This window comes from Meriones unguiculatus, chromosome 6, assembly GCF_030254825.1.
Source record: "Meriones unguiculatus strain TT.TT164.6M chromosome 6, Bangor_MerUng_6.1, whole genome shotgun sequence".
Taxonomy (NCBI): Eukaryota; Metazoa; Chordata; class Mammalia; order Rodentia; family Muridae; genus Meriones; species Meriones unguiculatus.
In genome coordinates this window covers 26,742,187-26,886,365 of record NC_083354.1, presented here as the reverse complement: position 1 = coordinate 26,886,365, position 144,179 = coordinate 26,742,187, and the positions used below count along the sequence as shown (strand labels likewise).

The window sequence follows — 144,179 nt, the reverse complement described above, 5'->3', positions numbered from 1 at the left end:
CTGAAGAGGCAAGGGCCCAAAGGGAAAGAGAAATGGGCCTGGGCCTATCCATAACCCTAAGAGGCCTGGGCCCAAAGGAGAAGAGAAGTGGGCCAGGGCCTATCCCTAACCCTGAAGTGGCCTGGGCCCAAAAGAGAAGAGAGAAGGGCCTGCGCCAATCCCTAACTCTGAAGAGGCCTTTTCCAAAGGAGAAGAGAAGTGGGCCTGGGACTATCCCTAACCCTGAAGTGGCCCAGGACCAAAGAAGAAGGGGGTCTGGGACTATCCCTAACCCTGAGGAGGCCTGGGCCCAAAAGAGAAGAGACAAGGGTCTGGACTTATCCCTAACCCTGAAGAGACCTTGGCCAAAGGAGAAGAGATGTGGGCCTGGGAATATCCCTAACCCTGAAGAGGCCTGGGCCCAAAAGAGAAGAGAGAAGGACCTGGGCCTATCCCAACCCCTGAAGAGGCCTGGGCCCAAAGGAGAAGAGAGAAGAGCCTTGGCCTATCCCTAACCCTGAGGATGCCTGGGCCCAAAGGAGAAGAGAGAAGGGTCTGGGCCTATCCTTAATCCTGAAGTGGCCTGGGCCCAAAAGAGAAGAGAAGTATGCCTGGGCCTATCCCTAACCCTGAAGAGGCATGGGCCTGAAGGAGAAGAGACAAGGGCCTGGGCCTATCCCTAACCATGAAGAGGCCTGGGCCCAAAGGAGAAGAGAAGTGGGCCAGGGCCTATCCCTAACCCTGAAAAGGCCTGGGCCCAAAAGCGAAGAGAAAAGGGCCTGGGCCTATTCCTAACCCTGAAGAGGCCAGGGCTCAAAAGAGAAGAGACAAGGGCCAGGGACTATCCCTAACCCTGAAGTGGCCTGGGCCCAAAAGAGAAGAGAAGTATGCCTGGGCCTATCCCTAACCCTGAAGAGGCATGGGCCCCAAAGAGAAGAGACAAGGGCCTGGGCCTATCCCTAACCATGAAGAAGCCTAGGCCCAAAGGAGAAGAGAAGTGGGCCTGGGCCTATGCCTGACACTGAAAAGCCCTGGGCCCAAAAGAGAAGACAAAAGGGACTGGGCCTATCCCTAACCCTGAAAGGGCGGGGTCCAAAAGAGAAGAGAGGAGGGCAAGGGCCTATCCCTATCCCTTAAGAGCCCAGGGCCCAAAGGAGAAGAGAGAAGGGCCTGGGCCTATCCCTAACCCTGAAGAGGCCAGGGCTCAAAAGAGAAGAGACAAGAGGCCAGGGACTATCCTTAACCCTGAAGAGGCCTGGGCCCAAAAGAAAAGAGAAGTATGCCTGGGCCTATCCCTAACCCTGAAGAGGCATGGGCACAAAGGGAAAGAGAAATGGGCATGGGCCTATCCATAACCCTAAGAGGGCTGAGCCCAAAGGAGAAGAGAAGTGGGCCTGGGGCTATCCCTAACCCTGAAGTGGCCTGGGCCCACAAGAGAAGAGAGAAGGGCCTGGGCCAATCCCTAACCCTGAAGAGGCCTGGGACAAAGGAGAAGAGAAGTGGGCCTGGGACTATCCCTAACCCTGAAGTGGCCCAGGACCAAAAAAGAAGTGGGTCTGGGACTATCCCTAAACCTGAGGAGGGCTGGGCCCAAAAGAGAAGAGACAAGGGTCTGGACCTATCCCTAACCCTGAAGAGAACTGGGCCAAAGGAGAAGAGATGTGGGCCTGGGACTATCCCTAACCCTGAGGAGGCCTGGGCCCAAAAGAGAAGAGACTAGGGTCTGGACTTATACCTAACCCTGAAGAGACTTTGGCCAAAGGAGAAGAGATGTGGGCCTGGGAATATCCCTAATCCTGAAGAGGCCTGGGCCCAAAAGAGAAGAGAAGTATGCCTGGACCTATCCCTAACCCTGAAGAGGCAAGGGCCCAAAGGGAAAGAGAAATGGGCCTGGGCCTATCCATAACCCTAAGAGGCCTGGGCCCAAAGGAGAAGAGAAGTGGGCCTGGGCCTATCCCTAACCCTGAAGAGGCCTGGGCCAAAGGAGAAGAGAAGTGGGCCTGGGACTATCCCTAACCCTGAAGTGGCTCGGGACCAAAGAAGAAGGGGGTCTGAGACTATCCCTAACCCTGAGGAGGCCTGGGTCCAAAAGAGAAGAGACAAGTGTCTGGACCTATCCCTAACTCTGAAGAGAACTTGGCCAAAGGAGAAGAGATGTGGGCCTGGGACTATCCCTAACCCTGAAGTGGCCTGGGCCCAAAAGAGAAGAGAAGTATGCCTGGGCCTATCCCTAACCCTGAAGAGGCATGGGCCTGAAGGAGAAGAGACAAGGGCCTGGGCCTATCCCTAACCATGAAGAGGCCTGGGCCCAAAGGAGAAGAGAAGAGGGCCTGGGCCTATGCCTGACACTGAAAAGCCCTGGGCCCAAAAGAGAAGACAAAAGGGACTGGTCCAATTCCTAACCCTGTAAGGGCTGGGTACAAAAGAGAAGAGAGGAGGGCAAGGGCCTATCCCGATCCCTTAAGAGCCCAGGCCCTAAAGGAGAAGAGAGAAGGGCCTGGGCCTATCCCTAGCCCTGAAGAGGCCAGGACTCAAAAGAGAAGAGACAAGTGGCCAGGGACTATCCCTAACCCTGAAGAGGCCTGGGCCCAAAAGAGAAGAGAAGTATGCCTGGGCCTATCCCTAACCCTGAAGAGGCATGGGCACAAAGGGAAAGAGAAATGGGCCTGGGCCTATACATAACCCTAAGAGGCCTAGGCCCAAAGGAGAAGAGAAGTGGGCCTGGGCCTATCCCTAACCCTGAAGTGGCCTGGGCCCAAAGGAGAAAAGTGGGCCAGGGCCTATCCCTATCCCTGAAGAGGCCTGGGCAGTAAAGGGAAGAGACAAAGGCCTGGGCCTGTCCCTAACCATGAAGAGGCCTGGGCCCAAAGAGAAGAGAGAAGGGCCTGGACCTATTCCTAACCCTGAAGAGGTCTGGGCCCAAAGGAGAAGAGAAAAGGGACTGGGCTTATCCCTAACCCTGAAAGGGATGTGTCCAAAAGAGAAGAGAGGTAGGCAAGGGCCTATCCCTATCCCTTAAGAGGCCAGAGCCCAAAGGAGAAGAGAGAAGGGCCTGGGCCAATCCCTAATCCTCAAGAGGCCTGGGCCCAAAACAGAAGAGAAAAGGGCCTGGGCCTATCCCTAACCTTGAAGAGTCCTGGGCCCAAAGGAGAAGAGAAGGGCCTGAGCCTATCCCTAACTCTGAAGAGGCCTGGCCCCAAAAGAGAAGAGAAAAGCGCCTGGGCCTATCCCTAACCCTGAAGAGGCCAGGGCTCAAAAGAGAAGAGACAATGGCCAGGGACTATCCCTAACCCTGAAGAGGCCTGGGCCCAAAAGAGAAGAGACAAGGGTCTGGACCTATCCCTAACCCTGAAGAGAACTGGGCCAAAGGAGAAGAGATGTGGGCCTGGGACTATCCCTAACCCTGAGGAGGCCTGGGCCCAAAAGAGAAGAGACTAGGGTCTGGACTTATACCTAACCCTGAAGAGACTTTGGCCAAAGGAGAAGAGAGAAGGGCCCGGGCCTATCCCTAACCCTGAAGAGGCCAGGGCTCAAAAGAGAAGAGACAATGGCCAGGGACTATCCCTAACCCTGAAGAGGCCTGGGCCCAAAAGAGAAGAGAAGTATGCCTGGGCCTATCCCAAACCCTGAAGTGGCCTGGGCCCAAAAGAGAAGAGAGAAGGGCCTGGGCCAATCCCTAACCCTGAAGAGGCCTGGGACAAAGGAGAAGAGAAGTGGGCCTGGGACTCTACCTAAATCTGAAGTGGCCCGGGACCAAAGAAGAAGTGTGTCTGGGCCTATCCGTCACCCTGAGGAGGGCTGGGCCCAAGAGAAGAGACAAGGGTATGGACCTATCCCTAACCCTGAAGAGAACTGGGCCAAAGGAGAAGAGGTGTGGGCCTGGGACTATCCCTAACGCTGAATAGGCCTGGGCCCAAAAGAGAAGAGAAGTATGCCTGGGCCTATCCCTAACCATGTAGAGGCATGGGCCCAAAGGGAAAGAGAAATGGGCCTGGGCCTATCCATAACCCTAAGAGGCCTGGGCCCAAAGGAAAAGAGAAGTGGGCCTGGGCCTATCCCTAACCCTGAAGAGGCCTGGGCCAAAGGAGAAGAGAAGTGGGCCTGGGACTATCCCTAACCCTGAAGTGGCCCGGGACCAAAGAAGAAGGGGGTCTGGGACTATCCCTAACCCTGAGGAGGCCTGGGCCCAAAAGAGAAGAGACAGGTGTCTGGACCTATCCCTAACTCTGAAGAGACCTTGGCCAAAGGAGAAGAGATGTGGGCCTGGGACTATCCCTAACTCTGAAGAGGCCTGGGCCCAAAAGAGAAGAGAGAAGGACCTGGGCCTATAGCAACCCCTGCAGAGGCCTGGGCCCAAAGGAGAAGAGAGAAGAGCCTTGGCCTATCCATCACACTGAGGATGCCTCGGCCCAAAGGAGAAGAGAAGTATGCCTGGGCCTATCCCTAACCCTGAAGAGGCATGTGCCTGAAGGAGAAGAGACAAAGGCCTGGGCCTATCCCTAACCATGAAGAGGCCTGGGCCCAAAGGAGAAGAGAAGTGGGCCAGGGCCTATCCCTAACCCTAAAAAGGCCTGGGCCCAAAAGAGAAGAGAAAAGGGCCTGGGCCTATCCTTAACCCTGAAGAGGCCAGGGCTCAAAAGAGAAGAGACAAGGGCCAGGGACTATCTCTAACCCTGAAGAGGCCTGGGCCCAAAGGAGAAGAGAAGTGAGCCTGGGCCTATGCCTGACACCGAAAAACCCTGGGCCCAAAAGAGAAGACAAAAGGGTCTGGGGCTATCCCTAACCCTGAAAGGGCTGGGGCCAAAAGAGAAGGGAGGAGGGTAAGGGCCTATCCCTATCCCTTAAGACCCCAGGGCCCAAAGGAGAAGAGAGAAGGGCCTGGGCATATCCCTAACCCTGAAGAGGCCTAGGCCTAAAGGAGAAGAGAAAAGGGACTGGGCCTATCCCTAACCATGAAGAGGCCTGGGCCCAAAGGAGAAGAGAAGTGGGCCAGGGCCTATCCCTAACCCTGAAGAGGCCTGGGCAGAAAAGGGAAGAGACAAAGGCCTGGGCCTATCCCTGACCATGAAGAGGCCTGGGCCCAAAGGAGAAGAGAAAACGGACAGGGCTTATCCCTAACTCTGAAAGGGCTGGGTCCAAAAGAGAAGAGAGGTGGGCAAGGGCCTATCCCTATCCCTTAAGAGGCCAGGGCCCAAAGGAGAAGAATGAAGGCCTGGGCCTTTCCCTAATCCTCAATAAGCCTGGGCCCAAAGCAGAAGAGAAAAGTGCATGGGCCTATCCCTAACCTTGAAGAGTCCTGGGCCCAAAGAAGAAGAGAAGGACCTGGGCCTATCCCTAACTCTGAAGAGGCCTGGCCCCAAAAGAGAAGAGAAAAGGGCCTGGGCCTATCCCTAACTCTGAAGAGGCATGGGCCTAAAGGGAAAGAGAAATGGACCTGGGCCTATCCATAACCCTAAGAGGCCTGGGCCCAAAGGTAAAGAGAAGTGGGCCTCGGCCTATTCCAAACCATAAAGTGGCCTGTGCCCAAAAGAGAAGAGAGAAGGGCCTGGGCCAATCCCTAACCCTGAAAAGGCCTGGGACAAAGGAGAAGAGAAGTGGGCCTGGGATAATACCTAACCCTGAAGTGGCCCGGGACCAAAAGAGAAGTGGGTCTGGGCCAATCCCTAACCCTGAGTAGGGCTGGGCCCAAAAGAGAAGAGACAAGGGTCTGGACCTATCCCTAACCCTGAAGAGACCTGGGCCAAAGGAGAAGAGGTGTAGGCCTGGGACTATCCCTAACCCTAAAGAGGCCTGGGCCCAAAAGAGAAGAGAAGTATGCCTGGGCCTATCCGTAACCTGAGGTGGCATGGGCCCAAAGGGAAAGAGAAATGGGCCTGGGCCTATCCATAACCCTAAGAGGCCTGGGCCCAAAGGAAAAGAGAAGTGGGCCTCGGCCTATCCCTAACCATAAAGTGGCCTGTGCCCAAAAGAGAAGAGAGAAGGGCCTGGGCCAATCCCTAACCCTGAAAAGGCCTGGGACAAAGGAGAAGAGAAGTGGGCCTGGGACTATACCTAACCCTGAAGTGGCCCGGGACCAAAAACAAAGTGGGTCTGGGCCAATCCCTAACCCTGAGTAGGGCTGGGCCCAAAAGAGAAGAGACAAGGGTCTGGACCTATCCCTAACCCTGAAGAGACCTGGGCCAAAGGAAAAGAGATGTAGGCCTGGGACTATCCCTAACCCTGAAGAGGCCTGGGCCCAAAAGAGAAGAGAAGTATGCCTGGGCCTATCCGTAACCTGAAGGGGCATGGGACCAAAGGGAAAGAGAAATGGGCCTCGGCCTATCCATAACCCTAAGAGTCCTGGGCCCAAAGGAGAAGAGAAGTGGCCCTAACCCTGAAGTGGCCTGGGCCCAAAAGAGAAGAGAGAACGGCCTGCGCCAATTTTTAACCCTGAAGAGGCCTGTTCCAAAGGAGAAGAGAAGTGGGCATGGGACTATCCCTATCCCTGAAGTGGCCCGGGACCAAAGAAGAAGGGGGTCTGGGACTATTCCTAACCCTGAGGAGGCCTGGGCCCAAAAGAGAAGAGACAAGGGTCTGGACCTATCCCTAAACCTGAAGAGACCTTGGCCAAAGGAAAAGAGATGTGGGCCTGGGTCTATCCCTAACCCTGAAGACGCCTGGGCCCAAAAGAGAAGAGAGAAGGACCTGGGCCTATCCCAACCCCTGAAGAGGCCTGGGCTCAAAGGAGGAGAGAGAAGAGACTTGGCATATCCCGAACCCTGAGGATGCCTGGGCCCAAAGGAGAAGAGAGAAGGGTCTGGGCCTATCCCTAACACTGAAGTGGCCTGGGCCCAAAAGAGAAGTATGCCTGGGCCTATCCCTAACCCTGAAGAGGCATGGGCCTGAAGGAGAAGAGACCATGGCCTGGGCCTATCCGTAACCATGAAGAGGCCTGGGCCCAAAGGAGAAGAGAAGTGGGCCAGGGCCTATCACTAACCCTGAAAAGGCCTGGGCCCAAAAGAGAAGAGAAATATGCCTGGGCCTATCCCTAATCCTGAAAGGGCTGGGTCCAAAAGAGAAGAGAGGAGGGCAAGGGTCTATCCCTATCCCTTAAGTGCCCAGGGCCCAAAGGAGAAGAGAGAAGGGCCCGGGCCTATCCCTAATTCTCAAGAGGCCTGGGCCCAAAACAGAAGAGAAAAGGGCCTGGGCCTATCTCTAACCTTGAAGAGTCCTGGGCCCAAAGGAGAAGAGAAGGGCCTGGGACTATCCCTAACTCTGAAGAGGCCTGGCCCCAAAAGAGAAGAGAAAAGCGCCTGGGCCTATCCCTAACCCTGAAGAGGCCAGGGCTCAAAAGAGAAGAGACAAGTGGCAGGGACTATCCCTAACCCTGAAGAGGCCTGGGCCCAAAAGAGAAGAGAAGTATGCCTGGGCCTATCCTTAACCCTGAAGAGGCATGGGCCTAAAGGGAAAGAGAAGTGGACCTGGGCCTATCCATAACCCTAAGAGGCCTGGGCCCAAAGAGAAGAGAGAAGGGCCTGGACCTATTCCTAACCCTGAAGAAGTCTGGGCCCAAAGGAGAAGTGTGTCTGGGCCTATCCCTCACCCTGAGGAGGCATGGGCCTGAAGGAGAAGAGACGAGGGCCTGGGCCTATCCCTAACCATGAAGAGGCCTGGGCCCAAAGGAGAAGAGAAGTGGGCCAGGGCCTATCCCTAACCCTGAAAAGGCCCGGGCCCAAAAGAGAAGAGAGAACGGCGTGCGCCAATTTCTAACCCTGAAGAGGCCTGTTCCAAAGGAGAAGAGAAGTGGGCCTGGGACTATCCCTAACGCTGAAGAGGCCCGGGCCCAAAAGAGAAGAGAAGTATGCCTGGGCCTATCCCTAACCCTGAAGAGGCATGGGCCTGAAGGAGAAGAGACAAGGGCCTGGGCCTATCCCTAACCATGAAGAGGCCTCGGCCCAACGGAGAAGAGAAGTGGGCCAGGGCCTATCCCTAACCCTGAAAAGGCCTGGGCCCAAAAGAGAAGAGAAAAGGGCCTGGGCCTATCCCTAAACCTGAAGAGGCCAGGGCTCAAAAGAGAAGAGACAAGGGCCAGGGACTATCCCTAACCCTGAAGAGGCCTGGGTCTAAAATAGAGGAGACAATGGCCAGGGCTTATTTCTAACCCTGAAGAGGCCTGGGCCCAAAGGAGAAGAGAAGTGGGCCTGGGCCTATCCCTAACCATGAAGAGGCCTGGGCCCAAAGGAGAAGAGAAGTGGGCCAGGGCCTATCCCTAACCCTGAAAAGGCCTGGGCCCAAAGGAGAAGAGAAGTGGGCCTGGGCCTATCCCTAACCATGAAGAGGCCTGGGCCCAAAGGAGAAGAGAAGTGGGCCTGGGCCTATCCCTAACCCTGAAGAGGCATGGGCCTAAAGGGAAAGAGAAATGGAACTGGGCCTATCCATAACCCTAAGAGGCCTGGGCCAAAGGAATAGAGAAGTGGGCCTAGGCCTATCCCTAACCCTGAAGTGGCCTGGGCCCAAAAGAAAAGAGAGAAGGGCCTGAGCCAATCCCTAACCCTGAGGAGGCCTGGGACAAAGGAGAAGAGAAGTGGGCCAGAGACTATCCCTAACCCTGATGTGGCACGGGACCAAAGAAGAAGTGGGACTGGGCCAATCCCTAACACTGAGGACGCCTGGGCCCAAAACAGAAGAGACAAGGGCCTGGGCCTATGCCTAACCCTGAAAAGCGCTAGGCCCAAAGGAGAAGAGAGAAGGGCCTGGGCCTATCCCTAACCCTGAAGAAGCCTGGGCCCAAAAGAGAAGAGAGAAGGACCTGGGCATATCCCAACCCCTGAAGAGGCCTGGGCCCAAAGGAGAAGAGAGAAGAACCTCGGCCTATACCTAACCCTGAAAAGCCAGGGCTCAAAAGAGAAGAGACAAGGGCCAGGGACTATCCCTAACCCTGAAGTGGCCTGGTCCCAAAAGAGAAGAGAAGTATGCCTGGACCTATCCCTAACCCAGAAGAGGCATGGGCCTGAAGGAGAAGAGACAAGGGACTGGGCCTATCCCTAACCATGAAGAGGCCTGGGCCCAAAGGAGAAGAGAAGTGGGCCAGGGCCTATCCCTAACCCTGGAAAGGCCTGGGCCCAACAGAGAAGAGAAAAGGGCCTGGGCCTATCCCTAACCCTGAAGAGGCCAGGGCTCAAAAGAGAAGAGACAGGGGCCAGGGCCTATCCCTAACCCTGAAGAGGCCTGGGCCCAGAGAGAAGAGACAAGGGCCTGGGCCTATCCCTAACCCTGAAGAGGCCAGGGCTCAAAAGAGAAGAGACAAGGGCCAGGGACTATCCCTAACCCTGAAGAGGCCTGGGTCTAAAATAGAGTAGACAATGGCCAGGGCTTATCTCTAACCCTGAAGAGGCCTGGGCCCAAAGGAGAAGAAAAGTGGGCCTGGGCCTATCCCTAACCATGAAGAGGCCCGGGCCCAAAGGAGAAGAGAAGTGGGCCAGGGCCTATCCCTAACCCTGAAAAGGCCTGGGCCCAAAAGAGAAGAGAAAAGGGCCTGTGCCTATCCCTAACCCTGAAGAGGCCAGGGCTCAAAAGAGAAGAGACAAGGGCCAGGGACTATCCCTAACCCTGAAGAGGCCTGGGTCTAAAATAGAGACAATGGCCAGGGCTTATCTCTAACCCTGAAGAGGCCTGGGCCCAAAGGAGAAGAGAAGTGGGCCTGGGCCTATCCCTAACCCTGAAGAGGGATGGGCCTAAAGGGAAACAGAAATGGAACTGGGCCTATCCATAACCCTAAGAGGCCTGGGCCAAAGGAAATGAGGAGTGGGCCTAGGCCTATCCCTAAACCTGAAGTGGCCTGGGCCCAAAAGAAAAGAGAGAAGGGCCTGAGCCAATCCCTAACCCTGAAGAGGCCTGGGCCCAAAGAAGAAGAGAAGTGGGCCTGGGCCTATCACTAACCCTGAGGAGGCCTGTGCCCAAAGGAGAAGAGACAAGGGCCTGGGCGTATCCCTAACCCTGAAGAAGCCTGGGCCCAAAAGAGAAGCGAGAAGGACCTGGGCATATCCCAACCCCTGAAGAGGCCTGGGCCCAAAGGAGAAGAGAGAAGAGCCTCGGCCTATCCCTAACCCTGAAGAGGCCAGGGCTCAAAAGAGAAGAGACAAGGGCCAGGGACTATCCCTAACCCTGAAGAGGCATTGGCCTGAAGGAGAAGAGACAAGGGCCTGGGCCTATCCCTAACCATGAAGAGGCCTGGTCCCAAAAGAGAAGAGAAGGGGACCTGGGCCTATCCCTAACCCTGAAAAGGCCTGGGCCAAAAGAGAAGAAATGTGGGTCTGGGACTATCCCTAACCCTGAAGAGGCTTGTGCCCAAATCAAAAGAGACAATGGCCTGGGCCTATCCCTAACCCTGAAGAGTCCTGGGCCAAAAAGAGAAGAGACAAGGGCCTGGGCCCATGCCTAACCCTGAAAAGACGTGGGCTGAAAATCCCTGCGCCCAAAGGAGAAGAGAGAAGGGCCTGGGCCTATCCCTAACCCTGAATGGCCTGGGCCCAAACGAGAAGAGAGAAGGGCTTGAGCCAATCGCTAACCCTGAAGAGGCCTAGGCCCAAAGAAGAGAAGTGGGCCTGTGCCTATCCCTAACCCTGAAGAGGCCTGGGCCAAAAGGAGAAGAGAAAATGGCCTGGGCCTATCCCTAACCCTAAAAATCCCTGGGCTGAAAATCCCTGGGCCCAAAGGAGAAGAGACAAGGGCCTGGGCCTATCCCTAACCCTGAAGAGGACTGGTTCTAAAAGAGAAGAGAAAAGTGCCTGGGCTTATCCCTAACCCTGAAGAGGCCTGGGCCTAAAGGAGAAGAGAAAAGGGACTGGGCCTATCCCTAACCTTGAAGTTGCCTGGGCCCAAAGGAGAAGAGAAGTGGCCCAGGGCCTATCCATAACCCTGAAGAGGACTGGTTCTAAAAGAGAAGAGAAAAGTGCCTGGGCTTATCCCTAACCCTGAAGAGGCATGGGCCTAAAGGGAAACAGAAATGGACCTGGGCCTATCCAGAACCCGAAGAGGCCTTTGCCCAAGGGAAAAGAGAAGTGGGCCTGGGCTTATCCCTAACCCTGAAGTGGCCTGGGCCCAAAAGAGAAGAGAGAAGGGCCTGAGGCAATCCCTAACCGTGAAGAGGCCTGGAACAAAGGAGAAGAGAAGTGGGCCAGGGACTATCCCTAACCCTGATGTGGCACAGGACCAAAGAAGAAGTGGGACTGGGCCAATCCCTAACCCTGAAGAGTCCTGGGCCCAAAAGGGAAGAGATAAAGGCCAAGAACTATCCCTAACCATGAAGGGCCTGGGCACAAAGAGAAGAGAGAAGGGCCTGGACCTATCCCTTACCCTGAAGAGGCCTGGGCCCAAAGGAGAAGAGAAAAGAGACTGGGCTTATCCCTAACATTGAAAGGGCTGGGTCCAAAAGAGAAGAGAGGAGGGCAAGGGCCTATCCGTATCCCTTAAGATTCCAGGGCCCAAAGGAGAAGAGAGAAGGGCCGGGGCCTATCCCTAATCCTCAAGAGGCCTGGGCCCAAAGGAGAAGAGAAAAGGGCCTGGGCCTATCCCTAACCTTGAAGAGTCCTGGGCCCAAAGGGGAAGAGAAGTGGGCCTGGGCCTATCCCTAACTTTGAAGAGACCTAGCCCCAAAAGAGGAGAGAAAGGGGTCTGGGCTTATCCCTAACCCTGAAGAGGCCAGGGCTCAAAAGAGAATAGACAAGGGCCAGGGACTAACCCAACCCTGAAGAGGCCTGGGTCCAAAAGAGAAGAGAAGTGGTCCTGGGCCTATGCCTAACCCTGAAGAGGCATGGGCCTAAAGGGAAAAAGAAATGGACCTGGGCCTATCCATAACCCTAAGAGGCATGGGCCCAAAGGAAAAGAGAAGTGGGCCTAGGCCTATCCCAAACACTTAAGTGGCCTGTGCCCAAAAGAGAAGAGAGAAGGGCCTGGGCCAATCCCTAACCCTGAAGAGGCCTGGGCCAAAGGAGAAGAGAAGTGGGCCTGGGACTATCCCTAACCCTGAGGAAGGCTGGGACCAAAACAGAAGTGACAAGGGTCTGGACCTATCCCTAACCCTGAAGAGACCTGTGCCAAAGCAGAAGAGATGTGGGCCTGTTACTTTCCCTAACCCTGAAGAGCCTTGTGCCCAAAACAAAAGAGACAATGGCTTGTGCCTATCCCTAACCCTGAAGAGGCCTGGGCCAAAAAGAGAAGAGACAAGGGCCTGGGCCTATGCCCAACCCTGAAAAGCCCTGGGCTGAAAATCCCTGGGCCCAAAGGAGAAGAGAGAAGGGCCTGGGACTATCCCAACCCCTGAAGAGTCCTGGATCCAAAGGAGAAGAGAAGTAGGCCTGGGCCTATCCCTCACCCTGAAGAGGACTCGTTCTAAAAGAGAAGAGAAAAGTGCCTGGGCTTATCCCTAACCATGAAGAGGCCTGGGCCCAAAGAGAAGAGAGAAGGGCCTGGAATTATCACTAACCCTGAAGAGGCCTGGGCCTAAAGGAGAAGAGAAAAGGGACTGGGCCTATCCCTAACCCTGAAGATGCCGGGGCCCAAAGGAGAAGAGAAGTCGGCCAGGGCCTATCCCTAACCCTGAAGAGTCCTGGGCCCAAAAGGGAAGAGATAAATGCCTGGCCCTATCCCTAACCATGAAGAGGCCTGGGCCCAAAGAGAAGAGAGAAGGGCCTGGAATTATCACTAACCCTGAAGAGGCCTGGGCCTAAAGGAGAAGAGAAAAGGGACTGGGCCTATCCCTAACCCTGAAGATGCCTGGGCCCAAAGGAGAAGAGAAGTCGGCCAGGGCCTATCCCTAACCCAAAAGAGTCCTGGGCCCAAAAGGGAAGAGATAAATGCCTGGCCCTATCCCTAACCATGAAGAGGCCTGGGCCCAAAGAGAAGAGAGAAGGGCCGGGAATTATCACTAACCCTGAAGAGGCCTGGGCCCAAAGGAGAAGAGAAAAGGGACTAGGTTTATCCCTCACATTGAAAGGGCTGGGTCCAAAAGAGAAGAGAGGAGGTCAAGGGCCTATCCCTATTACTTAAGAGGCCAGGGCCCAAAGGAGAAGAGAGAAGGGCCTGGGCCTATCCCTAATCCTCAAGAGGCCTGGGCAAAAGGAGAAGAGAATAGGGCCTGGGCCTATCCCTAACCTTGAAGAGGCTTTGGCCTGAAGGAGAAGAGAAAATGGACTGGGCTTATCCCTAACCCTGAAGATGCCTGGGCCCAAAGGAGAAGAGAAGTCGGCCAGGGCCTATCCCTAACCCTGAAGAGTCCTGGGCCCAAAAGGGAAGAGATAAATGCCTGGCCCTATCCCTAACCATGAAGAGGCCTGGGACCAAAGAGAAGAGAAGTATGCCTGGGCCTATCCCTAACCCTGAAGAGGCTTTGGCCTGAAGGAGAAGAGAAAATGGACTGGGCTTATCCCTAACATTGAAAGGGCTGGGTCCAAAAAAGAGAGGAGAGCAAGGGCCTATCCCTATCCCTTAAGAGGCCAGGGCCCAAAGGAGAAGAGAGAAGGGCCTGGGCCTATCCCTAATCCTCAAGAGGCCTGGGCCCAAAGGAGAAGAGAATAGGGCCTGGACCTATCCCTAACCTTGAAGAGTCCTGCGCCCATAGGGGAAGAGAACTGGCCTGGGCCTCTACCTAAATCTGAAGAGGCCTGGCACCAAAAGAGAAGAGAAAAGGGCCTCGGCCTATCCCTAACCCTGAAGTGGCCGGGGCTGAAAAGAGAAGAGACAAGGGCCAGGGACTATCCCAAACTCTGAAGAGGCCTGGGCCCAAAAGAGAAGAGAAGTATGCCTGGGCCAATCCTTAACCCTGAAGAGGCATGGGCCTAAAGGGAAAGAGAAATGGACCTGGGCCTATCCATAACCCTAAGTGGCCTGGCCCCAAAGGAAAAGAGAAGTGGGCCTGGGCCTATCCCTAACACTGAAGTGGCCTGGGCCCAAAAGAGAAGAGAGAAGGGCCTGAGCCAATCCCTAACCCTGAAGAGGCATGGGCCCAAAGAAGAAGAGAAGTGGGCCTGGGCCTATCACTAACCCTGAAGAGGCCTGGGCTGAAAGGAGAAGAGAAAATGGCCTGGGCCTATCCCTAACCCTGAAAAGCCCTGGGCTGAAAATCCCTGGGCCCAAAGGAGAAGAGACAAGGGCCTGGGCCTATGCCTAACCCTGAAAAGCCCTAGGCCCAAAGGAGAATAGAAAAGGAACTGGGCATACCCCTAACCCTGAATAGTCCTGGGCCCAAAGGAGAAGAGAAGTGGGCCTGGGCCTATCCCTAACCCTGAAGAGGTCTGGACCCAAAGGAGAAGAGAAAATGGCCTCGGCTATCCCTAACCCTGAAAATCCCTGGGCTAAAAATCCCTGTGCCCAAAGGAGAAGAGACAAGGGCCTGGGCCTATCCCTAACTCTGAAGAAGCCTGGGCCCAAAAGAGAAGAGAGAAGGACCTGGGCATATCCCAACCCCTGAAGAGGCCTGGGCCCAAAGGAGAAGAGAAAAGAGCCTAGGCCAATCCCTAACACTGAAGAGGCCAGGGCTCAAAAGAGAAGAGACAAGGGCCAGGGACTATCCCTAACCCTGAAGAGGCCTGGGCCTAAAGGAGAAGAGAAAAGGGACTGGGCCTATCCCTAACCATGAAGATGCCTGGGCCCAAAGGAGAAGAGAAGTGGGCCAGGGCTTATCCCTAACCCTGAAGAGTCCTGGGCCCAAAAGGGAAGAGATAAAGGCCTGGCCCTATCCCTAACCCTGAAGAGGCCTGGGCCCAAAGGAGAAGAGAAAAGGGCCTGGGCCTATCCCTAACCTTGAAGAGTCCTGGGCCCAAAGGGGAAGAGAAGTGGGCCAGGGCCTATCCCTAACCCCAAAAAGGCCTGGGCCAAAGGAAAAGAGATGTGGGTCTGGGACTATCCTTAAACCTGAAGAGTCTTGTGCCCAAAACAAAAGAGACAATGGCCTGGGCCTATCCCTAACCCTGAATGGTCCTGGGCCCAAAAGAGAAGAGACAAGGGCCTGGGCCCATGCCTAACCCTGAAAAGCCGTGGGCTGAAAATCCCAGGGCCAAAAGGAGAAGAGAGAAGGGCCTGGGCCTATCCCTAAACCTGAAGATTCATGGGCCCAAAAGGGAAGAGATAAAGGCCTGGCCATAACCCTAACCATGAAGAGGCCTGGGCCCAAAGAGAAGAGAGAAGGGCCTAGACTTATCCCTAACCCTGAAGATTCCTGGGCCCAAAGGAGAAGAGAAAAGGGACTGGGCTTGTCCCTAACATTAAAAGGGCTGTGTCCAAAAGAGAAGAGAGGAGGGCAAGGGCCTATCCCTATCCCTTAAGAGGCCAGGGCCCAAAGGAGAAGAGAGAAGGGCCTGGGCCTATCCCTAATCCTCAAGAGGCCTGGGCCCAAAGGAGAAGAGAATAGGGCCTGGGCCTATCCCTAATCCTCAAGAGTCCTGGGCCCAAAGGGGAAGAGAAGTGGGCCTGGGCCTATCCCTAACTCTGAAGAGGCCTGGCCCCAAAAGAGAAGAGAAAAGGTCCTGGTCCTATCCCTAACCGTGAAGAGGCCAGGGCTGAAAAGAGAAGAGACAAGGGCCAGGGACTATCCCTAACCCTGAAGAGGCCTGGGCCCAAAAGAGAAGAGAAGTATGCCTGGGCCAATCCTTAACCCTGAAGAGGCATGGGCCTAAAGGGAAAGAGAAATGGACCTGGGCATATCCATAACCCAAAGAGCCCTGGGCCCAAAGTAAAAGAGAAGTGGGCCTGGGCTTATCCCTAACCCTGAAGTGGCCTGGGCCCAAAAGAGAAGAGAGAAGTGCCTGAGCCAATCCCTAACCCTGAAGAGGCCTGGAACAAAGGAGAAGAGAAGTGGGCCAGGGACTATCCCTTACCCTGATGTGGCACGGGACCAAAGAAGAAGTGGGACTGGGCCAATCCCTAACCCTGAGGAGGCCTGGGCCCAAAACAGAAGAGACAAGGGCCTGGGCCTTTGCCTAACCCTGAAAAGCCCTATGCCCAAAGGAGAAGAGAGAAGGGCCTGGGCCTATCCCTAACCCTGAAGAGGCCTGGGCCCAAAGGAGAAGAGAAGTGGGCCTGGGCCTATCCCTAACCCTGAAGAGGTCTGGACTCAAAGGAAAAGATTAAATGGCCTGGGCATATCCCTAACACTGAAAATCCCTGGGATGAAAATCCCTGGGCCCAAAGGAAAAGAGACAAGGGCATCGGCCTATCCCTAACCCTGAAGAGGCCAGGGCTCAAAAGAGAAGAGACAAGGGCCAGGGACTATCCCTAACCCTGAGGTGGCCTGGGCCCAAAGAGAAAAGAAGTATGTCTGGACCTATCCCTAACCTTGAAGAGGCTTTGGCCTGAGGGAGAAGAGACAAGGGCCTGGGCCTATCCCTAACCATGAAGAGCCCTGGGCCCAAAGGAGAAGAGAAGTGGGCCAGGGCCTATCCCTAACCCTAAAAAGGCCTGGGCCAAAGGAGAAGAGATGTGGGTCTGGGACTATCCTTAACACTGAAGAGGCTTGTGCCCAAAACAAAAGAGACAATGGCCTGGGCCTATCCCTAACCCTGAAGAGTCCTGGGCCAAAAAGAGAAGAGACAAGGGCCTGGGCCCATGCCTAACCCTGAAAAGCCGTGGGCTGAAAACCCCTGGGCCCAAAGGAGAAGAGAGAAGGCCCTGGGCCTATCCCTAAACCTGAAGATTCATGGGCCCAAAAGGGAAGAGATAAAGGCCTGGCCATATCCCTAACCATGAAGAGGCCTGGGCATAAATAGAAGAGAGAAGGGCCTAGACTTATCCCTAACCCTGAAGATGCCTGGGCCCAAAGGAGAAGAGAAAAGGGACTGGGCTTGTCCCTAACATTAAAAGGGCTGTGTCCAAAAGAGAAGAGAGGAGGGCAAGGGCCTATCCCTATCCCTTAAGAGGCCAGGGCCCAAAGGAGAAGAGAGAAGGGCCTGGGCCTATCCCTAATCCTCAAGAGGCCTGGGCCCAAAGGAGAAGAGAATAGGGACTGGGCCTATCCCTAACCTTGAATCGTCCTGCGCCAAAAGGGGAAGAGAACTGGCCTGGGCCTATCCCTAACTCTGAAGAGGCCTGGCCCCAAAAGAAGAGAAAAGGGCTTGGGCCTATCCCTAACCCTGAAGAGGCCAGGGCTGAAAAGAGAAGAGACAAGGGCCAGGGACTATCCCAAACTCTGAAGAGGCCTGGGCCCAAAAGAGAAGAGAAGTATGCCTGGGCCAATCCTTAACCCTGAAGAGGCATGGGCCTAAAGGGAAAGAGAAATGGACCTGGGCCTATCCATAACCCTAAGAGGCCTGGGCCAAAAGTAAAAGAGAAGTGGGCCTGGGCCTATCCCTAACTGAAGTGGCCTGGGCACAAAAGAGAAGAGAGAAGGGCCTGAACCAATCCGTAACCCTGAAGAGGCCTGGGCCCAAAGAAGAAGAGAAGTGGGCCTGGGACTATAACTAACCTGAAGAGGCCTGGGCCCAAAGGAGAAGAGAAAATGCCCTGGGCCTATCCCTAACCCTGAAAAGCCCTGGGCTGAAAATCCCTGGGCCCAAAGGAGAAGAGACAAGGGCCTGGGGCTATGCCTAACCCTGAAAAGCCCTAGGCCCAAAGGAGAAGAGAAGTGGGCCTGGGCCTATTCCTAACCCTGAAGAGGTCTGGGCCCAAAAGGGAAGAGAAGTAGGCCTGGGCCTATCCCTTACCCTGAAGAGGCCAGGGCTCAAAAGAGAAGAGACAAGGCCAGGGACTATCCCTAACCCTGAAGAGGCCTGGGCCTAAAGGAGAAGAGAAAAGGGACTGGGCCTATCCCTAACCCTGAAGATGCCTGGGCCCAAAGGAGAAGAGAAGTGGGTCAGGGCTTATCCATAACCCTGAAGAGTCCTGGGCCCAAAAGGGAAGATATAAAGGCCTGGGCCTATCCCTAACCCTGAAGAGGCCTGGGCCCAAAGGAGAAGAGGAAAGGGCCTGGGCCTATCCCTAACCTTGAAGAGTCCTGGGCCCAAAGGGGAAGAGAAGTGGGCCTGGGCCTATCCCTAACTCTGAAGAGGCCTGGCCCCAAAAGAGAAGAATAAAGGGCCTGGTCCTATCCCTAACCCTGAAGAGGCCAGGGCTGAAAAGAGAAGAGACAAGGGCCAGGGACTATCCCTAACCCTGAAGAGGCCTAGGCCCAAAAGAGAAGAGAAGCATGCCTGGGCCAATCCTTAACCCTGAAGAGACATGGGCCTAAAGGGAAAAAAAATGGACCTGGGCATATCCATAACCCAAAGAGCCCTGGGCCCAAAGGAAAAGAGAAGTGATCCTGGGCGTATCCCTAACCCTGAAGTGGCCTGGGCCCAAAAGAGAAGAGAGAAGTGCCTGAGCCAATCCCTAACCCTGAAGAGGCCTGGGACAAAGGAGAAGAGAAATGGGCCAGGGACTATCCCTTACCCTGATGTGGCACGGGACGAAAGAAGAAGTGGGACTGGGCCAATCCCTAACCCTGAGGAGGCCTGGGCCCATAACAGAAGAGACAAGGGCCTGGGCCTATGCCTAACGCTGAAAAGCCCTAGGCCCAAAGGAGAAGAGAAGTGGGCCTGCGCCTATCCCTAACCCTGAAGAGGTCTGGACTCAAAGGAAAAGAGAAAATGGCCTGGGCCTATCCCTAACACTGAAAATCCCTGGGCAGAAAATCCCTGGGCCCAAAGGAAAAGAGACAAGGGCCTGGGCCTATCCCTAACCCTGAAGAAGCCTGGGCCCAAAAGAGAAGAGAGAAGGACCTGCGCATATCCCAACCCCTGAAGAGGCCTGGGCCCAAAGGAGAAGAGAGAAGAGCCTCGGCCTATCCCTAACCCTGAAGAGGCCAGGGCTCATAAGAGAAGAGACAAGGGCCAGGGATTATCCCTAACCCTGAAGTGGCCTGGGCCCAAAGAGAAGAGAAGTATGCCTGGGCCTATCCCTAACCTTGAAGAGGCATTGGCCTGAAGGAGAAGAGACAAGGGCCTGGGCCTATCCCTAACCCTGAAGAGGCCTGGGCCCAAAGGAGAAGAGAAAATGGCCTGGGCCTATCTCTAACCCTCAAAATCCCTGGGCTGAAAATCCCTGGGCCCAAAGGAGAAGAGACAAGGGCCTGGGCCTATCCCTAACCCTGAAGAGGACTGGTTCTAAAAGAGAAGAGAAAAGTGCCTGGGCTTATCCCTAACCCTGAAGAGGCCTGGGCCTAAAGGAGAAGAGAAAAGGGACTGGGCCTATCCCTAACCTTGAAGATGCCTGGGCCCAAAGGAGAAGAGAAAATGGCCAGGGCCTATCCCTAACCCTGAAGAGTCCTGGGCCCAAAAGGGAAGACATAAAGGCCTGGGCCTATCCCTAACCATGAAGAGGCCTGGGCCCAAAGAAAAGAGAGAAGGGCCTGGACCTATCCCTAACCCTGAAGAGGCCTGGGCCCAAAGGAGAAGAGAAAAGGGACTGGGCTTATCCCTTACATTGAAAGGGCTGGGTCCAAAAGAGGAGAGAGGAGGGCAAGGCCCTATCCATATCCCTTAAGATTCCAGGGCCCAAAAGAGAAGAGAGAAGGGCCTGGGCCTATCCCTAATCCTCAAGAGGCCTGGGACCAAAGGAGAAGAGAGAAGGGCCTGAGCCAATCCCTAACCCTGAAGAGGCCTGGGACAAAGGAGAACAGAAATTGGCCTGGGACTATCCCTAACACTGAAAATTCCTGGGCTGAAAATCCCTGGGCCCAAAGGAGAAGAGACAAGGGCCTGGGCCGACCCCTAACCCTGAAGAAGCCTGGGCCCAAAAGAGAAGAGAGAAGGACCTGGGACTATCCCAACCCCTGAAGAGGCCTGGGCCCAAAGGAGAAGAGAGAAGAGCCTCGGCCTATCCCTAACCCTGAAGAGGGCAGGGCTCAAAATAGAAGAGACAATGGCCAGGGCCTATCTCTAACCCTGAAGAGGCCTGGGTCCAAAGGAGAAGAGGAGTGGGCCTGGGCCTATGCCTAACTCTGAAGAGGCATGGGCCCAAAGGAAAAGAGAAGTGGGCCTAGGCCTATCCCAAACACTTAAGTGGCCTGGGCCCAAAAGAGAAGAGAGAAGGGCCTGGTCCAATCCCTAACCCTGAAGAGGACTGGGCCAAAGGAGAAGAGAAGTGGGCCTGGGACTATCCCTAACCCTGAAGTTGCCCGGGACTAAAGAAGAAGTTGGTCTGGGCCTATCCCTAACCCTGAGGAGGCCTGGGCCCAAAACAAAAGAGACAATGGCCTGGGCCTATCCCTAACCCTGAAGAGGCCTGGGCCAAAGGACATAAGATGTGGGCCTGGGACTATCCCTAACCCTGAAGAGGCTTGTGCCCAAAACAAAAGAGACAATGGCCTGGGCCTATCCATAACCCTGAAGAGGCCTGTGCCAAAAAGAGAAGAGACAAGGGCCTGGGCCTATGCCCAACCCTGAAAAGCCCTGGGCTGAAAATCCCTGGGCCCAAAGGAGAAGAGAGAAGGTCCTGGGACTATCCCAACCGCTGAAGAGTCCTGGATCCAAAGGAGAAGAGAAGTGGGCCTGGGCCTATCCCTAACCCTGAAGAGGACTGGTTCTAAAAGAGAAGAGAAAAGTGCCTGGGCGTATCCCTAACCCTGAAGAGGCCTGGGCCTAAAGGAGAAGAGAAAAGGGACTGGGCCTATCCCTAACCCTGAAGATGCCTGGGCCCAAAGGAGAAGAGAAGTGGGCCAGGGCCTATCCCTAACCCTGAAGAGTCCTGGGCCCAAAAGGGAAGAGATAAAGGCCTGGGCCAATCCCTAACCATGAAGAGGCCTGGGCCCAAAGAGTAGAGAGAAGGGCCTGGACCTATCCCTAACCCTGAAGAGGCCTGGGCCCAAAGGAGAAGAGAAAAGGGACTGGGCTTATCCCTAACATTGAAAGGGCTAGGTACAAAAGAGAAGAGAGGAAGGCAAGGGCCTATCCGTATCCCTTAAGATTCCAGGGCTCAAAAGAGAAGAGAGAAGGGCCTGGGCCTATCCCTAATCCTCAAGAGGCCTGGGCCCAAAGGAGAAGAGAAAAGGGCCTGGGCCTATCCCTAACCTTGAAGAGTCCTGGGCCCAAAGGGGAAGAGAAGTGGGCCTGGGCCTATCACTATCTTTGAAGAGACCTAGCCCCAAAAGAGGAGAGAAAGGGCCCTGGGCTTATCCCTAACCCTGAAGAGGCCAAGGCTCAAAAGAGAATAGACAAGGGCCAGGGACTAACCCTAACCCTGAAGAGGCATGGGCCCAAAAGAGAAGAGAAGTATGCCTGGGCCTATCCCTAACACTGAAGTGGCCTGGGCCCAAAAGAGAAGAGAGAAGGGCCTGAGCCAATCCCTAACCTTGAAGAGGCCTGGGACAAAGGAGAAGAGAAGTGGGCCTGGGACTATCCCTAACACTGATGTGGCCCGGGACCAAAGAAGAAGTGGGACTGGGACTATCCCTAACCCTAAGGAGGCCTGGGCCCAAAACAGAAAAGACAAGGGCCTGGGCCTATGCCTAACCCTGAAAAGCCCTAGGCCCAAAAGAAAAGAGAGAAGGGCCTGGGCCTATCCCTAACCCTGAAGAGTCCCGGGCCCAAAGGAGAAGAGTAGTGGGCCTGGGCCTATCCATAACCCTGAAGAGGTCTGGACCCAAAGGAGAAGAGAAAATGGCCTGGGCCTATCCCTAACCCTGAAAATCCCTGGGCCCAAAGGAGAAGAGACAAGGGCCTGGGCCTATCCCTAACCCTGAAAAAGCCTGGGCCCAAAAGAGAAGAGAGAAGGACCTGGGCATATCCCAACCCCTGAAGAGGCCTGGCCCAAAGGAGAAGAGAGAAGAGCCTTGGCCTATCTCTAACCCTGAAGATGCCAGGGCTCAAAAGAGAAGAGACAAGGGCCAGGGACTATCCCTAACACTGAAGTGGCCTGGGCCCAAAGGAGAAAAGAAGTATGCCTGGGCCTATCCCTAACCCTGAAGAGGCATTGGCCTGAAGGAGAAGAGACAAGGGCCTGGGCCTACCCGTAACCATAAAGAGGCCAGGGCCCAAAGGAGAAGAGAAGTGGGCCAAGGCCTATCCCTAACCCTGAAAAGGCCTGGGGCCAAAAAAGAAGAGAAAATGGCCTGGGCCTATCCCTAACCCTGAAGAGGCCAGGGCTCAAAAGAGAAGAGACAAGGGCCAGGGACTATCTCTAACCCTGAAGAGGCATGGGCCTAAAATAGAAGAGACAATGGCCAGGGCCTATCTCTAACCCTGAAGAGGCCTGGGTCCAAAGGAGAAGAGAAGTGGGCCTGGGCCTATGCCTAACCCTGAAGAGGCATGGGCCCAAAGGAAAAGAGAAGTGGGCCTAGGCCTATCCCAAACACTTAAGTGGCCTGGGCCCAAAAGAGAAGAGAAAAGGGCTTGGTCCAATCCCTAACCATGAAGTGGCCTGGGACAAAGGAAAAGAGAAGTGGGCCTGGGACCATCCCTAACACTGATGTGGCCCGGGACCAAAGAAGAAGTTGGACTGGGACTATCCCTATCCCTGAGGAGGCCTGGGCCCAAAACAGAAGAGAGAGGGGCCTGGGCCTATGCCTAACCCTGAAAAGCCCTAGGCCCAAAAGAGAAGAGAGAAGGGCCTGGGCCTATCCCTAACCCTGAAGAGTCCTGGGCACAAAGGAGAAGAGAAGTGGGCCTGGGCCTATCCCTAACCCTGAAGAGGTCTGGACCCAAAGGAGAAGAGAAAATGGCCTGGGCCTATCCCTAACCCTGAAAATCACTGGGCTGAATATCCCTGGGCCAAAGGAGAAGAGACAAGGGCCTGGGCCTATCCCTAACCCTGAAGAAGCCTGGGCCCAAAAGAGAAGAGAGAAGGACCTGGGCATATCCCCACCCCTGAAGAGGCCCTGGCCCAAAGGAGAAGAGAGAAGAGCCTCGGCCTATCCCTAACCCTGAAGAGGCCAGGGCTCAAAAGAGAAGAGACAAGGGCCAGGGACTATCCATAATCCTGAAGTGGCCTGGGCCCAAAGGAGAAGAGAAGTATGCCTTGGCCTATCCCTAACTCTGAAGAGGCATTGGCCTGAAGGAGAAGAGACAAGGGCCTGGGCCTACCCATAACCATGAAGAGGCCAGGGCCCAAAGGAGAAGAGAAGTGGGCCAAGGCCTATCCCTAACCCTGAAAAGGCCTGGGCCCAAAAAAGAAGAGAAAATGGCCTGGGCCTATCCCTAACCCTGAAGAAGCCAGGGCACAAAAGAGAAGAGACAAGAGCCAGGGACTATCCCTAACCCTGAAGAGGCCTGGGCCTAAAATAGAAGAGACAATGGCCAGGGCCTATCTCTAACCCTGAAGAGGCCTGGGTCCAAAGGAGAAGAGAAGTGGGCCTGGGCCTATGCCTAATCCTGAAGAGGCATGGGCCTAAAGGGAAAGAGAAATGGACCTGGGCCTATCCATAACCCTAAGAGGCATGGGCCCAAAGGAAAAGAGAAGTTGGCCTAGGCCTATCCCAAACACTTAAGTGGCCTGGGCCCAAAAGAGAAGAGAGAAGAGCCTGGGCCAATCCCTAACCCTGAAGAGGCCTCGGCCAAAGGAGAAGAGAAGTGGGCCTGAAACTATCCCTAACCCTGAAGTGGCCCTGGACTAAAGAAGAAGTGGGTCTGGGCCTATCCCTAACCCTGAGGAGGGCTTGGACCAAAACAGAAGTGACAAGGGTCTGGACCTATCCCTAACCCTGAAGAGACCTGGGCCAAAGGAGAAGAGATGTGGGCCTGGGACTATCCCTAACCCTGAAGAGGCTTGTGCCCAAAACAAAAGAGACAATGGCCTGGGCCTATCCCTAACCCTGAAGAGGCCTGGGCCAAAAAGAGAAGAGACAAGGGCCTGGGCCTATGCCCAACCCTGAAAAGCCCTTGGCTGAAAACCCCTGGGCCCAAAAGAGGAGAGAGAAGGTCCTGGGACTATCCCAACCCCTGAAGAGTCCTGGACCCAAAGGAGAAGAGAAGTGGACCTGGGCCTATCCCTAACCCTGAAGAGGACTGGTTCTAAAAGAGAAGAGAAAAGTGCCTGGGCTTATCCCTAACCCTGAAGAGGCCTTGGCCTAAAGGAGAAGAGAAAAGGGACTGGGCCTATCCCTAACCCTGAAGATGCCTGGGCCCAAAGGAGAAAAGTGGGCCAGGGCCTATCCCTAACCCTGAAGAGTCCTAGGCCCAAAAGGAAAGAGATAAATGCCTGGCCCTATCCCTAACCATGAAGAGGCCTGGGCCCAACGAGAAGAGAGAAGGATCTGGCATTATCACTAACCCTGAAGAAGCCTGGGCCCAATGGAGAAGAAAAAAGGGACTGGGCTTATCCCTAACATTGAAAGGGCTGGGTCCAAAAGAAAAGAGAGGAGGGCAAGGGCTTATCCCTATCCCTTAAGAGGCCAGGGCCCAAAGGAGAAGAGAGAAGGGCCTGGGCCTATCCCTAATCCTCAAGAGGCCTGGGCCCAAAGGAGAAGAGAATAGGGCCTGGGCCTATCCCTAACCTTGAAGAGTCCTGGGCCCAAAGGGGAAGAGAAGTGGGCCTAGGCCTATCCCTAACTCTGAAGAGGCCTGGCCCCAAAAGAGAAGAGAAAAGGGTCTGGGCCTATCCCTAACCCTGAAGAGGGCAGGGCTGAAAAGAGAAGAGACAAGGGCCAGGGACAATCCCTAAACCTGAAGAGGCCTGGGCCCAAAAGAGAAGAGAAGTATGCCTGGGCCAATCCTTAACCCTGAAGAGGCATGGGCCTAAAGGGAAAGAGAATTGGACCTGGGCCTATCCATAACCCTAAGAGGCCTGGGCCCAAAGGAAAAGAGAAGTGGGCCTGGGCCTATCCCTAACCCTGAAGTTTTCTGGGCCCAAAAGAGAAGAGCGAAGGGCCTGAGCCAATCCCTAACCCTGAAGAGGCCTGGGCCCAAAGAAGAAGAGAAGTGTGCCTGGGCCTATCCCTATACTTGAAGAGGCCTGGGCCCAAAGGAGAAGAGAAAATGGCCTACGACTATCCCGAACCCTGAAAATCCCTGGGCTGAAAATCCCTGGGCCCAAAGGAGAATAGACAAGGGCCTGGGCCTATCCCTAACCCTGAAGAAGCCTGGGCCCAAAAGAGAAGAAAGAAGGACCTGGGCCTATCCCAAACCCTGAAGATTCCTGGACCCAAAGGAGAAGAGAAGTGGGCCTGGGCATATCCCTAACCCTGAAGTGGCCTGGGCCCAAAAGAAAAGAGAGAAGGGCCTGAGCCAATCCTAACCCTGAAGAGGCCTGGGATAGAGGAGAACAGAAGTGGGCCTGGGACTATCACTAACCCTGATGTGGCCCGGAACCAAAGAAGAAGTGGGACTGGGCCTATCCCTAACTCTGAGGAGGCCTGGGCCCAAAACAGAAGAGACAAGGGCCTGGGCCTATGCCTATCCCTGAAAAGCCCTAGGCCCAAAGGAGAAGAGAGAAGGGCCTGGGCCTATCCCTAACTCTGAAGAGTCCTGGGCACAAAGGAGAAGAGAAGTGGGCCTGGGCCTATACCTAACCCTCAAGAGGTCTGGACCCAAAGGAGAAGAGAAAATGGCCTGGGCCTATCACTAACCCTGAAAATCCCTGGGCTGAAAATCCCTGGGCCCAAAGGAGAAGAGACAAGGGCCTGGGCCTATCCCTAACTCTGAAGAGTCCTGGGCACAAAGGAGAAGAGAAGTGGGCCTGGGCCTATACCTAACCCTCAAGAGGTCTGGACCCAAAGGAGAAGAGAAAATGGCCTGGGCCTATCACTAACCCTGAAAATCCCTGGGCTGAAAATCCCTGGGCCCAAAGGAGAAGAGACAAGGGCCTGGGCATATCCCTAACCTTGAAGAAGCCAGGGCTCAAAAGAGAAGAGAGAAGGGCGAGGGACTATCCCTAACCATGAAGAGTTCTGGGCCCAAAAGAGAAGAGAAAAGGGCCTGGGCCTATCCCTAACCCTGAATAGGCCAGGGCTCAAAAGAGAAGAGACAAGGGCCAGGGACTATCCCTAACCCTGAAGAGGCCTGGGCCTAAAATAGAAGAGACAATGGCCAGGGCCTATCTCTTACCCTGAAGAGGCCTGGGCCCAAAGGAGAAGAGAAGTGGGCCTGGGCCTATGCCTAACCCTGAAGAGGCATGGACCTAAAGGGAAAGAGAAATGGACCTGGGCCTATCCATAACCCTAAGAGGCATGGGCCCAAAGGAAAAGAGAAGTAGGCCTAGGCCTATCCTAAACCTTTAAGTGGCCTGGGCCCAAAAGCGAAGAGAGAAGGGCCTGGGCCAATCCCTAACCCTGAAGAGGCCTAGGCCAAAGGAGAAAAGAAGTGGGCCTGGGAAAGTCCCTAACCCTGAAGTGGCCCGGGACCAAAGAAGAAGTGGGTCTGGGCCTATTTCTAACCCTGAGGAGGGCTGGGACCAAAACAGAAGAGACAAGGGTCTGGACCTATCCCTAACACTGAAGAGACCTGGGCCAAAGGAGAAAAGATGTGGGCCTGGGACTATCCCTAACCCTGAAGAGGCTTGTGCCCAAAACAAAAGAGACAATGGCCTGGGCCTATCCCTAACCCTGAAGAGGCCTGGGCCAAAAAGAGAAGAGAGAAGGGCCTGGGCCTATGCCTAACCCTGAAAAGCCCTGGGCTGAAAATCCCTGGGCCCAAAGGAGAAGAGAGAAGGGCCTGGGCCTATCCCAACCCCTGAAGAGTCCTGGACCCAAAGGAGAAGAGAAGTTGGCCTGGGCCTATCCCTAACGCTGAAGAGGACTGGTTCTAAAAGAGAAGAGAAAAGTGCCTGGGCTTATCCCTAACCCTGAAGAGGCCTGGGCCTAAAGGAGAAGAGAAAAGGGACTGGGCCTATCCCTAACCCTGAAGATGCCTGGGCCCAAAGGAGAAGAGAAGTGGGCCAGGGCCTATCCCTAACCCTGAAGATTCCTGGGCCCAAAAGGGAAGAGAGAAGGGCCTAGACTTATCCCTAACCCTGAAGAGGCCTGGGCCCAAAGGAGAAGAGAAAAGGGACTGGGCTTATCCCTAACATTGAAAGGGCTGGGTCCAAAAGAGAAGAGAGGAGGGCAAGGGCCTATCTGTATCCCTTAAGATTCCAGGGCCCAAAGGAGAAGAGAGAAGGGCCTGGGCCTATCCCTAATTCTCAAGAGGCCTGGGCCCAAAGGAGAAAAGTGGGCCAGGGCCTATCCCTAACCCTGAAGAGTCCTAGGCCCAAATGGAAAGAGATAAATGCCTGGCCCTATCCCTAACCATGAAGAGGCCTGGGCCCAACGAGAAGAGAGAAGGATCTGGCATTATCACTAACCCTGAAGAAGCCTGGGCCCAATGGAGAAGAAAAAAGGGACTGGGCTTATCCCTAACATTGAAAGGGCTGGGTCCAAAAGAAAAGAGAGGAGGGCAAGGGCTTATCCCTATCCCTTAAGAGGCCAGGGCCCAAAGGAGAAGAGAGAAGGGCCTGGGCCTATCCCTAATCCTCAAGAGGCCTGGGCCCAAAGGAGAAGAGAATAGGGCCTGGGCCTATCCCTAACCTTGAAGAGTCCTGGGCCCAAAGGGGAAGAGAAGTGGGCCTAGGCCTATCCCTAACTCTGAAGAGGCCTGGCCCCAAAAGAGAAGAGAAAAGGGTCTGGGCCTATCCCTAACCCTGAAGAGGGCAGGGCTGAAAAGAGAAGAGACAAGGGCCAGGGACAATCCCTAAACCTGAAGAGGCCTGGGCCCAAAAGAGAAGAGAAGTATGCCTGGGCCAATCCTTAACCCTGAAGAGGCATGGGCCTAAAGGGAAAGAGAATTGGACCTGGGCCTATCCATAACCCTAAGAGGCCTGGGCCCAAAGGAAAAGAGAAGTGGGCCTGGGCCTATCCCTAACCCTGAAGTTTTCTGGGCCCAAAAGAGAAGAGCGAAGGGCCTGAGCCAATCCCTAACCCTGAAGAGGCCTGGGCCCAAAGAAGAAGAGAAGTGTGCCTGGGCCTATCCCTATACTTGAAGAGGCCTGGGCCCAAAGGAGAAGAGAAAATGGCCTACGACTATCCCGAACCCTGAAAATCCCTGGGCTGAAAATCCCTGGGCCCAAAGGAGAATAGACAAGGGCCTGGGCCTATCCCTAACCCTGAAGAAGCCTGGGCCCAAAAGAGAAGAAAGAAGGACCTGGGCCTATCCCAAACCCTGAAGATTCCTGGACCCAAAGGAGAAGAGAAGTGGGCCTGGGCATATCCCTAACCCTGAAGTGGCCTGGGCCCAAAAGAAAAGAGAGAAGGGCCTGAGCCAATCCTAACCCTGAAGAGGCCTGGGATAGAGGAGAACAGAAGTGGGCCTGGGACTATCACTAACCCTGATGTGGCCCGGAACCAAAGAAGAAGTGGGACTGGGCCTATCCCTAACCCTGAGGAGGCCTGGGCCCAAAACAGAAGAGACAAGGGCCTGGGCCTATGCCTATCCCTGAAAAGCCCTAGGCCCAAAGGAGAAGAGAGAAGGGCCTGGGCCTATCCCTAACTCTGAAGAGTCCTGGGCACAAAGGAGAAGAGAAGTGGGCCTGGGCCTATACCTAACCCTCAAGAGGTCTGGACCCAAAGGAGAAGAGAAAATGGCCTGGGCCTATCACTAACCCTGAAAATCCCTGGGCTGAAAATCCCTGGGCCCAAAGGAGAAGAGACAAGGGCCTGGGCCTATCCCTAACTCTGAAGAGTCCTGGGCACAAAGGAGAAGAGAAGTGGGCCTGGGCCTATACCTAACCCTCAAGAGGTCTGGACCCAAAGGAGAAGAGAAAATGGCCTGGGCCTATGCCTAACCCTGAAAAGCCCTGGGCTGAAAATCCCTGGGCCCAAAGGAGAAGAGAGAAGGGCCTGGGCCTATCCCAACCCCTGAAGAGTCCTGGACCCAAAGGAGAAGAGAAGTTGGCCTGGGCCTATCCCTAACGCTGAAGAGGACTGGTTCTAAAAGAGAAGAGAAAAGTGCCTGGGCTTATCCCTAACCCTGAAGAGGCCTGGGCCTAAAGGAGAAGAGAAAAGGGACTGGGCCTATCCCTAACCCTGAAGATGCCTGGGCCCAAAGGAGAAGAGAAGTGGGCCAGGGCCTATCCCTAACCCTGAAGATTCCTGGGCCCAAAAGGGAAGAGAGAAGGGCCTAGACTTATCCCTAACCCTGAAGAGGCCTGGGCCCAAAGGAGAAGAGAAAAGGGACTGGGCTTATCCCTAACATTGAAAGGGCTGGGTCCAAAAGAGAAGAGAGGAGGGCAAGGGCCTATCTGTATCCCTTAAGATTCCAGGGCCCAAAGGAGAAGAGAGAAGGGCCTGGGCCTATCCCTAATCCTCAAGAGGCCTGGGCCCAAAGGAGAAGAGAATAGGGCCTGGGCCTATCCCTAACCTTGAAGAGTCCTACGCCCAAAGGGGAAGAGAACTGGCCTGGGCCTATCTCTAACTCTGAAGAGGCCTTGCCCCAAAAGAGAAGAGAAAATGGCCAGGGCCTATCCCTAACCCTGAAGAGTCCTGGGCCCAAAAGGGTTGAGATAAAGGCCTGGGCCTATCCCTAACCATGAAGAGGCCTGGGCCCAAAGAGAAGAGAGAAGGGCCTGGACCTATCCCTAACCCTGAAGAGGCCTGGGCCCAAAGGAGAAGAGAAAAGGGACTGGGCTTATCCCTAACATTGAAAGGGCTAGGTCCAAAAGAGAAGAGAGGAGGGCAAGGGCCTATCCTTATCCCTTAAGATTCCAGGGCCCAAAAGAGAAGAGAGAAGGGCCTGGGCCTACCCCTAATCCTCAAGAGGCCTGGGCCCAAAGGAGAAGAGAAAAGGGCCTGGTCCTATCCCTAACCTTGAAGAGTCCTGGGCCCAAAGGGGAAGAGAAGTGGGCCTGGGCCTATCACTATCTTTGAAGACACCTAGCCCCAAAAGAGGAGAGAAAGGGGCCTGGGCTTATCCCTAACCCTGAAGAGGCCAGGGCTCAAAAGAGAATAGACAAGGGCCAGGGACTAACCCTAACCCTGAAGAGGCATGGGCCCAAAAGAGAAGAGAAGTATGCCTGGGCCTATCCTTAACCCTGAAGAGGCATGGGCCTAAAGGGAAAGAAAAATGGACCTGGGCCTATCCAGAACCCTAAGAGGCCTGGGCCCAAGGGAAAAGAGAAGTGGGCCTGGGCCTATCCTTAACAATGAAGTGGCCTGGGCCCAAAAGAGAAGAGAAAAGGGCCAGAGCCAATCCCTAACCCTGAAGAGGCCTGGGACAAAGGAGAAGAGAAGTGGGCCTGGGACTATCCTTAACACTGATGTGGCCCGGGACCAAAGAAGAAGTGGGACTGGGACTATCCCTAACCCTGAGGAGGCCTGGGCCCAAAACAGAAGAGACAGGGGCCTGGGCCTATGCCTAACCCTGAAAAGCGCTAGGCCCAAAAGAGAAGAGAGAAGGGCCTGGGCCTATCCCTAACCCTGAAGAGTCCTGGGCCCAAAGGAGAAGAGAAGTGGGCCTAGGCCTATCCCTAACCCTGAAGAGGCCTGGACCCAAAGGAGAAGAGAAAATGGCCTGGGCCTATCCCTAACCCTGAAAATCCCTGGGCTGAATATCCCTGGGCCCAAAGGAGAAGAGACAAGGGCCTGGGCCTATCCCTAACCCTGAAGAAACCTGGGCCCAAAAGAGAAGAGAGAAGGACCTGGGCATATCCCAACCCCTGAAGAGGCCCTGGCCCAAAGGAGAAGAGAGAAGAGCCTCGGCCTATCCCTAACCCTGAAGAGGCCAGGGCTCAAAAGAGAAGAGACAAGGGCCAGGGACTATCCCTAACCCTGAAGAGGCCTGGGCCTAAAATAGAAGAGACAATGGCCAGGGCCTATCTCTAACCCTGAAGAGGCCTGGGTCCAAAGGAGAAGAGAAGTGGGCCTGGGCCTATGCCTAATCCTGAAGAGGCATGGGCCTAAAGGGAAAGAGAAATGGACCTGGGCCTATCCATAGCCCTAAGAGGCATGGGCCCAAAGTAAAAGAGAAGTTGGCCTAGGCCTATCCCAAACACGTAAGTGGCCTGGGCCCAAAAGAGAAGAGAGAAGGGCCTGGGCCAATCCCTAACCCTGAAGAGGCCTCGGCCAAAGGAGAAGAGAAGTGGGCCTGGGACTATCCCTAACCCTGAAGTGGCCCGGGACTAAAGAAGAAGTGGGTCTGGGCCTATCCCTAACCCTGAGGAGGGCTGGGACCAAAACAGAAGTGACAAGGGTCTGGACCTATCCCTAACCCTGAAGAGACCTGGGCCAAAGGAGAAGAGATGTGGGCCTGGGACTATCCCTAACCCTCAAGAGGCTTGTGCCCAAAACAAAAGAGACAATGGCCTGGGCCTATCCCTAACCCTGAAGAGGACTGGGCCAAAAAGTAAAGAGACAAGGGCTTGGGCCTATGCCCAACCCTGAAAAGCCCTGGGCTGAAAACCCCTGGGCTCAAAGGAGAAGAGAGAAGGGCCTGGGCCTATCCCTAATCCTCAAGAGGCCTGGGCCCAAAGGAGAAGAGAATAGGGCCTGGGCCTTTCCCTAACCTTGAAGAGTCCTGCGCCCAAAGGGGAAGAGAACGGGCCTGGGCCTATCCCTAACTCTGAAGAGGCCTGGCCCCAAAAGAGAAGTGAAAATGGCCTGGGCCTATCCCTAACCCTGAAAATCCCTGGGCTGAAAATCCCTGGGCCCAAAGGAGAAGAGACAAGGGCCTGGGCCTATGCCTAACCCTGAAAAGCCCTAGGCCCAAAGGAGAATAGAAAAGGGCCTGGGCCTATCCCTAACCCTGAAGAGTCCTGGGCCCAAAGGAGAAGAAAAGTGGGCCTGGGCCTATCCCTAACCCTGAAGAGGCATTGGCCTGAAGGAGAAGAGACAACTTCCTGGGCCTATCCCTAACAATGAAGAGTCCAGGGCCAAAGGAGAAGAGAAAATGGCCCGGGCCTATCCCTAACCCTGAAAATCCCTGGGCTGAAAATCCCTGGGCCCAAAGGAGAAGAGACAAGGACCTGGGCCTATCCCTATCCGTGAAGAAGCCTGGGCCCAAAAGAGAAGAGAGAAGGACCTGGGCCTATCCCAAACCCTGAAGAGTCCTGGACCTAAAGGAGAAGAAAAGTGGGCCTGGGCCTATCCCTAAACCTGAAGAGGCCTGGGCCTAAAAGAGAAGAGAAAAGTGCCTGGGCTTATCCCTAACCCTGAAGAGACCTGGGCCTAAAGGAGAAGAGAAGTGCGACTGGGCCTATCCCTAACCCTGAAGAGGCCAGGGCTCAAAAGAGAAGAGACAGGGGCCAGGGACTATCCCTAACCCTGAAGAGGCCTGGGCCTAAAATAGAAGAGACAATGGCCAGGGCCTATCTCTAACCCTGAAGAGGCCTGGGCCCAAAGGAGAAGAGACGTGGGCCTGGGCCTATGCCTAACCCTGAAGAGGCATGGGCCTAAAGGGAAAGAGAAATGGACCTGGGCCTATCCATAACCCTAAGAGGCATGGGCCCAAAGGAAAAGAGAAGTGGGCCTAGGCCTATCCCAAACCCTTAAGTGGCCTGGGCCCAAAAGAGAAGAGAGAAGGGCCTGGGCCAATCTCTAAACCTGAAGAGGCCTGGGCCAAAGGAGAAGAGAAGTGGGCCTGGGACTATCCCTAATCATGAAGTGGCCCGGGAACAAAGAAGCAGTGGGTCTGGGCCTATCCCTAACCCTGAGGAGGGCTGGGACCAAAACAGAAGAGATAAGGGTCTGGACCTATCCCTAACCCTGAAGAGACCTGGGCCAAAGGAGAAGAGATGTGGGCCTGGGACTATCCCTAACCCTGAAGAGGCTTGTGCCCAAAACAAAAGAGACAATGGCCTGGGCCTATCCCTAACCCTGAAGAGGCCTGGGCCTAAAGAGAAGAGACAAGGGCCTGGGCCTTTCCCTCACACTGAAGAGGCCTGGGCCCAAAGGAGAAGGGAAGTGGGCCTGGGCCTATCCCTAAACCTGAAAAGCCCTGGGCCCAAAGGAGAATAGAGAAGGGCCTGGGCCTATCGCTAACCTTGAAGAGGCCAAAGGAGTAGAGTAAAGGACCTGGGAAAATCCCTTATCCTGAAGAGGCCTGTTCCCAAAAGAGAAGAGAAGTGGGCCTAGGCCTATCCCTAACCCTGAAAAGCTCTGGGCCCAAAGGAGGAGAGAGAAGGGCCCGGGCCTATCCCTAACCCTGAAGAGGCCTGGGCCCAAAGGAGAAGAAGAGAGGGCCTGGGACTGTCCCTAACAGTGAAAAGGCCTGGGCCCCAAGGAAAAAGAAGTGGGTCTGGGCCTATTCCTAACCCTGAAGAGGCCTGTGCCCAAAGGAGAAAAGAAGTTGGTCTAGGCCTATCCCTAACCCTGTAGAGGCCTGGGCCCAAAAGAGAAGAGACAAGGTTCTGGGCCTATCCCTAACACTGAAGAGCCCTGGGCCTAAAGATTAGAGAAAAGGGTTTGGGCCTAACCCTAACCCTGAAAGGTCTGGGCCGAAAGGAGAAGAGAATTGGGCCTGGGCCTATCCCTAACCTTGAAGGGGCCTGGGCCTAAAAGAGAAGAGACAATGGCCTGGGCCTATCTCTAAACCTGAAGAGGCCTGGGCCAAAAGAGAAGAGACAAGGGCCAGGGCCTATCCCTAACCCTGAAGAGGCCTGGGCACAAAAGAGAAAAGACAAGGGCCTGGGCCTATCTCTCACACTGAAGAGGCCTCGGCCCAAAGGAGAAAAGAAGTAGGCCTTGGCCTCTCCCTCACCCTGAAGAGGCCCAGGCCCAAAGGAGAAAAGAAGTGGGTCTGGGCCTATCCCTAACCCTGAAGAGGCCTGGGCCCAAAAGAGAATAGACAAGGGTCTGGGACTATCCCTAACCCTGAAGAGGCCTGGGCAAAAAGGAGATGGGAAGTGGGCCTGGGACTATCCCTAACCCTGAAGAGGCCTGGGCCCAAAAGAGAAGAGAGGAGGGCCTGGGCCTATTGCTAACCCTGAAGAGGCCTGGGCCCAAAGGAGAAGAGTGAAGAGCCTGTGCAAATCCCTAATCCTGAAGAGGCCTGTTCCCAAAAGAGAAGAGAAGTGGGCCTCGGCCTATCTCTAACCCTGAAAAGCCCTGGGCCCAAAGGCGAAGAGAGAAGGGCCTGGGTCTATCCCTAACCCTGAAGAGGCCTGGGCCCAAAGGGAAAGAGAGAAGAGCCTGAGCCTATCCCTAACCCTGAAGGGGCCTGGGCCCAAAGGAGAAAAGAAGTAGGCCTGGACCTATCCTTTACCCTGAAGAGGCCTGGGCTAAAAAGAGAAGAGACAAGGGCCTGGGCCTATCCCTAACCCTGAAGAGGCCTAGGCCCAAAAGAGAAGAGAGGAGGGCCTGGTCCTATCCCTAACCCTGAAGAGGCCTGGGACCAAAGGAGAAGAGACAATGGTCTGGGCCTATCCCTAAACCTGAAGAGGCTGGGCCAAAAAGAGAAGATACAAGGCCAGGGCCTATCCCTCACCCTTTAAGGATTGGGCCGAAAGGAGAAAGAAGTGGGCCTGGGCCTATCCCTAACCCTGAAGAGACCTGGGCCCAAAGGAGAAAAGAAGTAGGCCTGGGCCTATCCTTTACCCTGAAGAGGCCTGGGCTAAAAAGAGAAGAGACAAGGGCCTGGGCCTATCCCTAACCCTGAAGAGGCCTCGGCCCAAAAGAGAAGAGAGGAGGGCCTGGTCCTATCCCTAACTCTGGAGAGGCCTGGGACCAAAGGAGAAGAGAACTGGGCCTGGGCCTATCCCTAACCCAGAAGAGGCCTGGGCCTAAAAGAGAAGAGACCAGGGCCTGGGTCTATCCCTAACCATGAAGAGGCCTGGGCCCAAAGGAGAAGAGAGAAGGGCCTGAGCCTATCCCTAACCCTGAAGAAGCCTGGGCCCAAAAGAGAAAAGCCAATGGCCTGGACCTAACCCTAATACTGAAGAGTCCTGTGCTCAAAAGAGCAGAGACAAGGGCCTGGGCCTATTCCTAAACCTGAAGAGGCCTGGGCCCAGAATAGATGAGACAATGGACTGGGCCTATATCTAACCCTGAAGAGGCCTGGTCCCAAAATAGAAGAGACAATGGACTGGGCCTATATCTAACCCTGAAGAGGCCTGGGCCCAAAGGAGAAGAGACATGGGCCTGGGCCTATCCCTAACCCAGAAGAGGCCTGGGCCCAAAGAGAAGAGACAAGGGCCTGGGCCTATCCGTAACCCTGAAGAGGCCTGTGCCCAAAGGAGAAGAGAAGTAGGCCTGGGCCTATCCCTAACCCTGAAGAGGCCTGGGGCCAAAGGAGAAGAGAAGTGGGCCTGGGCCTATCCCTAACCCAGAAGAGGCCTGGGCCCAAAAGAGAAGAGAAGTGGGCCTGGGCCTATCCCTAACCCCGAAGAGGCCTGGGCCCAAAAGAGAAGAGACAAGGGCCTGGGCCTATCCGTAACCCTGAAGAGGCCTGGGCCCAAAGGAGAAGAGACAAGGGCCTGGGCTCATCCCTAACCCTGAAGAAGCCTGGGCCCAAAAGAGAAGAGACAAGGGCCTGGGCCTATCCCTAACCCTGAAGAGGCCTGGACCCAAAAGAGAAGAGAAGTGGGCCTGGGCATATCCCTAACCCAGAAGAGGCCTGGGCCCAAAGGGGAAAAGAAATGGTCCTGTGCCTATCCCTAACCTGGAACTGTCTTAGAACAAATTAAGAATTGTTATGGCCCTCTGCCTCTCAGCATTTCTGAAGAACCATGGGCTCATTCTTGTTCTTCTTCCAATGAACTGACATCTGGAAACATTTTATCCTCCAAGAAGCAAGACATTGATAATGACCTGATTATGAACACATGTGTAGTACCATGCATGACCTCCAAGGAAACCTGGCAGCTCCTTGAACACCAAGTAGCCTCATTCTATATTGTCAACAAGGGTGTGCGGGCTGACCCTTTTTATCCTACCCAGGATGCATTTCACCACTAAGGAGCCAGGCCTTAAAGAGACTACCCTCATCTGAATGACCAGTTGAAATGGACAAAACCATGACCCTGACCTGGTGTAAAGCCAGGCATTATCTTTATGTTAATTGATTTTCTTAAACCAACCACAGCCTAATTAGTGACCAATTTCATGCAATGTTAACAGAAATCTGGACTCACCATTGATGAGTGCCATCGGACCATGGCCATGAACGCCAATCATTAGTAACTTAGATGATCCTTTTGGTACAGTGTGGATTGTGGGCTGTACCTGCCATTCTAACAACACAGACAACATTCTCACCTCAAGTGTGTCAAGACAACAGCATGGCTTTTAAATATTCTGGACCACATATAAACATCAGAGAACATGGGACACTGTGGGAGCAAGGGTGTGTGGGCCGCACCCAGGGAACCCTCTGTGTCCTGGTCTTATCTGGAACACTACAAATGAAGGACAACAAATTGACCTCAACTCTGACTTAGGTAACACACCCCTCTGGAGAGGATGGACACACTTTAACACCATGAGGTGGATGTCTGAAGAATGACACAAGACAAAGGCCATAAAGTGACATCAAATGAGTCCTGCCAACTCCTTGTTTACTGAGTCCACAGGGTCCAGCTTAACTTCAATGGTTCTCTTCATCCAACCCAGGAGTTGTGCTCCAGTTTAGAACCACACGCAGAATACATGGCCTTCATCATGTCTGGACCACAGCAGAGAAACCATGTGGGCAACTTTGGCATGCTGGGTGTGTGGACCCCACTCAGATATGTTATAGGCTCCAGCTGTTTTCAAGAGATCCAAGACAAGAGATCTTCTCTGTGTTAGTGAACAACAAGATCTCAAAGGAAATTGTAGACAGAACAACCAAATCTGGTGTCTGATGTGTGACATCACCCTCACAGACTTCCAGACTATGGGTCAAACCCTCATGTCCTGACACCTTGGGTACTCATTGTTGACTTTGGTCCTTAACCTGACCTGACCAGAAACATCAAGTCATCTGTGGATTAACAAAGTGATGACCCAGACACATCTTCAGTGCAGATGTGTAATGAACAACCCTGAAATCTTCCTCTGAAGCCATGTTTGTGGACATGCTCACTGACAGAATTGCCAAAGATTCCTTAAGCCCTTGTAGGGCCTACCTAGAAGTGTCCAAATTTATATATCGATTTCTATGCCACTCTTAAAATTTCTGAAGACTTGTAATCTTGTATCATTCTTCTTGGAAATGTCCTAGCACTGTGTATATAATATAAAAATAAATTTCATATGCTAACATGATTATCCTGAAATGTTTAATTTGGCTCTTTTCCTATGTTTATAAATGATCCTTTCAATCTTTGAATTACTTAAGAACAGGCTGAGATGGTTTCTCACAAATATAGGAGGCTCTAGGAGTAAGACAAATATCTGTATGCTCAAACCTCATTCTCAAGATCAATGTATCTGTTTGGGGGTTTTATCTTTGCCCTTAAGAAACAACAACCAATATTGCAATTTGGTGAAATAGGCAGGAACCCTCATCTACTCTTACATTCACCGAGATAAGGTTTCCTTGTTGGATGGGCTGCTATCTACCCAGTGCCGATATCAGATGAGCACCAACTGATAAAGAATGCTGATGAAGGGCTTGGGAAGTAGAGTAGGACAGAAGGTTCAGTGCAGGTCACGGGCACTGCCCGTGCTGGTATCCAATATGTATGAAGAACTAAAAAAACTAAACATCAATACACCAAGTAACCAAATTAAAAATGAGGTACAATATAAACATAGAATTAAACAGAGGAATCTCTAATGGCTGAGAAGCAGTAAATGAAATGTTCAATATCCTTAGTCATTGGGAAAACACAAATTATAACAACTGAGATTGCATGTTAAACCCTTCAGAATGGCTAAGATCAAGAAATCAAGCCACAGCTCATGCTGGTGGGGATGTGGAACACTGGGAACACTCCCACTTTGCTGGTGGTTGTGCAAACTTGTAGAACCCCTTTGAAAATGAATGTGGTAGTTTTTCAGAATTGGTAACAATTAGATCTCACAACCCAGTTCTATCACTCCTAGACATATACCCAAAGGATGCTCCAACAAACCATAAGGAGACGTGTTCAACTATGTCCAAAGCAGCTTTACTTGTAATAGCCCCAAACTGGAAACATCCTAGAAGTTCCTCAACCGAAGAATGGATAAAGAAAAGGTGGTGCATTTCCGCCATGAATACTATTTACCTATTAAAAACAAAAACCTCATGGAACTCACAGATAATGAATAGAATTAGAAAAGATGATGCTGAGTGATGTAACCCAGACCCAGAAAGACAACAGGGTATAAGCTCATAAGTAGATATTAGCCATCAAATATAGGATAATCATGCTACAATTGACAGATCAACAAAGCTAACTAAGAGGACCCAGGGGGGAAGCTTGAATCTCACTCAGAAGAGGAAATAGAATAGACATCAGGGGTAGATAAAGGGCAGAGACTGGGTAGGAAAGGGTTGGAAGAGAGCAGGAGAAATTAGATTTGGGGAGGACAGAGGAAAAGAGTACTGGGTAAGAGAACTGGAACCTGGTGGGCGGCATCTCTGGGACAAGCTATAAATCTGGGACAATGGAAGCACTCCGGAATCTGTGAGGGTGACCCTACCTAAGACTCCTAGCAATATGGATATGGAACCTGAAATGGCCATCTTCTGTAACCACACAAGACTTCCAGTAGGGGGAAACCTATCCATGATTTGTCCTGCCTGTTAGATATGCAGGGGTAAATATGAAGTAGACATTGAGGGAATGGACAAGGTTGAGACCCATGCTATGAGAAAGAGCCCACCCCTTTCACTATTAATGATATTTGACTTTTTACAGGCAGGCACCTAGCATATCTGTTTTTTAAGAGGCTTCATTCAGCAACTGTTGGAAACAGATCCAATGACCCACAGCCAAATATTAAGCTGAGCTTGGCGGATCCTTAGGAAGAGGAGGAGGAAGGATTGAAGAGCTCAAGGACACTACAAGAAAACCTACAGAATCAACTAACCTGGGCTCAAAGGGGCTCACAGGGACTGAACCACCAAACAGAGAGCATGCATGGGACAGACCTATCCCCTCTGCACATATGCAGAATTTATGCAGCTGTGTCTTCATGTTGGACTCCTAACAGCTCAAGGAGGGTCTGTCTCTGACTGTTGCCTGCCTTGGATCCCATTCCCCTAACAGGGTTGCTTTGTTTATCCACAATAGTAGAAGATGTGCTAGTCCTACTGCAACTTGATACGCCAAGGCTGGTTGATATCCATGCGAAGTCTCCCCTTTTTCTTGGAAAAAGGGACAATGGAGGATGGGTGAGAAGTTTGATGAGAAGGAGGTACTTGGAAGAAAGGAGGGAAGGAAAACTTTGATTATGATGTAAAAATAATAAAAATAATAAATGGTTCTGTTGCTCTCCTCTTGGAGCTCCTGTCCTTTTCCAACTTCTTTCATAAGATTCCCTGCACTCTGCCCAAAGTTTGGCTATAGGTCTCAGCATCTGCTTTGATACCCTGCAGGGTAGAGACCTTCAGAGGCTCTCTGCAGTAGGCTCCTGTCCTGTTCCCTGTTTTCTCCTCTTCTGATGTCCATCCTCTTTGCCTTTCTGAATGAGGATTGAGCATCTTACCCAGATGCTCCTACTTGATTAGATACCTCCTTCTTGATTAGTTTCTGTAGTTTTACAGATTTTAGTTTGTTTATCATTTTATTATATGTCTAATATCCACTTAAGAGTGAGTATAGACCCTGTGTGTCTTCCTGTTTCTGGGATACCTCACGAAGGATGATCTTTTCCAGTTCCCACCATTTGCCTGCAGATTTCATGATTTCCTTGTTTTTAATTGCTCCATAAGGAGAGCAACAAAGCCAAAAATTCCAGGCACAGTTTTTTTTTTTTTTCTGAGACTGATACCCCAACCAAGGACCATTCATGGAAGTAATCTTGATCCCCTGCACTTATGTACCCCATGGCAGTTTGGTGTCCAAGTGGGTTTCATAGATATGAGGACAGTGAATGTCTCTGACATGAACTGATTGGCCTGCTCTTAGATCACCTCCTCCTCAGGAAGGTGCAGCCTTACCAGGCCACTGAGGAAGACAATGCAGCCACTCCTGATGATATCTGATAGACTGGGATCAGAAGAAAGGGGAGGAAGACCTCTCCTATTTGTGGACTGGGGAAGGCGTATGGGTATGATAGAGGGAGGGAGGGAGCAACAGGTGGGATACAAAGTGAGGAAAATGTAATTAATAAAAAAATAAAAATAAAAAATGAGCTTACATATTTAAAAATTAATAAATGAAGGCAAAAGAAAGAAAATACTGAATTTATGGTCTAAAAGGGAATATATTGAATAATGTTTAAATGTAAGTGTATCCCATCAAACATTTATCATTTTTTTGAGTAAAAGTTCCCAATGCACTTTAAACAAGTTCTGCATAGTTTATAATGAATAAAACCTACAGTCATTTGGGAAGAAAGATCCTCAATTGAGAAATTGCCTCAATGCCTATAGACATGCCTGAAGCAGTACTTTCTTAGTTGATGATTGATGTGGGAGGGCACAGCACACTGTGGGTGGTGCCACCCCTGGGAAATGGCCCTGGGTTGTAGAAAAAGGAAAGTTGAGCAAGCCAGTGTGCCACTTTCCTCCATGGTTCCTGCCTCTGCCATGTTCAGGTATAGGCTGTTCAATTAGCCCATCAGGAATAATGACTTAGGCAGGTTGACACAGAAGGCCAGTAACTAGCATCAGACCAATCTCCAACACCTGGGGGTCCCCCCAACCCTGCCCTACATGGTACCCAGAAGCTGAACAGGGGAGGCTAGGAGCTCTGTGCTGTATCTTGTGCTCAAGAGTTTCCAGGGAACTGAGTGGAAGGGGCTCTACCGTGAGACATACTGAGTCGTCCTGGCTCTGTCCTGGGCTGTTTGCAGACACTCTCTTTCTCAGCAACCTTCCTAATAACTGCCATCCTGTCAAGTGAAAGCCATTTCAGGCTCTGCTTCCTGGAAACCTTGTTGTGTGGGACAATGTCTCTGGAGAATAGGACCCAAGCTCTTGTCCACAGAAGATGGCCAGGACAGTGTGATACTGGTCACCCATGGATCTTCAGTGAGGAACTGTCACCGGGTTCATAGGTCGTATGTGTGACAGTTGGAGAAGGGATCCAAATGATTGCTGGGTAAGCCCCAGTGGAGGCACAGAACTTTCTCTCACCTGGAAACAAGGGCTGAAAGTTGAGTTTGGAGGTCAGGCCAGGGACCCATATGATTCTATGTCTTTCGCCTAGGTCTTTACCATTCTGAACCTTTCTTCTTCTTTAGGCTTGGGATCCTTCCTAAAGGGATAGGCCCAGGCCCACATCTCTTCTTAGTATCCAGGCTTATTCTGTGTTAGGGAAAGACCCAGGCCAACATCTCTATTTCTTAGGCCCAGGCCTCTTGAGGTGTGGTGATAGGCCCAGTCCCACAACTCTTCTTTGGGCCCAGGCCTTTTCAGTGTTAGGATAGGTCCAGGTCCACACCTGTTCTACTTTGGGCCTAGGCCACTTTATGGTTAGGGATAGTCCCAGGACCACATCTTTTTTTCTTTAGGCCCAGGCTTCTTGGTTTAGGGAGAAGCCAAGCCCTGAATCTCTTCTTTGTGGCTATGCCCCTTCAGTGTTAGGGATAGTCCCAGGCCAGTACCTCTTGTTTGGCCCCAGGCCTCTTCATGGTTAGTGATAGGCCTAGGACTACATCACTTTTTTTTTCTCCCATATTTCTTCAAGGATAGGATAGGCCCAGGCATATATCTCTGTTTTGGGCACAGACTTCTTTGGGTTTAGGGACAGGCCTAGCAACCCATCTCTTCTTTGTGCCCAGGCCTCTTCATTCTTAGAGATAAACCTAGGCCCACATCTCTTCTTCCTTAGGCACAAGTCTCTCCAGGGAAAGGGACAGGCCCAGGCCCAGGCACACATCTCTTCAACTTGAGGCCCGGGCCCCTTCAGGTAGTGAGAGCCCCAGGCTCTCATCCCTTCGTAGCGCTCAGGCCTATTTGGTGTTACGGATAGGCCTGGCCCACACCACTTCTTCTTCTTTGGGCCCAGGCCTGTTCAGGGTATGAAATAGGCCCAGGTCCACACACATTCTTCTTTGGTTCCAAGCGTCTTTAGAGTTAGGGTTAGGCCAAAGCTAACATCTCCTCTTCCTAGGGCCCAGTTCTCTTCAGGATTATGGATTGGACCAAGCACACAGTTCTACTTTGGGCCCAGGCTTCTTCAATGTTAAGGATTAGCCCAGTCCCATACCTCTTAATCATGGGCCCAGGCCAATATGTGGTTAGTGGTAGGCCCAGGCCCACACCTCTTCTTCTTTGGGCCCAGGCCTCTTCAGGTTTAGGGATAGGCCAGGGCCAACATCTCTTATTCCAGAGGCCCAGGCTTCTTCACAGTTAGAGTTAGGGCCAGGCCCCTGTCACTTCTTCTTTATTCCCGGGTCCATTCAGGTTTAGAGACAGGCCAAGTTCACTATTGCTTTTTTGTGCCCAGGACTCTTCAGGGTTTTTGATGGGCACAGGCTCACACTTCTTCTTTGTGCCTAGGCCTATACAGTGTTATGGATAGGCCCAGGCACACATATCTTCGTCCTTGGGCCCATGACTCTTCAGGGTTATGGATTGGCCCAGATCCACAACTCTTAATCTTTAGGCCCAGTCCACTTTACAGCTAGGGGTAGGCCCAATACCACATCTCTTCTTCCTTGGGCCCTGCTCTCTTCAAGGATAGGATAAGCCCAGGAATTTATCTCTCTTTTGGGCACAGATTTCTTCAGGTTTAGGGACATGTCCAGGCCTCCATCCCTTCTCTGGGCCCAGGTCTCAACATAGGTAGGAATTGGCTCAGTTCCACAACTCTTCTTCTTTGGGCCCAGGCCTCTTCAGGTTTAGGGATTGGTCTATGCCCACATCTCTTCTTCATTAGGTCCAGGTCTCTTCAGGGATAGGGATAGGCTCAGGGCCTCACCACTTCTTCAGTTGGGCTATAGTTTTTCCATACCTTTTATATGTCATGTGTAGGGCACCAACTTTGCCAATTGCTAATAGCCTTCCTTGTGGGGCATAAAAAGGGGCATGATCTAGGACTCTGAGTATAACTGAGGCCAAAAAAGAGACAGTGTGACGTTTAGTATTGGCATGTGGCTTGTAGCCATTTGGAGAGACCAGAGATAGTGTCGCAGTTTGGAGCAGACAGACTGAGAGAAATGCTTCGGGGCACAGCAGCATGGAAGAGCCTGTAGCTATGTCTACAGTTGACAAAGATTTCTACAGAGCCCTAAAAGAACTCCTTGATTCTGTCAGGGAAAAGTAAAAGGATCTGGACTCCTGCACCTCACTAACCTCTTCTCTCTTTTACATAGAGTTGGGGGGTTAGTGGAAGGGAGGTAGAGGCCTAAGCACCCCAAATAAAATAGAGTTTTGAAAAGACTGCTACAGGTGGCATTTTGTCACAGGTGGTGCCCAACATCATTTAAGATAAAAAGGGCTAACAAGTGACACCCAGACATGGCTTAAGAATAATGGGGAACTTGGTTTTGGAGCTGTACACAGGAGATGGCAAGTTATGAAAGAGTGAATGTAATGTTTCAAGATGTCACTAAAAGTTTTATAGCAGTGGCTGATGCCAGGTTCTCTCCTGAAATGTTCCCAGGTGAAATTTTCTGTTGTTGCTTTTTTTTCTTCCTATATTCTGTTTTTTTAGAAGATTAAAAAATTACGGATGAGATAGGAAGAACAAAGGTGTCACTCAGTTCTCTTGTTCTGGAAAGGATTACAGACTTGGTGGTTCAATAGGAAAGTTTATGGGTAGAGACTGAAGCTCTTGGAAAGCAAAAAGTTGGCTACTCAAAAAAGGGAGTTTACCCTCTATTGCTGCTCTGCCATGCTCCATGAGGCAGGTGTTCAGAGTACTCCAGGGGGGAAGGGAAGAATTGGAAGCCCAGCAAGCCAAAAGAGCTCTGGTCCCAAGGGCTCCACTACAGGAAGTATCTGTGGCTACAAAGGCAGCATCAGCTTTCCCAGTCTTTGTGAAACATATGCCTGATAATGATGGTGGTGAGGCTGACAATGACATGACATGGAGTCCAGTAGAAATGTTAGATGAAAAGAAACTTTAAAAGTCTATCATATGGTATGGATTTTAAATTTTAAATTTGGTTAAATAAATGTTAAATAACTAGACTATGAAAAATAGACTTATTCACCAAAAGAGGAAAGGGTTGGTTTTAGCTCTATTAAAAGCTGGTCAGTAGATAAAATCATAATTGTGGTGAGGGAATGAAGCCACAAAAATAGAACAACAAAATGTAAGAAAGGGGACAAATGTTGGTAAAGATCAACTGTTTGTTGAAGGACATTATGCTGACTTATGAAAACAAATCAAATCTGAAGATGTAGTGATTGAACAATGTCATTTTGCAGCAGTAAGAGCATGGGATGTGGTAGAGGAGCCTGGCAAAAGAACCTCCTCATTTACTAAGGTAATTGAAGTCCCTGAAGAAGCCTTCACCAACTTCTTACAGAGATTGGGTTCAGCTTGAAATTGAGCCAAACCAGACCCTGAGACCAGACAGGTGTTGACACAGATCATGGCTTATGAGAATGCAAATACTAAATGTAACAGAGAACTTAGACTATTAAAAAAATGAGGGGCCCAAAGAGACAGATGTTAAGAAAGAGCACTGACATTGCCTCTCAGGAGCATCATGCCAGTATCATAGGACAAGCCATAGCTAAAAGTCTCAAAAATCAAAATGACTGGCGCTTTAATTGTGGTGAATTTTGTGACTTTGCAAAGAAATCATGAGGCTAGAAGCTTCACTCATAAGGGGAAGAAGCTGCTTCTGGCTACAACGTTCAATTGCCAGATTCACTGGAATTTGTAGGTATTGTAAGAAGGGAAAGCATTGGAGTAATGAGTGTATATCTAAATGGGATTGAGAAGGTCACCTCTTGCCATCATTAAACAGTCAGAGGGGCCTGTCAGCTCAAGGCCCCACAGCAAAATATAGGAGCTCTCCTGCTATGGTCAGCCAGGAGATGACAGGCAGGAGGAAGATCACAATGGAAAATTGCTGATCTCACCCATGCTGAATCCAGCAGGGCTTTGGATCTGGGCACAAATACCCTTCTTACCCTTTCAGCAAGATTTGCATGTTACAAAATAACCATTGGTGTTTATGGTCCTTTTCATTCAGGGACAGAAAGGATGATCTTGGGAAGAAGTGGATTAACTTCTGAAGGATTTATTGTGCATCCAGTTCTTGTAGATGGGGAGTGTAAGGAAGAATATACAATCATGACATATGTAAAACAGGAGATGCCAATTAATGCAGGGGGTAGAATTGCTCAGCTGTTCCTATATCTTTATGTCAAGGGCAAAGTCGATCCCATAGAAAGAACAGGTGCCTTTGGGAATACTAAAAAACATGTGCTCTGGCATCAGTGGTTAATGGTACAAATGAATGATGTTGAGTTGTAAGGTTTGATAGATACAAGAGCTGACATCAAAAGTCTTGGAAACAAGAATGGCCACTTCAGAAGATTTCTACACCATTTATAGGAATTGGTAAATTGTCTCAAGTAAGACAAAGTGTTGTACAGTAGATTAAATGTGTGGGACCAGAATGGCAACCAGGGAATTGAGACCTAATGTGGCTGACATACCCATACATTTGTGGGGGAGATATCTTTTAAGACAATGGGGTACTAAAATTAATATGCCTGTAATCCCAGAGACAGCCAATGCTCAAATAAGGGGTGAAATGGTAGAGGCTTCTGTGGAAGGTATTGATATGTGTAATCAAGAACAATCACAAGCTGTGCCCACTGTCCAAGTAAAGAACATCACAGGGATTGAGTTTCCAATTTTATGAGGGGCCACTGCTGAAATACAGCAGCCTTGCCCCCAAAGTAGTTATCAAACAGACCAGTGTGGCTAGAGCAGTGGCCCATAATGAAAAAAAAAGTTACAGGTTTTGCCCCCATCTTTGTTTAGGGTTACCAGCTATGTTCAGTTCCCTGATTAGTGCTAACTGCAACTTTTGTCCTTCAAGCTTTTTGATGTTCAGTTTTAATGCAATATGGTAGGATCAACAAGATTTGCTAGCCCTTTTATGAACTGTGTCTAATTTTGCTTTGATTTTAGTTCAGAAAAAAGAGATTTAAAGTTATGTTAAGTACTGCAATTGAGTATAAGATTGAGCTTTACCTATTCTCATTGGTTATGTTTTTTTTTTTTGTTTGTTTGTTTTGTTTTGTTTTTCAATGCAGTTTATTCAGGAACCTTGAACAATCATCTGACCCTGGGGAAAGCCAGCTCTCAGCTTAAATAGCCTCTGGGTAGCCAACCCCAGCATTCCACGTGGGCAATGCAGATAGGTCCACATACATGGAAGCAAGCCAGATCCTCAGCCTTAGCCAAATGTGGAGTTGATTGTGACAGAGAACACTCACCATCAGGAAGGTGGAAGGCAGAAACCAGCTCCATCTTTAAGGCGCAGCGTTCCGCAGCTCTCTACAGTTCCCCCTTTTTGTTTTAGTCGCATCAGGCAAGAGTAGAGGTATGATCTCTGATATTAGAAATAAATCGGGACTTTGTACCGACGTTCATTTAGGTGTCATCCACCCAAAGAGCATCAGACCCATCTGATACCTTTTTCTCAGAGGCGGGACCTGGGGCATCAACCCGCATGCAATCAGACATGCTCTTCTCTGGGTCGAAAGCGGCTGACCCTGAGTGCAGTGCTTAGCCTCGCATCCTGAGTGTAACATTTTAGCTTTTTATGGTATCGAACCATGCTTGGGGAGACTGTCCTGCTTCAATGGCTGTAAAGGCCTGAATGGTCATGGCTGCATTACTCTGTTGTGAGACTCTAATCTTGCATTTTTACCACAGGCAAACCAAGGAGACCAACACCAGAAGGCCTGCTAACGCTCCCATGCCCGCCCATTCCTTCAGATGTTTCATGGCTGCAGCAATCCATGATGATAATCCTGTGGCTAGTCCTGCGTCCACTCTGGTAGAATTTACCGTGACAATGGCCACTCACAGCTGCTCCATCGTAGTATCGAATTCTCCAGTCCAATTACCTAAAATATAGCTAGACAATTGTTTAGACAGATTTGCAGCACAGGAAAAATTCTCATGTTGTATGCTAGTGACACAAAGTCCAGCATACTTCCATTGACAGCCAAGTTGAGCGATTTGCCATAGGGTATCAATTTGCTCCTGCAAGAGGTCAATCCTCTGATTGAACACCATCAAGCCTCCTTTTAGTTGAGCATTAATTCCTTTTTGTACATCTAAAGCAAGAGCTACATTGGCTAAAAGATTATTCAGGGTCTGAGCAGTCTGCACAGTATGACTCATGGCTAATGTCGCGGTGGTAGCTCCAACAGCCGCCAATGAGATGGCAGTAACAATGGTGGCTGTAGTTCCAAGATCCCTTTTCTGTCTGAAGAGAGTCATAGCGTGAGGGGCATCAACGGGCACAGGCACCCAGCGAGTGCATGTGAGTAACTAGAGCATACCTAAATTCATTAGCATTCCAGCATTGGGCAAAAAAGCAAGTATCATTACTACAATTACTTGGTTCTATCTGGCTAATAATGAATAAAAAATGGGGGATATAAACAAATAGGTGTGGGTTTATTGGAAATATTATGAGAAGCCTTAACCCCCTCGTTGGAACATCCTGCATCAGTTCTAGAACTAGCAGTGGTAGAGTCCGAGGTCTGAGTAGGTTCAGGAGACCATTGCCCCCAGGGGCGAGACGTGCTCCATGTAAATTGACTAACTCCATGTTTTCCTCCACTTTTGAAAGACCTTTAAGGTTCTGAAATTATTTTTTTCCCTTTTTTTAAAAAATTTTTCATCAATTACACTTTATTCATTCTGCATCCCCCCATAAGCCCCTCCCTCCTCCCCTCCCAATCCCACCTTCCCTCCTCCCTCTGCTTGCATGCCACTCCCCAAGTCCACTGATAGGGGAGGTTCTCCTCTCCTTTCTGATCTTAATCTATCAGTTCACATCAAAAGTGGCTGCATTGTCCTCTACTATGGCCTGGTAAGGCTGCTCCCCTCCAGGGGGAGGTGAACAAAGAGCAGGCCAATCAGATTATGTCAGAGGCAGTCCCTCTTCACATTACTATGTAACCCAATTGGACTCTGAACTTCCCTGGGCTACATCTGTGCCGGGGTTCTGGGTTATCTCTATCTCTATGAATCGTCCTTGGTTGGAGTATGAGTCTCTGGGAAGTTCCCTGTGTTCAAATTTTCTTGTTCTGTTGCTCTCCTTGTGGAGTTCCTGTCCTCTCCGGCTCTTACTATTTCCCAGTTCTTACATAAAATTCCATTCACTCTGCCCAACAGTTGCCCATCAGGCTCAGCATCTGCTTTGATAGTCTGTAGGGCAGAGGCTTTAAGAGGCCCTCTGTGGTAGGTTCCTAGGTTGTTTCCTGTTTTCTTCTTCTGATGTCCATCCTCTTTGCCTTTCCGGATGGGGATTGGACGTTTTAGTTAGGGTCCTCTCTCTTGCTTAGTTTCTTTAGATGCACAGGTTTTAGCGGGTTTGTCCTATATTGTATGTCTATATGAGTGAGTATATACCATGTGTGTCTTTTTGCTTCTGAGACAACTCACTCAGGATGATCCTTTCCAGATCCCACCATTTACCTGCAAATTTCATGATTTCCTTATTTTTCATTGCTGAGTAATATTCCATTGTGTAGATGTACCACAATTTCTGCATCCATTCTTCAATTGAGGGGCATCTGGCTTGTTTCCAGCTTCTGGCTATTACAAATAAAGCTGCTACAAACATGGTTGAGCAAATGTCCTTTTTGTGTACTTGAGCCTCTTTTGGATATATCCCCAGGAGTGGTATGGCTGGATCTTGAGGAAGCGCTATTGCTAGTTGTCTGAGAAAGCGCCAGATTGATTTCCAGAGTGGTTGTACAGGTTTACATTTCTACCAGCAGTGGAGAAGGGTTCCCCTTTCTCCACAACCTCTCCAGCATGTGTTGTCACTTGAGTTTTTGATCTTGGCCATTCTCATGGGTGTAAGGTGAAATCTCAGGGTTGTTTTGATTTGCATTTCGCTAATGGCTAGTGAGGTTGAGCATTTCTTTAAGAGCTTCTCTGCCATTCGGTATTCCTCTACAGAGAATTCTCTGTTTAGCTCTGTTCCCCATTTTTTAATTGTATTACTTGGTTTGCTGCTTTTCAGCTTCTTTAGTTCTTTATATATACTGGATATGAGTCCTCTGTCAGATAAAGGGTTGGTGAAGATTCTTTCCCAATCTGTAGGCGGTCGCTTTGTTTTGATGACGGTTTCCTTTGCTTTACAGAAGCTTTTCAGTTTCATGAGGTCCCATTTATTGATTGTTGCTCTTAGAGCCTGTGCTGTTGGTGTTCTGTTCAGGAACTTTTTTCCTGTACCAATGAGTTCTAGGGTATTACCCACTTTTTTTTTCGAGCCGATTTAATGTGTCTGGTTTTATGTTGAGGTCTGATCCACTTAGACTTCAGTTTTGTGCAGGGTGATAAGTATGGATCTATTTTTATTTTTCTACATGTAGACATCCAGTTGGACCAGCACCATTTGTTGAAGATGCTATCTTTTTTCCATTGTATGGTTTTGGCGTCTTTGTCAAATATCAGGTGTCCATAAGTGTGTGGGTTTATTTCTGGGTCCTGTGTTCGGTTCCATTGATCCACCATTCTATTTTTATGCCAGTACCATTCAGTTTTTAAAACTGTTGCTCTATAGTACAACTGAAGATCAGGGATGGAGATACCTCCAGAAGATCTTTTATTGTAGAGGATTGTTTTAGCAATTCTGGGTTTCTTGTTATTCCATATGAAGTTGAGAATTTTTCTTTCCAGGTCTGTAAAGAATTGTGTTGGTAATTTGATGGGCATTGCATTGAATCTGTAGATTGCTTTTGGTAAGATGGCCATTTTTCTATGTTAATCTTGCCAAGACATGAGCATGGGAGATCTTTCCATCTTCTCATATCTTCTTCTAATTCTTTCTTCAGAGACTTGAAATTTTTTTTTATACAAGTCTTTGACTTCCTTGGTTAGGGTTACTCCGAGGTACCTTATGTCATTTGTGGCTATTGTGAAGGGTGTTGTTTCCCTAATTTCTTTCTCAGCCCTTTTGTCTTTTGTATACGGGAGGGCTACTGATTTTTTTGAGTTAATTTTGTATCCGGCCACTTTGCTGAAGGTGTTTATCAGCTGTAGGAGTTCCCTGGTAGAGTTTTTGGGGTCACTCAGGTATACTATCATATCATCTGCAAATAGTGATAATTTGACCTCTTCCTTTCCAATTTGTATCCCCTTGATCTCCTTCAACTGTCTCATTGCTCTAGAGTTTTAATACTTTTTTAATGATTTATTTCTTTTTGTTTCATGTGTTTTGGTGTTTTGTCTGCATGTTTGTTGGTATGGAGGGCCTGAGTACGGAATGCCTGGGGCACAGGCTGTTCATGGTGGACCAGCAACAGAGGATGGCTTTGCTGTGTCTCCCACAGCACTGGCTCTGGGTTCTCTCAGGGACCTAGAAGAACTGCTTCTTCCCACTGGGGACGGGATTCACCAAGTGGCCAGACTGATTGTTCAGCAGTGTCTGCAGCTTCAGCGTCTCCGAGTTCTTGCCTTTCAATACACCTTGGATGACAACAGTGTGCTGGAAATTGGTGAGTTTCTCTCAGAGAAAGCGTTTCCCTTGTACTGCTCTTTCTCACCATCGCTTCATTTGCCTCCAGACTTTTCCCATGGGGAAATCATCTGCAATAGGCACTGCTTTACCTATACATACCCCAAAGCTTTGTTTGTGCCTTATATTCATAGTAACACATGTGACCAGAATGCGGTGCACCATTCTTATTTGACCACATGTGTGCTGTTTCTAGACACTGGCTACTATGGGTGCTTCTAAGAACATGCTCATGCAATGTATGCATTTAGGTATTCTGGGGCTGGAATTTCTGAGATCTCACATAGATTGATTAAAACTGCTTGCTTGGTTAGACGTGGCACATGCTTGTAAGTCTACAATGGGGAGGTTCCAGTGTTCCTTGTCTAGATATCAAGCTCAATGGCAGGTTGGGTTATAGGAGACTTTGACCACAAACAAGGAAACAAAGGAACACATCTCTTTACAGTGAAGAAACATGAGATGAGAGACAGAGGACTAAATCTCTGCAGCTTTCCCCTTCACCACAGGTTTCTTCACAGTCTGTCTGTAGTAGATATTGTCAGTCCCTTACAGCGCAGGTACTCTAATGATTGTCATGTATAGGAAAATCTGTAGCTTTAGTTGAGGAGCTGAGGGATGGATATCTTTCAGATTAACCAGCATTGAAAAGAAAAAGACAGAACAGAACAAAAAGAAATAGTCATACCTTTCTGTGATGCTCCTCAGAACCCAGGCAGACCCCACCAAACCTCATGGAGGCTTGGCTTGTAGGTACTGCACTCAGGATCAGGAATTCTCAGAAGAAAAACACACTGTCTTAAGGTGAACCCACCTTCTTTAGGGCGGACTCCTAGCCAGGTCCTTGAAAGGAGGAGCTCAGTGCCTGTCTCCATCTTTGCACCAAAATTAATCCCAGAGGATGTGTTTAAATCTTGAGCTGTGGGACTGGAGATGTACTCAGTAGTACTCATTTATATTGTGTGAGGTCCTGAGTTCATGCCTAAGCACCACAAAAGTGAATCAATCAATCAATCAATCAATCAATCAGTCAATCTCTGCCACCTTGTTCACACTCATAGCTCTAGTTTGTTTTTAAATCTTCAAGCTAGGTGCACAGCACAGGTCGAGATGTAAGACCTTTCTGGAAGACCAGGGCTCTTTACCTGTGGTGGCACTTCATGCTCACTTGCTGTATATCAATATCAGCGTCCAGCACTATCTTCATGACTTTTCATTCATCTTGCTTTTGATCTTCCTATGACCCACCATTCAAGGCACATTCTTGATCAGTTAGGTTGGTGTAAGTGGCACTGGACAAGCTCAGTCTCAGTGCTAGGGAAGCAGGGGAGACTGACTGTTGCTGAGAAAACATGGTATAGGCTAAATACATTATTATTAACTCCATCATTATTACCATGATATTATCTAACCTGCTATTACAATCAAATGAAAACACAGACACCTGTCACGTTTTATAATTGCCTTGTACCACCTTGAGCTGGGCAGATAATTCCACCTTCACTATCTCAGCCTGCATCCCTTCCATCTCTTATAATAATTCCTAATTGGGCCACCTCTCATCCATAATTTCATAAATACTTTCTTATCCTTCATCTGGAGTGCTCCCTTCCAAGCCATTCCTGGAGTCCTACCTTCCAGCCCATATGGTTCTCTCTTCACTTAACCCATGGCAACCTTCTCTTTCCTCCTCTCTTCCTGACTGTTCATTTCCTTCCCATGATTCTTCTGTCCCCAAAGACTGGGAACCTTAGCCATACCTACCTCCTTCTGTCCTGCCTAGATATAGGCCTTTGAATCAACCAATCAGGGATAATGGGTAGCATTCCTTTTCATCACATGATTACAGGAGAGACTTCAACATTATTAACAATGTCCGTGGCAGGGCGTTAATTAAATCTCGAAGCACTTGAAATCAGCATTTGAATACATAGCACCAGGCCAAACCCCAACATCAGATCTCTGAGTTCCAGGGCAGCCTGCTCTACTCAGCAAGTTCCAGGCTATCCAAGGCAGCATAGTGGGGCCTTTTCTCAAAGTAAAACAAAAAAATTTAGAAAGAAAATTTAAAAACATACCTACCTCACTAAGGCATTCATTGATGAGAGAGAGAGGGAGAGAGAGAAAAATGTGTTGCAGCTGTCCAAGAATGACCTCACCAGCCACTCAGAGATCAATCTCAGTCAGATACTGAGGGTTTATTGAATGCGCACCCCAAGACTGATCACAATCACAGACAGCCCAGACTGAACTTCGAACCTGATACATTTTTAGGGTATGCATTTTATAGAAAGATCACATTTAGAAGGCAAGGGGAGAGCAGTATTACATTTTAAGTTTATTTTGGCTAACGAGACAAAGTGTTATCAGCTAACTTTTAAGTTGATTGGTCCTAAGTGAGGTAGGTAAGCTGTGGCTAGGGGTTTTCCAGAATGCTAAGATAACTGAGTATGAGTAATAGGTTAATCTGACCTTGTAGACAGATTTTTCATTGTCAGCAAATTAGTCACTTGGGAGGCAGATCCTGAGAACTTGGACTTAATTTCATTTCATAGTCAAAATGGAGACAGAAGACAAGATGGCTATAGTTATGTTAAAGGTGGCCTACATGTATGTTTGTGTGAGGGAGTTTGATCCACTGAAACTGGGAGTTACAGACAGTTGTGAGCTGCCATGTGGGTGCTGGGAATTGAACTGGGTCCCATGGAAGAGCAACCAGTGCTCTTAACCACTGAGCCATCTCTCCAGCCATCAGCATATGTTAGTATACATAACAACGGCTTCCGTTATGTCATTTTGACATACCTAAATAACGTATTTTGATCATAATTACCCTGACTACCTTCTATAGTCTCTCTTTTCTGTTGATCTTCTTCTCAATTAGCCCCCTTCTGTTTACATGGCGTGTGTGTGTGTGTGTGTGTGTGTGTGTGTGTGTGTGTGGCCTCTCCTCCTTAGATCTTCATCCCAGCGCGCACTCCTTTGTTATGTAGATGACATTTTACTCTGCAGTCCTTCCTTGTCTTTGTCTCAGAGAAACACTGCTGCGCTCTTAAATTATCTTGGTTCCCTAGGTTACCGTGTCTCTCCTTCTAAAGATCAGTTGTGCTCTCTCTCTCTCTCTCTCTTTCTTACTTAGGCATCCAACTCAGTTCAGAGTGGAAGACTCTCAAGTCTGACTGGGTGCGGCTTCTGAAAGATCTACAGCTACCAACTACAGCGGACCAGATTCTTTCATTTTGAAGCCTGGTGGGGTTCTTCAGACACTGCATGGCCAATTTTGCTATTATAGCTATGCCACTGTACCAGGCAGCCAGAAAGACCTCCCAGGGCCCCTCACCTACCCATCCCTTGTCTTCCCTCACTTCTTTTTACTGTGGCATGTGCTCTTATTGGACCTTGCCCTGGCATTGCCAGACTCCAACCAACCCTACCACCTCTTAACTGATGAGAGAGTGCGAGTGAACACAGGTGTTTTAGTTCAACTGGATGGGCCCTCCATCCAGCAGTACCTTCTTGTCAAAACAGCTAGCTCTTGTTATGCCCAGTTGACAAGATCCCCAAAGACCACCAGGAATCAACTCCGCTGCAAATACATGAGCGTTTATTTAAAACAAGCTCTGGGCCCTGGTCTCAGCAACCTCCCTGGTGAATAGGAGCAGTGGGGCGGGGGGCTGTCTAGGGGAACAACGTTTTTAAAGGGAAAAACTACAAGCAGAGAGTTACATGCCATGGTGTTACATCATTGGGTAAGGAAAATTGACCTTTCAAATGATTGGATTACTTTAGGAGCCAAGATCAGAAATGGTTCTGGCCTGGCTATCTGGGCTGGTTTCCTAGCAACTGTATCTCTAGTGGTCAGGAAAAGAGTGTGGTCAAGTTAGTTCCTCCCAGCAGGTGGCTGGACATGTCTCTACCTGGCTGACCTTTGTTCAGGCTTGTGCTTTAAACTTTAAACCAATACCCAAAATTCTTTGGTCTCTCAATCCCGTGGTATGTGTGAAAGACCAAAAGATAAGCAGCGATTGTTAACACTATGTAGAGTAGGCGCTGTATAGCAAGAGCTACCTCGCTGCATTCCTTCCCGCCTTCCCGGTTCCGCCTTTCCGGTTCCGGGTGGGTACGTGACTTGGCTCACAATCTGCCTTCCCGCCTTCCCTGTTCTGGGTACGTGACTTAACTACGGCTTTGTTCAAACCACCCAATCAGACCCCTGTAACTATGCTCGCTTCTGTAACCACGCCTCCTGCTCCTGAGCCGTATAAAAACCCGTCACCCCAACCGAGAGGCGCGCAAGTCCTCCAATAGGCTTGGTCGCCCCGGGTACCCGTGTATCAAAATAAACCTCTTGCGGCTTGCATCCGAAGGCTGGTCTCGCTTTTCCTTGGAAAGCGGGGTCTCCCCGTCTAGATAGGCTCCTGGGAGTCTTTCATGTGGATGGCAGCTGTGTCTGAGAGCCCTGATATCGGCAATGGAACTTACCTAGGAAACTCTCTATCACCCTGTTTCAGCCTATCACGGTATACTCCTCCCATTGCCTCTCAGACCCTTTGAGTCATTCCTCTCTCTTCCTTCTTAGGCCCTCACAGATTCAAGCCTTCTGCCTGCTGTTTCTAGAAAAGCCCCACATTACCCTAATCTCCAGTCCTGCCCTAAACCCTGAAACCTTCTGACCCATTCCCCACCACCAGGCATGGGGACTCAACTACTCTGGGGTTTCAGTACCATCCTTTTCCAGCAAGAAATATGAACTCAGTGCCTACATACCCAAAGAGGTCAGTATGTTTGGTTGGCATCTCCAGTTGCCCTCCCCTCCCCCACATAATCTGCTAAACCCCAATTTCTCTCTCCAACCCTGCCCCTTTCCAGAAAAGCCTCCACATTCCTGGCATTCCTGAGGACTGCCCCAATTACCTCACCTGGAGCCACCAGTCCCCCAAGTCCAGCAGGTGCAGAAACATCATCTTCCTTTGGGCCTACATTCCTTAAAAACCCCACCCGCCATAGTCAGGGTGCAGCTTCATTTGGCTTTGTCACCTGAGGGTGCTGCACTCACCCAAAAGCTTCAGTTCCCAAATAAACCTTCTCTTTCTATACTTTTAATCAGGCTTGGATTTGCTTATTTTGTCGGTGGAGATAACCCATGAGATGTTGTAAAATTCCTAATTCGGTTCAAATAATTTTAAACACCCCCTGCAGAATAGCAAAAGCTGCAGAAGAAGTTTGGTGAGCCTTCATGTGTCACAAGCACATAAACTGCATTAGGGAGAACATGCTTGGGATAGAAAAAAACATTCACTCTAGGTCAGGTCCAGAGATGAGATCAGGTCTTGGTATGCACCATGATAAAAATAGCCATGAACAAAGTATGTATGGTTTTATTATGAGTATAAAATTAAGAACAGATAATTTATCTATACAAGACTTTAAGAATGAGACATGACAAATCACCTGTTTCTTGGTAAAAACCTTGTTAACCTACAATATAAAGGAACTATTGCTTTGAATTTATAATGAACTTGTGGAGCAAAGAGAAAGATGAAAAATGTTTTGTCAGACATTAGTCTTAATAAAAGAACCTATAAACAGTAATTCTGCCTTAACTCCTTAAATCCTTTTAACCTATGGCATAAAAAGCTTTTGCTCTGAGCTAACAATGAACTTTTAGTGTGAAGGAGAGCTAAAAAATGTTTAGTTAGATATGAGTCTTAATGGAACAACATGTAATCAATAATCCTGCTGTAACTCTTTCTTGAGTAATGACTCTGTTTTTCTGACAACTGCTTTCATGGGCATGAAGTAATTTTTATTCTGACGTAGAGAATTTTGCTTTAGAGGGTATAAGAGGAACCAAGAAATAATAAACAGTGCTTGGAACCTGCTTGTTGGAGCTCTCTCTTTCGAGTGTGCTCCACCCACCCAGCATGTGCATGTAGATGTGTATGTATGTAAAGTTGTGAAATTTGAAGCTTTGCTTCATCCACCATCGACGAAAAAAGTAAAGTTGTTGGAGCCTGCTTTGCTTCATCTACCAAGTGTGTGTTTGAATGCGTGATTCCTTCCTTCCCCTTTTTTCTTTCTCACCAGTCCCAGATAATTAAGTTTTGTATCCTCAGAGAAAAGTCTGTTGAGTGACTAAGCACTGACTGAACACAAACCTTCCCAGTCCCCCTGACCTGTGAAAGCTTGTCTTTGACAAGATATTAGACCCCAGAGAGCTTCTCTACCTCAGCTAGTTCCCAAGGAAGTGAGACAGAGAACTGCTGGATTTATAAAAGCTTTAAAGCACAGTAATGGAGTAGATATCAACTCTGTAAGATATTTTTCTATTTCCCAGTTGCGTACCCCAATTTACTTGCCATAATTGTTCCTGCCTGGGATGCTTTTGTTCCATCATGCCAGCCCTCATGGACACATGCTTATGGTCCATACTGCCCCATGGCAACTTCCTTCTTTCCAGATTCCTCTCCTGCTTCTCTCTCCTGCCTCAAGGTCCCATCTGACCCTAAGCCCGGGAACCTGAGCTATGACTACTTCTCTCCTGCTCAGTTACAGGCTTCTAGCTATTTTTATTAACCAACCAACTTTAAATTGGGGAGCAAGGTTTACACAACATCAAATAGTGTATGTAAGTATGTGTTTGTCTGGTTAGAAATCAGACAATCTTGGGGGCGAGTATTTAGCATTTGAATTCTACTTAGAACTTATATCTTTTTGAAAACATTTTCTAAATTCTAAACAACTTTATTGTTGAATATTAATATTTATTATAGATTTGCCTTTTAGTAAAGCAGCAGTTATTTCTAAACCTGCTGTATACCCTAATCACCACACAGAGACTAGGATTTATCAAATTAATCTAGAGCACAATGCTGGGTAATAGTTACTCACTCCATACTAAACCTCCAAGCCTGCATACTTTCCTACCATTCAGATTTCACCCATTTTACTTGCTTTTAGTCATATCTTAGGTCTGGTTTATCTCCCCTCATGGTTCAAAGTCCTGTCCTGCCAATCTCTCTCCTCTCCTCCCACTCCCTTCCTTCTCTTCCCTCTGGACTCAGATGTCCCACCCTACTCTCTCCACTGCACAGCATTGGCTGGTTGTTTTATTGACAATACAGAGAACAAATGGTGACATGTTTACAAAAACTTGAGACAGGTGATACTTAGAATAAACATCACAAACACTGTCAGGATTGGAACCAGATAGTGGGGTAGAGAAATCAGCATTTGAATGAACAATGAATAAATTGTATACATTCCACAAGAATATTATACCAACGGAACTTAATTATGAGACTAAGCTATTTAGTCTTCAATCCCATCAGAGATCTGAGTTTGATTATTTCCTGGCATCTACTCCTCTTGGTGTGTTTCCCATGTATTTGTTTGTTTATATTCTAGAGCATTTAGGAATGCTTTTAAATTGTTGGTATGAGAACTCTCCAATTTCTTTTATGAAGGTGCTTAGTGTTATAAATTATCCCCTTAGCACTGATTTCATTGTGTCTTATATGTTTGCATATAGTGTACCTTCATTTTCTTTGAAGTCTAAAAAATCTTTAATTTCTTTTTTTTTCTCTCCTGACCCAGTGGTCATTGAGTAGAAAGTTGTTCAATTCCCATGAGTTTGTAGGTTTCCTTGTGTTTTTGTTGTTGTTGAAATCCAGCTTTAATTCATGGTGTTTGATAAGATAAAAGGTGTTATTTTATTTTCCTTGTCTGTTGAGGCTTGCTTTGTGACAGAGTATATGGTCAGTTTTAGAGATTGTTCTATGGGGTGCTGAGAAGAATGTATATTCTTTTGTGTTTGTAGATACCTGTTAGGTCCATTTGGTTCATGATGTCTCTTCGTTTCATTATTTCTCTGTTTAGTTTCTGGCTCAAAGGTCTGTCCATTGGTGAGAGTAGGGTGTTGAAGTCTCCCACTAGTAATGTGTGATTTAAGCTTTAGTAATGTTTCTTTTACAAATGTGGGTGCTCTTTAGTTTGGGGTATAGATGTTCAGAACTGAGACATTATCTTGGTAAATTTTTCCTTTGACAAGTATGAAGTTTTTGTCTCTGTCTCTTTTGATTAATTTTGGTTGAAAGTCTATTTTATTAGATACTAGAATGGCTACTCCAGATTGCTTCTTGGGCTCATTTGCTTGAAAAACCTTTTTTTGCAGCCCTTTACTCTAAGATAATATTTGTCTTTGTTGCTGAGTTGTATTTCTTCTATGCAGCAGAATAATGGATCTTGTTTTTGCATCTATTCTGTTAGCCTTCATCTTTTTATTAGGGAATTGAGTCCACTGATGTTGAGAGATATTACTGATCAATGATTGTTAATCCCTCTTATATTTTATGTCTGTGGTGGGGTTTTGTGTGTGTGGGGGGTGTGGGGTGTTTGTTTTTGCTGATGTGAGGTTATTTATTTCCTGTGTTTTCCTGGGTGTAGTTAGCCTCCTTGGGTTAAAAATTTCTTTCTACTATCATCTGTAAGGCTTGATTTGTGAATAGATATTGTTTACATTTGTTTTTGTTGTGGGCCATCTATGATGATTTTTGCTGGATATAGTAGTAGGCTGACATTTGTGGTCTTTTAGTGTCTGTAAGAAATCAGCCCAAGCCCTTCTTGCTTTTAGAGTTTCTGTTGAGAAGTCAGGTATAATTCTGATAGGAAACTGTGGGTTTCCCTTAAAGCCTTGAGAAGGGCTTTGTTAACAGTGCGAATGAGAGTCTGTAAAAGAGATAATCACCACGAAAATGATGTAGTGGTTTGAGTAAGAATGGCCTTCATAGGCTTATATTTTTGAATACTTGATCCCCATTTGTCAGAACTGTTTGGGAAGGATTAGATGGCGTAGTCTTGTGGAGGAGATTCATCATGTGAAGGAATGCTTTGAGGCCTCAAAAACCCACACTATTCACATTTAGTTCTTTCTGCCTGGTGCTTGGGGCTGAAGATATCTAGAAACCTGAGCTCTCTAGTGAGAGCTTGTGATCCAGCAGTATGCCTTCCTGCCTGTTGCCATGATTCCTGCCATGACAGCCAAGGACTCGAACCCTTTGGAGACATACATTCCAAGTTAAAGCCTTTCTCTTACAAGTTTCCTCGGTCATGGTGTTTGTATCAGAAATTGAAAAGTGACTAAGACTGGAAGGAGAAGGAGCCTCTGCAGAGAGTCTTCATTTGCAGACCAAATCCATGAGCAGTCTTCCTGAAGAGTCTCTGGCCAATTCCCAGCACAAAGAAACGATCTGAGTTTTATAACCTTTCAGGGTGTCAGGAAGCTTCACACCATATGATTTAGTTCAGCACAGGGTATGTGACAAGGAGCATGAAGAGCTACTTTTCATCTTTTCATAAATTGAAAACTGCCAAATCATAACATGGATTGCTTCTTAAATCTGTCCCATAGACCACTGCAACAGGGTGTGGCCTGACAAGGAGTATGATGTGTGTGCATGTGTGTGTTTGTATGCTGTGTTTTCTCTGTGTTAGCAAGCCACTAATTACAATGGGGGCTTAACATTAATGGCTTTTTCCTAATCACCTTCCAAAATATCAGGTACAACCTGGTTGTGGAAGCAGCTGCTTGACAAAACATCTCTAAATTACCAGTCTACAATTGGCATTGCTTCTTCCTATATGTCTGCCTGCCTTGTTTCTTACTGTGACTCCATCTTTTTCCATTAATTCAACCCTAGTCAATGCAACCAGGAAGATTACCAGGGACGGGGGGCTTGGGGAAAAGGAAATGGCTCAGAAAAACCACTATGGAAAAAAATATTTATCTTGGCTATAAAGGCAGAGGACCCTGAATCAACTGAACAAGAAATTGAATCTATAGAGGCCTTTTACGCTAATTGTTCCCAGAAATATGTTAGTCAGCTCATGGATAGCAAATGATATCAGGAATTGGTTGAGTTCCCACTCAAACCCTAGATTGCTGCATTCAGAAAGGCGTTAGACCCTAGAAAAACTAAAACTAGTGTCTAGATTTATACTGATGATTAGTTTATGAGGAAGGGGCTAGAAACCCTCTGAATAATCACTCCTATTACAAAAGACATTTATAAAGAACTCAGAAGGAACTTGCTCAACTACAAACAACAGCTGGGAATTAAGAATAGCCTAGTGTGTCTGGCACCTCTTTGTTCTTATGCTGCTTAGTATAACCATAGGTTCTGCCCAGATGACCTACAACATTGAGGTCTGGATGGGAGAAGCATTGAGCTAGTGATTAAATATGCTTGCTTGCAATGTAATCACTGTAGCATGTATGAAGAATACAGCTTGCTGCATTCTGAGTTCTTGGCTGCAATCACTGTACTGTGCATGTTGAGTACAGCCTGCTAAACTCTGCTTATTCTCATCTGTAGGTCTTGGGGGAAAGGCCAGTATTCTGGGGAAAGAAAAAAAGGACTCTGATCATGTATAAAAATATATAAGGAAATGATTTAACAATAACAGACTGGGATTGACTCTCTATTCCAAGGAGAGAAGAAAAAAGAGAGGATGAGTAGACACCAGAGAGACTGCCCCCAAGAACAGACTCTTGAAATGAGTCATTCATCAGCTTGTACCTGCCCCTGTGTGTGATTTTTCTCTCGTACCAATCCAGTCCTCCCTATCTTGAGACCTTCCACTGGCTGAGGCTGGTACCAGAAGGCCCACCTCTAAACATAATACATTAAGTTCCCACTCCTAGACTCTCAGAATGGCATCACATGTCAACACATGAAGCTGTGGGGAATACAAACTATATCTGAATATAGCAAGAGAGATCTTTCTAGGAAAAGGAGAAGACAGCTACGAAGACCTTTGGATAAGAATGTTTATGGAATAGTCAGGGAGCATCAAGGAAACGAGTGTAGTCAGAGTAAGAGAAGAAATTAAGGAGGCAGATATGGGGAGGTCAAGGTCCAGGCCACTGGAGAGTTAGCTGCATTTACTTTAAGCGGGAGTCCAGTGAAGAATGGCGAGGTGGAGGGAGAACATGATTTGACTTCCAGGAGGAGCCTCTGACAGTATGCCACCAGTTTCAAAACAGGAAGCAGGCTAACCAGGTAGAATCTGTGGGGTGTTTTGTTTGGTTAGTTGGTTGTTGAGACAGGATCTCACTATGTAGCCTTGGCTAGCTTGGAGCTCACTCTTTAGGCTGGCTTTTTAACTTCACAGAGAGATGCCTGCTTTGCCTTCTTGGGCCTGGATTAAGGTGTGAGGCACCATGGGTGACTAGATCAAATGGAATTTCCAACATCTATCAGTGGGTTACACATTGACTATGAAAATGAAGATAAGGATAACTCCATGGGTTTCACTAAGCAACTGTAGGAGTGTAGTGTCACCCTCCCTGCCCCTGGGGATCGTTGGCAGTTATTGGTCAGAGGTGATGGACTGTGAGTTCCAAGCCCCTCAAGTATGGATGCAAATGATGACTTCTGGGACCAGCTGCCAGGACCAGCTTCTGGAAGACAGATCAATCTTATTCGGGGTGAACAAGGGCTATATAAAACTTTGGAGAAGGGATAGAGGTACCCAGAGTGGTTATAAATCGCTGAGTGGAGGACTCGGTGTAGAGGATGTGGAAATCCCAGGTTCCCCAGCAGACAAGAGGAAGCCAGCTAACAAAGAGCGTTCTCTATTATGGGCTTTCAGGTTGTGGTGAACTGCAACCTTAGCAGCAGAGGTTTCAGACAGTCAAGTGGGAGTTTGGGGAGATGAAAGCCTGCAGAAAGAGTACTTTAGTGCAGGTGCTGAGACCCATAAACAAAATTTGGACAGAGTGCAAGGAATCTTGGGAAAGAAGGGGGAGATAGTAAGACCTGTAGAGGACAGGATCTCCACAAGGAGAGCAATAGAACCAAAATATCTGGGCTTAGGGGTCTTTTCTGAGACTGATACTCCAACCAAGGACCATTCATGGAGATAACCTAGAACTCCTGCACAGATGTAGGCCATGGCAGCTAATAAGGGGACAGTCTCTGACATGAACTCAGTAGCTGGCTCTTTGACCACCTCCCCCAGATCGGGGAGGAGCCTTGCCAGGCCACAGAGGAGGACAATGCACCCAGTTCTGATGAGATCAGATAAGCTAGGGTCAAATGGAAGGGGAGGAGGATCTCCCTTATCCATGGACTTGGAGAGGGGCATAGGAGGAGATGAGGGAGGAAGGGCAGGATTGGGAGGAGAGGAGGGAGGGGACTATAGCTGGGGTACAATGTGAATAAACCGTAATTAATATAAAATGTGAAATTTAATTAAAAAAGAGTACTTTGCTGAAGGGGAGTTAGCTTTGGAGATGTGATATTTCAATGCCTTTTGGAGGTATATCTATAGTCTCAGGCTAGAGCTGGAGATGGAGGAGGAGGTGTAGACCTGGAACTCAAAGCCATTGAGCTGGATGAGGTGGTCCAGGAAGCGCACTTAACAGAGACAAAGTCAGGAGAACTCAGACCCCTACTTCCCCCACCACACATGTGGTCAGAGAGGAGAAACAGCAGGGGCCTGAGCTGCAGCATTCTGAGGAGGAAAGCAGGAGTGATGCCTCAGAGAAGGTGGAGCAGGTGCTTCCTGAGGCCAGTGATGGGCCCCACTGGAGTTATCAGTAATGAAGTGGAATAAGGTACAAAAGGCCAATTAGTAATTACAGATTTTTTGTTTTCTTTAGTGAAAGCACTGCCAGTCCACCTCATTGTCAAGCATAACTACACCTTGCTACCTGGAACAGAGTGACCTGTCATTTCTGTCTACTCACTGGATTCTGTTATAACATTTAAACATTTCTGACAATAAAGTATTACATGTCAAATCAGATAATAAAATATTTAATGTCAGATCCTATAGAGACAGGGTGTCTCTGAGTTTCAGGTAAGCTTGGTCAACAGAGTGAGTCTAAAAACAGCCATGACTACACAGAGAAACCCTGTCTCAAAAGAAACAGAGAGGACAGAAAGAGAAATAGAGAGAGAGAGAGACTGTCTTGGAAACAAACATGGGTCCTCTGTAAAAGTAACAAGTGTTCTTAACAATCTCTTTACAAGTGTTCTTAACATCTCTCAAGGTCCTGAATCTTTATTTTAAACATAAAAATAACACAGAGAAATGTAAGATAAAGAATAGTACAGAAAGGAGTAGAATGGAAAGTAAGAATACTTTCTGACTCAACTTTACAGATATAATCAAAGATTTAATAAAATCTGTTTGGAAATCTATTTCCTCCAGATTTATTGAGGTATAAATTGACCAATTAAAAGTATATATTTATGTTAAGCCAACATAAGTATCAAGGTAAGATTTTTATATACATATGGAATACTAAATGACTATCAAAGCCAAGTTAATATATCCCTGAGTCCTTAATGTTTCTACAAATATGATTTTAACAATCCTAGCCCCCAGGAAGCAGAGGCAGGCAGATCTCTGTGAGTTCCAGGTAGGACTGATCCACACATTCAGTTCCAGGCTATCAAAGGCTACCTAGTGAAAACCTGTCTCTAAACAACAAAATGGAAAAACAAAGGAAACCTTAAGACCATTACAGCACATGCAAACATTTCAAAAGCCTCTGGAACAAAAGCAGTTTTCTCTAAGACTATTTCCCCTCTCACATTGGCAATGAATGAGAGATGACAGCAAGCATGGCCACACCAAGGCTGGCGAACATACAAAAGCCCTGCAAAGACTAAGCATCTCCTGGAAAGTCAGCTGCATCCTGTGGTAAAGTCAACTCATGCTTCATCATGTGTGAGACTGATGCAATACTAAACCGTCTGTTTCTTACCTCCATCAAATACTCCTTCCATGTTCTGGCTTTTATAGACTGATATTCTTTGCCCCAGCCCCTTCCTGTTGACCTTGGCAATGGAGTGGTCTCTGCATTAACTTTACCAAAGCTGTAATCTTTAGACAGGAGGACCATACAAGGACTGCCAAGGCACTGCTCATCACAGCTGCTAAGTTTAGTGAGGAACAGGCAGGCTTCTAGAAAAGTATCAGCAGCCTACACCTTTAATAAATATTATTTCATATGATGGTTAGTTATGCCTTTAATTTTTTAACTTTTATTAATTATACTTTATTCACTTTGTATCCCCCCATAAACCTCTCCCTCCTCCCCTCCTAATCCCACTTTCCCTCCCCCTTCTTCAAACATGCCCCTCCCCAAGTCCACTGATAGGGGAGGTCCCCCTCTCCTTCCTTCTGATCCTAGTCTATTAGGTCTCATCAGGAGTGGCTGCATTGTCATCTTCTGTGGCCTTGTAAGGCTGCTTCCTGCTCAGGGGGAGGTGATCAAAGAGCAGGCCAATCAGTTAAGACAAGATCTTGCTATGTAACACAAGCTGGTCTGAACTTCTTGATTCTCCCACTTCCGTCTCCTAAATGCTGAAAGGACAGAGGAGTACCACCTTGCTTAGCTACAGTAAAATGTTTTAGGAAATCAGATATTTAAAACTGTCAGTAGCCTTCAGCCGCATCCTTCACTTCTGAATGACAGGAGAGAATGGCAGTACCCATTTCCAGAAGATAGTCAAGCGTTTGCACTGAGGGTGTCTTTCCTTCATAGTGTTCATCACTTTCATGTCCTCTTCATCCAGTAGCCAGCTGAGCATCCCGAGCCAGATGAGGCTGGGCAGTCTCATCACACACTGGCTCAGAGCCTTGACAGTGGTGGCCTGAACTTGGATGCATACTGAGAGATGCCTGCAGATGTTCAGCTCTTGCAAGTTAGGCAGGTTGTCGAGAGCTTGAAAGAAATGTCTGTATCCTTCCTGTGTAATCTTGTGATTCACTGAAAGATCTAAGTCCTCAAGTTTCTGGAAGCCTCCACTGGTTGCTATCTTGGCTAGAAAACAAAACATTTAAAAAAGAGAATCATGAGGCTGTCAGTAATGGTGACGAGTTATTGGTACTACTCCCAACCCTGACAATGAAAGTAGGAAATGTTCAACATGATATTTCAGAGGTCATTCTTTGAAAGCACCAAATGGCTGCTTTGCAGATAGGGAACGACCTTGCCAAACTGCAAAGGGGAAACAGAAACCAGGAGAAAGTGCCTAGACAGGTAAAAAACAAACAAAAACACTGATCTACCTGAAAGATCTTACAACTCTACATGTGCTTTTCACTTAGCTTGAAGGTATAAAAGAAAACTAGAGCCATAAGGAAGGTAGACAAAGTGGCGGAGAGATCAATAGATTGAATGACTGACTGATTGATTGAATGACAGATTGACTTTTGTCGTGCTTGGGCATGACCTCAGGGCTTCACACAATCTAAATGAGCACTGCTGAGTACATCTCCAGTTTCACATCTGGAGCTTTAAACACACCCTCTGGAAGTAATTATGGTGTAAATAATGGAATCTATCTCACATGAAATCATGCCCTTAGCTCCTCTTTTAAGGGTTAATCATGTGGGGCAGGTCAGGGACCTCACTAGGAGACCACCCTTAGGAAGATGGGCTCACCTTAAGATAATGTGTTTTTTTCTCAGAATTTCTGAGCCCTAGTGCAGTATCCATGAGCCAAGTGGGATCTGTCTGGCTTCTGAGGTGCATCTCAGAAAGGTAAACCATTTCTTTTTCCTCTCACGTCTTTCTTTCAGATGCTGGTCAATCTGAAAGATGTTCCTCAATTCCTCAACTAAAGTGGTGGAGGATATTTGATTCCATTATGAACCCCATAATTGTGAACTGTAAAACCATGTTTCTTATCTCGTTTGGTTGAGCTGAGAGTAGCAGGCCTGACCCCCACCCCCCAAAAGTTAACATTGGGCATAACAAGCCCTATCACACACCTTTAGTCCAAGAACGTTTTATTGTGAACAGGTGATTATGGTGTGGTTCATCCAGCCCTAGCATACACCCTTAAGAGCTTTCTGTACACCAAATTTAATAAAGTTAACCTTAGATCAAGAGGCAGAGCAATAAACAAGCTCATACTGATTAAAGAATAGGAGGGACTTTGCATTGAGGGGTAGTTAAGACAGTGTGGAGACATAGAAAAGAGCTATTACCTCAAACTCTGGCTTTAGCTTAGGCTTCAGCTCCTCAGCTTCATGGATTTGGGGCTTTGAACTAGGAAGCCCTCAGCCTCACGTTTTTTTGGCCTTTGCTTCCTGAGATATCACTTGAGCTACTAAGCCTTTTGGGTTTTTTCCATCCAGACCTGAGCTGAGAAGGAATGTCAGCTGGGTCCTTTCTCTGCCTCTCTGAGCTAGTAGGTTTTCATCCTGGCATCTGGCTCCCAAGTCTTTATTGGTAAAATTTATTGGTAAAAATTTTTTATAACAACAGTAAAGCCTTGGATTTCATTACCCATGAGAATCATCAGAGTACCCAAACAACAAGGGATTGGCAATATTTACTAGGGACAGAATGTGAACCAGCTTCTGTTGAGGGTAAAAGCTACCACAACACCATGGAGACTTTTGCTCCTGTTTCTTTGTTTTTTCTCAGTCTCCTGTGACCCAGCCTGGCCTTGAACTTGCCATTTATCCAAGCAACCAAGTGTAGACTTACAAGCATGTGCCACATCTAAGTAAAAAAGTGGTTTAATCAATATATGTGAGGTATCTCAGAAATTCCATTCCCAGAAATACCCAACATGTATATTTTATGAGAATGCTCTTAGAAGCACTTCTCAGTAACCAGTTACTAGAAACAACTCAAGTGCCCATTGAATAGGCACACAGAGGGCACAGGTGGTCAAATAATGAACAGACACACAGCAGTGAAATCAATGCACTATGGTCATATGTATTATTCTGAAATAAGGTACAAACACAATTTTTGGTGATAAAAGACAAAACATTGCCTATCTTATGGAATTCCCTTATAGAAAAGTCTAGCTGTAAATAAAGCTACGGTGAGAGAGAGCAGTGCAGTGGTCATTTGTGTATGGAAGTGGAGGGCGCTGTTGGAGAATGTATACAACTTGGGCTTTCGGGCACTGAGGAAGCTCTGTGCCCTAACCTGGTTCATTGCCACACTGACTGAGATGGCAAATGTTTCAGTAACATGTACAGGAAAACGGATGCAGCTCTATATTTCAACTTGCTACAACTTGTTTACATATTGCCAGTATCCAGTTGACCAAAAGGGAATACGGCCAGGTATCTGAAGTAACAAGTGTGGAGACCAAGATTTTACCGGGGTGTGATGCAGTAGCGGAACACTGCTCTGGTGTATGTGAAGTACTGAGTTCAATCCCCAGCACTGGGAAAACAAACCACAGCCTGAACACTTCTCTACCTCCCCTCCCTAACCCACCTACCTTGACTACCTCTAAAGAAAAAAAAAAGGGGAGAGCATTGACCTTCCCACTTAGACCAAGATAAATCTAAGTTTTCAAAAGGGCATGAGAAGCAGCAGCATGATAGTGTAAATGAGGAATGCTTTGGAAGTCTTTTCAGGTCTAGACGTTTGCAGCAGGTAGCACCAGGGGCACCACTGCTTGTACACAGGGTGAAACCTTTTCTCTGAGGTAAGCTCACCAATTTCCAGCAAACTGTCATCATCCAAGGTCTGGTGAAAAGCAAGAACTCAGAGACACTGAAGCTGCAGATACTGCTGGACAATCAGTCTGGCCACTTGGTGAATCCCGTCCCCAGTGGGAAGAAGCAGTTCCTCCAGATTCCTGAGAGAACCCAGAGCCAGTGCTGTGGGAGACACAACAAAGCCATCCTCTGTTGCTGTTCCATTATGAGCAGCTGTGACCTAGACATTCTGCACTCTAGGAGGCCCCACCTAACAGAGGCCTTCCTCATCACTGCCCTCTCAAAGAAGAAGACAAAAGGGGTCAGTGCTCCAGGATATTTGATCACACTGTGAATCCCGGGCTTGTGTTGTTTATCAAAATATCCTGTTTCTAGTTGTGGTGGGGCTCAGCCTTAGCACACACCTTTAATCCAAGAATTTGCTTGAACAGGATTAAATAAAGTCAACAAAAGTTCAAGAGGTGGAGCAAGAAACCAGTTGATAGGGAGTGAATGTAGACAAAAAAATAGAGAGTAAGAGAAAGTCAGAAGGATGGATAAAGAAACACATGGGAGGTAGAAGGGTAAGACATTGAGTTTTGAGGGGTTTTTGAGATGGTGTTGGGAAAGAGAGTTTCCCTTTGTTACATAGGTTGAGGAGGAAGGTCAGCTGAACGCTTTCTCTGCTTCTGTCATATAGCAGCCTTTTTAAATTTTTTTACCCAAGCATCTTGCTCCTGCATCTTTATTGGTGCAACTGAGTGATTGAAATTTGTTTAAAAAAAAAATATATATATATATATATATATATATATATATATATTGCTTCAACACATGGCACAACCACATGAACAGAGAAATTATGGCAGTGCAGACAAACTGAGAAGCTGTAAGATTTGGTAAGTCACCTGGAAATTCTCCAAGAAGTTAAGATGGGAAATACCATAATACAAGGTGCTAGGACCCTGCATAATCCTGCTTTAAATGGCTTTAAAACAGCAGCAGTAAATGAAAAGATAAACGACTTGACTGAGATTGACATAATTCAGATTATAGTTACACCAGCCTAGCAATTAATATTTTATCCTTAATAGCCATAGTAGATTTTTGTACCCTCTCAAAGGAAAAAAAGAAAACTTAGAGATATAGGGAAAATAAAAATATCAAAAGTGGACTGATAGGATACAAGCCTTAGAAGAAAAATTAGAGATACTTATAAATAAAAATGAGAACAACACTCAGACAAAGACAGAGACATTTAGATAAGAACTTACTGTGCCACTGCATGATGAAACTGAAGAGGGGCAGCTTAAGGTTATTAGAAATCCAACCTTAGATTATACAGTAACTATACAAAAGATGATAAGACACCCCCAATGTTCTGAGGAAGTTAAATGGAATCTTATAGGCATATTAAATTTGAGATTTAAAGAAGTAATCATTTTATTTGTTATGCATTCACCCTCTGTGAAGTAAATATTAAAGTTATTGGCAACTTAGAACAGAATTATCCTTTGTCTGGAACAAAGGATTTGGCAACAGCAATATTGGAAGCCAGTTCTCAGTTACAATGGCAAATATGGTAGAAAGAGGAAGCTGGGACTATAGAACAATGATATAAGACTAGAAGTATTAATATTTCCCAGGATCCATTGCTAGGTAAAGGTCAATATGAAGAGTTACAAAGGTAGTTGGAATATGATAATCACACCATGACACTATGTTGCTTAGCAGCTTTAAATGTTTGGTACAAAGTTGAAGAATCAGGAAAGAGGTTGGAGTCATTTACTAAAATCTACAAAGACCAAAATATGCCTATACTGACCCTTTTGTAAAGATTGACTTCAGCTGTGAATAAAATAGTATCAAATTCACAAGTCAGACAAATTTTGATTGAATTTTTGGCTTTTGAAATGCTAATTCAGAGACAGGTGGTGTTGGTACATGTCTCTATTCCTAGCAGTCAGGAGGCTGAGGCAGGTGGATCTGTGAGTTTGAAGCCAGCCTGATCTGCAGAGTGAGTTCCAGATAGCCATGGCTACACAGAGAAATCCTTTCTCAAAATAACCAAAACAGAAAAAATGCTAATTCAGAATGCAAAAGTGTGAGCAGTCCTTTTAAGCAGGATTGGCACCAATAGATGAATGGACCAGCAACATGGCTGATATTGGATCTCATGTTTATAATGCTGCTCTGATAGCAGAAGAAATTTCTAACAGTATTAAGAACAATCAAAATGTGAGATGTTTTAATTGTGGTAAGCCAGGTCATTTTTTTTTCAATGCAGTTTATTCAGGAACCTTGAACAATCCTCGGACCCTGGGGAAAGCCAGCCCACAGCTTAAATAGCCTCTGGGTAGCCAACCCAGGCGTACCACGTGGGCAATGCAGATAGGTCTACATACATGGAAGCAAGCCAGATCCTCAGCCTTAGCCAAATGTGGAATTGTTCGTGACAGAGAGCACTCACCATCGGGAAGGTGGAAGGTGGAAACCAGCTTCATCTTTAAGGCATAGCATTCCGCAGCTCTCTACAGTTCCCCCTTTTTGTTTTAGACGCATCAGGCAAGAGTAGAGGTATGATCTCTGATATTAGAAATAAATTGGGACTTTGTACCGATGTTCATTTAGGTGTCATCCACCCAAAGAGCATCAGACCCATCTGATACCTTTTTCTCAGAGGCGGGACCTGGGGCATCAACCCGCATGCAATCAGACATGCTCTTCTCTGGGTCGAAAGCGGCTGACCCTGAGTGAGGTGCTTAGCCTCGCATCCTGAGCGTAACATTTTAGCTTTTTATGGTATCCAACCATGCTTGGGGAGACTGTCCTGCTTCAATGGCTGTAAAGGCCTGAATGATCATGGCTGCATCACACTGTTGTGAGACTCTAATCTTGCATATATACCACAGGCAAACCAAGGAGACCAACACCAGAAGGCCTGCTAACGCTCCCATGCCCGCCCATTCCTTCAGATGATTTATGGCTGCAGCAATCCATGTTGATAATCCTGTGGCTAGTCCTGCGTCCACTCTGGTAGAATTTACTGTGACAATGGCCACTCTCAGCTGCTCCATCGTAGCATCGAATTCTCCAGTCCAATTACCTAAAATATAGCTAGACAATTGTTTAGACAGATTTGCAGCACAGGAAAAATTCTCATGTTATATGCTAGTGACTCAAAGTCCAGCATATTTTCATTGACAGCCAAGTTGAGCGATTTGCCATAGGGTATCAATTTGCTCCTGCAAGAGGTCAATCCTCTGATTGAACACCATCAAGCTTCCTTTTAGTTGAGGATTAATTCCTTTATGTACAACTAAGGCATGAGCTACATTGGCTAAATGATTATTCAGGGTCTGAGCAGTCTGCCCAGTATGACTCATGCCTCGGTGGTAGCTCCACAGCCGCCAATGAGATGGTAGTAACAATGGTAAGCCAGGTCATTTTTAAAGGGATCGTAGACAAAGCATTCTTAGAAACTATGGGGGTGATTTTCCCCTAGAAATTATTGAAAAGGAAGTCCTCTCAGCTTTGTGGAGTATGCAAAAGTGTGGCAAAGGATGGCACCGGACTAATGAATGAAGATCAACAAGTGAGGAAGGGGAATGGGAGAGGTGAGACTGAATATCACTATGGTGTCCTCCAAAGGACCAGCATGGTTGATGCATGACCCATACTTTGGTGGATCATGCACAGCCACCCAACACAGACTTGAAATAAGTCAATGAATGTAAACAAAAAAGGTCCAGGGAAAGGCCATTCCTCAGGCCTCATAAGACCCAGTCAGGAGGAGGCAAGTGTTCAGATTTCTGTGCTGAGTCTGAGATCTAGTCTCATCAAACAATGAGCATTTATGGGAAACACTCTTAAAAAAAAGCAAGACAATGCCAATATAGGATAGAGAGCTTTATCTTCACAGTTCTTCTCAGATTCATTGTGCATAAGGAGAGCCTGAGTTTCTCCTTGATCCCTTTTGTTTCTTTTAGGTAGAGATAACAACTCTGTGTGTGTGAATGTGTGTATGTGTATGCATGTATGTACATGTGTGCTTTGTGGGGAGATTTGATAGATGAGTCATTGTGCTAAAGTATGGGCACATTCCCCAACCACAGGCTGAATTTTTAAACATTGTGTCTGTACCAAACACATACAGACTCTTCTCCCTCTTCAATATTTCCAGAAGAACACAGCATAACATTTGTTTACAGGGTGATAGGTGTTGTAGGCAATGGAAAGATGGGTTAAAGCACATGGAGGATGTGTGGAGTCATGAGCAAACATGGCGCCATTTTATATCATAGAGGATCTTCTAGTGTTTACAGCAGCAGCAGGCTTTAGACCCAACTGCCATGGGTGTCAAGGAACCACTATACACAACTTGCTTGGTTATGGGTTCACTCTAGGAGGAGGGAGAGGAGAAGAAGATGAAAAAAAATTAAGAAATGTTGTTTTACAAACTTACCAAACTTTCTTGATGTTTCCTTATCTGGAAAGTGTTGGTCGTTAAGATTCAGTATCTTCAGAGAAACAAAATTTGGCAAGACGGTGAGTAGGAAAGAAAAAATAAATTTTAGTTAGGTCAGACATGTTTCCTATGAAAAAGAAGAGTACTGTTGAAATAAAGAGTATTTCAAATGTGATGAAAGGTGATATAAGGTTGAATTACTATGACTAAGTAGAAGACACTGCTCTGAAAATTAAAGATTTAAATTGTAGATAGATGTGTTTCACTTTTGTGAAAGCCTCAATGAAGATCAAGTGTCGTCACACTTCTCACAACAGCATTTGCATTTTAATCCTAGAGTACTGAATGACTGTGCACAGAAGCATCTGAAGTCAAAGTTGTCCAGTTCATACCAAATGATGTGGTTTCAAAGCATTGTCCAGAAAACTCAGTCTCTCTGAGTTTCTTGCAGCAAGCAAGCACAGCCATGAGAGACTCACAATTCAACAGGAAATTACATTTCAGATGAAAGACATGAAGATTTGGAGAGTTCTGAATCAATTTAACTGCAAAAGATGAAAGAATTTCAGAAATTAGAGAAGGCCACGAATTTCTATCAGAATTGGACCCTCAACATCAGTTCCAGCCACACTGATTTAACAGGCTGTGACTCGGGGGCCCAGTGCCTCTGTGACACAGTGGCACAGTATCTAGAAGTCAGACTACATTCATTGGGGTTATACTCAGTTTCTGCAACTGACTAGTGAGCAGACGCCCCGGGGCAAGTTCTTGACCCCCTCTGGAAACAGAGAACTGAAAAAGAAAACTATTTCTGTTCACTATATTTTACCCCCATTGTCAGCATCCTGATGTCTCTATGTTTGCACCCTTTACTGACACAATAGGAATTCTGTGCAAAGTAACATATAAAAAGAGAACAACTCTGAAACACAACTTTAAAAACATGTAAACCTATTTATTTTTTCTATGTGTATGTGGTGTGTGGAGATCATCCATGTGCCAAGCACATTTTGGGAGGTCAGGGGAAAACTGGGAGAACTCGATGTTTCCTTTCACCACACAGATCTATGGGACTGAAGCCAACAGGACTGACTTAAGCACATTTACCTTCAACTTGGAAAATGTTTTGTTTGTTTCCTTTTGTTTCTTTTCAGAAGGGGTCTCATATTGTATCTCCAACTAGCATGAAAATAACTACATTTACAGAGAGAGGCTGACTTTGATGTGATAGTCTTTCTGTCTAACCCTTCCAAATGCTGTTATTATAGGCAGGAGCCTCCATATTCTAATGACTTTTTCACATGCAAATCTGCCATGTCAGTTCCTAGCTTACATCTCCTTAGTGTTCAGTGCCTTAAAAATTAAGGATCTCCACAGTAGAGGACAATGCAGCCACTTTTGATGTGAACTGATAGACTAAGATCAGAAAGGAGAGGAGAACCTTCCCTATCAGTGGACTTGGGGAGTGGCATGCATGCATAAAGGGGAGGGTGGGTGGGATTGGGAGGGGAGTAGGGAGGGGCTTATGGGGAGATACAAAATGAATAAAGTGTAATTAATTAAAAAAAGTCAACTGAAAAAAAATTAAGGATCTGATGTTGCTTTTGTCATTTTGCTAAATGGCATGTTCTAGAAAGATGCCTGCATAGTTGTCTGTCAATAGGAGGCTGGGATGAAAAAAATGGAGAAAAGGTTCTAACTGCTTCTTGGCTATTCAAGCCAACTCAAAAGCCATGTACTCCCTTTGTAAACTTTGTGTATATTGTAAACCTACAAGGCCCCAGGCCTACAAGCAATAAAATTGTCTCAAACCCTGATCTTGTCCCAACAATTAGGTCACAGAATCCCTCCACTCCTAGACCTCCCTGGAAAACTGTGCTGCTCCAACCACACACCATGCAACCCTACATAAACTCTGTGTTCCACCCAGTTCTCTGCTGCTTCTCGCTTGAGAAGAAGCAACCACCCTCCCAGGTTTTCCCTCCCAATAAATCTCTTGTGCGAGGTTTGTTACGTGGTGTGGCTTGGTGGTATTCCTTGGCTCTGGACTGCCAGGATATCTTCTGGAGCACACTGAAACCCTTTAGGCTGAGCAGAAATTTTGCTGGGGAAACCTCCCCTGCAGAAGCAGAGCTATTACACTTGCACTGGGGAAACTCTCCAGGCAGCTGGAGCAGAACTCCTGTAGGGGAAGCCTTTCCCTTCAGAGCTGCAACACCTACAGCGCTCCCAGTTAGATTCCTTTGCCCTCAGTAGACAGATCTGCACTTGCCACTCAGACAGCAAAAGAAGAGGACTCCACACACTGCTTTGCAGAGGAAGCTTTAGGAGTGTAAAGCTCAGGCTATGCAGTCAAACCTTCTGTTTGGAGACACATTTCCTTAGCCCTGAGCCATCTCTGATCTCATTTCCCAAGCTGACAATCAGCAATAATCATCATACCTTCTCTCACACAGGGGCTGTGAAGACTGAGACAGCGGTTGTGAAGGGCTGAGAATAGTTCCCCACATGTTAAAGACTCGGGTAACAAATAAATCTCTGCTCTCTTAAGGAGGAAGAGCACTGTTCCCACACCTTCCCATGTGGGAACAATTCACACTGTGAAGCCCAGGGAAGGTTTAACTAATAATGGTTCTACCAATTACTAGCCAAGTAGCTTTTGCAGCTGAGACATGAGCTGGAGATCCAAGCACCATCTTTACCTAGTCTAGAGAGGTCAGACTCCATGGAAGTTTGGATGGATAACTTCTCCATGTGGTGGAGGTTTGGGAACTCTCCAGGAAGGACTGAAAGCACATCTGCTTTGCCGTCTAGTCTCAAAGACAGTTTTTCAGTCCCGGGAACTTGTCCAAGTCAGCAAAGAGTTGATCTGGAAAGCAGCACATAGTTCCCATCACTCAAGGTCCCCAGTGGAAGTTATAAACTATGCTGTCATCTTTAGCCATTTTCATGCTTTCAGAATGAAATTTCTCAGACTTCCTAACATCTGTGTAGGAAGCACAGCCATGAAGATACTTCCATCTGCTGATTATAGACTATAGGATAAGCCCTGTGCTGGTCTCTAGACTCACAAAATATATAAAATTTCCCCCAACCAACAAACAGCATGGGAAACAACTGGTTTTGCATATGCAAAAGATTATAGTTTAATTTTTAACTCCAACTTACATAAAAATGTAACTCAGAACCTCTCCACCAACCTGATACTGTGCATCCTCTTCCAAAGTCTGTCCAGGTAACTCTCCAACCCTCCTCTCTCATCCATCCCCAAACCGCATAGATCTAGCTTGGATCCCACATCCAGTACCTAGGCCTAGTCCAGCCACCTCTGCTTGTGTCACTGCCAAACTGTAGAATTCTTTTACAATCCACCCTGCCTTCCTTTCCATCCCCAACCTTCAGCCACATCCTACACAATCTTCTCCAGGGTCTAGCTGGGTGAGTTTTCCTGATGCTCGCCACCTCCCACCCTCCCCAACCCCCACAAACTTGGACTAAAATGCACATCTTGCATATCAGCTCAGGCTCCGGTGTCCACCTGATCTATATCCAACTTATAGGCCCAATCCAACCCTCACAATCATAAAACTGATGGAATGACAAAGAAAATCCAGGATTTGAAAATAAAATTCAATAAAGATAGAAACACTGAGGAGGACTCAAGATAAATATATATAAAATTGAAAAACCCAATAACTGAACTAAAAAACTCAGAGGACAGATTTATAAGTATAATGAATCAAGCGGATGATTCAGTATGAGGACTGACTTGAAGATAAAGTGCATAAAATTAGCAAAGACTATGGGGGGAAACACAGCAAAGAAACATACAGGAAATGTAGGACACCAAGAAAAGACCAAACTTTTGAATTTGAGAAATAGATGAGGGAGAAAAAGCCCGGGTCAATGATATAGACCAGCTCTCCAACAACATCATAGAAGAAAATTTGCCAAAATTAAAAAAAGACATACCCATACAGAAGATATGGGAAGCACAGAGAACGCCAAATAAAAAAGCCTGAAAAGAAACTCTTCATGGCATATTTTCTTTTAATTTCAATAATTTAATTACTAACTACACAATAATGCTGATGTCTTTTTTAACCTTTCCACTATTGTTGTTTCTTTTCTTCTTATTTATTAAAATTTATTTACTTTTCATCCCAGCTATAGCCCCCCCCTTTATCCCCTCCCAATCTAACCATCCCTCCCTCTTCTCCTTCCAAGCCCATCTCCCAGCCCACTGATAGGGGAGGACCTCCTTCCCTTCCATCTGACCCTAGCCTATCAGGTCTCATCAAGACTGGCTGCATTGTCTTCCTCTGTTGCCTGGCAAGGCTGCACCCTCTCAGGAGAAGGTGATCAGAGATCCAGCCACTGAGTTCATGTCAGAGACAGGCCCTTTTCTCTTTACTAGGGACCCCACTTGGAGATTGAGCTGCCATAGGCTACATCTGTGCAGAGGTTCTAGGTTATCTCCATGAATGGTCCTTGGGAGTATCAGTCTCAGAAAAGACCCCTGTGTTCAGAATTTATGGTTCTGTTGCTCTCTTGTGGAGCTCCTGACTTCTCCAGGTCTTCCTCGCCCTTCTTTAATAAGATTCCCTGCACTCTGCTTCATGGCATATTTTAATGAAAACATTAAGTATACAAAAAATTTGAAAACATCAGGAGAAGAAACATAAGTCACACATACAGGAACACCCATCAGAATACCAGCTGATTTCTCAATGGAAACACTGAATGCCAGAAAATTCTGTGTCACTGCATATCAAATCCTAAAAAATCACAACAGACAATCTAGGTTAATACTGATAGTAAAACTATCTAACATACGTGATTGGGGGGAAATTCTATGATATAAATAGCCTATGAAAACTATATCCAAAAAACCAGCCTAAAGAAATTAAGGGAGACATTATTTCAGACTGAAGAGTGGGGTGAACTGAGCTAAGAGATGAAGGAATTTGAAGGTATGACTACTAAAATACAAAGTACCACTGAGAGCACAAACAACACCAGAAATCAACCACACATCACTACAACCAACATATGCACTTCAATAATACCTTCAAATATTAATGATCCCAATTCTCCAATCAAATGATTCAGGCTGGCTGAATAAATCAAGAAATAAAATCATGTCAGGCAGTAGTAGCACAACCTTTAATTAAGGCACTGAGGAGCAAAGGCAGATGGATCTCTGTGAATGAGACTAGCCTGTTCTACAGAGCAGGTTCCAAGATAACCAAGGCCAAACAAAGAAACCCTGTATCTAGAAACATAATAATAATAATAATAATAATAATAATAATAATAATAATAATAATAATATATTCATCTATCTCTTGACTATGAGCAACATATCTTAGATTTAAAGATAGGCACTTACTAACTCCCCCTTCTCTCTTATGATTCCCTGCACTCTGCCCAAGGTTTGGTTATGAGTCTAAAGCATCTGCTTTGATACACTGCTAGATAGAGTCTTTCAGAGCCCCTCTGTGGTAATTTCCTGTCCTGTTTCTTCTTTTCTCCTACATCCAATGTCCATCCCATTTGTCTTTCTAAGTAAGGGTTCATCAACTTACCCTGGTTCCCCTTTTTTGTTTATCTTCTTTAGGTGTATAGATTTCAGTATGTTTATCGTATCTTATAGGTCTATATAAGTGAATATATACCATGTGTGTCTTTCTACTTTTGGGATACCTCACTCAGGATACCTCACTCATTTCTAGGTCCCACCATTTGCCTGCAAATTTCATGATTTCCTCATTTTTAATTGCTGAGTAGTATTCCATTGTGTAAAAGTACGACAATTTCTCTATCCATTACTCAACTGAGGGACATCTAGGTTGTTTCCAGGTTCTGGCTCTTACAAATAAAGCTGCTACAAACATGTTTGAGCAAATGTCCTTGTTTTGTACTTGAGCATCTTTTGGATATATGCCTAGGAGTGGTATAGCTGGATCTTGAGGAATCACTATTCCTAATTGTCTGAGAGGACAGGAGCTCCACAAGGACCAAATATATCAGGGGACAGGGGTCTTTTATGAGACTATTTCTCCAGCCAAGAACCATGTATGGAAATAGCCTAGAACCCCTCCTCAGATATAGCCCAAGGTAGCTCAGTATCCAAATGTGTACCCTAGTAAGGGGAAGAGGAACTATTTCTGACATGAACTCAATGGCTGGCTTTTCATCCCCCTGCCCCCCCCCCGAAGGGAGGAGCAGACTTGATAGGTCACAGAAGAGGACATTGCAGCCATTCCTGAAGAGACCTAATAAGCTAGGGGCAGATGGAAGGGGAGGAGGTCCTCCCCTATCAGTGCCCTATCAGTGGACTTGGAAAGGGGCAGGGAGGAGATGAGGAAGGGATGGCCGGATTGGGAGGGAATGAGGGATGGGGCTACAGCTGGGATACAAAGTAAATAACCTGTGATTAATATAAAAAAATAGAAATTATTATTAAAAGAGAAAAAAGCTTCTATGAATATTAAAAAATAAAGATAGGCACTTATATAGAGTAAAGGATACACAAAATACTCCAATTAAATGACACTAGGAGTCAAGAAGCATTGTTATGCTAATATCTGACAAAATAAACTTTAAACAAAAATGATGTAGAGGAAATGAGGAAAAATACTTCACTCTAATCAGAAAACAGCTAACCAAAACACATTATTATTGTAAACATATATGCACCAAATTCTGGTGCATCCAATTGTATAAAAAGTGTACTGCTGGAATTAAAGACACATACTAACACCAATGCATTGGTATTAGCTGATTTCAATACCCTAGTTTCTCTAATAGAATAAAAAATAAGCATAGAAAAATCAACTTTAAATGACATCATCTATGAAATGAACTTAACAGATGCCTATAGAATATTTCACCCAAACACCAAAGAACATACAGTCTACTAAGCTACGCACACAAGCTTCTCTAAAATAGATCATATTCTGGGACACAGAACAAATCTGTACAAATTCTGAAATATTTAAATAACTCAGTGTATCCAGTATGGTCATAATATAATATATAAAACTTAAAATCAACACATCTCTAGTAAATACACATAGTATGGAGATTAAACACAATACTGAATGATGAATGGGTCAAAGAGAAAATAAAGACAGAAATGAAAGAGATTAACTATAACTAAATAAATACAACACAACACAAAACCCTGGAGACACATTAAAAATAATCCTACATGACAATTTTATAGCTCTAAGTACTACATTAAAAAAAACAGATAAAGTACAGATAAATGACTTAATGGTACAACTCAAACATTTGGAAAAATGAAAAGAAACCAAACCCAGATCCAGTTAATGGCAAAAAACAGTAAAACTCAAAGTGGAAATTAATGAACTAAAATAAAACAACACCAGGAATCAACAAATAAGAATTGTGGCTTTTTTGAGAAAATAAACAAGATTGACAGGTCTTTGGCCCAACTAAACAAGTGAGGCAATCCAAACCTAGAAAGACAACTGTCACCTGAGGTTCCTGGCTCAAAATCTCAGATATGAGTATATAATCTGGAGTAGCAGCATAAAACAGGGGGGAAAGGCCATTGTGAGGAGAGCAATAGAGAGAGAAATAGCAACAGAGGGGAAATCGCAGGGTTCAAGCAATGTAAAAGAGTAAATACGAAAAACAGGGGACTTTAAACACAGAGGAGAGGAAGGAGACAAATAGAGAAGGAGGATGGAGGGACTATTAACTATCTACTTAAATATACCTATGATACATTTAAGTAATATATAAATCTATACATACATATATAAATACCATACAAATATACATAATTTAAATGAAAATTTCCCATCCTTGCTGACAATGCTCCACCCAAAAGCCCTAGGTTATCTAACAAAAATCCTGACACCAGGCATGAGAAGCCCTTTTTTGTGTTGTCAGTCAGGATTGTCTAAGAAGCTCCCCAATCATTATAAACTATTTCTGATGGCATTGTTTGCCTTCCAGAGGTGGACGATATATCTCTATTGCTGAAGAGACCATGTGCTTCAGACACAGGACCTTAAGATGTGAGCTGGAACTGACCTGAGAGCCTCCTCCCTGAGGACTAGCTTTTGTTGTACGAGAAGGCAGCATGCAAGCATCCAAGGGAGGGAAGCAACCAATTCTTCACAGCTATGATATCTATGAACCACAACAATGACCAGCGTGACACAATACCACTAATGGTGTAATGGTGGCGTTTATACCTTAATGGTAACCAACCATCTCTAATTGGACATAAGGTCCACTCAACAAGAGGGAAGATATGACTGGTATTGGAAACCTAGCCAAGTTCTCAGGACTTGCAAAGCTTGGATGTTGAAGAACAACCTCCAAATACCACTGTACTAAACCAGCATAATCCCTAACTACATTCTACATATCTGTCCTTGTGCCCACAGACTATCCCTACCCTCATCAAAGACACTTCTCTTTGCAACAGAGGAAGACTATCACAGAAAACCGAAACTGATCAAAATTAAGAATTGTGATGCCTAGACCCAACTGACACATCTACAACATGACTGGTTGGCCTAAGGCTCAGAGATCACTGTGAGGAAAAGGATGGGAAAGATTCTAAGAGCCAGAGGAATGCCAAGATTTACTGAGGTTCTGTCTTCTGGAAATGTCAAAGAATCTACACCCATGAAGTCTCACTAAGAAGGTTTCGTAAACATGACCTGAACAAGATTCACACCAATGGACAAGCTAACGTGGACAGGCTGAAGCTCATGAAGCCTCAGACACAAGGAAGAACGTCAGGCCACTAAGGATGCTAAGACAGGGATTAATACTCTTCCCAGGGAAGAGCACACCAAATGGTTATACAATGACAAATGGTCATCACTCTGTGTGTGTGTGACATCATATGTACTGATATGGATGCAAATATATATACATATGTGTGCGTGTGCAACATTGTATGGACTGAGCAGGTTGCATATGTGTGTATGTGTGTGTGAGAGTGTGTGTGTGTGTGTGTGTATGTATGTGTGAGAGTGTGTGTGTGTGTGTGTGTATGTATGTGTGAGAGTGTGTGTGTGTGTGTGTATGTATGTGTGTATAAAACATGTAAAGAAAAAGGTCATAAATTTGATTGAGAGCAAGGGGGATTTCATCAAAGAGGTTGAAGCAAAGAAGAGGAATGAAGGAAAATAAAATTGTTTTATACACATATATGTGTGTGTACACATATATTCCCAAAAATATAAATACAACTGATTGGTTTGTCCAATGTTACTTGTGTCTTTGTGTGTGTGTGTGTGTGTGTGGGTTCTGCCTTCTGTTCAATAAAAAAGCATTTAGTTACTGCCCACGTATTCATTCCACTACTGTAAACTTAGGGTAATAGAAACCTGATGGTTGTTTTCTTAGTTCAAAAGCATAATTTTTCTTTTGTGTTCTATGTTATAGTTAAGGATCCATTTTCAAATCTAACGTCTAAAAGATTACCTGTTATGGTTTCATTCCTGAACTGTCATTGATCTACTTTGAGCTATATTTTTTATCCTATATCTCTTATCTTTAATTTTTAAATTGTTTTGAGATTAAAATAAAATTACATTATTTCTCACTTTCCATTTTCTTTTACAGTCCCTTCCATCTATTCCTCCATCTATATTTTTCTCATTTCTCTTATTTTGAGACAGGATCTCAAGTTCCCAGTCTGATCTTAAATTTAGTATGTAGCCAAGGCTGCCCATGAATTTCTTCTGCCACAAACTACCATGTATTGAGAATACAAACATGAACAACCTTGCTCAGTTTGCACAGTGCTGGGAATTCAACCCAAGATCTTAAGAATGTTTATGTTATACAATGCATGTTTATGGCATATCAACATTCTACCAGCTAAGCTATATTCTTACCCTGCTTTGTCTACCTGTTGCATGAGAGTCAACCAGCTCTTCTGGAATCTGTGAGTGGATATTTTTCATCACATTAATTTTTTTTTTTCACGGATGAGATATGTAGAAGCAGAACTGTCAAGCACACAGTGAGTTTAAATCTAACCTGGGCAAGCAAAGACGCTATCTAAACACCCAAACCAAACAGGAGGCACATTTTTAAAAACCAGGAAAAAGTCGTATTTAATGTTTACCTAAAAATGCACATATAATATATGTAAGTATAGGTGTACAAATAAACATAACTGAAATGAAGTTATGCTGCTGGAGGTGAAAATGCCATGAAAAAATTAAAGTGCAAGGTATAAAAATTTGTCTTCACATTGTGGTCTGGAGACCCCCCCCCAATATAACATAGGCTTTTGTTGTTTCCCTTGGTTGCCTCTCAGAATTTGATGACAAGATCCTATTACTCAAGACATGACATATTTCAAGCTCAAGATGTGAAAGAATCTAGAACTGACCTTGGAAGCCTCTTCCCTAAAGACTAACTCTCTCTCTCTCTCTCTCTCCCTTCTCATTAAACTTGTTTTAATGGGTCTCAAAATGCTGTGACAGATTTTTGGTCAAGTTGTGTCCATTAAAAAGTACTGATTTTGAAAACTAATAACTTAAAACTGCCACATACACACAAAGGTCCAGGAAACATTCTTCTTTTCTTCTGAAGGTTTTACGATGCATTGTTATCACTAACCAGTCTTTTACTATTAAACTTAAATGGCCAATTGAGACAAACAGTTCTGAGACCATTCTTTCACCACTGATTAAGACAAAGAAAACAAACAAACAAACAAGATTAACGCTCACAGTACTCAAAGGTGCTATGAAAGCTGTCAAGGGAGAAAAGCAATTCACCGTCCTACCCAGCCACAAAGCCTATGAACCATAACAATGACCAACATGGATGGTATATCCTATGGTATATTAATGGCTTTTTGTATCTTGGAGGTAACCAACACCTACCCAATAAAATGTAAAGGCTGCTCAGGAATAGGAAATTCATGCCTGCTACCATAAACCTAGCTAACTTCCTGTGGCTGGTAAGGTCATGGCCCCTAGTAGACAGCCTACTCTTGCCATTTGCTAAACAAGTGTAATTTCTACCTGCATTTTGAATACTTGTCCTTATATCCACAGAAAACTGTAGCTGTCGATCTGCAGCAAAGAAATCAAAGAAGCTTCTTCTTTCTTCTTTCTTTTTCTTTTTCTTTTCCTTATGTGTGTGTGTGTGTGTGTGTGTGTGTGTGTGTGTGTGTGTGTGTGTGGTTTTTGGAGACAGGGTTTCAATGCGTAACCCTGGCTGTCCTGGAACTCACTCTGTGGACCAGACTGTCTCAGATTCACAGAACTCTGTCTGCCTCTACCTCCCAAGTGTTGGGATTAAAGGTGTATGCCACCATCACCTGTCAAAGAAGCTTCTTTTTCATAGAAGACAGAGAATATAACAGAAGTCCACAACTAGACAAAATCTAGAGAACAAGCTACCATGGTGGAGCCCACCACAATTGATATATATAAGACTGCTCTTATACCCAAGGCTCAGAGAACATGGTAGGAGAGGGGACAGGATGCTTGTAAGAGCCAGAGGATCAGAATATCTGCTATGAGATATTCTTCTATGCATATAATATCTTCTATACATATGACCAGAAAGCTACACCATAAAATCCCAACAATGTGGTTGCCTAAGCAAGGCCTATACAATGTCAATACCAGTTAAAAACAATATGTGTAGTTCCACCCCAGGATGAAGAGCTTTGTGTGCTTAGTGGACGCTGAGGGGGGACTCAGCTTCTCCACAGACAATGCTCAGCAGGTTATCCAATCCCAAGCGGTCAGCCCTGAACACATATGTATACAAGCAACACTAATAGACTCGGCAGTTTGTATTTATATATGTGTTTATATATACAGATATGTAGACTAGGTTGACAGGGAACTGCGGAACAATAGTAGGTGTTGGAGGGAAGAGAGCATGGCATAGAAAGTATGTAAATACAGCACTCGTGTATGACATTGTCAAAAATATAATGAAATAAATGTCAGTAAAAACAATAAAACAGGCAAACAAAATAAACAGAGAGAAAAAGAAGGAAGGAAAAAAGAAATAAAAAGGAAAAAGAAAGATTGAAAGCTCATGAGGCCTCAACCCTACACAAAGAAGTATAAAAACCTAAGGGATGCTAATGATGGGAAAAACAGTCTTCCCAGGGAAAAGCATGCCAGTTGGTTATGTAGTAACAAATGGTCAGCCCTTAAGTCATATATACAAGTAGTAGTATTCAGACTGAGCCGGTATTTAAGTATTGAGAAATGTATACACATAATTAGTATACAAGTATATTAGAAATATATATACACGCATGTATGTATATATGTCAATATCAATATCAACAACTAGTTTTTAAAAACATGCCATGAATTTTAAAGAGAACAAGCATGGGTATATGGAAAGGCTTGGATGGAAGATAGGAAAAAAGGACATGATATATTTTATGGTTTCAAAAATAATTCTTAAAAAGAAAAAGGACAGGGCTGGAGAAATAGCTCCGTGGTTAAGAGTGCTGTCTGCTCTTCCAAAGGACCAGGGTTCAATTCCCAACACCCACATGGCAGTTCACAACTGTTTGTGATGCCAATTTCAAGGGATCTGACATCATCACACCAAATGCACATAAAATATAAATTAAATAAATTATTAAAAAAACAAAAAAGTCATTAAAAAAGTTTTTAAAAAAAGTAAAAGGACAATACAGACAGAGCAAAGAATACTTGAGCATATAGCATGCTGCTAAAAAAAAATCAAAGTTCTGCTACTAACAATAACAAAATTTAAAAATTAAATATTTGCCATGGTATAAAAACTGAGAAATGAACTGAATAAAAGATAGTAAAGTCTAGGAGCTGAAAAGATGGCTCAGCAACTAAGAGCTCCTGTTGTTCTACAGAGGACCACAGTTAGGTTCCCAACACCCACATTAGGCAGTTGAAACAACCTGTAACCACAGCTCCAAAAAATCTGACACTCTCTTCTTACCTCTAGGGGCAACTACACATAAAGCACAGGAACACACACACACACACAGTGAAATAAATATATTTTAAAAGACATCATTATAAAGTGTATCCTGAAAACTATCAAAAAGCGCTTAGAAGAAGACATAATTATTATTTATGCAGATTAAATGTCTTCTGTGGAGAAGCCATTTCCTCCTCTGGGCAGCGAGAGTGCAGAAGGTTCTCCAGCATCATCTGACACACAATGCCCCATTTACCAACAACAAGCTACTCAAGCACCCTTCTGAGGAGACATTGAGAGATGAAACTATGGTGGCAATATTTTCCTAGTGTTCTCTGAGTTACTTGAAACCCATTCTAGGATCCAGGGCCTTATACACTGCCTCAAACAGTGAGAGTATTCATATCTCTCCTATCAAGGCACATCCATGGCTTGTGTCTGAGAAGTTTACTCATCTAACACTAAGGATGAGAAACCACAGACTCAGCCAGACTGCTTGTGTGAGCACACTCGGGGATACCTGGTAACTGGTTCGTTCCTGAGACCTCAAGAGACTGCAGGGCAGGCAGGGTGAGAAGCAGATCCTGTTCTGCTGTGCTGAGCTCCAGCCTGCACACAGAACACTTGGTGACAAAGGTCTTATTCAGCTCCAGAGCCGGGTAGATGCTTTCAAGAAAGCCACTGCTGTTGGACAAGCAGAGCTCAATATTCTGTGAAGCTGAGAAGACTTCCATTAGGACCCGGAGCAGTGCTTGGTCTGCTGGGCCCATATTGGCCACTGCAGCTTCCAATCTAGGGATCTTGTGTGGCTTGGGTGACAGTTTCCAATACCCAGACTTTATTTTTGGGTAGATGGCTGCATTGGTTATTCAAAAAACTGTATAAATTCTCTTCATTTTTAGCTAAAATTTCCTCCCATTCCTTCATTTGTTCAAAGGCAGCTGCATAGTCCTCATCTATAGTTGGTGGCTGTAATGTTTCATAACACTTTTTCATGACTGAGTAATCTACATTAGGTGACATTTTATTTCCATCCATGGAGACTTTTATACTTGCCAACAGTAACAGGCTTTCTGGGTGGTCTCAAAAGTACTGGAAATTCAATACATTTAAAGCCAGTGTTCTCCCTCGAAGGAATTGCAAAAAAAAATGGAGAACATACAGAAACTGTGTTGCTTTCATAAGCAAAGTTTAGAGCAATGCCCAACAAATTTTCTGAAAAAATCGAGGAAAAAGCTACAGGAGAAAACTGCCACAATTTTTTAATTGACTGTGTTATCAAGGAAGGTTCTGGTCAGTGCTTTACACGATCCTCTTCTTCAGACATGTTCTTCAGCGACTCTTTCTCATCCACCAACTGAAGCAAAAGAGATACAACTTCTGGCCCTGACTTTGATGAAGGATAGCTGGAGACATACTTCAAAAAGTTGTTATAGGTGGTCAGAGCCTTCAAGGGCAAGTTAATTTGTCTCAAATAATGAATTCCCAGGTCTTGCTCTTCCTGCTTGTCTGAACCCAGGAGTTCAGTCAGCATCATGGCAGCAAGAAATTCTTGTAAAAGAGGACTTAAAAACAGGTAGACTGGTCTCAGTGGGTGGTGAATTTGCTCATCAAGCAGGTGGTCAGGTCTTCATCTTCATCCACTCCAGCCTCTGTGAGGTCATCATTGTTGAACTCAGAGCATGAAGAAAAACACCCTCTCAAGTCCAGCTGCCCACATGAGGACACAGTGGCCTTGAGGGCCTGAGCTGCAGCTTTGTACTTTAAGGACAGGTACTTCATATAGGACTTGAAAACTGCCACATCATGAAAGGGCTGGTCAGAAGGATTTTGAAACCAGTCAGTACAGACTGCTGCCATGAAGAGAGGAGTTTTGTGAATTCCCTGTAAATCCACATTCTGTCCAAAGTAAACCATAAACTCTTGCAGAAGTGTTATACTCTGTGAGAAGACCTTCCGTAATACAGAGACTGTATTATAGAAAGGAAACTCTTTGATCTCTAGAATTGTATCCAGGTATGGATGGATGGACCTGGTCATGTTTGTATGGACAGTGATCAATATGCAGGTTCATGACAAGTAGTTTTTTGTGATCAGTGTCTCTAGGGCTTGGGAGAGCGAGTCCACCCCATTATAGTCATCCAACAGGAACAACGTCTGGTTTTTTAACTGCTGGATGCTGCTGCTCAGGCACGCTTCACTAATGCAGACTCCTGCCTCTAGGAGTTGGGCACAGATGATGCTGGCCAGACCCTGGTCTGGTCTAGTGGAACTAAGGGAGAGGTAGAAGACCAGCTGGAACCTGTTCAACAGGGGACAGCACCCTGATGCCCAGAGAAAAACTATTTTCTTCAGGAAGGTTGTCTTTCCACTGCCAGCTTCCCCTTCCACACACATGACCGAGCTGAGATTGGCGAAGACCTCGGGGATTGTCAGGGCCCCTTGCACTGGCCTGCTGATGTGTTTTGCAACGATGGACACATCACAGCCAAGCAAGTGGTCAGTGCGTTGGCTGGAGCACACCTCTGGCAAATTCATGTGGCGGAAAGTAGCTTTGGTGTAGGTGCCTCGCAGCTGCTCACTCAGACTCTTTGCCTCTTGAAACCACTGGGCTTCCCTCAGAGCCAAGCCTGTGGAGAGAAGGGAGGCAGAGGAAGAAGTACCTTCACACCTCTTTGATTGCTTTGCTTGTCTGCTAAGGGTGAATTAGGACTCTCCTCTCCTTCCCATGACCCCCCTCCATACCCTAAGACCCTCTCATCTTTCCATAGCATCAGAATGTGGGGTACTATGTCTAAGGCCTCTCATTTGACAAGGACTTGGATATCCTGGCACCCTAATTTCCCTTTAGGATCTCAGGAGACCAGCCTGCTGCATGATGCCTTTAACACTGGCTGCTTTGGATCTGGCATGAGGACTGCTGTCTGTAGTCCTGCATTCACCCTCAAGATGCCACAGGAGCGCTCTCTCACCCACAGCTCCCTTCACCTCAGTGCTCTCCTCTAGGAGCTCCTTGGACAATTATAAACACACTTTCCTGTCCAAAGCCCACGTACAAATACACAGAATCCCATGTGCTTTCAAGTTCTTACCGGCCTTGGTGGGATGAACTGGGTCCTCCTGATTGCTTTCACTTGTTATTTCCTTTGAAAGAGAAATCCTTTATTAAATTAAAATTTGCATGATAGTGAGACATTATGTTATCTTTGAGAACCCAAAGTCTTCTAGACTTCACTCTGTTTGTGGCATGTATTCTACCAACTGAACAACGTTTCCAGCCCTTGCAATGTCATTTTGGACAGCCCTTGCAATGTCATTTGGACCTTGTGAAATTCGCAAATACTGTACACATATCACTTCAACCCAGAGTTGATTATCTTTTCAGTTTTCACCCTTTTTTTCTTCATTTTCTCCAGTTTGTTTGCTGTTTGTTTTTTGTTTTATTTTTAGAGATGGGGTTTTATAGTATAATCCAGGGTGATCTTGAACTCACAAACATCTTCTTGCCTCAGCTTCCAGAATGCTATATTGTAGACATGAGCCATGATTCCCAAATTTGCTTTTGCTTTGTGGGAAGGCAATCATAGCACACCTACCAAACAACTGCAGCATGCAGCAGTTGGTATGGCGATTGAATTCATAGTTGTGTCTTATGTTGCAAAAATAGATTTCCTGATTTACTACTTGGCATTTGGTTTTGTTCACCAAGCACATTCATAGGCCAGAAATATATCTCACTTCAGAGTGCTTGCGTAGAACAAAGGGGGTCTTGGTTTCAATACAAGAAACAACATCAAAAGTCAAATCAGCTGGATATGGGTGCAGACAGTTGGAACCATAGCATTTTTAAGGCTGAGGCAGAGATCACAAGTTCCAGGTCAGGTTTGGCTACACAGAAAATTCAAGATCAACCTTAGCTGAAAATCAGAAAATCTGTCTCAAGGAAAAGTCCAACCAAGGAAAACGACACGTGACTTTAAGTTTCAAACTTTCTAGCAGAAAGTCAAGCCTACTGCCCTGCAGGAAAAGCGCAGATGGAATGTGTTTAGTCCACATTTTAATGAAGTCGAAGTCTAAAAGAGTCTCAAGGGTCTGCTTCTTCTGGGAGAAGGGCTCACTGTTCACTATGATGCCCCATCTATAGCTATCATGTGACAGTTGCTTCTTAGATTCTCCTGAACTCTATCTAATTATGATACATTTACAGCTGACAATCACAGCTCAACCCCACAGTCTTGTGTTGCTGAGTCAGAGAAGGGGCGGGGCTCATTACCATGGCTTCCAGAAGTGCATGGTGGCTCTCAAGGGCTGGAATCACTTCTGCAGAGGACTTCAAGTTTTGAAGAAATACACAACTATGCAGAGAAGATAAAGTCGTGAAATGGTTCCATGCAGTTAAGTGTCTGCATTAGCTTTAAGGAGAACATGAAGATTCAGGACCAGGAATGAAGAAGAAAGTGAACATTTTCAGTGACTCTGTCAGTCTTGCATCCTGTATAGCCTTCAGTCTCTGGGTTCCAATAAAAATGCATGTGGTTTGTAAAGTAATGGTGAAGATATTCGGGAAATATGTTGGGGTGAGAACAGAGTTAGTGCCTGTCCGTGAAACCAGCTAAAATAATCTTAAAGAATATAAAATAGTGACACAGCACTGTGGGAGCAGATGCAAGAGGATAACTTGGGCTCGCTGGATGCTAGTAGGTTCAGAGAGAGACCCTGCTTCAAGGGAACAAGACAGTGACATAAAGGAGAGGATACTCCCTGTCTCCATTTGACCCTATGTAGACCACACAATGCACACACACACACACACACATTAACTAAGTGAACAAGGTAAAAAATAAATAAAATTTCACAGATTAAAATATGAGAAAACTCTAGAGTCATGGAAAAAGAACAACAAAGGACATTAAAAAATACTAAACAAAGTGTACAATTAAAAATTTAGTTAACAATAATTTTTAACCATTTCAACTCTTGTCAAACTGTCAGAAACAAACCCAGAAAATCTGAGTGTGCCAACTACATGAAATTCACATTAAGAATAAAAACATAGATATCATACAGTTAAATAAAAATTTAATGCTTGCTGCACAAACATGGAGACTGGGCTCAGATCTCCAGCACCTGTGTAACAGTGAGGCAATAGGGACAGTGTAATCTTAGAGAAGGAGAGACAGGAAGACTGTAGGGGCTCACTAACCAGCCAGTGAGTCTCATTGGCCAGCTCCAGGCTTAATGAGAGACCTGTCTCACAAAATAAGTTGGACAGAACTACAGACCTATTTCTGAATACACAGAGCATGTTGCTTTCAGGATAGAGAGGAATCAAGCTAGAACTGACTCAGAATTTCCTCCCTGCTATCTCACTGTCACAGTACTGGAAGAGGCTTTGTAGTCTGCTGGGTGAGGAAGGCCACCTGCATTCTGCAATATCACCATCATGCCAGACAAGATGAGGCCAATGGTGAAAAGTGGCCTAAATCTTTAGGGATGACCAACTGCTTTTGTATTGGAATTGAGGCTGCTTCACAGATGCTCCAAACGTGGTCAAGCTGGGTGTGGTGGGGCAGGCCTGTAAATCTCAGCACTTGGGTGTCAAAGACAGATGGATCTCTGGGTCAAATCCCAGACTGATCTACATAGCAAAGTCAGAACAGAAAGGGCACCACAGTGAGACCCTATTTCAAAAAGGCAAAATGAAAGAAAACAAAAACCTAAATTAAGCCTTGTAAAAAGCACATGGCCCAGAAACTCTCTAAAGGTCTTAGCAGGGAAGGGTCTAGGAATGCTATCTGGCTTAATGGACATCCTGTCAAAATTCCTTCTAAATATTTATGTTCCTATGCAACGAATGCTGCTGCTTTGATCCTTGGCTACATAAGCTTCTCACTGTAGTAAAGAGAATAATTGGTTATTGAGTGTTCAGCCATACATGAGACGTCTATGTCAACCTCACACCAAGGCTCTGGGAGCATCTGATAGCACAGCCATATCCATTGGAAACAGCAAAAGTCATGAAGCCAGCACAGCTGTTTGACACGGCTCTAGCACAGGTGAGGCAAATGCTGCAATCATTTTCATTCTTTCCCTATTTTGTAGGTTTTTAGGATCTATGTGTTTTATTGGGGGGAGGGTGCTTTCAGCATTATGACTTTTTCTGTCTTTTCCCAAGAAAATTATGTCTGAGTTATTTCCTTTTAGAAAAAAATAACATTATCTGGCCACTGTTTTGAAGGTTTCCTTATGCTTTGGAGATCACTGAGCACAGATTAGGATGTAAGCTAGAAACTATTTCATGAAACCATTACTACAGGAATATTTTGTGGTTATCTGCCCTTAAGCAAACTCAAACAGTGCAATTGGTACAGGGAAAATAAAGACAAGGACAAGCTTTGACTGGCCAGAAAACCAGGTAACAGATTCAAGGCCTCCCTTTACAATATGCTTAGAACTCTCTGAAAATGTAGTTTACAGATAGGGGGTCATACAGGGTACACCCCTGGAGGAAGAGAATTCAGTAAATAAGACAGATTGACTAAAATAACTTGTTCCTACTTTATAGTGTAGATGATGACACAAGTAGTAAATGGAGTTAGGTATTAATATTTGCTCTTCATTAAAAAAAAAGTTCAGGTGTTTTCTGTTTGTCTGGAGTGCCTTAAAACTACAAATACTGCCAGCCTAAAAGCAGGCTGTTATATAAGAAATGTGGTTGTTTTGGATAAGACAATCTTTAGATTCTATAACTTGGAGTATTTATAAGGCTTATAATAAGCATAAATCTGTTCTGTTTGTATTTTCTAATCATGACTGAAGTTGTAACACTTCGTAATGAAAAATCAAACAAATCATCTGCCCTTCTTGGACAGGTTAGTCTGTCATTAGTCTTTGTTCTGTGAAACCTGTGTAATAAAGAAGCAATCTCATTACTAGTCAATCAGAACTGCAAAATTCCCCTGAGCACCTCTCCTGACTCACTCCTCTCTCCCTCGCCAATTATCTCCTCTGCACACCACTCTCTGTTGCTCTCATTCATCCATAATCGCTGATCAATGTGGCAGAGCTTTCTGAGCCACAGTTTGGAAGCCTGTTCTTTTTTAAAAAGTATTTTATTCTTTGGAAATCACAGATGTGTGTATAATGTATGTGGATTATATCAACCCCCATTGCCTTTCTTCAGTTTCCCCAGACTCCTCCTAAAGTGAGGTCACCTCCCAGCTTCATATCCTCTTTTAAGTGAATTCAATTAGTGCTGCTCATGTGTGAGTGGACACGGGGCCATCCAGCAGAGCTTGGGAAAGTTAAGGCCCACAGGCTGAACAAGTGTCAACAGCTCCCTTCCTACGGGGGGGGGGGGGGGGCTTGGCTTGGCTGTATTTGGCACAGGCTTGTATGGATAGGCAACCACAGCAACTGAATTCCTGAGGGAAGGACCCTGCTGTGTACAAAACAAGACAAACAAAGTCCTCTACAACCTCTTGCTCTTATGACCTCTTGGACTCCACTTCTGCAATGGCCCCTGAGTTTGGGAGAAGGAAGTGTCCTCCTTAGGAATGAGCAATCAATGTCACTTATTGTCTGCACTTTGACCTTGTTGTAAGTGTCTGGAATTCTGTTCTTGTTAAGGTCTGAATTTATGTTCATTCCACACTCCCATTAGCAACTGAGAGCCCTGGGGTGTCCTAGAGAGACACTTGGAAGAAAGGATATGGTCATTGTTGCCAATTGTAAGTTTTCATCTTGCTGTTGTCTATCTAAACAAAAGCTGGGGCTAAAGAGATGGTTCAGTGGCCAAGAGCACTGGCTGCTCTTCCAGAAGGCCAGAGCTCAATTCTCAGTACCCACATGACAGCTCACAACTGTCTATAGCTCTTGCTCCATGGGATCTGATTTCCTCACACATGCAGATGAAACACCAATGTATAAAATAAAAATGAATAAGCTAAAAAACAAAAAAATGTTGTGTGTGGTGGAGCATGCCTGTTATCCAGCACTTGGGATATGGAGGCAGTTGGAAAAGTTTAAGGCCATCCTCCCTACACTGAGTTGGAGGTCATCCCGGGTTATCTGGCACTCTGTCTCAAATACCTCTCTACCAGCTGACCGGCCCCCAACAAACATAGCAGGCAAGCCAGTCAATTATGGTAACACATGGCTATGCATCTAGTATTCATGAGAGTAAGGCAAGAAGATGTGAGTTCAAGGGAAATCTGAGCTATACTGCAAATCAAGATCAGCTACACAGCAAATTTTTTAATTGTTTTTTTTTTTGTTTTTTTTTTTTCTGAAACAGGGTTTCTCTGTGTAGCCCTGGCTTCCTGGGACTCACTCTGTAGACATACTAGAATTCTGTCTTAAACAATGTGAGGGCTGGAGCAGTAGTTCAGTGGCAATGTGCTGCTTCTCAGTCATGAGACTCTGGATTCAACCTCCTGTCCCCTTTCACACACACACAACAGACATAGAACTAAAATAAAAAGAAACAACAAACAACTGAAGAAGAACAGGCAAAGTTGAAGGTTCATGTAGATGTGTGTGTGCGTGTGTTTGGTAAAAGGACAGTGAACTGAAAATCAGGACTGTGTTTGTCCCTGGATGAGGAGGGCAGCATCCTCAGGACAAGGGAGTGGCAAGGTGGCCTCTGAGACATTGAGAGACCTTGACTTCTTGACTTTAGCACTCAGCTCCTAGGCTTTATTGTAATTGTCCTTTAAACTAGATCCGTAACTACAGTAGATACACATTACGCATGCTAGTTTTAATTAAAATAAAACAAAGTTTGTTGATAGATTCTAGAACAAGTTTTAAGTACAACCAAATTCTCTTCGAATTTGCCACACAGGAATTGAGAAGAAGGCCCTGGCATTCTCAACTATTTTCTACATACAACTAAAAAAAAAAAAGAAAAAAAGTGGGGCCTGAAAATGTTTCCGTGGGAGAAAAGTCACTACTCTTGCGGAGGACTCAGGCTTGCTTCCCAACACCCATATCAGGCAGTTCACAGCCTCCTGTAACTCAGTTCTAGGATAGTTGATGCCCTCGTTCTGACCTCTGTGGGCACCAGGCATGCAAGTAGTACACAGATATACATGCAGACAAAACACCCAAAAGTCAAATACTTTGAAAAATAAAAGAAAGAAGTGACCACTGCTGTCACTCATCTTCTAACTTAAAATGAGATGGAAATGTTCTATGTATTTATTTATTTATTTAAAACCAGGAGAAATCTTGCTAGATAGCCCTGGGCTAGTACAAAACATGTGATTTTAGAAGGAAGAGAACTGAGAAGAGCTAGAGAGAGATAAGAGAAGGTAATGGGAGGATGGTGGTGAGCATGATTGTAGTAAACTGTAATACATATAACATATATGTAAAACATAATGTATATGTATGAAATGTTATTGTATGTATTAATGTACACTAAGAAAACATTTTTAAGGAATATTTTAAGTGATTCAGATACTATTAGCATCCTATCTCAAGACAAGATGGTTATTTAAGACTTTACATTTAAATGTTAATAATTAAACTTAAATCAATTTAGAGCACTTTTAGGTATGTGTTGGATGGAAAGAAAACACACTGGTGGACCTGAACACAGATTGCAGAGGCATCAACAGTTGCAGATTTTCCTGCCTTCCAAGGGAAACCGGGTCAAAAGACTCTTGTTTCTTAATTACAAGTGCTGGATTTCAAAACAGATCAACTTTAGGGTAATTCATATCAAAGTATTTAATATAAAACAAAACTACATTTTTCTTCATTCAGCTTCCTGAGAGCTAGGAAGTCATGTGTCAACCACCTTGCCCAGAAATACCCACTTTTCAAACTGCGCATATTGATATTTATCTTTGAAAATTCTAATTACTACACAATAACAAATTTCTTTGTGCAAGTGGACCTTTCTAGGGTTTTCCTATGTAGAAGAGGAATAAAAATACATTTGAAGACTGACAGAAAAGGGGTGAGAGTAGCTCTATAGTAAAGTGATTGCCTGGCGTACTCCAATCAGTTCTTCTACCACCAACACTGGAAAAAGAAAACCACTGAGGAAATCTTAGACAATAGAAATAGAAACCCATAAAGCATTCTAAAAGGAGGTGAAAAGAAAAACTAGTTTGTACTCAAAAAAAATCAGAAAGGACTAGAACTGGCAGACATGATGTGCTCTCAGCAGTGGGCTTAGGTGGCTGATGCAGGAGAATCATGAGATCAAGTCCTACTAGAATTGTTATGACAGTCTGTGCTACACAGATCCTGTTTTTAAAAGTGTGTACATAGATCCAACAAAAACTATGATCTTACTATGATGAGTAAAAAAGCTAGACAGGGAGAGTATCAAGAGGGAAAAGAAATAAAGATACATGGATACATTCTTCACAGTGGGAACCAGAGAGTGAGCAGACACTACCCACAGATAACAAACCTGGACAGTGAGGGAATAACAGATGAAGTGAGTTCAAAGTCAACAGAATTCACTTTGCTCACTTTGGGAAAAACTTGGTGTGGTCTGCTAATGGGTCGTCACCTTCCTCCCACTTCTCCATACATCCTCCACAGGAAAAACACCGGACAAGGTCCTTTATGCCTAGGAAAAGAGATGGGGTCAACTCAACAGCACATACACCTGTCAACTCACAAATTCGACACCAGATTTCACTAGTGAAATCCTGCTTGCTCCTCCAGTTGGATTATGTGGCAATACCACGCACAAGAGGCAAGAGTTCACACAGGACTCTTGGTCCTTCCATGGGGTGGTCAGCAACAGTCAGCAACAGTTGTTGAAGGTTCCTGTGCACCATGTGCTTTGATGAAACTTCTCCCAAACCATCATCCTGAAAGATTTGCCATCAGGATCTGGAGTAGGAGCTCCGTGAGAGCAGAGATTTCTGTCTGTTCTGGACAATGATGACATATGGGACATTCACAGACATAGGCAACCAACAAGATTGCTTACTGAGTAAATTGGAAGAATATACTTGTAGCTGGGGCAGGATGGAAGAGCAAACTTAGGAGCCTCTATGAAAGGCAGATTATGAAGAACCCCTGTCTCTGCTCACATTATTGCCAGCTCTCCTCCCCTAGAAATAGGAGCACTTCATCGGTGAAACTCAGGCAAGGCTGGCAAGAGAAGACAATACGTTAAGACCAGGTGGTGAGTTTTGTGACAGTGGAATAGGCCTGTCAGATGAAGTGACCTCAGGATCCCCAAGCTCAGAGGTTGAGTACCGAGGGAACTATGGAAAGCTGAAGGTCTTATGAGGCCCCAAAGAGATCTACAACTAATGAAAATAAAGAAAAGTGCAAGTCCGAGATTAGACTACTTGTCAGACACAAAATACTGACTATTTCAGGTGCTAAAGAGATGCTCAGCATAAAGAGCAGTGGCTGCTCTTGCAAAGGAGTCAGGTTTGTTTCCAGCACCACATGGTGGCTCACGGCAACTATATCTCCAGTTCCAGGATCCAACACACTGGCTAGCCTCTGAGGGCACCAGGCAGGCATGTGGCAAACGTGCTTACATGTAGGAAACACTCACACATAGAAATGTAAAATTAAAGGGGAAAACCCCGACTGACCTGTGTAGAAAAGGCCTGCTTTGACAAGAGCTTCAACAGTCTCAGGTGATTTGTGGGGCCAGTCCTTAAAAGTGTCCTTCTTCAAGTCTTCATTAGCAAAGACGCTGTCATTGCAGTAAGCTTGGGTAAAAAGATGTGGGTGAGAAGAGCAGGCTTTGATAACAAAGTTCAAGTTAGTTGTGTGTATAGGTGGAATGATGTCATGATCTGTGCTTGTGTCAGAATAATTGTGGGTGGTTAGAAGAGCAGGAAGAAATAAGAGGTACAAGAAAGACCATGTTAGAACTGCTGGAGCAGAGTGGAAAACACTGGGGTATTCCATCCATTCGATTCATTTCTGTGCATGGTCATTGTGTTAAAGTGTAACTTAATACTATCCCCTGGTCATCTAGCATCAGGATAGAAGAATATTGAGAGGAGATTCCTATTTCCAGAGTCAGTGTGAAGATTTGAGAAAGGTCATTTCTCCTGTGGCTTTCTTAAAAACAGTCATTTTGATGGCTTGCTCTTTGAGATCACCACACTGGGAAGAACACTCATCCTGGCCCTGGGCCACTGGTCTTCTCCACACTTGAAAATTAAAGTGTCCCAACCTTGGTCTGACAAGTTTCTCAAGATGAAAGCTTGCTGTGTTCACACATAATCCTAGATTCCCCCTTTTTTTCCCCTTTTGCTTTAAGTATTTCTTTGGAATTTGAAATACTACACTTTAATTTAACCAGAAAAATATTTTTAGTGTCTAGAACCTTTTATTGACTTTTGCCTTCTATTAAGCCACAATGTCATAGCGAATAGATTCTACTGTTTTTCTTTTTTTTCAACAATATATCCTATATATTATTTTTTAATTTTTATTAATTACATTTTATTCACTTTGTATTCCCCCCATAAACCCCACTTTCCTTCCCTCCCAATCCCACCTTCCCTCCCTCTTCTCCACACATGCCCCTCCCCAAGTTCACTGATAGGGGAGGTCCTCCTCTCCTTCCTTCTAATTCTAGTCTATCAGATCTCATCAGCAGTGGCTGCATTGTCTTCCTCTGTGGCCTGGTAAGGCTGCTTTCCTCTCAGAGGGAGGTGATCAAAGAGCACCTACTAGAATCTGTACACCTAAAGAAACTAATCAAGAGGGAGGACTCTAGCTATAATGCTCAATCTCCATCCACGAAAGGCAAAGAGGATGGCTATCAGAAGAAAAAGAAAACAGGAAACAAGTTAGGAGCCAACCATAGAGGGCCTCTGAAAGGCTCTGCCCTGCAGACTATCAAAGCAGATGCTGAGACTTATGGCCAACTGTTGGACAGAGTGCATTAAATCTTATGAAAGAAGTGGGAAATAGTGAGATCTGGAGAGCACAGGAGAGCAACAGAAGTGGTTGCTCTCAGAAGCAAAAAATCTGAGCACAGGGGTCTTTCCTGTGACTCATACTCCAACCAAGTACCATGCATGGAGATAACCTAGAACCCCTGCACAGATGTAGCCCATGGCAGTTCAGTGTCCAAGTGGGTTCCATAGTAATGGGAACAGGGACTGCCTATGACATGAAATGATTGGCCTGCTCTACTGTTTTTCTTAGTTTTCACAAGTATGTTTCTCTGTTTGGAGCATGTTGGCACTTGTGTCTTTCTTTGGCTTCCTTCTTTAGCTGATCATTTCCTTCACCTGTATTAGGATGCTGTCTCTGGACTATGTTGTCCTCTAGCTTCCAACCTTCACACATGGACCCCTGCATACACATATACATTAGGGAAATAACTGATTGTAAATTGGGTTTTGTTTTTCTTTGTTTTAGAGACAGATTTTCTTTGTGTAGACTTGTCTGTCCTGGACTAGTTTTGTAGACCAGGCAGGTTTCAAATTCAAAGATCCACCAGCCTCTGCCTCCCTGAGTGCTGGGATTACAGGCATGTGCCACAGTGCCTGACTGGGTGTCAAATTTATAAAGATTTACTTTTAAGGATTCACTTATTTTTATTTTTGATGTAGGTGTTCTGTCTGCGTGTTTGACTGTACCACATGTGTGCACTGGCCAAGGAGGTCAGAGGACGGTATTGGATCCTCTGGAAATAGACTTGAAGAGTTATCAGCTACTACAAGGTGCTGGGAACCTAACCTGAGTCCTTCTCAGGAGCGTGAAGTACATTAACTGCTCAGCCATCTCTCCCAGCCATAAAGTAAGAAAACAAAAAACAAAACAAAGTCATACCATGATGGAGAAATCACTTATAAAAATATTTTTTGAAGAAAGATGATGATGGCTGAAGAGATGGCTCAGTGGTTAAAAGCACTTTCTACTCTTTTAGGGGACCTGAGTTCGGTTCCCAGCACCCACATCAGACAGCTCACAAATGCCTGTTACTCCACCTCGAAGGGATCTGATGCCCTTGTCTGGCTTCCAAAAGCACCTGTATATGTGCAGCGTGTGCACACACACAGAGAGAGAGAGAGAGAGACAGAGAGACAGAGAGACAGAGACTGAGGTACAGATAGAGATAGAGAGAGAGAGAAACACAAAAAGAAAGAACCAAACAAAGCCTTTGGAATGTGCCTGAGGTTTTACCTGATACCACAGTTAATTCTCTTCTGACACAGGAATTCACAAAATGTTTTCCCTGAGGAAAGAAATTCAGGTTACTGCCTGATTGGCTGACTTGCAAGATATATATCTATCTGTGGCCTGCAACATAAGGTCTTCCCAAACTGAAGTGAATTTTCATTCGAGCAGCAGAATTTGAGCAAAGCAGCCCTTTAATTTTGGTTTGATTTCTATTGATCTTGTAAACTTTTATGCAGTGCTAAACAGTGAAATGGAAGCTTCTCAGGGTCACTCTTACCATGCACCCTGCTCAACCACAGAACTGCAGTTACATATAGAGGTGTATTTTGACTCATGAGGAACTGAGATATGGGAAGGGAGCCTTGCTCAAAAGAACCTCTCCAACCAAGCAGCTCTCCCTCTAAGAAAACTGCACCCCAACTGTCAGCCCATGCCCAGTCACACAATACAGTCTCCTTTGGCTTCAGTTTGAGGTAGGTTCCCAATGCTTGCCACTAGGATGTCTTTACTAGTTTAAGGGTGTAAATAACCAGGTTCAGGAGCCAGCTTCGAGTACCCTGCCTCTGCCATGTACTAGACAGAAGATTGAATCAGACATCCAGATGGAGGTGGCAGGAGATAGCTAGAGTAGTGAGTGGACTCACTCAGAGGGAAGATGAAGGAGGCAGCAGAAGCAACCCAAAGCCAGCCTGGAAACTGTCTTAAGTGGTTCCAGCTTTACAAGACAAGAGTTTTGTTTCCACTCTGCAGAGAAGAGGCAGGACAATGACAGGAGAAAGGAAGAAAAATACAGAGTATTTGGGAAAACAAACAAACAAACAAAAATGAACATTACCCTGATGAATCACATATTATTAGGTAACAAACATATGCTAGTAGAAAGAGTTGGCCCTTGTAAATTACCGTCACATGAACAAATCCCTCGTAGCTTTGAATATACTGGGCAATTTCCTCTGACGATTTCTTGCTTTGAAGAAATTCACATCTATAATTAAAAATATAATTAAAATATACTCCAAGTTCCTGGGGCTGTACCATTTCCCAGGACCCACATCAATCTGCAGCCCTAGAGACCAGCACAGATCAGGGACCAACAGGTGAAACCTCCCCCACACTTCTCCATCTAGTGGCCTGCCAGTAATAGTGATTTGGTCTGCCCAGAGTGCTTGAGCTCCACTTCCCTATGAGCCCTAAACCTCAGTTTCCCCAGCCTGTGCCATTTACCGGGACCCAATCTGTGGCCTTGGAGATCAGCATTGATCAGAGAGCAGCATCAAGGATCAGGGAGTAGCAGACCAGCATGGATCAGGGAGCAGCAGGAAAACCAGAAGGCTGAGGCCATCTGGCACCAAGATTTCCACCTATAACTCCAGAGACCTGCTACCATCAGAGACCACCAGGCCTGCTAATACCAAAGTCAACCAAATGACTAAGAATCAGTGCAAGAACACAAGCAACAAATCCCAGGGCCACGTGACATCACCAAAACCCAATTATCCTACCATAGCAAGCCCTGAAGATACTATCACACCAGAAGCACAAGAAAACAATCTTAAATCTGATGTTGTGAAAACAAATGATTAAGGCCTTAAAAGAAGTAAATAAATCACTCAAAGAAATTCAGGAAAATACAATCAAACAGGTAAAGAAATTGAATAAATCCCTCAGAGAAACACAGAAAAAAAAAAACAGACAAATGGGAGAAAGAAAAGAATAAAATTGCTCAAGAACTAAAAAGGTAAATAGAAGCCATAAATAAAACACAATCTGAAGCAATCCTGAAGATGGAAAACCTAGGGAAGAGAACAGAAACTACAGACAAAAGCATCACCAACAGAATACAAGAGATGGAAGAGAGAATCTCAGCTGTAGAAGATACTATTGAAGAAATCGATACATCAGCCAAAGAAAATGTTAAATATAAAACATTCCTGACACAAAACATCCATGAAATCTGAGACAATAGCAAAAGACCAACCTTAAGAATAATAGGAATCAAAGGAGAAGACTTGAAGCTCCCTGGTCCATAAAATATTTTCAACAAAATCATAGAAGAAAACTTCCCCAACCTAAAGAAAGAGGTGCCTATAAATATACAAGCCTACAGAACACCAAATAGACTGGACCAGAAAAAAAATTCTCCCATAACATAATAATCAAAACAGTAAATGTACAGAACAAAATAGAATATTGAAAGCTGAAATGGAAAAAGGCCAAGTCACATAAAAAGTCAGACCTATCAGAATTAAATCTGAATTCTCACCAGATACACTAAAAGCAAGAAGGGCTTGAGCAGCTATGTTACAGACACTAAGACACCGCATATGTCAGCCGTGACTAATATGTCCAGCAAAACATTAATCAACATAGAGGGAGAAAGCAAGATATTCTATGATAAAAACAAATTTAAACAATACCTAACCACAAACCCAGCCCTACAGAAGGAAAACTACAGAGGGAAAACTGCAACCCCAGCAGGCTAATCACACCCAGAAAAACACAGGAAACAAATAACCCCACAACAATAAACCAAAACAGGGAAGGGGCACACACACACACACACACACACACACACACACAGCACCACAACCACCACCACCACCAAAAACACCACCACCATCAAAATAATGGGAATCAACAACCAGTGGTCATCAATCTCTCTCAACATCAATGGCCTCAACTCCCTGTTAAACATACACACACACACACACACACACACACGCACACACACTCACACACACACTCACACACACGCTAACAGAATGGATATGTAAACAGAACTCCTCATTCAGTTGCTAACAAGAAACACACCTCAGCAACAATGGTAGACATTACCTCAGAATAAAGGGCTGGAAAAAGGTTTTCCAAGTAAATGGTCACAGAAGCAAGCTGGAGTGGCTATTCTAATATCTAGTAAAATAGACTTTCATCCAAAATTAATTAAAAGAGATGAGGAAGGGCACTTCATACTCATCCAAGGAAAAATCGACCAAGATTATATTTCATTTCTGAACATATATGCCCAAAATGCAAGAGCACCCACAGTCATAAAAGAAACATTACTAACGCTTAAATCACACGTTGAACCCCACACGTTAACAGTGGGAGCACTTCAACACGTCTCTCTCGCCAAAGACAGATCATCGAGACAGCAACTAAACAGAGAAATATTGAAACTAATAGACGTTATGAGTCAATTGGACCTAACAGAGATCCACAGAACATTTCACTCAAACACAAAAGAATATGCCTTCTTCTCAGGACCTCTTGGAATCTTCTTCAAAACTGACCACATACTCAGATACAAAGCAAGCCTCAACAAATATAAGAAAACTGAAATGACACCTTGTATTCTATCAGACTACCATGGATTAAAGCTAGACTTCAACAATAACAGAAACAATAGAATGCCTACAAACTCACAGAAATTGAACAACTCTCTAGCTAATGACTACTGGGTCAAGGAGGAAATAAAGAAATTAAACGCTTTCCAGAATTCAATGAAAATGAAAGCACAACATACCTAAACTTATGGGACACAATGAAAGAAGTACTAAGAGGAAAGTTCATAGCACTATGTGCCTTCATAAAGAAATGTAGAGAGCTTATACTAGCAACTTAATAGCTAACTTGAAGGCTCTAGAAAAATGGAAGCTAAATGATTATTCAGGGTCTGAGCAGTCTGCCCAGTATGACTCATGGCTAATGCCCTGGTGGTAGCTCATTTAGCCAATGTAGCTCATGCCTTAGTTGTACATAAAGGAATTAATGCTCAACTAAAAGGAAGCTTGATGGTGTTCAATCAAAGGATTGACCTCTTGCAGGAGCAAATTGATACCCTATGGCAAATCGCTCAACTTGGCTGTCAATGAAAGTATGCTGGACTTTGTGTCACTAGCATACAACATGAGAATTTTTCCTGTACTGCAAATCTGTCTAAACAATTGTCTAGCTATATTTTAGGTAATTGGACTGGAGAATTCGATACTACGATGGAGCAGCTGAGAGTGGCCATTGTCACAGTAAATTCTACCAGAGTGGACGCAGGACTAGCCACAGGATTATCAACATGGATTGCTGCAGCCATGAATCATCTGAAGGAATGGGCAGGCATGGGAGCGTTAGCAGGCCTTCTGGTGTTGGTCTCCTTGGTTTGCCTGTGGTATATATGCAAGATTAGAGTCTCACAACAGTGTGATGCAGCCATGATCATTCAGGCCTTTACAGCCATTGAAGCAGGACATTCTCCCCAAGCATGGTTGGATACCATAAAAAGCTAAAATGTTACGCTCAGGATGCGAGGCTAAGCACTGCACTCAGGGTCAGCCGCTTTCGACCCAGAGAAGAGCATGTCTGATTGCATGCGGGTTGATGCCCCAGGTCCCGCCTCTGAGAAAAAGGTATCAGACGGGTCTGATGCTCTTTGGGTGGATGACACCTAAATGAACATCTGTACAAAGTCCCAGTTTATTTCTAATATCAGAGATCAGACCTCTACTCTTGCCTGATGCGTCTAAAACAAAAAGGGGAAACTGTAGAGAGCTGCGGAATGTTATGCCTTAAAGATGGAGCTGGTTTCTGCCTTCCACCTTCCCGATGGTGAGTGCTCTCTGTCATGAACAACTCCACATTTGGCTAAGGGTGAGGATCTGGCTTGCTTCTATGTATGTGGACCTATCTGCATTGCCCACGTGGCATGCCGGGGTTAGCTACCCAGAGGCTATTTAAGCTGTGGGCTGGATTTCCCCAGGGTCCGAGGATTGTTCAATGTTCCTGAATAAACTGCATTGAAAAAAAAAAAAGACTTTACAAGTCTTTAACTTATGGAAGCAAAAGATAATCTCTCTGAGGGATTAAAGAACTCATTCTAGACAGATGTTATCTAGGTATTTTATAGAAATACACATTTTAGTATTATTTGTTAGGATTTGTGCCACAAAGACTTTTGTAATTAATATTTTAAGTGCATTGAAAATGCCTAACATTTAAAATTTGGAGTGACCATTTAAATATCTAAAGTGTTTAAGCAAATAGGCATTTACATGTATACTTACATATTTGTATTTGTTATACTAGAACAGCAAAAAATATGAAGAAAAATCTTATCTCATTAGTCACAATCTAATTTTACATAAAGCCCAGAGAAGAAAGATTTATCTTTATATTCCCACACATTGCAGACAGACAGCTTTTCCAGAAACGAAGCACCAAGCACTTTTTAAAAAAATCCTTTCTGTTAAGAGGGACAATGAACAAAACAACCTCATAGTATTGCCCATCTACTTCTAAATGACAAAATATTTTAGTGTTTTCTGTGTGGAAACAAATCCAAAATAAATTCTTCTAAATAGTTAAAAAAAAAAAAAAAGAAAAGAAAAATGGAAGCAAACACACCCAAGAGGAGTAAGCATCAGGAAATAACCCAACTCAGGGATGAAATCAATAACCTAGAAACAAAGAGAACAATACAGAAAATCAACAAAACCAAGAGCTGATTCTTTGAGAAAATTAACAAGATAGACAAACCCTTAGCCAAACTAACTAAAAGACAGAGGGAGAGTATCCAAATTAATAAAATCAGAAATGAAAAAGGGGATATAACAACAGATACCGAGGAAATCCAAAGAATCATTAGATCATACTTCCAAAACTGTATGCCACAAAATTGGACAATCTAAATGAAATGGATGATTTTCTTGATAGATACCACTTACCAAAGTAAACTCAAGATCAGGTTAACAATTTAAATAGACCTATAACCACTAAGGAAATAGAAGCAATCATCAAAAGCCTCCCAACCAAAAAGAGCCCTGGCCCAGATGGTTTTAGCACAAAATTCTACCAGACTTGCAAAGAAGAACTAATACCAATACTCCTCAAACTACTTCACAAAATAGAAACAGAAGGAACATTGCCAAACTCATTCCATGAGGCCACAGTTACCCTGATACCGTAACCACACAAAGACCCAACAGAGAATTTCAGATCAATCTCCTTTATGAACATTGATTCAAAAATACTTAATAAAATACTTAAACTGAATCAAAAAACACATCAAAAATATCATCCACCATGATCAAGCAGACTTCATACCAGAAATTCAGGGATGGTTCAACATATGAAAATCCATCAACATAATCTACCATATAAACAAACTGAAGGAAAAAAAAACTCATGATCATCTCATTAGATGGTGAAAATGCCTTTGACAAAACCCAAAACCCCAAGGGGGATCCAAGATGGCGGTGACCATCAGCATAGTATCTGAGAGGCTGAGGACCTGAAACTCCAAAATTGGTGAGTGGAGGGGCAGCTAAATCCTGAAAATCGCCATTGAGGCTTCCTGAAAAAGACGGGGCATCACATGAGTTGAGACCTTTAGATTCAGGTCACACAAGGACTTCTCTGGGGACCGAGAGAATTGAACTTTTGAACCCCTTGCACTTCTGTTTTTCAGGCCTCCCTCCCCTCAGAGTTGGCCCACAGTGCCAGAGACTCTCAGCACAGAATTCTGCCTGGTGACTGAGACAGCAGAGGCAGAGCTCCTAGCTCCTCAGCCACCTGGCTGCCAGCCATACCCACCTTCCGACTCCCAGATCCAAAGTACCATCCTTCCCGGTCCCAGGGCTTCACCAGCAAACCCCCAAATCAATGGCTATCCAATCCATCTAAAACACAGGAAAATGACTGTAAAGCTATGCTTATCCAGTTATTAGAGGCATATAAAGAGAAAACAAACAGATCTCTCAGAGAAATACCATACAAATAGAGACAGTTAAAGAGGAAATGAACACATTTCTCAAAGAATTGGCCACACAAGTGGAGGCAAATAAAGAGGAAATGAACAAAGCTCTCAAAGAAACACAGTCAAATAGAGCCAAACAAAAAGAGGCACAATTACTGGAATATAGAGAGGAAATGAACAAAAAAATAGAAGACATCATACAGAGACAGGAATCTACATCCAAAAAGATGAAGGAAATGGTACAAGGCATAAAAACAGAATTAGAATCAATAAAACACACACACACACACACACACACACACACACACACACACACACAGAAAACTTCTAACACAGTCAAATATAGCCAAACAAAAAGAGGCACAAGTAGTGGCACAGTTACTGGAATATAGAGAGGAAACAAGCCAAAATAATTGAGGCCATCATACAGAGACAGGAATCTACCTTCAAAAAGATGAAGGAAATGGTGCAAGGCATAAAAACAGAATTAGAATCAATAAAACACACACACAGAGAAAACTTCTAACATGGACTCTATTGCCTGGTTTGGATCAGCTCCCCATGGCAGGACTGCGTTTCCTGGTCTCGGTGGATGAGGATATGCTCAGTCCTGATGTGACTTGAGGTCTTGGGGAGGGCTGATAAAAGGGAAGAGGACTCTCATTTTCTGGAAGAAAAGGGAGAGTGGAAGAAGAAAGGAGGGGAAGAGGAGATTGGGAGGAGAGATGGGAAGGGTCACCCTTATGATGTAATGTAAATGAATTTAAATAAAAGAAAATTTTCTTTATTAAAAAAAACTCTATAAACAGAGATGTTCTACACTGCAAAGACCTTTTGATGAAACCTCTCAAATTATTGGACTTTATACGTCACTAATATTGTCAGGAAGAATACTTGCAAACACAAGACCTGAGTAGGTCCCAGCCAGATGGAGACCCAGCACTGAGCAGGGAAAGTGGACACAAGGACCCTAACCAAGAAGCTATTTCCAACTGATCCCTGCTGATGAGGGGACAATCAGTCTCCAGTGCAGTGTCCCTGGGTATAACCACACACTTCAGGGCAGGCCTATGCCCAGGAATACTTGCCAACACAAAACACACTCCTTTTTTTTTTTTTGGTCATACTAGTTTTTTGATTGTTATGATTTTCTTGTGAAGAGGGGCGAAATCAAAGAATAATAGGAATAAACAAAAAAGTCCATACCAGGCTCCAAGGTCCAGAAAATATCTTCAAGAAAATCATAGAAGAAAAATTTCCCAACTTAAAAAAAGAGATGTCCAGAAACATATAAGAGGCCTATAGAACACCAAATAGACTAGACCAGAAAAGAAACTGCTCATGTCACATCATAGTCAGAACACTGAATCTACAGAACAAAGAAAATATATTAAAAGCAGCAAGGGAAAAAGGCCAAGTAACATATAAAGGTAGACCTATCAGAAACACACAAGACTTCTTATCAGAAACTATGAAAGCCAGAAGGGCCTGGGCAGATGTCATGCAGACTTTATGGGACCACAGATGCCAACCCAGACTACTATACCCAGCAAAGCTTTCAATCAACATAGACAGAGAAAACAAACCATTCCATGATAAAACAAAATTTAAGCAATATCTACACAGGAAGCCAGCCCTACAGAAGATATTAGAAGGAAAACTCCAATCCAATGAAAACACTACAACCAAGAAAACAGAGGATACAGATAATTTCCCAACAAAAATTACAAGAAAACAAGCAAAGAATCACAGTAAGACCACCAATTCCACAATAAAAGGAACTAACAGTCATTGGTCACTATTATCCATCAACATCAATGGACTCAAATCTTCAATAAAAAGACACAGACTAACAGGATGGTTGCAGAAACAGGATACAACCTTCTGCTGCATCCAAGAAACACACCTCTGCAACAGAGATAAACACTACCTCAGAGTAAAGTGCTAGAAAAATGTTTTTCAAGCAAATGGACCCAGAAAACAAGCTGGGGGTAACTAATATCCTAATATCTAATAAAATAGACTTTCAACCAAAAATAATCAAAAAAGATGAGGAGGGGTACTTCATTTTCATCAAAGGAAAATTCCACCAGGAGTACATCACAATTTTGAACTTCTATGCCCTAACTACAAGACCAACTACATTTGTAAATGAAACATTATTAAAGCTAAAATCATTCATCCATCCCAACACCTTAATAGTGGAGACTTCAACACTCCATTCTCACCAAGGGACAGATCATCCACACAGAAGCTAAACAGGGAAATAAGGGCACCTACAGAGCTCCTAAATCAAATGGACCTAATAGATGTCTACAGAACTTTTCACTCAAATTCAAAAGAGTATACCTTCTTTGAACACCTCATGGAACCTTCTCCAAAATAGACCATATAGTTGGTCACAAAGCAAGCCTCAGCAGATACAAGAAGATTGAAATAATCTCTTGTATCCTGTCTGATCACCATGGAATAAAGATGGACCTCAACAACAACAGAAATAGCAAAAAGCCTACACATTCATGAAAACTGAACAACTCCCTACTCAATGACAGCTGGGTCAGGGAAGAAATAAAGAAAGAAATTAAAGACTTCCTAGAATTCAATGAAAATGAAGGTACAACATATCCAAACTTATGGGACACAATGAAAGCAGTGCCGAGAGGAAAGCTCATAGCACTATGTGCCTGCAAGAAGAAATTTGAAACATCCTATACAAGCAACTTAATAGCTCACCTGAAAGCCCTAGGAAAAAAAAGAAGCAAACACACCAGAGTAGTAGACAGCTGGAAATATTCAAGCTCAGGTCAGAAATCAATAAATTAGAAACAAATAAAACAATTCAAAGAATCAATGAAACCAAGAGCAGATTCTTTGAGAAGACCAACAAGATAAACAAGCCCTTAGCCAAACTAACTAAAAGGCATAGAGAACCTAAAAGACGGACATAACAACAGGCACTGAAGAAACCCAAACAATCATTAGGTCTGACTACAAAAGCCTATATGCAACAAAATTTGAAAATCTAAATGAAATGGACAATTTTCTTGATAGATTGCACTTACCAAAGTTAAATAGAGATCAAGCAGAAAGATTGAAAAGTCCTCTATGCCCCAAGGAAACAGAAGCAGTTATCAACAGTCTCCCTTCCAAAAAAAAAAAAAGGCAGGGCCGTATGGTTTCAGTGCAGAATTCTACCAGACCTTCAGGGAAGAGATAACTCCAGTTCTCTTCAAACTATTTGACAAAATAGAAACAGAAGGAACATTACCAAACTCATCCTATGAAGCCACAGTCACCTTGATACCTAAACCACACAAAGACAAAAAAAGAGAATTTCAGACCTATCTCTCTTGTGAACATTGATGTAAAACTACTCAATAAATTACTTGCAAACTGAATCCAACACAAAAAAAAATATCATCCATCATGACCAAGTAGGCTTCAGCTCAGGCATGCAAGGGTGGTTCAATATACAGAAATCCATCAATGTAATCCACAATATAAACAAACTGAATGAGAAAAACCATGTGATCATCTCCTTAGATGTTGAAAAAGCATTTGATAAAATCCAAAACCCATTCATGATTAAAGTCTTGGAGAGACCAGGGTTACAAGGTACATACTTAAACATAATAAAGGCAATATAGAGCAAGCCTACAGCCAACATCAAACTAAACAGAGAGAAACTTAAATCAATCCCACTGAAATCAGGGCCAAGGCAAGGCTGCCCACTCTCTCCATATCGCTTCAACATTATACTTGAATTCCTAGCTAGAGCAATAAGACAAATAAAGGAAATCAAGGGGATCCAAATCAGAAAGGAAGAAGTCAAAGTATTACTATTCACAGATGGTATGATAGTATACATGAGTGAGCCTAAAAATTCAACCAGAGAACTCCTTCAACTGACAAACACCTTCATCAAAGTGACTGGATACAAAATTAACTCAAAAACTCAGAAGCGCTCCTGTACAACAAAGATAAAAGGGCCAAGAAAGAAACTAGGGAAACAACACCCTTCACAATAGCCACTAAAAACATAAAAGTACCTCAGTGTGATTCTAACCAAGCAAGTGAAAGACCTCTTTGAAAAAAACTTCAAATCTCTGAAGAAAGAAATTGAAGAGGATATCAGAAGATGGAAAGATCTTGCATGCTCATGGATCAGTAAGATTAACATAGTAAAAATGGCCAACCTGCCAAAAGCAATATACATATTCAATGCAATTCCTATCCAAATACCAACATAATTCTTTACAGACCTTGAAAGAAAAATTCTCCACTTCCTATGAAAAATAAAAAACCCAGTATCTCCAAAATGATCCTGTACAACAACAGATCATCTAGAGGTATGTCCATCCCTGATCTCAAGCTGTACTACAAACAGCATCTTCAACAAATGGTGCTGGTCCAACTGGATGTCTACATGCAGAAAAATGAAAATAGATCCATGTTTATCACCCTGCACAACACTAAAGTCCAAGTGGATCAAAGACCTCAATATAAAACCAGACACACTAAATCGGTGAGAAGAAAAAGTGGGGAAGAGCCTAGAACTCATTGTCAGAGAACACAGATGTCCTGAACAGAACATCAATAGCACAGGCTCTAAGAGCAACAATCAATAAATGGGATCTCATCAAACTAAAAATCTTCTATAGAACAAAGGACACTGTCATCAGAAACAAAACGACAGCCTACAGACTGGGAAAGGATCTTCACCATCCCTATATCTGACAGAGGACCAATATCCAGAATATATAAAGAAATAAAGAAGTTAAAAATCAACAAATCAAGTAAACTAAAAGGAGCTAAAGAGAGAATTCTGTGTAGAGGACTATAGAATGGCAGAGAAACACCTAAAGTAACACTCAACTTCCTTGGCCATTAGGGATATGCAAATCAAAATGACCCTGAGATTTCACCTAACACCCATCAGAATGGATAAGATCAAAATCTCAAGTGACAACACATGGTAGAGAGGATGTGGAGAAAGAGGAACCCTCTTCCATTGCTGGTGGGAATGTAACTTGTACAACCACTTCAGAAATCAATCTGGTGCTTTCTCAGACAATTAGGAATAGCGCTTTCTCAAGATCCAGCTATACCACTCCTAGGCATATATCCAAAGATGCTCAAATACACAGCAAGGACATTTGCTTAACCATGTTTGTAGCAGCTTTATTCGTAATAGCCAGAACCTGGAAACAACCCAGATGTCCCTCAACAGAGGAATCGATACAGAAATTGTGGTACATTTACACAATGGAATACTACTCAGCAATTAAAAACAAGGAAATCATGAAATTTGCAAACAAATAGTGGGATCTAGAAAAGATCATCCTGAGTTAGGTATCCCAGAAGCAGAAAGACACAAATGGTATATACTCACTTATAAGTGGATACTAAGCCTATAAGATAGGACAAACCTACTAAAATCTGTACACCTAAAGAAGTTAAACAAGAAGGAGGTTCTGGGGTAAGATGATCAAACCTCACTTAGAAAGACAAATGGGATGGACGTTGGAAGTAGGAGAAAACAAGAAACAGGACAGGAGCATACCATAGAGGACCTCTGAAAGACTCTACCTAGCAGTATATCAAAGCAGATGCTGAGCCTCATAACCAAACCTTGGGCAGAGTCCAGGGAATCATATTTAAGAAGAGGGAGTAAGTATGACCTGGAGAGGATGGAAGCGCCATGAGGACCAAATATATCTGGACACAGTCAACTTGTCTGAGACTGATTCTCCAACCAAGGACCATTCACGGATATAACCTAGAACCCCTGCTCAGACGTAGCCCATGGCAGCTTAGCATCCAAGTGGGTTTCCCTAGTAAGGAGAACAGGGACTGTCTCTGACATGAACTCAATGGCTGACTCTTTGACAACCCCCACCCACCCACCCAGGGAGGAGCAGCTTTGTTAGGCCACAGAGGAGGACATTGCAGCCAGTCCTGATGAGACCTGATAAGCTAGGGTCAGATGGAACAGGAGGAGGACTTAGAGAGGGGCAGGGAGGAAAGGAGGGAGGGAGGGTGGCCTTGGGAGGGAATGAAGAAGAGGGCTACGGCGGGGATACAAAGTAAATAAACTGTAATTAATATAAAAAATAAAAATTAGACAAAGAAAGGCAAAAAAAGTAGTGGTTATAAGGATGATTAAAGAAAAACTAAGAATGTATTAAAAATATCCTTTATGGATCAAGCCAATAAAATCACTCAATAATCCAGCAAAAAAAAATAATAATAACTTTATAAATAGAAGAAAAAGCTAAGTTCATGTGATTCAAACTTATCACTATGTGACCACTTAAAAAGTTCTGGGGTGACCTCGTATAGGATAGGAGGAAGATCAGAACTCAAGGGAATACCCCAACAATGTGGCTCTTTTATCTCTAGGTTTATTTTGCTCTGTAAAACATTAAAAAGTTTAATCATGAAATACGATCCATGTACTTGGGGAACCACTTGGCATGCTCCTTCCAGGGATTGTCTCCTTCTTCCCAGTTTCCCAGGCATCCACTGCAGGAGAAGCACTGCACAGTGTCCCTTTCACCTACAGATGCAGGAAAGTGATGGCACCAGGTGTGTCTTGGAGCTGAACATACTGAACCAGAGCAACACAGACCCCAGCATGCTTGCTCTTCTATGTCCCCTCTGGCTGAATCCCTGGCCACATCCCACTGCCCTAAATGACCTACTCTTGAGTCTTGACCTCCCATCCCAGCCATGGCCATCCTCCATAGACACAGCCCAGGGCTTTGGAGGTCCTACTAGGTGATCTAGCACTCAGCTACACACTGAACCCACTACCAGTACTCTTAAGGTCTATATGTAAAGAAAAGCAACATATTACTTTACACACATATGTGTGTGCATGTGTGTATGCTTATACATACATATCTATAGCAAACCAATAATGTTTCATTAAATGTGCACTAAAGTAGAAGCAAAGTTATTAAAGTTGAAATGAAATACACATTATGTCTAATGTAACACAGTTCACCAATAATTGTTGATTAGCAAAATACTGCCCACAAAATGGAACCTAACCCTTAACCACCACAGAAAACCTCACAAAATGGGACCCAGTTAGTTACCTGTAAAGACAAAGCCGGCTGCGGAGAGTCCACGTGGCGAGGTCCCATGGGCATAAAACGGCCACTTCTCAAAGGACTCCAGCCTGGCCTCCTCTTTTTGGAACTGTGCTTTGCTGCCTCTCAGTGTCTTCTCTGGACTCTTCACCCTTATGTCATACTTGCCAATGTTACCGACATCTTTGCCCAACAGGAACCCACATTCTGGACAAAATTTCTTGTGGATTTCTATGGGAAATTTCCTGAGGCTGGTGTGAAAGAGGATTAAGCTACAGCAAAAGCACTGCACCCCAGGTTTCACCTCAATAAGGTAAAACCCAGCAGCTGCCATGTCCTGAGGCGTCCATGAGCTATATGGGTCATAGGTCACAAAAGTCTTTAATCTTCTGGCTTCACTGCGCATCTGTGAGTTAAAACCTTTCTTCATTTTCATTCGTGCTTTATGCTCTTCTTCATCTTGGCTCTTGGCCAGCTGCACTGCATCCACACCGAGAAGAGCAGAGAGCTCATAGAGATGATCATAATCAAACTCAGTAACTGGCTCCTCAGAGGCCTCTCCGTGCTCAGCCATCTTCTAAAAGAGAAAGGAAAACAGATAATGGTGATAGCAATGCTTTGCTATAAAATACATGAATTTAGGTCCTGTGAGGTGCTCAGAGGTTAAAAACACTTGCAGCTAAACCCGGGACATTGAAAGAAGAGAACTGACACCCACAAGTTGTCGTCTCACTTCCACATGGACACGGGGATACACACACTCATGCACCTGCCCCATATGTCAAAACAAAGGGACTAAGAAGAAATAATTGCTGTGTCAACTTGTGTCTCAAGCAAGTGGACTAGGCCATGAGGACCAGCTATGAACAAGACAAATAGGCCTGTTTCCATCCATAAAGGCTCCGCCCACCTTTTGTTTCTTTGTTTGTTATTCTGAGATAGAGTTATGCTATGTATTCCATGCTGGTCTAGAACTTGTGACCCAGGCAGGCGCCACAGGAAGGTGTTTACCCTGGGACCCTCTTTGGTTTGGGTTGTGCACATCTCCTTCTTGTAATAACCTACATATACCACAGTCACCCTGCCACTTTCATTGGGCCACTTTCTGGGCTTTTGGATTATTTTCTTTTCCCTTTTGGACAGTCAAGTGTAGATAGTTTCTAGTCAAGTGTGGCACCAATTCATTAGGAAGGGAGAATGGACAGGCTGATCTCACCTGCTCACTGGTTTGCGGTGCATATGCAGGAAAGTAAAACTACTTTCTCACGTTTATGGAAAGTTCCCTATTGAGCATCTTATCTTTCACATAATTACTTATGCATATGAAGAAAGTCAGATGTGTTATGTGAAGGACATGCTCAGGGACTAAAGGCTTGGTTAAATTCAGCCTGTCAGACAAAACAAAGAACCTGTCTCCTTTCTTGTAACTCGACTTCTCATTTCCTAAACCCCATGAGTGAAAGCCCAAGCAATAATCAGGGTATGTCAGAACTCTCATTCACACAGCCATTTGTGCATCTTGACAGTGTATCCTGCTCTAATCTGTAGCTTCACTTTGCTCCACATAAACTAATTTAGCTTCTTTTGAAAATCTTAGAGCCTTTGTTTTCAGTTGTTTGAATTAAAGGCCAAGAGTTGAAAACAGACAGACCACATCAGCCTACAGGATGCTGTGATACAGTTTGTATCACCAAGACCTGTTCCAAATGTGAATAATGCCCCCATTGTTGTGATGTGTGCACATATTTGCCATGCATGTTAGAGAAAAATGTACACGAAATCCCAAAGCCTCGTAGAGACAATGTGGTAAAATTACCCTGTTCTTTAAAACCGTTCTCTTCCGTTCACTTGTCAGGGCTAGTGCTCTGCATGTAAGCTGTGTTAGGTCCACAGTGGCCCCCACAGTGGTGGTGCCAATAACCATGTCCTATCTCAGGCAGGACTCTGGCCAGGGAAACAGAAGTTTATTGAGTAAACCAGAGGGTAAATTCAGCATCCCTCAGGAACCTCAAAGGCACCTTTCTGTTTACCAGGAGAATCACCACTTCCTTTATCCAGCTGTCCCTAACAGTCACCTACCTGGGACACAGACATCTAGTTCCTGTTAACCCTCACAGCAAAAGCCTGCACTAACTCCCAGGCTGTTTTGAGACACACCTCTCCTCCCTATTCCCTTAAGATTGACAAGGCTTTTTCTGCGCCACTGTTCCCTGGCCTGCAAGTGAACACCTGGCACTTTAATTTCCTAAACAAACATTTTTTTACCCATGGGTGGTCCAGTTCAGTGGTTTTACTCACCCTTGCTTACAAACTCCAGATGCAGGGGAGGATTTGAGTCTGGCAGGCAGCCACTGAGCTTCCCAAGATCTTATACCTCTTTACAGTGGGTTGTATGAAGCACACGGATGCTTATAGGCAAGGAGATAGTTTATTAAAGGAGAGATTCTAATCAGCTAAGAATGCTGCCTGGACTGTGACCCAGACCCAAGAGAGGAAAGGGACAGCTCTGCATGACACTTCATACAACATTTGCCTCTCCCAGTGTTCTCACAAAGCTAGCTCTTCTTCAGCATGCTCCTTTGGTTGTAATAAAGCCCAGGTCAGGAAGGGCTTCCAGTCTCCACTGCTGCTATCTTTCGTGTTAATCTGTGGAACCTCCTCTATTATTATATTAGTAGAACACAATTATTATTATAGTTGCTACAGAATTTATCTTATCAATTATTTTTCTCTAAGCTAAAATGTTGCATTGTTCTATTAGCAGATAGCTATATATATATAGAGAGAGAGAGATAGACAAGGACAGGAACAGACATAGATATAGACATAGAGACAGAGACATAGATATAGACATAGACATGAGCATAGTCATAGGCATACACATACACATAAATACATACTTGCAATGTGCTGGGGTGGCTGATAGGGATCGAGCCCGGGTCCTCTATTTTGCCTAACAGGCTTGGACTATCCAAGCCCTTAGTCCCTTCAGTAGTCCAGGGTGGGTGTTAAGCACTGAGCCCAGGACCTTTTGTATACCAGGAAAGTCCCCACCTCTGAGCTACCTCAGCCAGCACAGCCATGGGCAGTACAGGGACATAGCAGGGTAATAGTAGAAAGAGACACAAGTCTCTGGGTTTCCTGCAAGAGTAAACGATTCTCATTTTCCCACTGCATATTTATTGGTTTGCTAGCTACTAGAGATAGCCCTGCAGTCAGGGCTTGAGCAAACAGGATTTTTATCCTCTTATCTGAGTTCTTCCTTTTGCACTTCCTGCCCTTGTGACTTTCTGATCTGCTCCAAGGATTAGAACATTACAGATAATGTCCCTTGCCGGTCACCCAGCCAAGAGACCATTCCACAGGGAATCTGACTTACCAGAAGATATGCTAAGTTGGGAGGCATAATTATTTCCTCAGAGGATAACATTTGTATTTACAGAGCTTTCACCACTCAGCACTGCTAAGCCTGCCCAGTTTTCTCCGTTCTAACAGGGAAAATGTAGCTTAGGGGATTGAGGGTTAAAAACACTGGATGCTCTTCCAGAGGACCTGAGTTCCATTCCCAGTAAACCCAAGTCCCAGCTCACCATGGTCTCTACTCCAGTTTCAGGGAGATCTAGCGCTCTCTTCTGGCCTCCATGGGCACCAGGCATATACCTTGATTGCACAGACATGCATGCAAACAAAACACACCTACACCCAAAATAAATGATGAAGAAATAAAATTCTTTAAGCCTGTAACTTTTCCCTTTTTTTTTTTTAATTTTTTTATTTTTTTTATTTTATTTTTTTTAATAATAATAAATGTCATTTATTTAATATGAATTACTTTTTTTTTCAATGCAGTTTATTCAGGAACATTGAACAATCCTCGGACCCTGGGGAAAGCCAGCCCACAGCTTAAATAGCCTCTGGGTAGCCAACCCAGGCTTGCCACGGGGGCAATGCAGATAGGTCCACATACATGGAAGCAAGCCAGATCCTCGGCCTTAGCCAAATGTGGAGTTGTTCGTGACAGAGAGCACTCACCATCGGGAAGGTGGAAGGCGGAAACCAGCTCCATCTTTAAGGCATAGCATTCCGCAGCTCTCTACAGTTCCCCCTTTTTGTTTTAGACGCATCAGGCAAGAGTAGAGGTCTGATCTCTGATATTAGAAATAAACTGGGACTTTGTACAGATGTTCATTTAGGTGTCATCCACCCAAAGAGCATAAGACCCATCTGATACCTTTTTCTCAGAGGCAGGACCTGGGGCATCAACCCGCATGCAATCAGACATGCTCTTCTCTGGGTCGAAAGCGGCTGACCCTGAGTGCAGTGCTTAGCCTCGCATCCTGAGCGTATCATTTTAGCTTTTTATGGTATCCAACCATGCTTGGGGAGAATGTCCTGCTTCAATGGCTGTAAAGGCCTGAATGATCATGGCTGCATCACACTGTTGTGAGACTCTAATCTTGCATATATACCACAGGCAAACCAAGGAGACCAACACCAGAAGGCCTGCTAACACTCCCATGCCCACCCATTCCTTCAGATGATTCATGGCTGCAGCAATCCATGTTGATAATCCTGTGGCTAGTCCTGCGTCCACTCTGGTAGAATTTACTGTGACAATGGCCACTCTCAGCTGCTCCATCGTAGTATCGAATTCTCCAGTCCAATTACCTAAAATATAGCTAGACAATTGTTTAGACAGATTTGCAGCACAGGAAAAATTCTCATGTTGTATGCTAGTGACACAAAGTCCAGCATACTTTCATTGACAGCCAGGTTGAGCGATTTGCCATAGGGTATCAATTTGCTCCTGCAAGAGGTCAATCCTCTGATTGAACACCATCAAGCTTCCTTTTAGTTGAGCATTAATTCCTTTATGTACAACTAAGGCATGAGCTACATTGGCTAAATGATTATTCAGGGTCTGAGCAGTCTGCCTAGTATGACTCATGGCTAATGCCCTGGTGGTAGCTCCAACAGCCGCCAATGAGATGGTAGTAACAATGGTGGCTGTAGTTCCAAGATCCCTTTTCTGTCTGAAGAGAATCATAGCGTGAGGGGCATCAACGGGCACAGGCACCCAGTGAGGCATGCGAGTAACCAGGGCATACCTAAATTTACTAGCATTCCAGCATTGGGCAAAAAAGCAAGTATCATTACCACAATTACTTGGCTCTATCTGGCTAATAATGAATAAAAATGGGGGATATAGACAAACAGGTGTGGGCTTATAGGAAATATTATGAGAAGCCTTAACCCCTCGTTGGAACATCCTGCGTCAGTTCTAGAACTAGCAGTGGTGGTGTCCGAGGTCTGAGTAGGTTCAGGAGACCATTGCCCCCAGGGGCGAGACGTGCTCCATGCCAATTGACTAACTCCATGTTTTCCTCCAATTTTGAAAGTCATTTAAGGTTCTTAAATTATTTTTTTCCCTTTTTTCTTAAATTTTTCATCAATTACACTTTATTCATTCTGCATCCCCCCATAAGTCCCTCCCTCCTCTCCTCCCAATCCCACCCTCCCTCCTCCCTCTGCTTGCATGCCACTCCCCAAGTCCACTAATAGGGGAGGTTCTCCTCTCCTTTCTGATCTTAGTCTGTCAGTTCACATCAAAAGTGGCTGTATTGTCCTCTACTGTGGCCTGGTAAGGCTGCTCCCCCCCCCCAGAGGGAGGTGATCAAAGAGCAGGCCAATCAGATTATGTCAGAGGCAGTCCCTCTTCACATTACTATGTAACCCAATTGGACTCTGAACTGCCCTGGGCTACATCTGTGCAGGGGTTCTAGGTTATCTCCATGAATAGTCTTTGGTTGGAGTATGAGTCTCTGGGAAGTTCCCTATGTTCAAATTTTCTTGTTCTGTTGCTCTCCTTGTGGAGGCCCTGTCCTCTCCAGCTCTTACTATTTCCCAGTTCTTACCTAAAATTCCGTTCTCCTGCCCAACAGTTGCCCATCAGGCTCAGCATCTGCTTTGATAGTCTGAAGGGCAGAGGCTTTCAGAGGCCCTCTGTGGTATGTTTCTAGGTTGTTTCCTGTTTTCTTCTTCTTCTGATGTCCATCCTCTTTGCCTTTCTGGATGGGGATTGGACGTTTTAGTTAGGGTCCTCTCTCTTGCTTAGTTTCTTTAGATGCACAGGTTTTAGTGGGTTTGTCCTATGTTGTAGGTCTATATGAGTGAGTATATACCATGTGTGTCTTTTTGCTTCTGGGACAACTCACTCAGGATGATCCTTTCCAGATCCTACCATTTACCTGCAAATTTCATGATTTCCTTATTTTTCATTGCTGAGTAATATTCCATTGTGTAGATGTACCACAATTTCTGCATCCATTCTTCAGTTGAGGGGCATCTGGGTTGTTTCCAGCTTCTGGCTATTACAAATAAAGCTGCTACAAACATGGTTGAGCAAATGTCCTTTTTGTGTACTTGAGCCTCTTTTGGATATATGCCCAGTAGTGGTATGGCTGGATCTTGAGGAAGCACTTTTCCTAGTTGTCTCAGAAAGCGCCAGATTGATTTCCAGAGTGGTTGTACAAGTTTACATTCCCACCAGCAGTGGAGAAGGGTTCCCCTTTCTCCACAACCTCTCCAGCATTTGTTGTCACTTGAGTTTTTGATCTTGGCCATTCTCATGGGTGTAAGGTGAAATCTCAGGGTTGTTTTGATTTGCATTTCCCTAATGGCTAGTGAGGTTGAGCATTTCTTTAAGTGCTTCTCTGCCATTCGGTATTCCTCTACAGAGAATTCTCTGTTTAGCTCTGTTCCCCATTTTTTAAGTGGATTACTTGGTTTGCTGCTTTTCAGCTTCTTTAGTTCTTTATATATACTGGATATGAGTCCTCTGTCAGATAAAGGGTTGGTGAAGATTCTTTCCCAATCTGTAGGCGGTCGCTTTGTTTTGATGACGGTGTCCTTTGCTTTACAGAAGCTTTTCAGTTTCATGAGGTCCCATTTATTGGTTGTTGCTCTTAGAGCCTGTGCTGTTGGTGTTCTGTTCAGGAAGTTTCCCCCTGTACCAATGAGTTCTAGGGTATTTCCCACTTTTTTTTCAAGCCGATTTAAAGTGTCTGGTTTTATGTTGAGGTCTTTGATCCACTTGGACTTCAGTTTTGTGCAGGGTGACAAGTATGGATCTATTTTCATTTTTCTACATGTAGACATCCAGTTAGACCAGCACCATTTGTTGAAGATGCTATCTTTTTTCCATTGTATGGTTTTGGTGTCTTTGTCAAAGATCAGGTGTCCATAAGTGTGTGGGTTTATTTCTGGGTCCTCTGTTCGGTTCCATTGATCCACCATTCTGTTTCTATGCCAGTACCATGCAGTTTTTAAAACTGTTGCTCTATAGTACAACTTAAGATCAGGGATGGAGATACCTCCAGAAGATCTTTTATTGTAGAGGATTGTTTTAGCAATTCTGGGTTTCTTGTTATTCCATATGAAGTTGAAAATTTTCCTTTCCAGGTCTGTAAAGAATTTTGTTGGTAATTTGATGGGCATTGCATTGAATCTGTAGATTGCTTTTGGTAAGATGGCCATTTTTACTATGTTAATCCTGCCAAGCCATGAGCATGGGAGATCTTTCCATCTTCTTCTTCCTTTTTTTTTTTTTTAGATACTGACCAAGAGCCTAAGCATGGGCTCCTGATACACTAGACTCCATTTCTCTGAAGACCTCCACTCCCAACCCTCACATTGCTTGTTGAACTCCAATGCTGAATTTGCCTGTGTCCTTGGGTCCTAACTCAAAGGCGTAACTTTCTCTCCTCTTCATGTCTCTCCTTCTGGAAGCTGCTGTGATTTATACCTTGCCTGCCTCATAGTTTTTCTCTGAAACTCTAATAAAATGATCTCTGAGCTTCCTCTGATTCTCTACTTTTTTTTTTAATTAACAGCACAAAGAACCCAAGAAGGGAACCTTGATTTCCCCCTAATAGGTAGTGTGTGAGTGTTTGTCATCTGTGAGTGTGAGCGACCCAGGCCACAGTGTGTCTGTGAGGCTGGTTTTTCCTTCCACAGTGGAACCAAGGGATTGATCTCAGGCTTGCAAGGCAATCTCTTTTACCTGTGCTGCTTTGGGATTTCGTTGCTTGCTTGTTTGTTTGTTGTTTAGTTCATTGACTTCTGAATGGCTAATCACTCCCCTACAATGGAGCATTTATGCCATTTTCCTCTTCATAAACAAAGATGGGTTCAAACTGCTAAAAACAAAACCTTTCCTCAAGTTTATACATTTTGTCAGAGTAAATTCCTGAAATAAGAATTGCTGAGTCAAACACATGCATCCTCTTAAGGGTTTGGTATCTGTCAGGCACTGGCTTTGCTAATGGTCATCTGGGCTCCTTTTACCTTCAGTAAGGTCACAGTCCTGCTTCTTCTCACGTGGTTTCCTGCAATGAGGTTTCACATATCAGAATTCCATGTCTCTCTGTAACAGAAATTAAAGTCTGCTTACAAATCAAAATCTGGTTTCCCAAGGGAAAAGCCTGGTCAGGCATCTCAATGACGTCCAAGTCCAGCACCCCAGTGGCCATCCTGGGGGACAGGCATGGCCTCCACGCGTGGCCATAAGTAAGTGAAACTGAGCTTGTGTGGTTCCATCATAATCTATTGGTCAGTGGTTATTTCAAGTTCCCAAAGAACCTCCTGTTCTTCAAAGCCACATATAAAGTTAACTCCAAACACCCACCCAAGCCAACCCCAGTAACTTTGAAAATAGAGGTTTGCAAAAAATTTCAAACATGATATGTCATTTCTCTGCAAACAAGAAACAAAGCCAATTTTTGGTCTATCTTATCTCCATCTTGTATCTAGTAAAATAATTCTGAAAATTGGGTTTTTGTTTTGTTTTGTTTTGTTTTGAGAGTAACACAAATAAAAATATTTCCCATTTGTTAAGTCCTGTTTATCTCAGCTAACCAGCCCCCCACCCCACTGGTTAGCTGATGAACTGGAACTTTCAGTTCAACCTGATTCCTTCCTGCAATGAGGCTGTGCTTCCCAGTTGAATCAAATGGACACTTTTCATCAACAGTTTGTATCAGTAAGCAAGAGGATTTCCACTGCCTCTGGAATAGCACCCCAAGTGCCATCACTCAGGAGCAGAAGCCTGGATTCAGGCTATTCTGGTCTATAGAGCGAGTTCCAGGACAGCCAGAGCTAAACTCTGTCTTAAAACTCACTTCTCCCAAAAGAGAATAATAAACAAATAAATAAATATCCTCTGAGAGCATCTTAAATCCTCTCCTCTTGCATGGCTTAATTTTTACTTTTTTGCTAAAATAGGGGTAATAATACTGAAAGCATGTGCCAGCTGCTTAGAGCTTATAGCCCTCTTACTATATAATCTTGGCTAGCCTTAAACTTGTGGTAATCCTCATGCCTTGCTCTCCCAAATCCTAGATAACTTAATAAATTCTTTTTATTACATTTGGAAAGGCCCCTTTTACAGGGGTTGCCTAAGACCATCAGAAAACACAGATATTTACATTAAGATTCATACAGTAGCAAAGTTGGACTTGTGAAGTATCAACGAAGATAACTTTATGTCTGGGTCACCACAGGAGGAGCTGTATTAAAGGGTCTCAGCATTAAGAAAGTTGAGAACCACTACAATAGAGTGTTTCAAAGTAGATATGTAAGTAGGCCTCAGTTATTCAAATGTTTCTATCCAGCACCTACAAACAGCCAAAAAGTAGATTTTCAAGAACTTTCTTTCCTCAGAGCTGGGGTCAGGGATAGGTTCTCCATTCAGATACCTTATCATCCTTTCTAGTAGTTCAGGTAAGACACAATCATGCAGTTGATCACATAAATTCCTACTTTCAAGCATTTCACTATTAATATTACAATGTTATTGGGACACAATGCACACAATATACATTCTCCTCTTTTCAATGCAGTTAATAGATTTTAGGACATTCACAGACTGGTACAATCAGTGATTTTCAAACAACTTACCACTCCCAAAAGAAAGAACTGTATCTATTAGTACTCGTTGGCTTTCCATTTCTCCTCAATCTCCTTAGCCCTACCAAACTTCTAATTCACTCTATTTTCAGTTTTACAGGAAAAGGTAATGCAGTCATTCAATTATTTGAAAACAGCAACATGAGAAAAACGCCATGTTTCTCCTTGCACAAGCCACAGTCCTTGGGCAGAAACAAAGATCCCGACGTTCACCTCAGTGGATATCAGTGCTCATGACGGCTGCACACTGAGCCTCCATATGGCATATGTGAGCAACTAATTTTGTATCCACACAGTTCTGTTGATGAACTCATGGCCTGAAATGCTGGGGTGTGACTGATTTCTGGGAAGCATTCAGCAGCTGTATGGAGTAAGGAGTACCCATGCTTTAGCATCACCTGCTTGGGACGGTTTGGGCTGGCAATATCATCAGGAAGATGCTGAGTCGTTTCCTTTTCTTATCCCACACAGAGAAGCTGCTATAACTGCCACTCTCTGTAACAGGCAGCTGCTTAACACTCTCCCTGCTAAATGGCTTAGAAAGGTACTCACCTAAAGCAACCCTTCCTTTAGTTGGTGGTATAAAAGTTAGTGGCACACAACTTATAGAAGAAAGTATTTAAGTGGCTTCATGACTCTAGAGGGTTAGAGTTCTTGATGGTGGAGTGAAAGCAGAATGGCAGGAACAGCCTAGAGTTCACATCTCAAACCACAGGCAGGAGAGCAAGAAACAGAGAGTGCACTGAGAATGGTTAGGCTTTTGAAGTCTCAAAGCCCATCCATGTGTCACATGAAGTAACCTTCTAGCCCTTCACAAACAGTTCCACCAACTGGGGATCAAGTATTCAAACACACAAACCTATGAGTCATTCTCACCCAAACCACCCCATCCACAGCTCCCTTCAATCCATTTTTGCTACCTAAGAGTCCTACTATTGTTTCTACAGTTCCAGGACTCCTGGGTTATGTCACTGAGCACTGAAAAAAAGGAAATATTTTCATGAGCACAAAAGCAAAAACAAAGTTAGGCTGTGTAAATGGCTCAGGAGGTGAAAGTGCTTGCCTTCAGAACATGATGAGCCAAGTTCAACCCCTGAAACCCACCTGAAAGAAGTGGCCATGGTGATGCATGCTTCTGATCCCAGCAGTACAAAAAGACAATCAGGTGGATTTCTAGGTCTATCTGGACAGACAGCCACGATAAAGAACTGGTACCCTTAGGCCAGTGAAAGGACCTGCCTGAACAAACAAGGTGGATATCCCTGAGAAATAGCACCAAGGCTCACCTCTAGCCTCTGTATGCTCATAGTGTACACACATGCACCACACACCACACAGAGAAGGAAAAAACTAAAAGAAAAGCAAAGTTATTGATGCATGCAGAATAGCTATTGAGTGTTTGTAATTGTGAGGAAAAAAGCCAAAGATATTGTGTAAGAATGGTGTTTCAGCTAAGATGTGTATGAGACAGATAAAGAGACAGTGAACCCCATTGGTTCACAGACACGGGGGAAGGCCAGTTTGTCATGTACCTCCTCAGTGTCTCTGGGTCAAAACAAGTCACAGAACTAACTGTTCTCATGAACCCCTGTCTCAGGCCATTTGTGAATCTGGACATCCTCCCCTCTGTCCACCTGTGCAGTGGAGCATCTTAACTCTCCTTTATTACATATCAACCCATTCTATTGCTCTCTATATATGTTGCTCTTATGTTTTTTTTTTTCTTTTTTTTTAATCCTTAACAGGTGGTAGTAACTTTACTCTGGGTTCCCATGTAGCCACCAATAGCTTTATATTTCTCCAAAGAATCTCTGGTGAGAGAGGAACAGTGTTGACATAGTGGCATGAGTGTTACAGGGGTAATGAATGGCTTTCTCATTAGATTTGAGGCCTGCTCCACCTGGGAGAAATTCATACCTGGTACTGTGAACCAAGCTAAAAGCCTTTGGTTAAACTGTGTGTGGCATCACCTGTCTTTAACACAGAAGGCAGAGGCAGGAAGATTTCTATGAATTTGAGGTAAGCCTAGTCTACGTAGCAAGTTCCAAGCCAGCTAAAGCTGCAGAGTGACAGCCTTTGTAAAAATAAATCTTTTTAAAATGCCTGGAGCTGGGAGGTCATAGACCCTAGGGAGAAACTTCTCTAATTGCTTTTCTTCTATGACAGTGTGATAAATACCATGACCAAAAGCCAAAAGCCACTTAGAAAAATTCTAGACTGTGTCAAGCTGACATCCAAAGCCAACTAGGGCAGCAACCCGTTACTGATGTTTTACTTTAGGTAACACCAAACTGCTGTCTGAGTATTAATATTTACTCCCATGGATTAACTCTGCTCTCAGTCTTGGTCAAAGAAGTTCCTCCTGCAGTGAACAGAAGATTATAGATTCATATAATATACATATACCTATCAATGTATAGATTCATATCTGGTCAAAGTGCTCAGAATATGTAACTCTTGAATGTTTAGTCCTAAATGAGATGTCTATATCAACCTCACCCCATGAGGCTTAGAGAACATTATAAATGAGAGGGCAGAAAGAACGTAAGAGCTAGAGAATGAGGAAGAAGCTGAAAATGTTGTTTTTAATGACATGGACATTGAACTCATGAACTCAACAGCACCTGTAGTAAATTGCATAAGACCTTATAGGATTAAGCCAGTCAACATTGTAGCACAGACAAGGGAGGGCCTCAGAAGGTCCCGCCCCAACTGAATAGCATATTGGCAGTTTATGGGTGCTTTGGACAGAGTCTTTTTTTTTTCTTCTCCCTGAGATGTGGACAGTTGTAGGTTCTCTATGATACAGAGGATGGCCCCAAATCCATACAGACAGCACTAATTGAATTCAGTTGATTATATTAAAAAAAAAGAAGGAGGGAAGGGAAAAAAGAAAGAAAGAAAGAGAGAGAGAAAGAAAAAAGAGAGAGAGATGGAGGAAAATGAGGATGAGAAAGGAACCTATGTGGGATGTGTGAGCAAGCTTCAGGGTGTGTATGATCCAGATACATTACATGCATATATGAAATCTCAAAGAATAAATTTTAAAAGCTTTAAAGACAATAGCCAAAGAATTTTAACTGACAAACTCACAGAATATGTAGTCAATAAATTTTGGAAAAATTAAAATATATATGTATTTATCATATATAAAAATATATGACATATCTTTAATCAAATGTATATATACTTGACACTCTCAAACAATAAGTTAAAAAAAGGCACATACTAAACATAGTAAAGACAATATACAGCAAACCTATAGCCAACATCAAAATAAATGAAAAGAAACTTAAATCAATCCACTGAAATCAGGGACAAGGCAAGGCTTCCCAGTCTTTCCACATCTGTTCACCATTGTATTTGAAGTCCTAGCTAGAGCAATAAGACAACTAAAGGAGATCAAGGGAATACAAATTAGAAAGGAAGAAGTCAAAGTATTACTAGTCACAGATGATATGATATGAGTGACAGATGATATGAGTGACCCCAAAAATTCAACCAGAGAACTACAGCTGATAAAAACCTTCAGCAAAGGGCTGGATAGAAAATTAACTCAAAAAACTAAGAAGGTCTCCTGTATACCAAAGATAAAAGGACTGAGAAAGAAATTAGGGAAACAACACCCTTCACAATAGCCAATAAGGACATAAAGTGCCTCGGTGTGACTCTAACTAAGCAAGTGAAAGACCTGTCTGAAAAAAAACTTCAAGTCTCTGAAGAAAGAAATTGAAGAGGATATCAGAAAATGGTAAGCTCTCCCATACTCATAGATCAATAGGATTAACATAGTGAAAATGGCCATCCTGCCAAAAGCAATATACAGATTCAATGAAATTCCCATCAAAATACCAACACAATTCTATACAGACCTTGAAAGAAAAATTCTCAATTTCATATGGAAAAACAAAAAGCCCAAAATCTCCAAAACGATCCTGTACAACAATAGATCATCTGGAGGTATGTCCATCCCTGATCTCAAGCTGTACTACAGTGCAATAGTAATAAAAACTGCATGGTATTTGCATAGAAACAGAATGGTGGATCAATGGAACCAAATAGAAGACCCAGAAATAAATCCACACACCTATGGATACTTGATTTTTGACAAAGAAGCCAAAACCATTCAATGGAAAAAAAAAAAGGCAGCATCTTCAACAAATGGTGCTGGTCCAACTGGATGTCTACATGCAGAAAATGAAAATAGATCCATATTTATCACCCTGCACAATACTAAAGTCCAAGTGGACCAAAGACCTCAGCATAAAATCAGACACATTAAATTGGTGAGAAGAAAAAGTGAGGAAGAGCCTAGAACTCATTGTCAGAGAACACAGATGTCCTGAACAGAACATCAACAGCACAGGCTCTAAGAGCAACAATCAATAAATGGGACCTCTGGAAACTAAAAATCTTCTGTAGAACAAAGGACACTGTCTTCAGAACAAAATGACAGCCAACAGACTAGAAAAGGATCTTCACCAACCCTATATCTGACAGAGGACCAATATCCAGAATATATAAAGAAATAAAGAAGTTAAAGAGCAACAAATCAAGCAATCCAATTAAAAACTTGTGTACAGGGTAAATAGAGAATTCTCTGTACAGGAATATAGAATGGCATAGAAACACCTAAAGAACTGCTCAATGTCCTTAGCCATCAGGGAGATGCAAATCAAAACGACCCTGAGATTTCACCTAACACCCGTCAGAATGGCTAAGATCAAAAACTCCAGTGACAACACATGCTGGAGAGGATGTGGAGAAAGAGGAACCCTCCTCCATTGCTGGTGGGAATGTAAACTTGTACAACCACTTCAGAAATCAATCTGGCACTTTGTCCGACAATTAGGAATAGTGCTACCTCAAGATCTAGCTATACCACTCCTAGGCATATATCCAAAGATGCTCAAGTATAGAACAAGGACATTTGCTCAAACATGTTCATAGCAGCTTTATTTGTAATAGCCAGAATCTGGAAACAACCCAGATGTCCCTCAGTTGAAGAATGGATACAGAAATTGTGGTACTTTTACACAATGTAATTAAAAACAAAGAATTAAACAGCAATTAAAAACAAGGAAATCATGAAATTTGCAGGTGGGATCTGGAAAGGATCATCCTGAGTGAGCATTCCCAGAAGCAGAAATTCACACATGGTAAATACACACTCATATAGACATATACAATAGGATAAAGCTACTAAAATCTGTACACCTAAAGGAACTAATCAAGAGGAAGGACTCTTGCTAAAATGCTCAGTTCCTATCCAGAAAGGCAAAGAGGACAGACATCAGAAGAAGAAGAAAACAGGAAACAAGTTAGGAGCCTCCCACAGAGGACTCTGAAAGGCTCTGCCCTGCAGACTACCAATGCAGATGCTGAGACTTATGGGCAACTTTTGGGCAGAGTGCAGGGCATTTTCATTTTATATTCTTTGTTGTTTTATTTCATTTTAGAAAGAAAAGAAATTTTTTGTACACTCCAAAAACAGCAGCAGGCATGGCATTAACAGAAGAACTGCCTACTGGGATCTTTGTTGGTATAATGTTCTTTTGGAATGTACACAATTTACCCTCATTCATTCAAATGTTGATTTCTCTACCCCACTATCTGGGTTCAATTAGGACATTTCATTGTGATGCTTATTCTAAGCATCACCTGTCTCAAGTTTGTGTAAATATGCCACCATTTGTTCTCTGTATTGTCAATTAAACAACCAGCCCCAATGCTGTGCAATGGAGAGGATAGGGTGGGACCTCCTGGTCCAGAGGGGAAGGAAAGGAAGCCAGGTAGTAGGAGCAGAGAGGTAGGCAGGAGAGGTCTCAAAACTACATGGAGAGATGAACTGCACCTAAGATATGACTAAAAGCAAGTATAGTGGGTGAAATCTGACTGGTAGGAAATTATGTCAGCTTGGAGGTTTAGGATGGAATAACTATTGCCCAGCATTGTGCTCTAGGTTAATTAAATGAATCCCAATCTCTGTGTGGTGATTTGGGTATACAGCTGGTCTAGGACTAACCGCTGCTTAACTAAAAGATATATCAATAATAAATATTAAATACCCACAACAGATCTTTGATTGTTTCTTTCATATATACATTTGAGACAGGTAAGACTATAATAAATTAGAAATTCACCCTGGTGCTTTGACAGTTGGAGGAGTTGGTGGAACAGACCCTGTAGCCAGTCATTGGCATAAATTATCACATCATTTGAAATTTCAGAAGTAACCACACTTTTTTTCTCCTTCCTGGATGTCATGTCTAAGGATTCACCTGCACATTACCATCTGGCTTACTAGACCTGAAATCTTTCCATTCTCATTGATCATCATACAACACAATTTGTAACAAATGACTAATTTAGCCTACAACAGCCTATCTCATCTTCCCCCAACATTGGACCCATATGTAGAGTTCATCTGCTTAGAGAACTTCTGAAAAATGAATCGTTACTTAAACCAAAGGCTTAAGCCAAAAGACACAATTGTGCAACTGCAGCTTCCTCTTCCACCCTTTATCCACATAGAGCAATCCTCAGGCCTTGTCTGCATTCTCAGCATTTCAGTATCCCACAGGAGTATCCAGCTTAACACTTGAGCTACAGTTGGACAGACCTTTCTTATCACATGTTTTACACACTCTACCTTGATCTATCTCATCCAGTTTGAAATTTTTCTACTACCCATATTTCTGCAAAAAAAACTGCAGCAAACTGAAGGCTTTAATTTCTTCCATCTGTTTTTATTTTGCTTTGGGGAAAGGGCCCTGCTAGAAGCCCAAGTTGGCCTCACCGTTGACATCATCCTGCCTCAGTCTCCTGAGTGTTGGGATTCTCTGCATGTGTCACCATGCTAAATTGCAGACCTTGAAGGTAATGAAGAGTGCACCTTTTCATTTAAGGGTACATTTGGCAACCAACCGTGGAGAAATTATGGTAGGAAATTATGATCACATTTAACAATACCTAATAAGATTTTTTAAAGACTCCTTATCACTAATGTATAAAATCTTCCAGGAATCACGCCTCTGAGGCCCCACACAGCTACTTACCTCTAAGTTCTTTTTAGTTGTCCCCTGATGCCCTCTCCTTAAAGTCCCCTTAATGACGATGAGACAAAGACACACTTGCCCAACCCTGGCTTCCTGTTCCACGCCTCTGCAGAAGGAACTGGCCATGAATTGGCAGCTCTGCTTAGTTACTTCGTTTGCCCACACAAGCTGCAGCATTCCTTTTGCTGGGACAAGCTACCCTGACGAAAGCAACTAATGAAGACAGTTGAAGTCCTAAATTCCATCGTGGCAGGGAAAGGGTGGGAGAAGGAGCAGAGGTTACTGGTCACATTTCATCCTCAGTGAAGAAGGAGAAAAAGAAAATAAGAAGTTGGGCCAGGTTAGAAACCCTTAAGGCTGTAACCAAGTACTCATTTCCTCCAGGGAGGCTCCACCTGTTAAAGGTTCCACAAACTGCCCAAAGGGCAAGAAATATCCAAACCCAGGAGCTGCCTATAAGGACTAATTTACAATCATGTCATAATAATCAAGAACCAGTACCCTCTACTAACTTTCCATATATATGAACAGCTTCCTTTCCCACCCCATCCTTATGATCCTCTTCCTTTTATAAAAAAGTTTTATTGCATTTTATTTATTTTGCATATGCTCTTGAGGTATACACGTGCCCCATGGTGGAGGCATGTGGTGAAGATCAGATCTCTCCTTCAGCTAGGCAAATCCTAGGTATTGGTCTTTGACAGCTATTGTAGTGGATAGTCACTGTCCTTTTCAATTAGAGCACTAGGCTCTACCATCAAACATGGGAAATCATTGTCTATTATTTGATTATTTTTCACGTCATTCTTTTTCTACTCTTTTCTCTCTAGTAACCCAATTTGGGGGAAATAAAATTGTTAATTTATATTGTTACCTTTTTTTTTCCTCATATTTTCTCAGTATTGTGCTGATTTCTGGGTTTCTTTACCTGGTGAGACAGGATCTATCACTGACAAGGGGCCATCCAGCAGAGCGCAGGAAACCTCAAGGCCCACAGGCTGAAGAAGATTGACTGCAGCAGAAACAATTGTCAACAGCTCCCCTCCTACAGGTGGGGCTTGGCTTGGCTGGATTTGGCACAGGCTTGTATGGATAGGCAACCACAGCAACTGTGAGTTCCTGAGGGAAGGACCCTGCTGTGCACAAAACAAGACAAACCCAAGTGGTCCTCTACAGCCCCTGGCTCTTCTGACCTCTTGGGCCCCTCTTCTGCAATGGCCCCTGAGTTTGGGAGGAGGAGGTGTTCCCTCAGGAATGAGCACACCCTGTCACTTACTGTCTGCACTTTGACCTTGTTGTAACTCTGGAATTCTGTTCTTGTTAAGGTCTGAATTTATGTTCATTCCAGACTCCCATTAGCAACTGAGAGCCCTGGGGTGTCCTAGAGAGACACTTGGAAGAAAGGATGTAGTCATTGTTGCCAATTGTCAGTTTACATCTTGCTGTTGTCTATCTAAACAAAAGCTGGGGCTAAAGAGATGGTTCAGTGGTCAAGAGCACTGGCTGCTCTTCCAGAAGGCCAGGGCTCAATTCTCAGCACCCACATGGCTATCTGACTTCTTCACACATGCAGACAAAACACCAATGTACAAAATAAAAATAAATAAGCTAAAAAACAAAACAAAAAAAGATCTGGGTGTGATGGAGCATGCCTGTCAGCCAGCACTTGGGAGGTGGAGGCAGGTGGATGAGTTTAAGGCTATCCTCCCTAAACACTGACTTTGAGGCCATCCCGTGTTATCTGGTGCTCTGTCTCAAAGACCCCTCTACCAGCTGACCGCCCCCCAAGAAAAATAGTAAGTAAGTCATGTATTATGGTAGCACATGGCTGTGCTTTGAGAACTCATGAGACCAAGGCAAGAAAATGTGAGTTCAAGAGAAATTTGAGCTATACTATAAATCGAGATCCGCTACATAGTATTATCTTTTCCTAAATTGGCTTTTTTGAAACAGGGGTTCTCTGTCACCCTGACTATTCTGGAACTCTCTTTGTAGACACAGTAAAATCTTGTCTCAAACAATTTGAGGGCTATAGCTATAGTTCAGTAACAAAGTGCTTCTCACTCTTGGGCAAGGCCTTCAATTCCAGGTCAAACATCTTACAGAGGAAATATAGGAAAACCAAGAATTTTGGGAGAAGGTCAGGGGTTTAGTGTGTGCTTAGCAATCATGGCACCTAAATTCAATCTCTCTCTCTCTCTCTCTCTCTCTCTCTCTCTCTCTCTCTCTCCCACACACAGGACATAGAACTAAAACAAAAAGAAACAACAAACAACTGAAGAAGAACAGGCAAAGTTGAAGGTTCATGTAGATGTGTGTGTGTGTGTGTGTGTGTGTGTGTGTGTGTGTGTGTGTTTGGTAAAAGGACAGAGAACTGGATGAGAAGGACAAGCATCAACCAGGACAAGGGAGTGGCACAGTGGCCTCTAAGGCATTGGGAGATCTTGACTTCTTGACTTTAGCGCTCAGCTCCTAGGCTTTATTGTTATTGTCCTTTCAAGCAGATACGTAATTACAGTAGATACGCATTATATATGCTAGTTTTAATTAAAATAAAACAAAGTTTGTTGATAGATTCTAGAACAAGTTTTAAATACAGCTAGATTGTTTCCCAACTTGCCACACAGGGATCAAGAAGAAGGCCTCTATGTTTTCAACAATTCCACATACAAAGAAAAAAAGTGGGGCCTGAAAATGTCTCAGTGGAAGAATAGTCACTACTCCTGCGGAGGACTCAGATTTGCTTCCCAACACCCATATCAGGCAGTTCACAGCCTCCTGTAACTCAGTTCTAGGGGCTTTGATGCCCTCTTTCTGACCTCTGTGGGCACCAGGCATGCAAGCAGTGCACAGATATACATGAAGACAAAACACCCAAAAGTCAAATACTTTAAAAGTAAAAGAAAAAGAAAAAAGTGTCACTCATCTTCTAACTTCAAAATGAGATGGAAATAACTATCTATGTGTCTATGTGTCTATCTATCTATCTATCTATCCATCTAACATCTATCTATCTATCTATCTATCTATCTATCTATCTAAGTTGAGGATAACTCTTGCTATGTATTTCTGGGCTGATATGAAACATGTGATTTTAAAAGGAAGGGGAGCAAGGGGAACTAGAGGGAGATACAAAAAGGTAATGGGAATTTGGTGGTGAGCATGACTGAAATAAACTGTAATATATATAATATACATGTAAAACAGAATGTATATATATATATATGTATATGAAATGTTATTGTATATAATTAATGTACACTAATAAAATGTCTTTAAAGAAATTATCAGGGGTTTGGGATATTATTCCTGTACTATCTCAAGACCAGATGGTTACTAAACCTTTACATTTTAAAGTGTAACAATTGTCCTTAGATGCTGAAATAACATTTGACAAAATCCAACATCCATTCATGTTTAAAATCCCAGGAAGATCAGGGATACAAGGCACTTATCTAAACATAGTAAAGGCAATATACAGCAAGCCTATAGCCAACACCAAATTGAATGGAGAGAAACTTAAATCAATCCCACTGAAATCAGGAACAAGGCAAACCTGCCCACTCTTTCCATATCTCATCAACATAGTTCTTGAAGTCCTTCCTAGAGCAATAAGACAAATAAAGGAGATCAAGGGAATACAAATCAGAAAGGAAGAAGACAAAGTATCACTATTTGCAGATGATATGATAGCATACATGAGTAACCCCAAAAATTCTACCAAGGAACTCCTACAGCTGCTAAACACCTTCAGCAAAGTGGCCAGATACAAAATTAACTCAAAAAAATCAGTAGCCTTCCTGTATACAAAAGACAAAAAGGCTGAGAAAGAAATTAGGGAAACAACACCCTTCACAATAACCACAAAGGACATAAAGTACCTTGGTGTAACCCTAACCAAGCAAGTCAAAGACTTGTATGAAAAACATTTCAAGTCTCTGAAGAAAGAATTAGAAGAAGATATTAGAAGATGGAAAGATCTCCCATGCTCATGGCTTGGCAGGATTAACATAGTAAAAATGGCCATCTTACCAAAAGCAATCTACAGATTCAATGCAATTCTCATCAAATTACCAACACAATTCTTTACAGACCCTGAAAGAAAAATTCTAAACTTCATATGGAATGACAAGAAACCCAGAATCGCTAAATCAATCTTCTACAATAAAAGATCTTCTGGAGGTATCTCCACCCCTGATCTCAAGCTGTAATACAGAACAACAGTAATAAAAGCTGCATGGTCCTGGGGCATAGAAACAGGCTGGAGGATCAATGGAATTGAATAGAAGTCCCAGAAATAAACCCACACACTTATGGACACCTGATCTTTGACAAAGATGCCAAAACCATACAATGGAAAAAAGGATAGCATCTTCAACAAATGGTGCTGGTCTAACTGGATATCTACAGTAGAAAAAATGCAAATAGATCCATACTTATCACCCTGCACAAAATTAAAGTCCAAGTGGATCAAAAACCTCAACATAAAATCAGACACATTAAATCTGTCAGAAGAAAAAGTGGGGAATCATCTTGAGCTCATTGGCACAGGAGATAACTTCCTGAGCAGAACATCAGCAGCACAGTCTCTAAGATCAACAATCAATAAATGGGACCGCATGAAAATGAAACATTTCTGAAAAGCAAAGGACACTGTCGTCAGAACAAAACAACAGTCTACAGATTGGGAAAAAATCTTCACCAACCCTTTATCTGACAGAGGGCTAATATCCAGAATATATAAAGAATTCAAGAAGTTAAACAGCAATAAATCAAGTAATCCAACTAAAAAATGGTGTACAGAGCTAAACAGAGAATTCTCAATAGAGGAATATTGAATGGCAGAGAAACACTTAAAGAAATGCTCAACATCCTTAGTCATCGGGCAAATGCAAATCAAAACGACCCTAAGATTTCACCTTACACCCATCAGAATGATTAAGATCAAGAACTCAAGTGACAACACATGCTGGAGAGGATGTGAAGAAAGGGGAACCTTCCTCCACTGCTGGTGGGAATGTAAACTTGTACAACCACTGTAGAAATCAATCTGGCGCTTTCTCAAGATCCAGCTATACCACTCCTAGGCATATATACAAAAGATGCTCAAGTATACAACAAGGACATTTGCTCAACCATGTTTGTAGCAGTTTTATTCATAGTAGCCAGAACCTGGAAATAACCCAGATGTCCCTCAGTTGAGGAATGGATACAGAAATTGTGGTACATTTACACAATGGAATTAAAAACAAGGAATTAAACAGCAATTAAAAACAAGGAAATCATAAAATCTGCAGGCAAATGGTGGAAACTAGAGAAGGTCATCCTGAGTGGCCTATCCCAGAAGCAGAAAGACACACATGGTACATACTCACTTATAAGTGCATTTTAGATGTATAAAACAGGATAAACATACTAAAATCTGTACACCTAAAGAAGCTAAGCAAGAAGGAGGACCCTGGGTAAGATGCTCAATCTTCATTCAGAAAGGCAAATGAGATAGACATCAGATGAAGGTGAAAACAAGGAACAAGAGAGGAGCCTAACCACAGAGGGCCTCTGAAAGACTCTACCCAGCAGGGTATCAAAGCAGATGCTGAGACTTATAGCCAAACTTCAGGCAAAGTGCAGGGAATCTTGTGAAAGAAGGGGAAGACAGAAAGACCTAGGAAGGTCTAGAGCTCCACAAGGAGAGCAACAGAACCAAAAAATCTGGGCACAGGGATCTTTTCTGAGACTGATAATCCAACCAAGGACCATGCATGGAGACAACCCAGAACCCCTGCATAGAGGTAGCCTGAGGCAGCTCAGTCTCCAAGTGAGTTCACTAGTAAGGGGAACAGGGACTGTCTCTGACTGACATGAACTCAGTGGCTGGCTCTTTGATCACCTCCCCCTGAGGGGGGAGCAGCCTCACCAGCCCCCCTCAAAAGACTATGAAATACAGTCCTGATGAGACCTAATAAGTTAGGATCAGATGGAAGGGGAGAAGGTCCTCCACTATCAGTGGACTGGGCAAGGGGCATGGGAGGAGATGAGGGAGAGAAGGTGGGCAGGATTGGGAGGTGATGAGGGAGGGGACTATAGCTGGGATCCAAAGTGGATAAATTGTAATAAATAAAAATTTGTATAAAAAATAAAGTTTAACAATTAGATTTAAATCAGTTTAGAGCACTTTTATATATGCCTTAGAATAGAAACAGGACACACCTGTGGAACTGAACACAGACTGCATTATGAAAGCTCTCTAGAAAGAAGCAACTTTCCTAGTCAGTTTGAGACTGATTTCCTTATGTCTTGCAACAAAAATATTTGTGTATAGTCTTGTTCCAGAGCTTTTGTAGCTGTCATTTTCTTTTCCTGGGAAGTTCCCCCTTCTGTTTTAGGCAGAGTTTTCTAAAGGAACAGAACTGATAGAATATATAAATATAGGTCGAGGTAGAGATATCGATATGCAGACATAGATAGATATATAGAATAGATGTGGAAATGTATCTATATGTATCCAAATACATGGCTATTATGAGACTGACTTACAGGATGTATCCTGGGTCATCCAGCAATGGCTGTCTCACACTGTGAGGCTGAGAATCTGGCTGTTGTTGACTCTACAAGGTGGGATGATGACTCAGCAGTCCCAGTCTGGCACTGGAGTCCTAGAGGATTCCTGGAGAGAGCTGGTTGGTCTTCAGTCTACATTTTACTCATGAAGAAGTTGGTTCTAATACCAGTGAAGGAATGCCACAGAAGCAGGATAGATGAACTTGCCTGTGAGAATGAGCACAAGAAAAAAGCACTTCCCTTCTTCCATGTCTCTTTATCTGGGCTGCCAGCAAAGAGTGCTCCTTGTCATTAGCATGAGTCTTCCTCCTTCAAGTAACCTGATCAAGAAAACCCCTCATAGGAATGCCCAGAGCTTGCATTTTATTTGATTCCAGATGTAGTCAAGCTGACAACCAAGATTAGCTGTGCCATGATGGTTTGATAGTTCTGTAAAGGGTCATGTGTTGAACTGGAATCCTCATTGTAAGAGTCTAGGAGTGGGAACTTTATTGTGTTTCGAGGTGGGATCTATAGAAGGTCATTAAGGTGAAGTTCCCATTGGATCCTGGTAACTTCCTAGGATAGACCAAAAAATGGTCCATGTGCACAGACACATGGTAGGTAGAATAATTTTAGAAAATTAAAAGCAAAGACTATGACAAAGAGGAGAGAGATTCACATACAGAGGTTACTGGAGGACACTGTCTCTGGATTTATAATGTGGTCAGAATATGAAATGTCCTCATACACAGCTCATGTGTTTGAACATTTGGTTTCCAGATGGTGATATATTGTGGAACCTTTAAGAGGTGGAGCCTGGTGGAGGAAGTGGGTCACGGGGGACATGGCTTTGAGACTTTAGAAGCTGGTGCAACTTCCTGTTTATTTTCTCTGCCTCCTCGCTGCTGATGCACTGTGACCAACTGGCCGGTCTTCTGTGCCACGATGAAATAGTGATCTTCAAACTGTAAGCCAGAATAAGCCTTATTCTCTGTGAGCTGCTTTTGTCAAGGGCTTTTATCCCAGCAACAGAAAAGTAATGACAGGCTGCACTAGTGAAAATGGAAATTCACCAAGCAGAGCCTTAGGCTGGCAGGTCCTGGCCAGTTTATTCTGTAAAGGGAAGGAACAGGAAGCTAGAATAGGGTAACTGTGTCTATAAATAAGAACATGACCTTTGTCTCATAATTGCTAACGAGACTGTAAGGTGTGGTGTATCAAGGGACGAGTTCAAAATTAACTAGACAAGATGTTGAGTAGCCTGAGGATTGATAGAAGTCCGGAAGGACCATTACTGGGCACTTCGCATGCTAGTGACAAGGAGTTCTTTTTATCTTATTAGGGATAGTCAAACGTGGTTATCTGCTACACTGGGTAAACTCGTCATAAAAATTGCCTGATGAAAGAGTTTGCTTTAAAAGGTTCAACTTGGCCAGGTATTGTGGCACATGCTTCTAGTCCAACCACTCAATAGGCTGAGGCAGGATGATGTCAGGATGAGGCTAGCATGGGCTGTAGAGCAAAACCCTGTCCCCCAAAAAAGTGAAAACCTTCAGTTTGCAGCAGCTTTTGCAAAAGTGTAGCTAGGTAGGCAAATTCCGAATTGAATGAGTAGATAAAGAATTGTGTGACAGTGCTACCTCTACCCAAAAATAGATTTGATATTCCTTTGAGAGCACTGAAATGTGTAGATTGGTCATATGCTTGCACAAAGGTGTTCCTCATTTTGCCCTATTTAAAAAGTTTTTGATAGTTTCATGTGTGAGAATTGTATTTACATTATTTCTACCCACCCCTCTGTGATCCCGTCAAATTCCTGACTCCTTCTTTAATGATGGCACACACACACACACACACACACACACACACACACACACACACATACACATCCTTACCGAGTCCATTTAGTGCTCCTCATATGTTTGGTGCTGACCAGTTGGGACTGGATATCCTATCAGGGGCTTGTCCCTCTCTCAGCAGCTGTTCACTGCCCAGACTTCTTACAGCGGGGAGGCCTTGTGACATTTCCCCCAACCGCACTGGCATGTCAAGCTTGTGTCATTCTGCAGGTCTTGTTTAGGTGGCCTTATAGTTGCTATTTCCCAGGGGCAGCTTCCCTGCCACAGAGGTAAATCAGCCCCTCACTGTAGAGGCTCCCGGCTTTTCTGAGGGTAGGAGTGCTGATTGCTTTTCTCTCATGGCAGCATAACACCTTCAGATACTGTGAGAGCGAATCATCAAGGAAGAGGCTTCCAGATCTCTTTGAGCCTGATCCCTCCAAGGACTATGTCCAAAGTGTGTGGCATCTTTAGCAGTAGGGTCTTTTACAAGTTCTAGAAGGAAGCCAAGGGCAAAGGCAATAACCTGCTTTTGGGATTCTTGTGGGAGACTCAAAGGGAGGTTATCCATGTCTGGCACTGGGATTTTTATTAGATAGTCTATAACTCTTTGGAACAGCATCACCTCATGTTTTATAACTTAATTTAAATTATATACACATACATACATATATATGCAGTTTTAAAAACATAAAATAATGTTCCTTATGGCTTTTTCAAACATCCCTGGAGTTACTTATCCACCATCCCTCCCTTTCCCTCCGCATTTTCCTCTCTCTCTCCCCCCTCCATTTTCCCCTTTCCCCTCTTCATAGCATCTGTGTCCTATCCCCCTCTCTAGAGTTCCCTCTCCCCCTGCCCATGGCCTCTTCCTACCTACCTGGGTTTTGCACTTACTCCAGGTTATAGATTCTCATCTAAGGTTCAGAACTGGGGACCACAAATAAGAGAGAACTTGCAGCATTTATCCTTCTGGGTTTGACTCTGCTCACTCAGTATATTTTCTGCTTATCTGCAGAGTTCATGGTTTCATTGTTTTGCGTCTTTAGAGCTGAATAGAGTTCCACTGCCTGTGTGTACCACACTTTCCTTATTCACCCATCAGCCAACAGAGATTTAGGCTGTTTCTGTTCACTAGCTATCATAACTAGAGAAGCCATGAACGGGGTGAACAAGTCTCTGTGGAGTGGCTTGCTGAGTCCTTTGGGCACATATGCTAAGGAGGGGCATAACTGGGTCAAATTGTAGGATGATTTTTAGCCTTTTGAGGATTCTCCATGCTGGTTCCCGGAGTGGCTGCACCAGTTTGAAGTCCTGACTGATGGCTCCCTTTCCCCAACATTTTCTCCAGCATTTGATGTTTTTGATCTTTCCCGTTCTGGCAGGGGTAAGATGAAATCCCAAAACAACTTTGAATTACATTTTTCTAACTGTTAAGGGTGCTGAACACTTTTAAAGATATTTTGTGACTATTTTTACTTCTTCTTTATTGATTTATAGCTCATTTCTTGATTGGGTTATTTGTTTTCCTGATTCTTCATTTTTTGAAGAATCAATAAATGGACAAGATATGTTGTATTTATGTATTTGTGTGTGTGTGAAATGACAACAGTCAAAGAAAAAACAGTCATTAGTTTGGGAAGGATTGAAGGTGGAGAGGTTAAGGAGGAACTAAAAGGAGAAAAGGGAGCTGGGGGAATGATGTAATTTTTTATTAACTAAAGCTTTAAAAAGAAAGAAAATTCTCCACAGTGTTGCCTATTGGCTAATATGATGAAAGTGTGTTATTTTTAAGAATTGAATTGTTATTTGTTATTTTAATTTAATTTAATTTAATTAATTTTACATTATTCCCTTTGTATCTCCCCATAAGCCCCTTCCTCCTCCCCTCCCAATCCCACCTTCCTTCTCCCTTCTTCACGCATGCCCCTCCCCAAGTCCACTGATAAGGGAGGTCCTCCTCTCCTTCCTTCTGATCTTAGTCTATCAGATCTCATCAGGAGTGGCTGCATTGTCATCTTCTGTGGCCTGGTAAGGCTGCTTCCCCCTCAGGGGGAGGTGATCAAAGAGCAGGCCAATCAGATTATGTCAGAGGCAGTCCCTCTTCCCATTACTATGGAACCCACTTGGACATTAACCTGCTATGGGCTACATCTGTGCAGGGGTTCTAAGTTATCTCCATGCCTGGTACTTGGTTGGAGTATGAGTCTCTGAGAAGACCCCTGTGTTCAAATTTTCTGGTTCTGTTGCTCTCCTTGTGGGGTTCCTGTCCTCTCCAGATCTTACTATTTCCTACTTCTTACATAAGATTCCATGCACTCTGCCCAACAGTTGGCCATAAGTCTCAGCGTCTGCTTTGATAGTCTGCAGGGCAAAGCCTTTCAGAAGCCCTCTGTGGGAGGCTCCTAACTTGTTTCCTGTTTTCTTCTTCTTCTTCTTCTTCTTCTTCTTCTTCTTCTTCTTCTTCTTCTTCTTCTTCTTCTTCTGTCCATCCTCCTTGCCTTTCAGGATGGGGATTGAGCATTTTAGTCAGGGTCCTCTCTCTTGATTAGTTTCTTTAGATGTACATATTTTAGTAGGTTTATCCTATGTTATATGTCTATATGAGTGAGTATATACCATGTGTGTCTTTCTGCTTCTGGGACAGCTCACTCAGGATGATCCTTTCCAGATCCCACTATTTACCTTCAAATTTCATGATTTCCTTATTTTTCATTGCTGAGTAATACTCCACAATTATTGTACAAGTAATGTACCACAATTTCTGCATCTATTCTTCAGTTGAGGGGCATCTGGGCTGTTTCCAGCTTCTAGCTATTACAAATAAAGCTGCTACAGACATGGATGAGCAAATGTCCTTATTGTGTACTTGAGCCTCTTTTGGATATATGCCTAGGAGTGGTATGGTTGGATCTTGAGGAAGCGCTATGCCTAGTTGTTTGAGGAAGTGCCAGATTGTTTCCAGAGTGGTTGTACAAGTTTACATTCCCACCAGCAGTGGAGGAGGGTTTCCCTTTCTCCACAACTTCAGCATGTGTTGTCACTTGAATTTTTCATCTTGGCCATTCTGATTGGTGTAAGGTGAAATCTCAGGGTCGTTTTGATTTGCATTTCCCTAATGGCTAATGAAGTTGAGCTTTTCTTTAAGTGTTTCTCTGCCATCCGATATTCCTCTACAGAGAGTCCTCTGTTTAGCTCTGTTCCCCATTTTTTTTCTTTTTTTTTTAATTTTTCATCAATTACACTTTATTCATTCTGCATCCCCCCATAAGCCCCTCCTTCCTCCCCTCCCAATCCCATCCTCCCTCCTCCCTCTGCATGCATGCCACTCCCCAAGTCCACTGATAGGGGAGGTTCTCCTCTCCTTTCTGATCTTAGTCTATCAGTTCACATCAAAAGTGGCTGCATTGTCCTCTACTATGGCCTGGTAAGGCTGCTCCCCCCCAGGGGGAGGTGATCAAAGAGCAGGCCAATCAGATTATGTCAGAGGCAGTCCCTCTTCACATTACTATGTAACCCAATTGGACTCTGAACTGCCCTGGGCTACATCTGTGCAGGGGTTCTGGGTTATCTCTATGAATAGTCCTTGGTTGGAGTATGAGTCTCTGGGAAGTTCCCTATGTTCAAATTTTCTGGTTCTTTTGCTCTCCTTGTGGAGACCCTGTCCTCTCCAGCTCTTACTATTTCCCAGTTCTTACATAAAATTCCCTTCACTCTGCCCAACAGTTGCCCATCAGGCTCAGCATCTGCATTGATAGTCTCTAGGGCAGATGCTTTCAGAGGCCCTCTGTGGTAGGTTCCTAGGTTGTTTCCTGTTTTCTTTTTCTTCTGATGTCCCTCCTCTTTGCCTTTCTGGATGGGGATTGGACATTTTAGTTCCCAATCTGTAGGCAGTCGTTTTGTTTTGATGACAGTGTCCTTTGCTCTCCAGAAGCTTTTCAGTTTCATGAGGTCCCATTTATTGATTGTTGCTCTTAATGACTGTGCTGTTAGTGTTCTGTTCAGGAAGTTATCTCCTGTGCCAATGTGCTCAAGACGTTTCCCCACTTTTTCTTCTGACAGATTTAATATGTCTGGTTTTATGTTGAGGTCTTTGATCCACTTGGACTTTAGTTTTGTGCAGGGTGATAAGGATGGATCTATTTGCACTTTTCTACATGTAGACATCCAGTTAGACAAGCACCATTTGTTGAAGATGCTATCTTTTTTCCATTGTATGGTTTTGGCAACTTTGTCAAAGATCAGGTTTCCATAAGTGTGTGGGTTTATTTCTGGGTCTTCTGTTCAGTTCCATTGATACACATTGTTGGTATAATGTTTTTTTTATTGTATACACCTTACCTTGTTCATTCAAATACTGATTTCTCCCCCACCCCACCCCCAACTCTCTGGTTTCAATCCAGATATTGCATTGTGATACTCATTCTAAGCATCCTGTCTCAACTCTTGTGTAAACAGGACAAACTAAAGCAACTAGACACAATGTTGTGAATGGGAGGAGGCAGAGAACAGGAAAGAGGGGAGGAGCTAGAGAGCAGGAAAGGTGTGGGAAGAGAAGGAGGAGAAGGGTTGTGAGGAGAGCTAGGAGGGCAGAGCTGGAGGAGAGATCTTGGAGGACATGGAGCATGAACCAGACCTAAGATTTTACAAAAAGCAAATATAATGTGGGAAATCTAAATGTTACGAAACTGAGGGCTTGGAGGTTTAGGAGGGGGTAAATATTGCCCAGCATTGTGTTCTAGGTTAACTAAAATCCCAGTCTCTGTGTGGTGATTTGGTTATACAGCTGCTGAGGATTAACAGCAGCATTACCAGAAGATAAACCAATAGTAAATATTAATAACCACTTAAAACACACCATTCTGTTTCTAGGCCTGTACCGTGCAGCTTTTATTACTGTTGCTCTATAGTACAGCTTAAGATCAGGGATGGAGATACCTCCAGAAGATCTTTTATTGTAGAGGATTGTTTTAGCAATTCTGGGTTTCTTGTTATTCCATATGAAGTTGAGAATCTTTCTTTCCAGGTCTGTAAAGAATTGTGTTGGCAATTTTATGGGAATTGCATTGAATCTTTAGATTGCTTTTGGTAAGATGGCCAGTTTTACTATGTTAATCCTGCTAAGCCCTGACCTTGGGAGATCTTTCCATCTTCTGACATCTTCTTCTAATTCTTTCTTCAGAGACTTGAAATGTTTTTCATACAAGTCTTTGACTTCCTTGGTTAGGGTTACACCAAGGTGCTTTAGGTCATTTGTGGCGATTGTGAAAGGTGTTGTTTCTCTAATTTCTTTCTCAGCCCTTTTGTCTTTTGTATACAGG

General features: G+C 44.8%; 1 pseudogene; it reads right to left on the bottom strand.

Annotated features, from left to right (window-relative positions):
- Positions 1–64,965: 64,965 nt before the first annotated feature.
- Positions 64,966–114,027, bottom strand: LOC132654904 (baculoviral IAP repeat-containing protein 1a-like; annotated as a pseudogene).
- Between the last annotated feature and the right edge of the window lie 30,152 nt (positions 114,028–144,179).